Here is a 140,854-nt window from a genome sequence, read left to right as displayed (position 1 = left end):
GTTAATACAGGACGTGTGAAAACAACATTAACACAATGGTTTATAAGTACAAATGAAAGCAGTACACATTCAGATCATGTACATACTTTATATTTTGTCTGCAGGTTTTCCCACTTTTTCTTGGCCCGAAGGGATGTGACTGTCCCCTCCAGGCCCATCTTCTACAGTATTGTCCTGAGTCATACAGAAAAACATTCTCAATTTACCCAATTATAATACAGCAGCATATAATACATAGACAATCAGAATGTTCTACTGCACTGTTAGATTTCCTACAGTTATTGGAAACATTTGTTCTGTTATGCAGCACATTCTATCATTCCATTTATGTAATTCGTTATGTGTTTTTTATGTAATTCGTTATGTGTTTTTTAAGATATTTTTGAGTCTTCTTTCATAAAGAAGGTAGTTTTGATGATGATCAAATGAACAATTCCCACATTTGTGTGAGCAATAGTCTACTGAAAAACAGGTACGTTTAGTTCTCCACTGTGATCTCAGATAAGCATATTCAGGGCCATCAGTGAACCTCTTCTGTACTTCTGCTCACAGAAGTACAGGTTGTGGATAAGACGGGAATGAAATAGGGAAATCCAGGTTAAGTCATTACTATCCACATATGTACAAATGTAAACATATTCAATTCGCAGTAAGGACAACTTTTATGTATTTCTGGGGTCCTTGTTATATTATGTGGGTATATTGCAATGTTTTTGCCCTTACTTCCACGCCGCCTGTGCGGAGTACTTGGCCCCGCTGAACAGGTGCGCATTCTCCCCCCTCAGGTGGATGAATTGCTCTGTCTGCTCATTGCTCCCTAAAGACAAAAGAATATTCTTAAATAAAAAACAATATTAAACATTACGATTAATACACAAATATACAAGTGCAAGCGATAATTCGTTCATTGTTACAACTACACAGTGCAACCATTTCATGTTGCACTGTTGAACCAGTTGAACCCACGTTAAACAGTACTTACATTTAAACGTGTACTTGCGTACGTTCTCCATTTTCTTTCTTTCCTTCTTGCGTAGCCGCGGTGCATGACGGGATATTGAAGTGCGTGAAGTGTGCACGGATGCAGGCTTCGGTTACGTCCGATCTCCATGGAAACGGTGCAAAGGGAAGGGCAGGTTTGTCGGGCGCATTCAGTAGGGTGGGTTGAAATGGGACAGCCCTTGTCGTGCCGGAAATTACGTCACTGCCCTTCGAACCGCCCTTCCAATGGTGATTCTAAGGCCAGGTGAGCGAATTGGGACACAGCCAATACCTCACCTGTTGCGTCTCAATGGTGCCTTGGATGATGTCAACTCTCACACTCCCCCTAGAGTGGGGACTCACTGCTGCTTCTGTGACTGGACTGTCTCCCCCTGGTGGCATGTTCTGGAGCAGCCTGCTGCACGCCTCCTTCAGTGACTGCACCACTTTCTTCCTATTGTCTATGAGGATGATCGTCTTCAAACTTTGCCCCTCCGCTGCACCAAACGCCCTGACTGCACTCACTATAGCTTCAGTGCACAATTCCACTGGCACTCCACACGTACCTTATACAGGGCAACGCTATTGAACTGAAGTCCATTATTTCACATAGGCCCAAAGCTGAGGTGATAGCTTTCTGTATCAAAACCTTCTCACTTCCATCTCCTTTGCCACTCATAGGTCCAACCGCATGTATCAACTTCTTGCATTTTAACTTGCCTCCTCTTGTCACAACGGCTTCTCCTGTTCTGATTTTTCCATAACATTCAACCAAAGCACTGCTCTTGATCTGTACCACCAACATTACTCAGAGCCAAAGCCACGCCCCCGCTGTGTTTTAAATCCTCATTAGCCACATTCACCAACGCATCAGCTTCCTGTTTGGTGATGTCACCCAGACCTCCAATTCTTCGTTCAGAAAATATCTAGCCATAACTTTTGCGTCTTTACCTAAACGTAAATTTGACATTCGTTCATTGACTTGCACAGAATCAATCTCTTGTACTGGTGGAGAAATTGCATTCAAGTCAGTACAATTTGACAACCTTGCAGACTTGCCTGCTGATTCTTGTGGTTCATTTTGTTCCTGTAAGCTGTCTATCATTTGAGTAATATACTCATGTAACTCTTTAACCTCTTTGGTGTGACCCACTAGGTAAATAACATTATCAGATGAAGCCAGCACATCAACTCTGAATGCGTCACGGTTCATTCTTCTGAAGACTGGCCTAATTTCCTCTCTTAATGTATACACTGACATGTTTGCAACAGAAATTTCTTCCATCTTAAATTGTGTTTGTAAAACTCGTTCCATTTCATCCAAGCTTCTTGAGCAGAAAGACAAAAGTCGCTGATTTCAATTTCAACTTCAACACCCAATCCTACGGAATCATAAAGCATTCCTGGTTTGCCAAATGCTTTCTTCCAAAAGACCAGAAAACATGGATTGAAATTAGATAGCGTCCTCTCTATCACCTTATGGTTAAGACCTGTAATAACCTCATCCACTTGGAAAAGCTCTGTTGCATTGCCTTTAAGAACCAACTTCCCTCCCTCTTCCTGAGACACTTCTATATTTGGGAATTCTTTTTCCAAACTCTTTTCAATTTGGTTCCACAAAAGCCGTAATTTTGCCTCACCAAGTGGCCAAATGATCTCTTCTTGTAGTGATTTCAGTAAAGTGTCAACCTGAGAAACTTCCCCAACTACAACAACTAAGCCAAACTCACTATAAACTTTGACGTCATCTGCAGTTTGAGAGCTGCTTGAGTCAAGCAAATATTGTACTTTATCAGGATCTGTTTCATAGTAACAAGTGTAATGATTTTTTACTCTCTCAAAAAGTGCAAAAATGTCAGTTTTCCAGTTATCATCGCTAGTACTACCACTAGTACTACCACACCTCTTTACCACCACTCTCTCATCTTCTGGGTACAAGTCAGCAGTGCAGGACAAAAGTTCTAATTGTTCACGGAGCAATTTCTCAGCTTTTGGGCAGTCCTTTAGGTAATGAAGGAGGAAACGATCCACTTGTAGTTCATAATTTTCACCACTGGGAGGAAGACTTGAGCCAGTATAGGCCTGTGTCAAAAAGAGTATGCATTAAAATGGATACTAATTAGCCCTATCACAATAATTACTATATCGATTTATTGTTCTATATAAGAAAGTGGGGAGAGTTTGGGTATTTTTGTTGTTAAATGATAAGATTTGAGGGGTTGAAAAAGTACCTGCAATCTGCTATTAATTTGTTGCAGCTCATGCCACTTAATGCCTATTACCCAATCAAACGTACTGAATCTTTAAAAATGTAAATGGTAAAAGGTCTGTGATTATGGCAGCCCTATGAAGGGAAATCTACAAATACAGGATCCAGTGGCCTCTGCAGAAAAGTACATTTATTTTCTGCACCGAGTTCTGTAGCTCAAAAATGCTTACAGTTTATAAACCTTTACAGACAGGTTATTGGTGATAGTTATAAACCAACATTAATCTATATTATCTATACTGGAATAATTCTCCTAAACATGAATCTTCACTAAAATACACCAAATAAATATAACGTCTCATCAAAAATATCTAACAACTATTAAAATATTGACTAGTGAAGATGTTGGAAATCTTTTATGGACCTGAGTGTAGAGAAAACATTTATCCTGGTTCTTTTTTGTTTGCAGGCGGGCCAGGTGTCAGATGATTCTATGTTATTATTTGACTCAGATGAGAGTGTTATGTCCAAAACTGGTGAAGATTCAACAAAAGATGGCTTCTGTGTGAACCTCGAAATTGTTCCAAAACTTAGGAGAACAAAAAGTATTCTGGTATGACTGTTAACTAAAATTCATGAATGCTTTTGTGTAGCTACTTTTAAATGTGAATTATTTTTTAAATAATCTTGGTGCAACTGTTTTGCAGATGAATAAAAGACCAATGTTTTCTGATGATCTCTACGATTCAAGTGATGATGAGATGGAGGAGCCTACCTCAAAGTTACAAATTTCTTCTGAGAGGCAGGAGAGACATTATCGCCTGGTAAGCCCTTCATTCTCCCTTCATGTTATAAATAAAATAGTCTGTCAACCAAGAAAAGAACCGGTTGCTACTGTGCGTGTGTGTATCAGTGCATGTGTTTATCAGTAAGTGTGTATCAGTGTGTGTGTGTGTATCACTGTGTTTGGGGATCAGTGCGTGTGTGTATCAGTGCGTGTGTGTATCAGTGCGTGTGTGTATCAGTGCGTGTGTGGATCAGTGTGTGTGTATCAGTGCGTGTGTAGGGGTGTGTGTGTGTATCAGTGCTTGTGTGGATTAGTGCGTGTGTATCAGTGTGTGTATCAGTGCGTGTGTGTATCAGTGTGTGTGTATCAGTGCCTGTGTGGATCAGTGTGTGTGTGGATCATTGTGTCTGTCTATCAGTGTGTGTGTGCATCAGTGTGTGTGTGTGTATCACTGTGCGTTTGGGGATCACTGTGCGTTTGGGGATCAGTGCGTGTGTGTATCAGTGCGTGTGTGTATCAGTGCGTGTGTGTATCAGTGCTTGTGTGGATTAGTGCGTGTGTATCAGTGTGTGTGTGCAACAGTGTGTGTGTGCAACAGTGTGTGTGTGCAACAGTGTGTGGGTGTGTATCAGTGCGTGTGTGTATCAGTGTGTGTGTATCAGTGCGTGAGTGGATCAGTGCGTGTGTGTAACAGTGCGTTTGTTTATCAGTGTGTGTGTATATCAGTGCATGTGTGGATTAGTGTGTGTGGATCAGTGTGTGTGTATCAGTGCGTGTGTAGGGGTGTGTGTGTAGGGGTGTGTGTGTGTGTGTGTGTGTGTATCAGTGTGTGTGGATCTGTGAGTGTGTTTGTGTGGATAAGTGTGTGTGTGGATCAGTGCGTGTGTGGATCAGTGTGTGTGTGTCTATCAGTGCGTTTTTGTATCAGTGCGTGTGTGTAACAGTGTGTGTGTGTGTATCAGTGTGTGTGTGTGTATCAGTGTGTTTGTTTTTATTGCATGATGGGGACCGGCACCTGACAGCCCACCAACGACGTGGGGCCAAAATCTTGGTGGGGACCAAAATGCTGGACCCCACCAAGGTGACCATTGAATTCAATGATAAGAAGGTCACAGCAATGGTGTAGGCTGATTTTTAAGGTTAACCCCACCATGTCATAAAAACCGGAAAAATGTGCTTAAGTGTGTTTACCTCAGTATCGCCCCCAATCGTCAGACATGGTACTGCATGTAAGTTACACACTTGGCTTACTGCGCATGCTCAAACACACAATGAAGGATTTAGGCTGTTTTAAGTCCCCCTGACCCTTGATGAGTGTTATAAATAATAAATATTACTATTTATAAATATACTACCAATAGGAATTAAAAGCACTAAGTTAACAGACAAATTAAATTATCAAGAAAGAAAATTTCCTTAATGCACCATTACTAGGAATTAATAGGAATTAGCTATTTTTTCCGCCATATTTCACAACTAATAGCTAACATTTACCAACAGTAAATTACGGGAATACCTATTTGTATTCAACATGATAAAGCTTTTCATAAAGTTAAAAATGATTGACGTGTTCAATCAGCAGTAGACTTACAGTGACGTGGAGCGGAGCTCTGTTCAACATCGTGGTCATCTTTGTGACAGCTCTGTACAGCCCAGACACACGTGCCACTCTCGCGTTCGCTGTATTTTATATTCCCATCACAAAAAGTCAACAAATTGTCCATTAAACCCGTGTTATACATGATGAACAAGTCTCTCTTACAGTCCGTCAACTACAGCGCAGCACTGTTTCCTATAGGCTGTTTACGCAGTCAATCTAATCATTCACGTGCTCTGATAGGACGTTCTTCCCGGAAGAAGGCAACAATCGGGGTCACGTTCATTTTTTTTATTTTTTTATTTTTCTCTATCGCAGAGTGTAAATACTTTCTTTTCGCCAGACAGATATTAGGATAAAAAAGGTCAAATAAAAACATATCGATTGGACACGTTTGTAAGGTAGTTTTAGTTGCTATTCGCAAAGCCACGTGACATGATTGGCGGAAGAGAAGGAGGAAGTGTCAGCGCGGAGGTGTGGGGAGTTGTTGTGATCACGACAGGTGAGTTATGTTAACTTTGGCTGTGTCTCAATTCGCCAAATGCACCCTTCAAGGGTCCTTACGAAGTACTCTTCAAAAGTGTAGTTTCAAGGTTCCGGACGAGAATCTACCCTCCTCAGTGTAGCCGCCATCTTGCTGAAGTGGGACAGGCCCACACCACGGACCGCACTTCCACCGCTGTCTTTGAGCGTACGATACGTACATTACGTACGTTATTTTTAATGGTTTATTATTTAATAGAAAAAAGTCAAGATGTCGTCGTCACAGCCGTTTCTTTCTGTTTAGATTGAATATCAATAGGCAAATATAACGTTCGAGGCTACTTCATAACTTAAACAAAATATACCTTGTGAAAACGTAATAACAGAGACAGAGGTAACAATATCATTTCTACATTCATAGTCTATAAACCAGAGAACACTGATTAGTTGTACATATAGTGGGATATTGCAGTTTAACATTCGATATTTTGGCCAGTGGCTACACCACTTTACTAACAGTAGAGGGCGCTGTTTCCCTTCTATGCCGTGCCAGTTCTTTTCATCTGATTATTATAAGGTATTTTCTAGCAGTGCAGCGCTACATCAAGCTAGTATCTTGATTTACTAACACGAAAGTAAATGACACGTGTCCACAGCGCAGACCTGTGGAATGTACGGAACTCATGAAGATTTTGTGCACGTCTCAGGACTCTCTTCTGTCCTTTCCTCAGAGTCCATTGCTTCATTGTTCACATTTCCTGTGTGGATCATTAAACTCTTCTGACTTTACGTTTCAGTCTTTTGGTCTTTGACACTTACAATAGAAACGAACATTCTTACATTATTCTTATTGCAGTAATAATTTTAATGATAATAATGTCTCTTATTGTCTAGCAATAACTGCACATTCCTTTATTCCATGTAACTCCTTTTTAATCATCAAACACACTGTGCTGATCTTTATTCAGATTTAACAGTTTCATGTTGCTCTGTTGTAGATGAGGTAAACCAGTACGAACATTGGACGTGTATTGCGCAACAGACTCCATTTTCTTCTCTTTTTTGCGTAGGCGCGGTGCATGACGGGATATAGAAGTGCGTGAAGTGTGCACGGATGCAGGCTTCGGTTACGTCCGATCTCCATGGAAACGGTGCAAAGGGAAGGGCAGGCTTGTCGGCCGCATTCAGTAGGGTGGGTTGAAATGGGACAGCCCTTGTCGCGCCGGAAATTACGTCACTGCCCTTCGAACCGCCCTTCCAATGGTGATTCTAAGGCCAGGTGGGCGAATTGAGACACAGCCTTTGTCTCGTTAAAAGCATGCCAGCTACTATTATGAGAAATGCAACTAGCGCGTGATTGATGTGTTAGCGTTAATAGAGTGAATTCTGTACTTGTGGATGTGCTATATATATATGATATATATGTGCTAACATGAGGTTAGCTATCCTATCTTAGCATTGAGGCTAGTTGTATAGCCCGTGCATGCGGGACATACGTGCACGCACGTGTCCGGTAGATTAGACCACCAGTCCCGATTTACCCGTGACAGCCCTGGTTCTGAGCGCTGTGTCCTGTGGCTCGGTAGTTTTCACCGGTACCACTTGTTTTTTCCCACTTTTACAGGAGCTTCGTCTATGGAAGATTATTAATTATTTTAATTATTAAATTCACATGTATTTTGCAAATTGAAAATGCGTTTTGTAATACTATTTGAATATGTTTTCAATTTGACAATGTATTTCATTAATTTGCAATGCAGTAATATTTTTGTAATGTAAAACAAACAAATAGTTGGAGCTATCCTTGATTTTTTTTCAGTGTTCCAGGGGAAATAAAGTGTTTTGTCCTTTTAGTCTATTTCAAAATGTAAATTTCCCCCCAAACGTACTTCTTGAAAACCTTTAAATTTTTTTATAATGAGAGGCAAGTTGCAGTTTTTGACGTTATTGTGACAGTCAGATAAGTTGTGTAACATCATTTGAAACGGACTTGAGAAAAATTTGGGGTGTTATAAGTGCATGAAGAAAAGTTTGGATGCATTTGAACCATGTATTACAATTTTCAATTTTGTGAGACCCTGTTCATGTGCAAAATCAAGGACTGCTCCTTAATTGGTCTTGTGTTTTAATTATATTATACAGTTCTGATGGCTGGAAGACGAAGGCGGAGGACTCCCCTCCAAGATGCGACAGACCACATTGAGAAAGCAGTTGATGTACATAATTTCAAGTTCTTCTGTTTTATCAACTCCTATAAAGGTATTGTCTGTTGTTTTTTTTTACATGCCAAATGTTAGTCCATGACATCACTTGTGTAGATTATAAAACATCTGTTTATCATGAGTTATGATGACATGGTTATGTTATGTATGTATTTAATAGGTTGTATTTCAATTCATAGGTTTTAACAATTTGCAAAGACCCCTCGCCCTGTGCAAACAAATAATACAAAGTCATATTTCTCAAAAGGAGATTTTGTGGTGGAATACAGAGGGAAGTTGATCAATTTTGAGGAGGCAGAAAGGAGGAAGAGGACCTATCACCAAAGATGTACCGTTTTCATGTTTGACTTCTATTGGAGAGAGAAGATGTGGTGGTAAATTCTGAATGTTACACTGCCCATTTTTCATTTCTATTTAGATGGAGAGGGTATTCTTTGTCTCATGTGCAAAATGAAACTCAACAGGAACAGAAAGAAGGTACTTGTTCCATGGCACTATTATATATATATATATATATATATATATATATATATATCAGTGCTGTTAATAGATTAAAAAAAGTATGAAATAAATTATTTATGTTATGTAATTTATTAATCTAATTAATCTATTTTTAATCTGACCAAAAATTCATGAGGAAAACCCTCAACATGAGTTTTCTGTTTGTTTTTCATTTAAATCAATTATATTATTGTAGCGGATGCAAAAGGTTGATATACAACAAAAAAATTATGGCTTTATGAACCCATTATTGTTTTTCACATATGAACCAATGCTTTCTGAGCTGTTTACATCCCTCTGTATTTGAGACTAGTTTTGATCACCAGGAGATATCACTGTACTTTTGTCGATCTCTAAATATTTCTAAATACAAAAATGCTCAAATGCTCTCAACATATAAAGCTATACAATTACTAAGCACTGACTGAATGTGTACAACTGAAATAAAGTGCTGAATCATCAGGTGCACATAAAATACTATCAACATGTTCTGAGTTATACAATTACTAAGCACTGAGTGAACTTCTACAACTGAAAAAAATGCTGAATACCATCAAGAAAATACTTCAAATAGGCAAAAGAAAACATAGTTAGTCCCCAACCAGATCCATGACAGCCAATTAGGCTTCACATGCAACTTGAAAATGGAAACAGAAGTCAGAGATTAAAAATAATAATAATGCGATTAAAAAGTATAACACTTTAACTATGACGGTAGTTAATAAATTAATTGCAATTAATGCACTAATATGACAGCTTTAATCTTTCTTTTAAGCATTGACGCAGCACAAGAAGATGGCAGCCTGGGAAGACTTGTCAACAATGACCACTGTCATCCGAATTGCAAAATGAAGAGGATTATGCATGAGGCCAAACCACACCTCTGTTTGCTTCAAGGGACATTCAGCCAGGAGAAGAAGTAACATATGACTATGGTGGAAGTGATTGTCCATGGAGAACACAGGTATGTATTTACTGATGGTCATTTTTTTTCCCCTTGGACTTTTTTCCTTAAATGGATCAAGTAATCAGTTTAAGGAAATGTCACTGGAAGCATGATTTTCTGGTTGCAGAATAAAAATGATGGAGGCCAAAGGTTTCTTGTATAAAAGAATTAAGTTTAATATTATGCATGGTATCATGATATCAGCCAGAGTTTCGGCTGTCTCTTGTGATATAAAATACATATGTCTAATCCATATGTCCAGTATGTCTAAGTATAGAGAGAGATAGAGATAACAGGAGCAACATACAGTTTTTATAAAGTTGCTTGTAGGATGCAGGCAAGCCCCGCAGGGAGTGGAGTTTCAGCAGACCTATAGGAAAACTTTTGAAGTGTCACCTTCACCCCACGTAAGTTGTCTCTTGGGTCAATCGGTCACACCAGTCAGCAGTATTTATAGGAGAAGAGGTGTCTTCTAATCAAAAACAGACAAAGATCTTGTCTTCACCTAACCATGGATGATTAATTGTATATGGGGATGCCATGTGGTCAATGTGTAGGAAACTTGCCACACAGGTGCAATGCAACATTTTTTGTTTTGGACTAAAATTGTATTAAAATAACTTAGTAGTAGAAATTCAGAAGATTATTTCCTATTGGAACATGCTGTTTTGATAAGCCCCACTTTTTCATGAGTTTTTTTTGTATAGTATGAGTTTTTTGTATAGTTTAAATACTATGTTATGCAAAAACTTTAAACCCAGGATGTACAAAAATGTCATCCTCCATTCTTGCCCCATTTAAAGTTGTTAAAGTTAAATTAGGCTATTATTTAAAATATGGCATTTGTTCTGCAGTAACACGCACTTTTTAATCAATGGACAAAACAATAACTTTTAATTGAAGTGCTCAGATAACTTGTTGCATCTAGCAAGCCTGGTTTGTGTGGAGCTTTTTATATATATATATATATATATATATATATATATATATATATATATATATATATATATATATATATATATATATGTGTGTGTGTATCATACGTGTATTACATATTATATTTAGATATATATTTATATTTACAGATTTATGCTGTATATATGAATATAAAATGTTTTTTTTGCAGACTGAGGAACAACCTCCAGCAGCCAAGTCATCTGATCCTCACCTGTCCAGACCTGTAGAGATGACTCCAGAGTCCGCTCCAGTACTCGTCGTACAAGTAAGAGTCAGTGTGAACAGCACTGTTTAGTTCTTGTGCTATTTTAGTCCAGACTGGTTCAACTGTATAATGGGACATGGATTCAAGCACACTGTTTTTTTTTTACTCGTGGGGACTCTAAGCACACTCCGGTTTTCTGACTTGGTGGGGACTCCGACTTCACTCTGCAATGGGACTGCATACTTGAATCTGGACATTGTCGTACACACATTACTCGTGGGGACTCCAAGCACACTCCGGTTCTCTGACTTGGTGGGGACTCCAACTTCACTCTGGTTGCTGGCTGCATTGGGACAGCATACTTTAATCTGGATATTGTCATACACACATTACTCGTGGGGCCCGTGGCAGCTAGAGTAAGACTGTAGCCCAAGCACAGTGTGTCTTTGTAATTCACAACGGTTCTTCAACCAGAACTTAGCTCAATGTTATGTGTATCGGGTTATTCCTGTAACATTTCATGTTGACTATAACCTAAGTCCAGGTGAAACTGTGTTTATGATAAACGTATGACTTGGAGCCAGATGGACTTAAACATTGACCTCAAAACCATTTTCTTATTGAATATAAATTGACAAGTTTCTTTTGAGAAACTCCACTATTCATGTTGATGTTTTTTTTGCAGACTGAGGAACAACCTCCAGCAGCCAAGTCATCTGATCCTCACCTGTCCAGACCTGTAGAGATGACTCCAGAGTCACCTCCAGTACTCGTTGTACAAGTAAGAGTCAGTGTGAACAGCACTGTTTAGTTCTTGTGCTATTTTAGTCCAGACTGGTTCAACTGTATAATGGGACATGGATCCAAGCACACTGTTTTTTTTGACTCGTGGGGACTCTAAGCACACTCCGGTTTTCTGATTTGGTGGGGACTCCGACTTCACTCTGCATTGGGACTGCATACTTGAATCTGGATATTGTCGTAAACACATTACTCGTGGGGACTCTAAGCACACTCCGGTTTTCTGACTTTGTGGGGACTCCAAACACACTGTTTTTTCCGACCTGGAGGGGACTCCAAACACACTCCGGGTTTCTGACTTTGTGGGGACACGCATTCTGTAATCTACTGTAGTTTGTGTCTTGCGCACATTATTTGTGGGGGCCAATGTTTCTCAGTAATAATATGGTTTTGAATTTGGTGCAAAAGTTTTGTTTACAAGCACATTTTTTTTCCTGCGGGCACAATCATTCTTTACTGTAGATTCCAAATTGCACGCACATTGATTTTGTTACTTGTAAGTATAACACCTGTCACTTCAATGTTGATGCTTTTTTTTTAGTTTAAAGCTTTTTAATTTAATTAGCTTATATTTTAAATCACTTAAAATATTTTCTTTTTCCTTCCACAGGCAAAGGATGAAGGACTTGCAAGAATAAGAGCTGGAAGCTCTCCTGTTGTAAATATTACAAATTCTAATGAAGCAGAAACTCAGTGAACTGTTTCTTCACAGCTAACCGAAAGCTGTGAGGTAAGGTCTTCACACTGTCATTGTTCATTTTGTGTATTAGTGCTATATAATTAAGCAGGTTTATTTACACCTCAGGCATCAGGTCCATCCTCTGCTGATTTTAGCAAGTTTGAATGTGACTTGGAAGGAACTCTCCAAGTACTCTGAGATCAACATTAATCCAGAAGGTATCAAACATTTGTCTTTGTCATTTCTATTTTGGCTCTCTCAAATCAACAGTAGCATGCATACATTTTTTTTATTATATGCAAACATAAGTGACTATAATTTGCAAATACGTTTCCTCTAAAATTCATAGATTTCATGTGACTGACTCCTCAAAAGCATGTCCAAGTGTTGAGTCTCAAATGTGTGAGGCATCCATATGCCTGAATACACTCATTATGAATGTTGTTTTTTTTAAGTCTTAAGCAATGCACTTTTTTCTTGTCCTTAATACTTGCCTTTACTTAAAAGGAAAAAGTCAATTTGATTAAAGGTATTATTGAGAGTTTTAAATGTCTCATACAATTCTTTGGGCAGTGTGTTTACTCATATTCATCTTGGTCACTGTCGAAGTGCACATTCTCTGTGGAGAGATGAAGATCCTCTAGACTCAAATGAAACTGAGCAAGACCAGGAATCAGGCTATAAGTCAGACTCACCAGGTAAGCTCTCGCCAACTTTCCATTCTCATATCTGTGTCTTCATAAACATAAATAGACTGTTAAATGTTAGAAATAAGATATTTTAGGGGTACATTAATGAATTATCTTCAAATGCATATCACTTGTGATTTAAGAGTGTAAAATATCTAAAGCTTGAGCAAAACCTCAGTAATCAACTTTAATCACTCATTACCAAGTCATTCAGTTATTTCAAAACATGTAACTGGACCAATCACTATTTATGATTACAAAATATGCTACTATTCTTGGTTAAAACATTACAAAAAATGATAAAAGATGTGCACAAACTGTAAAGGTCACCAGTTAATTGGTTGCACCACAGAGACACTGGTTTAGATTGAGATATGCACGTCTTTCTATTTATGATTTAAATATTCTCACTCTGATATGAACTACAGACAAAAGTGAACCCACCTGTAATACTATCCAGTAGACAACATGACTACTAGACTGTTATGTACTTTTTATGTAGCTCAATTGCTTTTCTTTTTCTCTTTTAGATCTAGTCACGGGAGCAAGTGAAACTTGCGGGACGGTACACCCTCCACAGGAGGACACTGTGACTACTACCCAGGTTACAAATGCACACAAAGGGTCTGGACAGCTGAAAAGCGCTAAAGGTAAATCTGCTTAGTGTTCATGGTCTTAGTTTGACAAAGCAATGTCAATATGAGAAATGTTCCATAGCATGAGTGCGTATGAACATAATAATACAGAGAAATGTATGGGAACTGTTAATGAGGAATGAATTTGACCAAGGTCAAAGGTCAGCTGTACTAACCTATGTAAAGCTCCCTGAGGAAGAGCCAATTGCGATTTAATATTCACTAATAACTACGGTACAGTATAAATTGACTGGGTCCGCGGCCAGTACCAGCTGAATGAGATCAATATTACAAGTGCATAAATTAATTAAGGACAACTAGTACTGGACCCAAGACCAGTACCTGTGAAGTGAAGTCCTAAATGAGCCGTCCTAACTGTCTCCTAAGCAACACTGAGTGCCCAATAAAACCAAGTGACTGGGTCCACGGCCAGTTTGAGAGCATAAATTGAGTCCACATTACCTCAGTATAAACAATATGAGGTCTCCCACAATGAAATGAGACTGGATCAACTGCCAGTAGTTGATGGTAAAAACAACCATTGCATGAGTGTATGAGAAATTTTGGAAAGTTTAAAAGAAGGTCACTCTCGCAGCAGCACAATTATGACTGGGTCAACTGCCAGTATACAGTGTGTGGAAAGTCTAATACAGTATAACAGTGACTGGATCCACTGCCAGTACAGAACAATAGAACTCCTTCAGAGACATATATATGTAGATGAGATATATGTAGAATGAGATCTTACTGGGTCCACGGCCAGTAACTTGAATTTGTATGATAGAAGACTATAGTTGTGGTCGAAAGAGGCCTGGTCTAACTTGACAAATACGAATTAACTGGATCAGCGGCCAGTATATAGAGTTGTAAATATTATCACAGTAGGAAAGTGACTGGGTCCACTGCCAGTACAGAGCAACAAAAACCTATATAGAGACATACATACATAATGGGACTTATGAGGTTGTATGTCTCAAGTGGACATGAACTGGATCCACGGCCAGTACTGAAATGAGAAATGTTCCATAGCGTGAGTGCGCATGAACATATCAATACTGAGAAATAAATGGGAACTATTAGCTCAAAAGAGGGGCGACAGTGGCTGAGTGGTTAGAGTGTTGGTCCCCCAACCCGAAGGTCGGAGGATCGAGTCCTGCTCGGACCAAGTTCTGTCGTTGTGTCCTTAGGCAAGACACTTCACCCACATTGCCTAGTATGAAAGTGGTGTGTGTGTGAATGATAGGTGGTGGTCGGAGGGGCTGATGTGTATATATATATATATATATATATATATATATAATATATATATATATACCGTCACCGTGTGTTGCCATGGTAACTTCATCCTCCAATGGAACACATGTAACCATGTGTTGCCATGGTAACTTCATGACCAAAAGTTTGTGATGTCACAAAGAACGTTTGACTGAAAGCTGGTCTGGTAGTAAGTGTGGCCCCTGCAGACAGAATCAGTTCAGTCCTCGCACCCCACACAAACCCCACATGTTTGTTCTCATGTGGCGCTTGTGTGGGGCCCGTGTGGGGCCGATGTGGGGCCCGTGTGGGGCCGATGTGGGGTTTCATATGGGGCTAATGACACAAACCCCACACGAGCCCAAAACGGGCCTCCCATGTGGGGCTCATGTGGGGACCGTGTGAGGCCAGTGTGGGGCCTGTGTGGGGCCCGTGTGGGGCTCCTGTGGGGCCCATGTGGGCCCCGTTTGGGGCTCGAGTGGGGCTCGTGTGGGACTCATGTTCTCAGGTGGGGTTTCGTATGGGGCTCATGACACGAGCCCCATACGAAACCCTACATGAGCCTCACATGAGCCCCACACGAGCCCCACATAAGCCACATGGAGCTCATAATGTGACTTGATGTTGATGATCACATGAGCTCGTAATGATAATTGAGGCTTGGTTATGAGCGGGGATAACCAGCCCTATACATAGGTAAGATTAATAAAAGCTGAATTGGGTCCACTGGCAAGACCAAAAGTTGTGACTGCTCACAACATAAGTGTGTTGGTGAAAGCATAATGTGAAAAACTAACACAGTACAAATGAACTGGGTCCACAGCCAGTGCCAACTGAATGAGATCAATATTACAACAAGTGCATAAAGTAATTAATGGCAACTCGGACTGGATCCAAGACCAGTACCTGTGAAACTAAAACCTAAAAGAGCCATGCTCACTGTCTCCTAAGTAATACGACTGGGTCCACGGCCAGTTTATGAGTGCAAATTGAATCCGCATTAACTCAGTATAAACAATATGAGGTTCCTCACAAAGAAAAGAGACTGGATCCACGGCCAGTATATATAGAATGAGAAATATTGTTACAGTGGAAAAAGTGACTGGGTCCACTGCCAGTACTAAGCAACAAAAACCTATATAGAGACAGATGTGCAGAACGGGACCTATGAGGATGTATGTCTCATGTAGACATGAACTGGGTCCACGGCCAGTACTGAAATGAGTGATGTTCCATAGCATGAGTGCGTATGAACTTAATGATACAGAAAAATAAATGGGAAATATTAGCTCAAAAGATAAAAGAATGGGAACTATTAGCTCAAGGCGAAATGAATTGGACCCAAGACTAAGGGTCAGCTGAATTAAACTATGTAAAGCTCCCTGAAGGAGAGTCAATTTTGTGTGAATGTTCACAAATATCTATGGCACAGTACAAAGGAACTGGGTCCACGGCCAGTAACTTTAATCTGTATGAGAGCAGACCCCAGTGGTTGTCGAAAGAGGCCTGTCTTACTTGACAAATACGAAAGGACTGGAGCCACAGCCAGTACTAATATGAGAAATGTTCCATAGCATGAGTGCGTATGAACATAATAATACAGAGAAATGTATGGGAACTGTTAATGAGGAATGAATTTGACCAAGGTCAAAGGTCAGCTGTACTAACCTATGTAAAGCTCCCTGAGGAAGAGCCAATTGCGATTTAATATTCACTAATAACTACGGTACAGTATAAATTGACTGGGTCCGCGGCCAGTACCAGCTGAATGAGATCAATATTACAAGTGCATAAATTAATTAAGGACAACTAGTACTGGACCCAAGACCAGTACCTGTGAAGTGAAGTCCTAAATGAGCCGTCCTAACTGTCTCCTAAGCAACACTGAGTGCCCAATAAAACCAAGTGACTGGGTCCACGGCCAGTTTGAGAGCATAAATTGAGTCCACATTACCTCAGTATAAACAATATGAGGTCTCCCACAATGAAATGAGACTGGATCAACTGCCAGTAGTTGATGGTAAAAACAACCATTGCATGAGTGTATGAGAAATTTTGGAAAGTTTAAAAGAAGGTCACTCTCGCAGCAGCACAATTATGACTGGGTCAACTGCCAGTATAGAGTGTGTGGAAAGTCTAATACAGTATAACAGTGACTGGATCCACTGCCAGTACAGAACAATAGAACTCCTTCAGAGACATATATATGTAGATGAGATATATGTAGAATGAGATCTTACTGGGTCCACGGCCAGTAACTTGAATTTGTATGATAGAAGACTATAGTTGTGGTCGAAAGAGGCCTGGTCTAACTTGACAAATACGAATTAACTGGATCAGCGGCCAGTATATAGAGTTGTAAATATTATCACAGTAGGAAAGTGACTGGGTCCACTGCCAGTACAGAGCAACAAAAACCTATATAGAGACATGCATACATAATGGGACTTATGAGGTTGTATGTCTCAAGTGGACATGAACTGGATCCACGGCCAGTACTGAAATGAGAAATGTTCCATAGCGTGAGTGCGCATGAACATATCAATACTGAGAAATAAATGGGAACTATTAGCTCAAAAGAGGGGCGACAGTGGCTGAGTGGTTAGAGTGTTGGTCCCCCAACCCGAAGGTCGGAGGATCGAGTCCTGCTCGGACCAAGTTCTGTCGTTGTGTCCTTAGGCAAGACACTTCACCCACATTGCCTAGTATGAAAGTGGTGTGTGTGTGAATGATAGGTGGTGGTCGGAGGGGCTGATGTGTATATATATATATATATATATATATATATATAATATATATATATATACCGTCACCGTGTGTTGCCATGGTAACTTCATCCTCCAATGGAACACATGTAACCATGTGTTGCCATGGTAACTTCATGACCAAAAGTTTGTGATGTCACAAAGAACGTTTGACTGAAAGCTGGTCTGGTAGTAAGTGTGGCCCCTGCAGACAGAATCAGTTCAGTCCTCGCACCCCACACAAACCCCACATGTTTGTTCTCATGTGGCGCTTGTGTGGGGCCCGTGTGGGGCCGATGTGGGGCCCGTGTGGGGCCGATGTGGGGTTTCATATGGGGCTAATGACACGAGCCCCACACGAGCCCCACATGAGCCCAAAACGGGCCTCCCATGTGGGGCTCATGTGGGGACCGTGTGAGGCCAGTGTGGGGCCTGTGTGGGGCCCGTGTGGGGCTCCTGTGGGGCCCATGTGGGCCCCGTTTGGGGCTCGAGTGGGGCTCGTGTGGGACTCATGTTCTCAGGTGGGGTTTCGTATGGGGCTCATGACACGAGCCCCATACGAAACCCTACATGAGCCTCACATGAGCCCCACACGAGCCCCACATAAGCCACATGGAGCTCATAATGTGACTTGATGTTGATGATCACATGAGCTCGTAATGATAATTGAGGCTTGGTTATGAGCGGGGATAACCAGCCCTATACATAGGTAAGATTAATAAAAGCTGAATTGGGTCCACTGGCAAGACCAAAAGTTGTGACTGCTCACAACATAAGTGTGTTGGTGAAAGCATAATGTGAAAAACTAACACAGTACAAATGAACTGGGTCCACAGCCAGTGCCAACTGAATGAGATCAATATTACAACAAGTGCATAAAGTAATTAATGGCAACTCGGACTGGATCCAAGACCAGTACCTGTGAAACTAAAACCTAAAAGAGCCATGCTCGCTGTCTCCTAAGTAATACGACTGGGTCCACGGCCAGTTTATGAGTGCAAATTGAATCCGCATTAACTCAGTATAAACAATATGAGGTTCCTCACAAAGAAAAGAGACTGGATCCACGGCCAGTATATATAGAATGAGAAATATTGTTACAGTGGAAAAAGTGACTGGGTCCACTGCCAGTACTAAGCAACAAAAACCTATATAGAGACATACATACATAATGGGACTTATGAGGTTGTATGTCTCAAGTGGACATGAACTGGATCCACGGCCAGTACTGAAATGAGAAATGTTCCATAGCGTGAGTGCGCATGAACATATCAATACTGAGAAATAAATGGGAACTATTAGCTCAAAAGGTAGTAAGTGTGGCCCCCTGCAGACAGAATCAGTTCAGTGGGGCCCGTGTGGGGCTCATGTGGGGTTTCATATGGGGCTAATGACACAAACCCCACACGAGCCCCACATGAGCCCCACATAAGCCACATACAAAACCCCACATGGACCCCTCATGAGCCCCACACGAGCCCTACATGGGCCAAACATGAGCCCCACATGAGCCCAAAACGGGCCTCCCATGTGGGGCTCATGTGGAGACCGTGTGAGGCCAGTGTGGGGCCTGTGTGGGGCCCGTGTGGGGCCATGTTGGGCCCATGTGGGGCTCCTGTGTTGCTCGTGTGGGGCTCCTGTGGGGCCCGTGTGGGGCCCATGTGGGGTTTCATATGGGGCTAATGACACAAACCCCACACGAGCCCCACATAAGCCACATACAAAACCCCACATGGACCCCTCATGAGCCCCACACGAGCCCTACATGGGCCAAACATGAGCCCCACATGAGCCCAAAACGGGCCTCCCATGTGGGGCTCATGTGGGGCTCATGTGGGGACCGTGTGAGGCCAGTGTGGGGCCTGTGTGGGGCCCGTGTGGGGCCCGTGTGGGGCCCATGTGGGGCTCCTGTGTTGCCCGTGTGGGGCCCATGTGGGGCCCGTGTGGGGCTCGTGTGGGACTCAAGTTCTCAGGTGGGGTTTCGTATGGGGCTCATGACACGAGCCCCATACGAAACCCTACATGAGCCTCACATGAGCCCCACACGGGCCCCACACGGGCCCCACACAAGCCCCACACGAGCCCCACACAAGCCCCACATAAGCCACATGGAGCTCATAATGTGACTTGATGTTGATGATCACATGAGCTCGTAATGATAATTGAGGCTTGGTTATGAGCGGGGATAACCAGCCCTATACATAGGTAAGATTAATAAAAGCTGAATTGGGTCCACTGGCCAAACATGAGCCCCACATGAGCCCAAAACGGGCCTCCCATGTGGGGCTCATGTGGGGACCGTGTGAGGCCAGTGTGGGGCCTGTGTGGGGCCCGTGTGGGGCCCGTGTGGGGCCTGTGTGGGGCCCATGTGGGGCTCCTGTGTTGCCCGTGTGGGGCTCGTGTGGGGCTCCTGTGGGGCCCGTGTGGGGCTCGTGTGGGACTCATGTTCTCAGGTGGGGTTTCGTATGGGGCTCATGACACGAGCCCCATACGAAACCCTACATGAGCCTCACATGAGCCCCACACGGGCCCCACACGGGCCCCACACAAGCCCCACACGAGCCCCACATAAGCCACATGGAGCTCATAATGTGACTTGATGTTGATGATCACATGAGCTCGTAATGATAATTGAGGCTTGGTTATGAGCGGGGATAACCAGCCCTATACATAGGTAAGATTAATAAAAGCTGAATTGGGTCCACTGGCAAGACCAAAAGTTGTGACTGCTCACAACATAAGTGTGTTGGTGAAAGCATAATGTGAAAAACTAACACAGTAAACCATGAACTGGGTCCACTGCCAGTACTGAAAATGAGAAATGTTCCATAGCATGAGTGCGTATGAACACAGTAATACAGAGAAATGAATGGGAACTGTTAACCAAAAAGAGAAATGAACTGGACCCAAGGCCAAGGATCAATTTGATTAACTTACGTAAATCTCCCTGAGGCACAGCCAACTTTGTGTGACTATCCACAAATATCTATGGTACAGTACAAATGAACTGGGTCCACAGCCAGTGCCAACTGAATGAGATCAATATTACAACAAGTGCATAAAGTAATTAATGGCAACTCGGACTGGATCCAAGACCAGTACCTGTGAAACTAAAACCTAAAAGAGCCATGCTCACTGTCTCCTAAGTAATACGACTGGGTCCACGGCCAGTTTATGAGTGCAAATTGAATCCGCATTAACTCAGTATAAACAATATGAGGTTCCTCACAAAGAAAAGAGACTGGATCCACGGCCAGTATATATAGAATGAGAAATATTGTTACAGTGGAAAAAGTGACTGGGTCCACTGCCAGTACTAAGCAACAAAAACCTATATAGAGACAGATGTGCAGAACGGGACCTATGAGGATGTATGTCTCATGTAGACATGAACTGGGTCCACGGCCAGTACTGAAATGAGTGATGTTCCATAGCATGAGTGCGTATGAACTTAATGATACAGAAAAATAAATGGGAAATATTAGCTCAAAAGATAAAAGAATGGGAACTATTAGCTCAAGGCGAAATGAATTGGACCCAAGACTAAGGGTCAGCTGAATTAAACTATGTAAAGCTCCCTGAAGGAGAGTCAATTTTGTGTGAATGTTCACAAATATCTATGGCACAGTACAAAGGAACTGGGTCCACGGCCAGTAACTTTAATCTGTATGAGAGCAGACCCCAGTGGTTGTCGAAAGAGGCCTGTCTTACTTGACAAATACGAAAGGACTGGAGCCACAGCCAGTACTAATATGAGAAATGTTCCATAGCATGAGTGCGTATGAACATAATAATACAGAGAAATGTATGGGAACTGTTAATGAGGAATGAATTTGACCAAGGTCAAAGGTCAGCTGTACTAACCTATGTAAAGCTCCCTGAGGAAGAGCCAATTGCGATTTAATATTCACTAATAACTACGGTACAGTATAAATTGACTGGGTCCGCGGCCAGTACCAGCTGAATGAGATCAATATTACAAGTGCATAAATTAATTAAGGACAACTAGTACTGGACCCAAGACCAGTACCTGTGAAGTGAAGTCCTAAATGAGCCGTCCTAACTGTCTCCTAAGCAACACTGAGTGCCCAATAAAACCAAGTGACTGGGTCCACGGCCAGTTTGAGAGCATAAATTGAGTCCACATTACCTCAGTATAAACAATATGAGGTCTCCCACAATGAAATGAGACTGGATCAACTGCCAGTAGTTGATGGTAAAAACAACCATTGCATGAGTGTATGAGAAATTTTGGAAAGTTTAAAAGAAGGTCACTCTCGCAGCAGCACAATTATGACTGGGTCAACTGCCAGTATACAGTGTGTGGAAAGTCTAATACAGTATAACAGTGACTGGATCCACTGCCAGTACAGAACAATAGAACTCCTTCAGAGACATATATATGTAGATGAGATATATGTAGAATGAGATCTTACTGGGTCCACGGCCAGTAACTTGAATTTGTATGATAGAAGACTATAGTTGTGGTCGAAAGAGGCCTGGTCTAACTTGACAAATACGAATTAACTGGATCAGCGGCCAGTATATAGAGTTGTAAATATTATCACAGTAGGAAAGTGACTGGGTCCACTGCCAGTACAGAGCAACAAAAACCTATATAGAGACATGCATACATAATGGGACTTATGAGGTTGTATGTCTCAAGTGGACATGAACTGGATCCACGGCCAGTACTGAAATGAGAAATGTTCCATAGCGTGAGTGCGCATGAACATATCAATACTGAGAAATAAATGGGAACTATTAGCTCAAAAGGTAGTAAGTGTGGCCCCCTGCAGACAGAATCAGTTCAGTGGGGCCCGTGTGGGGCTCATGTGGGGTTTCATATGGGGCTAATGACACAAACCCCACACGAGCCCCACATGAGCCCCACATAAGCCACATACAAAACCCCACATGGACCCCTCATGAGCCCCACACGAGCCCTACATGGGCCAAACATGAGCCCCACATGAGCCCAAAACGGGCCTCCCATGTGGGGCTCATGTGGAGACCGTGTGAGGCCAGTGTGGGGCCTGTGTGGGGCCCGTGTGGGGCCATGTTGGGCCCATGTGGGGCTCCTGTGTTGCTCGTGTGGGGCTCCTGTGGGGCCCGTGTGGGGCCCATGTGGGGTTTCATATGGGGCTAATGACACAAACCCCACACGAGCCCCACATGAGCCCCACATAAGCCACATACAAAACCCCACATGGACCCCTCATGAGCCCCACACGAGCCCTACATGGGCCAAACATGAGCCCCACATGAGCCCAAAACGGGCCTCCCATGTGGGGCTCATGTGGGGACCGTGTGAGGCCAGTGTGGGGCCTGTGTGGGGCCCGTGTGGGGCCCGTGTGGGGCCCGTGTGGGGCTCCTGTGTTGCCCGTGTGGGGCCCGTGTGGGGCTCGTGTGGGACTCAAGTTCTCAGGTGGGGTTTCGTATGGGGCTCATGACACGAGCCCCATACGAAACCCTACATGAGCCTCACATGAGCCCCACACGGGCCCCACATAAGCCACATGGAGCTCATAATGTGACTTGATGTTGATGATCACATGAGCTCGTAATGATAATTGAGGCTTGGTTATGAGCGGGGATAACCAGCCCTATACATAGGTAAGATTAATAAAAGCTGAATTGGGTCCACTGGCAAGACCAAAAGTTGTGACTGCTCACAACATAAGTGTGTTGGTGAAAGCATAATGTGAAAAACTAACACAGTAAACCATGAACTGGGTCCACTGCCAGTACTGAAAATGAGAAATGTTCCATAGCATGAGTGCGTATGAACACAGTAATACAGAGAAATGAATGGGAACTGTTAACCAAAAAGAGAAATGAACTGGACCCAAGGCCAAGGATCAATTTGATTAACTTACGTAAATCTCCCTGAGGCACAGCCAACTTTGTGTGACTATCCACAAATATCTATGGTACAGTACAAATGAACTGGGTCTACAGCCAGTGCCAACTGAATGAGATCAATATTACAACAAGTGCATAAAGTAATTAATGGCAACTCGGACTGGATCCAAGACCAGTACCTGTGAAACTAAAACCTAAAAGAGCCATGCTCACTGTCTCCTAAGTAATACGACTGGGTCCACGGCCAGTTTATGAGTGCAAATTGAATCCGCATTAACTCAGTATAAACAATATGAGGTTCCTCACAAAGAAAAGAGACTGGATCTACGGCCAGTATATATAGAATGAGAAATATTGTTACAGTGGAAAAAGTGACTGGGTCCACTGCCAGTACTAAGCAACAAAAACCTATATAGAGACAGATGTGCAGAACGGGACCTATGAGGATGTATGTCTCATGTAGACATGAACTGGGTCCACGGCCAGTACTGAAATGAGTGATGTTCCATAGCATGAGTGCGTATGAACTTAATGATACAGAAAAATAAATGGGAAATATTAGCTCAAAAGATAAAAGAATGGGAACTATTAGCTCAAGGTGAAATGAATTGGACCCAAGACTAAGGGTCAGCTGAATTAAACTATGTAAAGCTCCCTGAAGGAGAGTCAATTTTGTGTGAATGTTCACAAATATCTATGGCACAGTACAAAGGAACTGGGTCCACGGCCAGTAACTTTAATCTGTATGAGAGCAGACCCCAGTGGTTGTCGAAAGAGGCCTGTCTTACTTGACAAATACGAAAGGACTGGAGCCACAGCCAGTACTAATATGAGAAATGTTCCATAGCATGAGTGCGTATGAACATAATAATACAGAGAAATGTATGGGAACTGTTAATGAGGAATGAATTTGACCAAGGTCAAAGGTCAGCTGTACTAACCTATGTAAAGCTCCCTGAGGAAGAGCCAATTGCGATTTAATATTCACTAATAACTACGGTACAGTATAAATTGACTGGGTCCGCGGCCAGTACCAGCTGAATGAGATCAATATTACAAGTGCATAAATTAATTAAGGACAACTAGTACTGGACCCAAGACCAGTACCTGTGAAGTGAAGTCCTAAATGAGCCGTCCTAACTGTCTCCTAAGCAACACTGAGTGCCCAATAAAACCACGTGACTGGGTCCACGGCCAGTTTGAGAGCATAAATTGAGTCCACATTACCTCAGTATAAACAATATGAGGTCTCCCACAATGAAATGAGACTGGATCAACTGCCAGTAGTTGATGGTAAAAACAACCATTGCATGAGTGTATGAGAAATTTTGGAAAGTTTAAAAGAAGGTCACTCTCGCAGCAGCACAATTATGACTGGGTCAACTGCCAGTATACAGTGTGTGGAAAGTCTAATACAGTATAACAGTGACTGGATCCACTGCCAGTACAGAACAATAGAACTCCTTCAGAGACATATATATGTAGATGAGTTGGAAATATTATCACAGTAGGAAAGTGACTGGGTCCACTGCCAGTACAGAGCAACAAAAACCTATATAGAGACATACATACATAATGGGACTTATGAGGTTGTATGTCTCAAGTGGACATGAACTGGATCCACGGCCAGTACTGAAATGAGAAATGTTCCATAGCGTGAGTGCGCATGAACATATCAATACTGAGAAATAAATGGGAACTATTAGCTCAAAAGATAAAGAAATGAGATCTATTAGCTCAAATAGAAATGAATTGGACCCAAGACTAAGGGTCAGCTGAATTAACCTATGTAAAGCTCTCTGAAGGAGAGTCAATTTTGTGTGAATGTTCACAAATATCTATGGCACAGTACAAAGGAACTGGGTCCACGGCCAGTAACTTTAATCTGTATGAGAGCAGACCCCAGTGGTTGTCGAAAGAGGCCTATCTTACTTGACAAATACCAAAAGACTGGAGCCACAGCCAGTACTAATATGAGAAATGTTCCATAGCATGAGTACATGCATAAGCATGAGCATAAGCCCCACAAGAGCCTCACAAAAACCTCACATGAGCCCCACATGAGCCCCACATGAGGTGCCTGTGTGGGGCTCATGTGGGGCTCATGTGAGGTTTTGTATGGGGCTTATGATATGAGCCAGTTCATTTTGACCAATTTGCAAGTTTCTTAAATGAAAATCCACAGCGCAAAAAATCCAAATGTGAGAGGTGAAATTTTGAAAAAATGAGGTTCTGCCCACAATGGCTGACTTCCTGTAGGGTTTAGGGTGGGGTCATAATATAATTTTTTACTTGTCTTGACATGTTCTATGTTTGCACCAAATTTCATTTGTCTACGATGAAAAAGGTCTCTCATTGCCGCAATGTATTTCAAATTTTGTGGTGGCGCTATTGAGTCATTTTGAAACATTAATTTCTTTGAACATCAAAATAATAAATTTTTCACCAACCTTGAATTTTGGGTCCAATAAAATTGACTTTTCGTTAACGTTCAGGGGGTCAAAAGTGGATTCAAAGTCGCGAGCAAAATAATAAAGAATAATAATAATAATGGAAACGCATTTTCCACCCATTATTTTTCTCCTAAACCATAACATCTACAGTCATGTGACTTTCTCACATTATGCCCCATCACACATAAGGCCCTTGTGATTTTTTTCACACGTCCACGACAAATCGATTGTCTTCTACGAATTTTTGAAAACGAAATTTGAAGAGGGCGCTAGAGAGCCATTTTGTGAGAGAGTGCCTTGATTTGCATATCATTGCGTTCTGCTCACAAATGTGCATAAACGCTGTATTAGCGTTTTCCGAACAAAAATGTGTGAAAGAGAAATATTTTATTGAAATATTGCAAAAATTGCGATTTTGTTGAAAATTCACCCTGACCACACCCAAAGTCATAATCAAAATGTAATTGTTAATCTTTAATCACACATGGGTTTAGTGGGATTTGGCAAAATTTGACGTGTTTCTGATGAAAACTGGGCGAGAAAATGTCCTGAATGCGAGGGTGTGCACTTTTGTCGTTCCCGGGTTTGATCCAATATGGCCGACGTCCTGTACATTTTAGGGAGAGGCCATAATATCATTTTTGTCATGTCCCGACATGTACTATTTTTTGATGTGAGTTTCGGATTTTTACGTCGACTTTTTTCCGAGTCGGGCTCCCATTGGCCCCATGAAAATCAAAGTTTGAGGGGGCGCTGTGGAGCAATATAAAGTCTGACCTGTGTAAATTGTATATCTATGCGTTCAGATCAACATTTTGAATAAAAAAGTATATTCATGCAGGGACATAGGACACTAACTGTGTGAGTTACATGCAATTAAAAACTTATATATATATATATTTATTTTTTTTATTTTTTTTAAAGTTCATTCAAAGTGATTTAAATAGAAGTCATTGAAACAGCTGATTCAGCTGGGGGGGGGGGCAGTTTGTGAAAAGCCCGGCACAGTCTTACGGTCCCGCCAAGGGTCGTCTTGACAAAACATAAACTTTTTTGTCGTCCCGGGGTCGTCACCCCTAGGTCTCTAAGGATGACTTCGTTGGGTGGGTACCACTTTCCCCTCGCTCCCATGGGGAACCCTCTGGCCGTTGTCACTGCTACTCCGAGCCAGGCCTTGACCGCTCCCTGGAAGGCCGCGTATTTTGCCGCCGTCCTGTCCGCGGCCTCACTGAGCGTGGTCAGGCTCTGCTTGAAGCATATGGCCACGTCCACTATGTGGGCCACGCCACCCTTCTCGAGGACAAGGTCCGGGACCCCCGCTGCCCCATCCACACACAGCCTGTGCTCCCTCCACACCTTCCAGCCGTTGTCCTCGGCCATGTTAGCCAGTCTTTGGCCCACGTCGTTGTGGGTCCGCATGCGGTTCTCCCTCAGCGCCGGACAATTGCCCACCACTTGCGCCAGGTAGACGACAGTGGCAAAAGACCGCCGCCGCTGCCGAGGACCCATACTTTCTCACCGTCTCGAAGGTGTTGGAGCGGAGCTGCAGGGCCGTGATAAACTCCGACTCCAAGAGACCCGCGGCAGTCGGGTCTCGGCACCAACCGTTGGAGATTTTTTCTTCCTTGAAGTTGGCCACCCCTCTGCCTTGGCTGAGCTGAGCGGCCCACTTGTTGAAGGACTGGGCCTTCAGAGCTCGGGCAGAGTGGAGCCTCAGGTTGATGCCGACGACGAGGTCCTATGGAGGGTCTGTGCCGGTCACCGTCCTGTAGAGAAGCTCCACCTGCCGCTACAGCTCCGTCAGTCGGGCGACCTCACAGGTGACGGCGTCGGACGAGAGGATCATCCTGAGGAGCCGCCGCAACCTGGACACCGGGACCTGCTTCTCGAACCTGGGCAGACCGAGGCCGCCGTCCGCGAAGGCTGAGTGCAGGATCCCGTTCGTGGTGAAGTGCTCCAGGTGCAGCCAGCTCTTCACCGCACGCCTCACCCGGATGTCTACCTCCTTCAGGTCGCCCGCTTTGGAGCCGGAGAAGTTGCAGAGGTAGTGGATGAGGGGCAGGATGTGGGTCCACAGCAGGTGGAGCTTCTGCGATGGCTTGAGGCAGGCCCCGGACGCTCGCCCGATCAGTCCATCCAGCATGCTCAGGACAGACGTGGAGCTGCAGATGCCTCTCCAGGGGTGGACGTCGATGCCCAGGTAGCGCACCGTCTCCCTCTCACCGAGCCAACGAACTGGCACTCCAGCTATCCTCCACGGGGGACTCTGGTTCAGAACCATGCGTCTGCCCTTCTTGGAGAGGAGGAAGCCCGAGCATTTGCGAGGGTTCGCCCTCAGGCCCGTCCTCTCCGAGAAGGCGTCCAGAATCGCAAGGTTCCTTGCCATGCCCCCATGGTCTCGGCTGACGAGCACCAGGTCGTCGGCGTAGGCCATCGATGTCACCCCCAGGTCCCGCCCCAGTGCCAGGCCGACGCCGTTGTCCTCCAGGGCGTACAGGAGCGGGTCCAGGGCCAGGCTGAAGAGCAGGGGGGAGAGCGGGTCACCCTGCTTCACTCCCAGCTGGACCGCGATGGGAGTGGAGGTCTGCCCCGCCAACGTAATCACCGTCCTGCACCCGGTGTAGGCACTGGTGATCAGGTCCACTGTCACAGGGCTCACCTGCCTCCTCCGGAGGGTCTCCCGGATGAGACCGTGGGGCACCGTGTCGAAGGCCCGGGCCAGGTCCACGAACACCACCGCCAGGCCGGTCTTGTTCTTTTTGCTGGTCCGGATGAGACCGTCCAGTACGGTGATGTTCTCGGATGCCCCGGGCTCCCGAATGAAGCCCCTCTGCCGCGGGTGCACGGGACAGGCCTCCGCCAGCCTTTTGGCCACCACCTTGGAGAAGAGGCGGAGGATGACCGAGCTGATGGTCAGCGGCCGCCAGTTTTTGATGTCCGCGGCGTCCTGGCTCCCCGCCTTCTCGATCAGCGTGGTGCGGCTGCTCCGGAAGACGGTAGGGTCGACCCCGAGGGCCATCCACGCGTTAAACATGGACGCCAACGCTGTGCCCTCGGGGTCGACCAGGCTGAGGTGGGCTCGGCGGATGCCGTCGGGCCCCGGGCTGCTGCTGGCCTTCATTTGCCGCAGGGTCTCCACCACCTGTAGAAATGAACACTGTTAACACTGAACACGGGTCATTCAACCAACACCTATGTGTATTAGTCCCCACTGTGGGACAAGCCAGATCTTATCTGCCTTATCTTACCTCCTTGGCAGTGACCGGGACCATCCAGCTGGCGTTGTCCGCCGACGGAAGGCGCCCGAAGCCCGCCAGGGACGTCACCTCCGCCCCGCCCTTCCACATATCCCGGTAGAAACGGGACACCCGCTCCAGGGGGATCTCACAGGGCCTCGACTCTCCGTCGAGGACAAGTTTGGCCGCCGCTCTGCTGTTCTTCCTCCAGGTCCGCTGAAGGCGGGCGTAGCTGGCCTTCTTGTCCCTTGCCGGCGGGAGACGGCGACGGAGAGTGAGGCCCTTGGCGTGGGTGTTCCTGAGGCCGAACCTCTTCTTAATAGTCCTGACCAGGTCCCGTGCGTCCTGGTTAATCTGCTGCCTGGAGGGCAGCTTCTCCATGCCACAGCTCTGCAGGAATGCAGCCAGCTGGGACTCTGGCTCCACAGGCGGCTCCACTTCAACGTCGAAGAGCTGCCTGACCTCGGCCCGCAGGAGCGCGTCCTCCTCCTCTGCCTGTCCCTGGGGTTTGTCCACAGCCGCCGGGAGACCTGGCTCCAGCCTCACCCCCTCCATATACAGCTCCAGGTGGGCCCTCAGCTGGTGCTGTGACAGTCCTCTCTTTGTATTGAAAGTCTTTGGGCATCGGCTGCACACACAGCCGCTGCTCCTGTCCGAGGAGCCCACCTTTCGCCCACATTTAGCCACGTGGCCGGCGATGTTGGGCACCTTCGTGCAAGCGGTCCCGCACCGCTTGCACAGCAGCAGGATCTTCCTCGGCATGTGGGCCTTGCGGAAGTGCTGGATGGCCTGGTTCAGGGTCAGCAGGTCTCTCGCACAGACGACGCAGGGCGTGGGGGTCCACGGGCTGCGCAGGCCCACCCAGGTCGAGGAAGGAAGAATTTTCCTCTTCTTCCTTGCGCTGGGATTCACTCGTCCCTGGGTGGACATGAGGAGGATGCTTTTCTCCCCATCCTGCGCTCCGTGGAAGAGAGCCCTGCGCACGCCTCCTCCCACCATCCTGCTCTCTATGGCCGCTGTGGTCTTGGGGCTGAACCTGGGGACGCTGCTTGGGACACGGCCTCCCGGCGGTAGCCTCATTTTTTTGGTCGGTGGTGTCAGCCATAGCGGGCGGTCAGTTGTTCTCCTCTTAAATCCAGGATCCACCCTGCGGAGAAAAAAAAAAAAAGAGAGAGAGAGAGAGGGTTAGTGATATACGTTAACAACCATTTAGCCATAGATCCCTCCACACCTAAGAGTCAGTATATTTGTTAGTGGTTACTTGGTTAGAAAGATTAGTACAGGTGCTTTTACTTATCCCCCCCCCCCCCCCCCCCCCCCCGAGTCCAGCTGTTGATCCTGTTACTCCATGTGTCACTTTAAACGCGGGAGCGCGCATGAGGGAGAACAGCACGAGCCGCGGAGGCAGCGCACAAAGAGACAGTCAAATGGCTTTCTACCATAGTGTTGCTTATTTCATTGTGGAATTACTTCATTTGAATACTTTTTGTGAGGATATTTTGCAAACTGGGAATTAAAATGCAACTGGAGCTCAGACCGCGCGGAACAAAACACTCTTCCCGTTAAGAAGCACCACACTTCGGACTTCACTTTAACTGCCTCGCACGCCAGGACCACGGGTCAGAGGTAGGCAAAAACATTCTCATTTCCAAACATCACAATAAGGCATTTCACTCCAAGTTGCTCCGCACGCCTGGAGCTCAGACCGCGGGGGGGTCAAACACATCACACATCACTTTTTAAAGCATAACCATCTGACATTTCACTTTTATGCATCAAACAACATAAACAAAATCTACCTGAAGATGTGTGGCAGTCATAAACACCCGCCTCGATGTCAACCTCATTTTACGTGTGATTATTAATATTTTGACCTTAGTCATTTCAATAAATCCATCACTAAGCAAAACACATCGCCCCTTTCACCCTTTTAACTCTTTTTATTGCATTTCAGTTACACATATTCACATACATGCCAACATACATGTACAGTCTCCCCCTGAAACCACACAGACCCCCCCCCCCCTTTTTTTTTTCTTTTTTTTTTACAAAAGTCAGGTATTACTCACAGTTCAGACCGGCAGACCGCCACTGGAGGAGAAGTCAGAGACCGCACGGCTCCATCCTCTTCCGCTGGACACTCGGACAACGACGCGTCCATCGCCGCCGAGCACCGCTGGGACGGACCACGCACCTTCCTCAGGTCGCACAGCTGGATTATTACATCACGCAGCCTGATCCTGGGGTCATACTTTGTCATCTTGAAACAGTTCATGGCAGTTACCAATTGTTCTCCTTCTCATCAACACATTTTGGGAGGGGCCAAGATGGCGGCGAAGCGGTAAACACTGTCAGAGAGCTTCTCCCAACTTTTTGAGAAAATAGGCATTTATGCACTGAACTGAAAACGACGACGCAGTGAGCCTCTTGGGTCTTCAAGATGGATTAGGGTTGTTTAGTAGTAGTAGTAGTAGTAGTAGCAGCCATGGCATTAGGAGTAGTATTTTCTTAGGGTATGACGTAGGGTCAGAGAGGCTTACAGGTCAACTATCAAGATGGACCGGGGTCTTCAAGATGGAACAGGGCTTTAGAGTAGGAGCACCCACACAACTCACTTTTATCGAAGGGTCAGAAGTAGGTCAAAACAATTTCACAGGTCAGTTCAAGGGGGGGCTTCAATAAACATCTGGGCACTGCTATATCCCATCATGCACTGCACGTGTCTTCTTCTATGGGAGAAACAATGTTCATTTTCTTAAAGTTATGTAATACTAGCTACAATTGGGAAGAAAACACATATACCGTTATATTTGCCTATTGATATTCAAAGGGAAAGATTAATTCCTTACTTCTTTCAATATAAACAGAAATAAACACCTGCGACAACACCTTGACTCTTCCTCTATGAAATAATAAAGAATTAAAACTAAAACTGTAATTATTTCAGTGTCCATTTAACATGTTTTGGTCATGAGTCAACAACCGTCATGGTTGCTAGGCGACAGAACGTAATCGACGTAACGTAAGTGCACAGACAGGCCGTGTCCGAATTCGTCAAATGCATACTCTTCCAAGTACTCTTTGAAATACCCGGCCGAAAATGTGTACTCCTCAGTGTTGTAGGCCTGTCCCATTTCGGCAAGAGCTAGCTACACGGACCATACTACCTCCACTGTCTTTAGCCGTGTCCCAATTCACCAAATGCACCGTTCAAAGTTAGGACATGGATTCCCTAAATGAAAAAAATGAAAAAAATTGAAAAAAAAGGCTTAACTCAGAATGAATAAATAGTTTATTAAAACCTCCCAGTAACCACTTAGTTAATGCTCCTAACTCTTAACTCTAACCCCTTAATTAAGAGGTTTCTAAGCCTGAATCATCAAGGCTTTGTTCATGCTTTATAATGACTACACATATTTATGCCTTAATAAAGTATTACTGAAAAGTCTTATACTAATGATGTGCAGTATATGATTGATAACATCCTACCAAGATTTGAGTTTGGCAGGATTCAGCGACAGTCCTATAGTCCTCCATATGGATCCTAAATGTGCAATAACTTCAGTTACAAAACGCATTATTTCTCATTATGTCATTATTTGTCTTATTTCTCAGAATACCTTCTCACTGTGTTGAGTCATGCGCTAACATTCAGGGCTCCCTCTGGTGGTTCACTGCACTGTGTGGATGATACCATGGATTGCTCCATCTGAGAGACATCTCTCTGAAAAGTGAACAACAGCTATGGTAATAAATAAAAATATTACTTTACAATTGCTTGTTGACTCCAGCCTCAGTCTGGATCACATTTCTTGGCATATATATATAAGACATTTCATGATGAAACAGACTCAATAATAAACATGTCATCAGGCTGAGCCTTCAGTTCAACAGCACTATCTGTCCTCAGTCAGTTCGTGCACAAATACAACGACATGTGTCGACTCTCAGCTTATACAGTGACCCACCTGCCAATCAAAGCCCTTTTTATGGAACTGAGAGGAAGTCATTAAGTGTACATTCACACTCCGCCAATGAGACAAATCCACAAATACTAGCCTACAGAAATGCCATTTAGTTTAGGGCCTTCTTTCAATGAACAACCGTAAAAACAGAGGCTTTTTTGTACAAATATGCTGTGGAAAGAATGCTGTGCGAAGAAGCAAGTACAATGTTTTATCATGTAAACATTATATACAGTTAAAATTCAATTCAAACAAGAGAAGCAGGGAGTTTCCCACCTGCCGACAAGTAAGTGGACAAATCTAAATTTCCACAAGTTATAAGTCATTATAAAGTAAAAGTACAGTCTCCACAGAAACTGTTTATAGGAACATAACATACATTATAATACGTTATTTGTATACTACTTGTATACTAATTGTACAATAGCCTATATTCTGAAAACACTTAAACAGGAGAAGTACGAGTGTCCCACCAGTCGACAAGTTAGTGGGCAAACCCAAATCTCCACATCCTATTAGAAAGTATTAGAAAGTGTACTGATAATAATTTAGTCCGCACTTGCACTTTCTGTTGCTGGTGAGTTGAGACACCTGTATACTGCGCTGTATACAGTACAAGTAACAGTTTTTGTTTGTTTGTTTTTTGAAAAGTGACACATTGAACAAATTCATTGACTAAACATAAAAACTGCAAGTAATGTAGCCTACATAACTTATTTCCAAAATAATATAGGTTATCGATTAACTTTATATTCTCATAATGTCAAAATAAATTTTAAAAATCATTTTTTACATTTATGAGCTTTTTTTTTTTTTTTTTTTACAGAGAAAGGAAACATTTAATGGCATTAACAAACATAATGATATAGACAGATGTGTGACTAGCAATAAATGAAAAGCATTGTCAAATGAGAGAGCAAATAAAAAAAAGAGCAACTAAAATAAAAGTAAATAAATACAAGAGAGCAGGGAAAGAGAAAGAGAGGGGTCACACAAGCAAGGTAGGTCTTCAGATACAGATTCAGTTACTGCCCCGATTGAATCTCCCATAATGCTATGCTAAGGTGCGATTCAAACTAGAGACCTATATGATATGGTTTCCATTGTGAAGACACACTGGGGTGCAGACAAATAGGAGCAGAGGTCAGCAGCACTGGTCCGTGGACAGCTCCTCCAGCTCTCCTCCATGCCTGACCCGTGGATTTGATGATGAGGTTTTGTTTATGGTGACAGGTGGAGTTCACCAAATGTGACCTCTCACACAACAGATAGCTCTTGTTACCTTGTGATAATGAACTGTGATCAAAATCTCCACCTAAAAAGGGAGTGGGAAGAAGTATCATTTATTTAATCCCAGACCCAAATGTAATAATCCATTATCTCTTACATCACAATCAGAGCTTTGTTTTTGTCCATTTTTAGCACTAAAACAACATCATCCACAAGGCTATATATTTTTTGATGACCTAATTTTTCCGGGTCACAGTGAAGGTCAAGTCTGCTTTATAATACATGCATCATTATGAATAAATTAAATTAGACATTAAACAAATGTTCAAGTAATTTCATTTTCAACAAACCTATAATACAGACTTATATGGAGGATATTGCTATTGTACTGTCAAAATTCTGAATGTTTATCATGTTTTTGGTTAATATTTGTGCAGTTACTGAGACATTCCACATGAAACTGGTAACAATGTCTTCTCTATCAACATAAATTATCATATTTGAAATTATTTACACACAATAGACACAAATGCTATGCAAAAACAAAATTGCTATAGGCTCACCCTTACTTCTGTTTGGTTGTAGACCACTATATTGATTACAGCTTGTATGACCAAGCATACTGATAGGTTCACAACCTATATTAGAGTTCAAAAGAGAAGAGAAGACAAGAGAGATTATTTTGTCTCAATATTGAGGAGAAAGAGCGGAGAGGCAAAAACCCCCAGTTACAAACCACCACCCTCTCTGGGGCCCAGACCGTCTTTCACCTCTTTTATTAAAGTTAGGAAACCCTAGTTACATACACATCTGAAGGGGGGGGGCAAGCAGTGTAAAAACATATGACGAAATTCACAGAGAAATATATTCTGTTTTGCATTTCCAGAAGGTCACAAAACATCCTCCCATGATGTTTCTGTTTAGGTTTCACCGTGACCTTCTTCCCGTGGGATCCTGCACTTTCAAAAGACATTTTCTGCAAGACTCAAGAACAAACATTAGTGCAGATTACATAGTTTACATAATTGAATATAATGACTAAATAAAGTAGTGAACTGACTATAACTAATAGTAATGACTAAATAAAGAGTGAACATTACATTACAGTACCTTTAAAATGAACAGTGAGATAACATAATATAACTTGAATATATATTTTGAATCCATCACATACATATCTTACAAGGGGTAAACTAATAATAACTTGATTGCAAAATTAAATGTATGCATTTTGTTCAGTAAATTGTTACATTTATTACAACATGCAGAGTGAATAGCTTGTGCAATATTGGCAGATATCTACTTTAGATATATGACACCAGTGTTGGGAGGAATACTTTTCAAATCAATTCTGAATACTTGAATTAGAATGTATTCTGTTACATGGTAAAAATCAGAGTACTGTATTCTGAATATTTAGAATACTTTCTAAGTAAAGTAAAGAGTTGCATTGGGCTGTAATGTAAAAACAAAAAAATAAATAAATACAGTATAGGATTAAAACAGCTATATATATTTGCACCATTTATTATGCATTAATTTATGCAACAAAAATGTATCATTTTTTCGTGAAACTCAAGGCCTTACCTGAAAAAAAGCATTGTTGACAGCAAAAAGCATTGTTTAAAGCTTGAATATGCTACTTTACATATGCATTATTGCAGTATTTTGATGTCCATAGGTTGTGAAACAAAAGAGTGAATCTAGAGTATTTAAATCCAAATTCATTTACATATTTTAAAAACAGTTGTTTAACTGGGCAAAAGTGAAGGGGCTCAACCTGCCATATTTTCTTTTTACCAGGAATTTTTAAGCATTAAACTAGTTAGTTTGAACTTGTACTTTACAAGAATTAGTTGTTAGTGTCACCTTACAGCATTATGTAATCTGGTGCCTTCTAATGAGCTAAAATGTGATCACTGATTGGCTCACCTGGCTTATATGGACAGGGCATCAGTGTCTTTAGACTGAACCTGTTTCCATTTCTTACAATGTGTTTCAATATAAATATTCACTACTGTCAAGTTACCAATGACAGTTGCGGCTAATTGTATCTTACTCATTTATACATTGACCCATATAGCCACATGTTTTACTATGCTTTTCAATCATCACTTTTGAGACTTAGAATTGTATAGGCTTGGCTATTAAAACAAAACTGTTGTGATTTTGGGCGTTACAAAAATAAAATGAATTGAATTGAATCAGTGTGTGTGTGGGAGTGTGTGTGTGTGTGTGTATCAGTGCGGGTGTGGATTGGGGTGTGTGTGTGTGTATATATATATATATATATATACACACACACACACACACACGCACTGATCCACACACGCACACTGATCCACACACGCACAACCCCAACCCTCCCACCTACCCACCCCACCACCACCCAGGGTCCCGCACCATTTTGGTATTATTTTTAATTTTTTAAATTGTATTGTTATCAATAGGACTGGGGGTTTCTACGCCCCCATCCCGTAAAATTTAGATTTCCTCTGCTTGTCAGAGACTTGGCTCAATGCAAACTCTCCACTGGCAGCAGTGACTGTCATGTCTAAAGATTTTATAACCAGGGACAGAGTAAAATCAAAAGGAGGCGGAGTAATGATTTACATAAAACAAGACATTCATTGTGAGGAAATAGCATTATTAACTGACATAGAATGTGTTGGGTTAAAAATTATTTTATCCCCGCAAATGCATTTTAGTCTAATTGTAATATACCGCCCACCGTCTGCAAATATAGACTTTTATGAAAAACTGCACACCATGCTTGCAAATTGTAATTTTGATAAAGAAGTATTTTTATTTTTATTTTTTTGTTATCAAATGTTTATTAATTTTTACAAAAACAAACATCAACATAACATAACAGGTCCAGGACAAACAAAATAAAATAAAAAGATTTGTGCACATCTGTACATCCACATTCACTCTAGGCTTAGAAGAATTTGAAAACAATATGCCTATTGTATATATCACAAAAATGTAGATTTAAGATCAGACACTATTTGGATCCAAAGATTAATAGTTTTCTCTTTCGGCTTATGCATGCGTGCTGTGGACAATTCCAAGTAAGCAATGTCAATAAATGACAGTATCCATTGGCGGTGAGACAAGGAGTGAGGGGGCTTCCATCTGACTGCAACCATTTTTTTCGCAGCTGTTAGGCCACACAGAAAAACCTTTTCTTGCTCTTTGCGCAAGCTAAGCAAAGATATGTCATTCAGAATCAAAACCATAGGTGAGCAGGGAATATTACAAGATAGTAAAAGAGAGAGACTGTTGCTTACCACCCTCCAAAAGTTAAAAACACCTGGGCATTCCCATATCATGTGGAAATAGGTACCTAATGAGTTTGTATGACATAATGTACAATTTGGGTCCATTCTGCACTTCATGTTGAAAAGTCTGCGGGGTGTCATATGATAAAGAAGTAATTATTATGGGTGACTTTAATGTTAATTGGGAAGATAAGTCAGCCAGAAAAAACCTTAAACAAATAAGTGATCGTTTTGATTGGCGCATGCCCCGCTGCGACAGCAGTACCTCAGCACCGTCTGACTTGTTTGTTTGTTTCTGTTGGTGTTTGGGTTTTTTTCTATGTCGAGATGCACTCAGGTGAAAAGATGATCCACCCGAGAAAGGCCGTAATAATCACCATTTTGTTACTGACATGGTTGATATGTGACAGCACTGCACATCTGACTGAAGGCGGCAACAGGTTACTCACCTGCACCCACGATGAGCTCCTGCTGCACCGTTCCTCTGCACCATGCAATATCTGACAAAGGAAACGGGGGAGACGTGGGGGTGTTCGCAGTAGGATTCGGAGACGTCCCTTCAAGCCCCCCCTTCCATCCATCATTCTATCAAATGTCCGTTCACTTTGTAATAAAATGGATCTTCTGCACGCTCGGTGCCAGCTAGAAAGGGCCTTTAGGGACAGCTGTATCATAAACCAAAACGAGTTCCCGAATGTGTGGAAATCAGCTATAGTCTCCGCAATTTTTAAATCAGGGGATCCACAATCTGTTTCTAACTATAGACATGATTGGCAAAATGCTTATGGGTCTGAAGTCCTCGAGAAATGGGTATCAGAACAGATCAGGGACCACCTTAATAATACTCACTATCTTCATCCGCTACAATCTGGATTCAGAACAAATCACTCAACAGAATCAGCTAACTGTTATTTTATTGAAAAACTTAAATCTCTACTTGACAATAACAGTGTTGTTGGTGCCATTTTCTTGGATTTAAAAAAAAGCATTTTATACTGTCAACCATAAGATATTACTGTCCAAACTTTCGTCCTTTAACTTCTCTGATAATGCCATAAAATGGGTTGAAACATATCTTTCCCATCGCTCACAAACAGTTCGAATCAACAGTTATCAATCTGAACCACTCTGCTTATCAACTGGGGTGCCGCAGGGGTCAATCCTTGGTCCTCTTTTGTTCTGTATGTACATAAACGACTTACCAACTGTGTGCCCTGAAGTCAACATCCAAATGTATGCGGACGACACAGTCCTGTTTGTTCAAGGATCCTCCAAAAACGAAGTTGCTATCAAACTTACAGATGCTATGATTAAAGTCACCAAATGGTTGAATCAGTGTTGCCTTCAACTAAATCTGTCTAAAACAGTTGGCATGTACCGGTACTTCACTAAAAGTGTCAACTCCACCACAAATCCTGACATATTTGTATCTGGTGAAAAACTACAATTGGTTGAAGAATGTAAGTACCTTGGCATCGTAATTGATTCACATATTAATTTTAAGTCACATGTTAAACAAACCATAAAAAGGGTCAAATTCAATTTATCAAATTTCAGATTCATCCGAAATTCTATGTCCACCCAAGCAGCCAATATTTACATGCACGCCATGATTCTCTCACACCTGACTTACTGCTGACGAGCTTGTCCCAGGCCAACCATACCACACTCAGACCACTACAATCACTGTATAAACAGACACTCAAAGTTCTAGACAAAATACTATATTTAGATAAGATGCTGCAGTGATGGATGTGGCGTGTTTTTTTAAGTTGGGAGAATCTGATTAGATTCACAGATGCTTGCTTTGTTTATAAAATCTTACATGGACTCGCCCCTCCACTGCTCAATGACTTTGTTAGCCTAAGATCAAGCTCAAGCTGCATCACTAGAGGAGCCTCAAGAGGAGACCGTCTAACAGAATAGGCTGATTGATCCCATTCAGAAAGACAGCATTTGGTCAGAGCTTCTAAAGGGTGGAAAAGCATCCCTACAATTATCAGGGAAAGCTCCACATACAGCTCCTTTAAGTCTCAATTTAAACGGCTTTTAACAAATCAGACCCGTCAACACCAAACTCCTGCTGCTGCCATCTAGTGTTTGTCCTTTGCATGTGCTTCTCTGTAATTCTGCTTTAACAAATCTTTTATTGCCCCTTTGTTTATTTTCTTGTGCTTTTTTAGCATAATCTTTTACTGTTATTAATTGCATGCTGTTCTTAATAACCTGTCTGTTTTCATTATTTTTCTTCGCTATGATTCACTTCTTAACACTTAATGCTTTTCTACTTTTTAACCACGCTTGCAAATGTTTTTATAAGGAGCCATCTATACATCATGGCAACGGACAACAGATGAAAACTAGCCTTTTGGCTAATTCTGGCATGTTAAACAGTTACTGTTGGTCAACATGCACTGTCCGCTATAAATAAATAAAATAAATAAACACTCCATCAAACTGAGCACTGGAGTCAAACATCACACAGATTTTCCCAGGCTTCTGTGGGTGGTAGACGCCGAAAGTGGGAAGATGCCATGTCTCTTTGTCTTTGGGGTGAGGTGGTGCAAGCTCAGCATGTTTGTTGTCAAGCATCTTCTGCATGAACTCAGTGAAGTGTGCCTTCATGTCTGGTTTCTTGTCAAGCGTGCGTTGGAGAAACTCAAGCCGCTTTATTGCGTAGCACCTGTTGTCTGGGAGAAGGCGCCTTGGGCTTCGAAATGGGAGTGGTGCAACCCAACTGTTAGTGTCATCTTTGAAGATCTGCTCCATCTTTTTCAGAAAGATGAGGTCTTTAGCTGAGTGCGCAAGGTGGTTAGCTTCACTGGTTTGACAGAAAACAGTCTCTCCTAAGCTCTCAACTGTAGGCTTTACTTGTAGGCTTGAAGGTGGCAGTGGATTGGAAATGGCTTTGGAATTGCTCAGTGTGAATCCCTCCTTTATCAACATAAAGGACTGTTGCAGGGAGTGAGATAGCTTGGGCGACCATTGTCCAGCACATATGTCTTGAGAGCATTTACTTCACTTGGTTTGTGAGCGTTACCCAGACATACTTCTCCGATGATGACCCAGCCTAGGTCAAGCGTCTGTGCAAATGGCTCATTCTGCTTGCCGCATATTTGTTTTCTGACCTTGTGGACTCTCACAAGATTCCGTCCAATCAACAGCAGGATGCTAGCGTGTGGGTCTCGCTAGCTATAGCTCTCAGATGAGGGTGGTGCAAGGCAGCTTCTGTGGTGGGTGTCTCGTCCCTATTGTTGGGGATAGCATTGCACTCTATAAGCGTGGGGAGAGGAAAGCTAATTTTTCCATTAAGTGACTGAACAACGTACTCACAGGCTCTTCTGCCACTTACTTGTGTCACACTGGAGCAGGTTTTTAGTGTGTAGGGTGTGGTTGTGCCTTGTATTACAAACATATCAAAAAACTCGGTCTTTGCTAATGATTGGTTACTTTGATCGTCTATTATTGATACATTCTTTTCGTGTTGTGTGGTTCACCTTTGGGGTGGACTTGCACCAAGCAGATCTTGGAGCAGGATTTCCAGTGATCTCGTTTTCACATACTTCTGTACATGTGGCTGCAACTGAATGCTCTGTGGAACTTCTTGCTCCCCGCCATGCTCTTTGGGGGATGGAGGAGGCTTGGATGTTGGCGGTGCTGGGCCTGGGTGAAGAGCTGCTAGATGTCTCTCACTGTCATATTCTTCACTTTATTGTAGCCAGCGTTTGGCTTGGGGACTGATAGAGGCAAGGCAACGTTAACAGATGTTATTGTCTTTGAGCAGCTTTTTCCTATCTTCCACATTTATCTGATGCAAGGGAAAGTTACATTTGTACCAAGAAATTAATGTCTGAATGAATTTGATGGATAAGGGTAAGAACATGTTAAATGGACTCTTCACTCAGCTCAATTATTATTGGTTGTACATTCATGTCAGCAAATATGCATCTAATTCAAAACAGCAACAGCAAAGTGGTTAAACTAAACCCAACATTGTTAACACTTGCTATTATATTAAATATTATTAATACAAATATATTCTATAATGAATAATGTGGTGTTCTATTAAATATTTTATTAAGTTTCATCATCATATAAATGCATTAATTTACAAAGTTGCAACATTAAAGCAATTAAGAATACATCAATTTGACACTGACATAATTGACCTTTGCAGATAAAAATAAGTTTCAAACAGAAAGAACAGCACTTTCTGTTATTAAAATATTTACACTATTTAAAAAAACAAACAAAAAAAAACCCACTTGTAGCAGCAGATAATGTTTTAGTAAAAGAACTTCATAACAGAAATATTAGAAAAGTGTCTTAATGAGTCACGATGTCATGCTTTGGTTCATTATATAAAGAAAGATACCAGCTTCAAAATGGCTTCCCTGAAAATATACATTATGATCAGAAGTGTCTGTAAAAGTAACATGCAAAAAAGAAGATTGATTACAAATACTCACCTCACACAAGGGATATAGGACAGGCTGTACCTAAAAAAGGAAGACCAAGTTAATTTTAAGTTTACATTGGTAACAAATTAAAATTTTTAATTTTCTTTCATGCAGTCTGACAGAATGACTAATATGCAGTGAATATGCCATTTATTACAACACACTGCGTCTTTCTATAACACTGACACCTCAAACTTCTGGAGCTGTTCCGACCCAGACATCAGCCATCACAATTTGGCCTATGTCCATTCAAATTCATCAGGCTTCTTTTTCCTCCAGTATAAAATAAAAAATTGTTCACTTCCTGCTGACACACTACACCTACTGGGTGCTATGATCAAGAGATAATCCTGTCAGAGTCATAAGAGGAAGAAAACTTACCAGGCAAAGGACAACACCTGCAAGATGACAAACAGCAACGCAAGCCCAAAGTTTTTCCACTATAAAAGAAGTATTGTTAATCAAATAACCAAATATGCCCCTATGAGGAAATTTAAAGGAGGCTTTAAAACTGAAGTTATTATTTTTACACAGATGTATATAGATGAAGAACTTGAGGATAGCTTACCCAAAATGCTGCGCAGAGAGTCAGCACAAGACAAGTCTGCAACAAGAAGGTGGGTAAATAAACATAAAAAGAACTTATACAAGTTATTTAAAACTTTGTAAAAAATAAATACATAAACCAATTAGATTTTTTATTTATGAAAGAATACGGTGTTGTACAATTACAGAAAGTATAAATTATGGTCCAGAACTTTCCTAGTCAACAATTAAGACAGCGTTTTCCTTATTATTGACAAAATTCTCTTACGATCATAATAGTGGTGGCCAGCGCTCTTGTTTTATCACACATCCTCTTCAGTTGCTTCATGGGTCCCATTAGAAACATGGTGCTAATACAATATACACAGGAAAAATATTAGTATTTGTAAAAGAAAAACGGGAACAAGACAGTGAAAGTTACATATTCTGGGGGTTTAAAGATTGCACTCTGTGGCCGTATTCAGGATTTTGAAAGGAACACTATTTCACTTCCTACAGAGCATCCACCATCTGTGTGCCTTAGGTTTGTAAGTAATGTTTCAAAGTATGGCATTAAACCTATGACATCTCCACTAGGTCTTATGGCATCACCTGCTTGTCTCCATAGGCAAAGTTACAGAGCAGATCTGTGCAGAGGTCATATGTTTTGTTGAGCAAAGAAAAACTTTAAGTTTAATAAATGCAAGATCTAGAGGTTTAATTTTAACTGAAACATTACAGGAAACACAATAATGACAGGCAGATAGCAGACCTTTCACCAGAAAAGTTACATAGTCCACCTTTAACATGCTCATTGTTCATTGCCTTTTAGAAAACCAGAAAGGATATATTTAGGCCCAGGGATATGTTTATTCATTTATAAAACAGGCCAAGAAGATATGAGATATGGATATATAAAATTTATAAAAACATTTTTTGACATTTTTTTGTGGCACCAACCTTCCCAGTGTACATATGTTCCCAAATGTGTAGAAAACAATAAAAAGAGTGATTCCAATTTTGGGGAGAAAGAGACAGCCAACTCCCTGCAAAGATAAAGAAGTTAACAATCTCCACTCAGACCAATGAGTGACTGCATGACTTTGTGACTGAAGAGCAAATGCAATTTATTTATTAATTTATGTATAAATCAAGGGGGGAAAAATACTATGCAGCAATGTTTTCTAAACTTATTTGTCTCTGCATACCTTCTAACTCGGGTACTAGGCAAATACATCTATTTATTTATTGGTTTATTTGACAGGGACAGTGTACATTAATAGCATTGCTGCAAATGCACCAGAATTAGCCAAAAGGCTATTTCTCATCTGTTGTCCCTGGACAGATGGCAGACCTGTCAAGAGTAAAAATATTATACAGCAAAAATTACAATATACTATAGAAAAAACATTTAAAACAGATATAACAAACACTGTCAACAAAAGTGTTCAGAAATGACAAACAAAACACAGGCACAAACAAGACAGTCCACAGCCATTCAACATCCAACTCAAGAGAAAACACAAGTGTTTGGTTAGTCAGGGGGAGTCATTAGTCTTGTTAATGCAGACATGTTTGATGTGTTAAGCGCCTATATTCTGTTCAAAAAACATTTTAAAAAACTGGTTCATATTTCTCTGATGTTCTGAGGGACCGAGTTCCAGTCCTGTGCAGCTGTGACTGAGAAGGCTCTGACTGAAGACACTTGTCCTCAGAGGAACAGTCTCCTCGGGCAGACCCTCGTGTTTCCCTCTTAGAGCTGGTTCTTATGTTCACAAACTGATTGAGTGGAGGGGATGACACACCATTAATGATTTTATATATTAGACAGAAGTTGGGAGAATGTCATCAAGTGTTCAAACCTAACAGTTTATGCTTCTGTAAAATGGTGCAATGATGACGTCTTGAAGGTTTTATCTAGAATCTTGATTGTCTGTATAAATCCAGTGGGTTTTAGTGTTGTTTTGTTTGCCTGTGACCATGTTGTAAGACAGTATGTTATGTGAGAAAAGACCATAGCATGCAGTGATAAATGTGGCCTAATGAATCTGAAATTGGACAAGTTAACTTTAACATTTAAATCACAAATCAAAAAAGTGTGCAACCATGTAGTTTTGAATCAATTAGGACCCCAAGATATTTGAATTCTGACACAACTTGTATTTTTTCTCCTGCCACAAAAACATCTGCCTGATTACTAGTATTTGTAATGTTTGATTTAGAAAAGAACATTGCTACTGTTTTATTTACAGAGGTATTATCAATTATTCCTTTATCACTATATTACTTATTACCATAATCCTCCAAAACATCTTTAAAAATTTGTTACAGATATAAAAATAAATAAGGATAAGCGGAAGAAAATGGATGGATGGAAATAAATTCAAATAATTAAATTTCATCTTTCTGAAGCATTGGGAAGCACTGATGTACACCGTGTGAAATATTATGATTTAGCATGCACTGTATAACCCTATATAAAAAAGTAAATGAATAGAAGTAATGGTAAGATGTTCCAGCTGGGACAACAGGAGCAGTGCTTTTAGAAAAGACTCCAGCACTCCTACTGTTAAAGTTTTTGATTATCGTCACTGTACAGCCTACACATGAACCAAAAGCCAGAATTTCCTTAAATGAACATTCCCCAAAGCTTAAAGCGTAAAACATTCCTCAAAGCTTGAATAACCTGTAGAGCAACCTTCGCCCAGGCTCCTGAAGTCTTCCTTGTTGCGTTGAGATTGGCGATGGAAACTGGCATAAGTCTAATAGTGTTGATTTTTACTTACCAAAACAGTGCATCCCACTCCAATAATAAAACACACGATGAATCCTCTGAGGCGGGTGGTCCAGCTCAGTGAGGAGGCCTCGTTTACCGTCTGCGTGCAACATTTCATTTATTGATGAGCGGCTCGTGTCAGATGCAGGTGGCATTCGCGAGCTTTTTATTTTACCTCCAAAATGGTGCGATCCTCTCTCCGCGACTCTTCGCCACTTAACACGGACTTTAATTTGTCCATGATGGAAATAAATAAAAAGATGCTCGGTTAATTTTTCTTTGTTTACCAGTTTTATGACTGAAATGTGTGGCTTTCCTCCAATCGGTCTGCGCTAACGTCACCGCGGGAGACGCAGGTAACACACCTGACGCAATGACTCATGATAGGAGACAAAGACACGAGGTCTCACTCTGAACAGGAACAGCACTGGCCACAAATACGTGCTGTACGTGTTTTAATCAATTACAGTTTATATTTAGGCCTCGGCCATGTTCGACTAATCGTCTGCACATTGGTGGCAGTAGTGATTACTAATGATTTATAATTCATAGCAGCGGGGACTGCAGCAGAGTGATGCTCCACTCTACGAGTTTATAAAATGATGATCTTTTTGTCCGTTTTGTCTCTATGCTGGCCAGGGAAAGCCTCGGGATCCCATAGAAGAGCTGGAGGTGTGTGGAAAGGGAGGTTTGGGTCTCTCTAATCAGAATACTGAACGCGAACAGTGATTTACATGTTAACCCCATGTAAAGGTACGTCTACGGGCGAGTTAAAGTTCTGCTGCAGATGAAGCAGAATTGGCCAGAGTGTACAAAAAGTCCCTCATATTTTGTCAAATCAGCACAACCCAGCAAGTAAAAGCAGATGACATAGCCAATTTAACCCACTAGGTAGCGCCGTATTCATAAACATACACCTGTATATTAGATGACAACCAAATGCACTGGAGTGTACAGAACTTACACCTGTGTGACCCTTGAGGGGCTCTGTAGACTGAAAATACAAATGCACATCAGTTAAATGGTAGGCCTAGTAATAAGACCTCTATCTCATACTACTATGAAAAAATCTATATTAAAAAATAAAAGTAAAGCCTGACCCAGCCAAAAAAGAAAAAGAAAAAGAAAAGCAACAAAATTGCTTTCAATATTTTTTATTACAAAGAAATTCCAAAAGAACATCAAGCCCAACATAAAAAAAATAAATAAATAAATAACATTGGGAGTAGAGACCTGGCTGTGCAGGGATAAAATGATTTTATTCTCTGTGTTTGTGTTCTTGTGTACTACTGTACCACATACCACTTAACCTTCATCCTCTGACTTTGGTATTTTTTCTAAGAGTCCCATTTCCATTGGTGAAGTCCACTGGTGTTTATTGGGATGGACGGAGGTTAAAGTGACTGTGATGTATCTTCTCTCAGAAATAAATTATAGTTTTGTTTTTGTTCTTGTTTAAATGTTATATGCATGATACAGGAATAGTAATACTGGCACTTTTTACATTAGCACATTCCACAATAGCAAATATCATATTTTCTGATGTATTTAGGCTTATATGTGTGACCTAACCAGCTGACAGTGCAATAGACCAACCCAGTAAAGAGCAGTGCAAACATCAGGTGCCAGGAGAAGAACATGACCACAAACATCATATTGCTGTGGTTGCTCAAGTCCCATTGTGGCCCCTGAGGACAGAGGACAAACCCAATCTGTGGGGGGGAAAAACAAAACAAAAACGGAAATATCAAATTGAGTGAAATTAACTTGTAACTCTCGAAGGTTTAGTCATAAACCAGGACTAAACAAAAATGTGTTATCTGAGACTGAAGTCACCTAGATATATAAACCTGAACTAAATTAGGGCTGAAAAATGTCTGAATCATGCTTAAACCCCTTTCACCGAGGCTGTACCAGGAAAATATTTCTTGTACCTGCCAATACCAGGACCCTTGGACAATAGAGACAGTGGAACGCATCAGTTCGAGAGTAATGTTTCCTCTGTGGAAAACTTCCAAAAAAAGGATCAGAGCATCCACATAGATGATGTAGACCAGGAGTTGATGTACCGTGACATCCACCATCATCTGGCCATGTATATGGTACGATATAAGTAAACCTAAGAAAGGAGAGAAGATATATCACAAGTTATAGTTAATTTTATGGTGCGGGGTCCTAAACCCACACGTCTCCACAGAGATGTTGTGATGCAATAAATGTTCCACAGTAAGACATTATTACAAACATTTATCTTGCATTTATTCAAATGGGTAACAACAACAAAGTATCCAAAGAAAATATATGTATATGTCTTTTCAGTATGCTCTAATCTACATGACATGACAACACTGAAGAAAGAGGCCAAGAGAGCAAAAATTACTGCCCACAAACATACCTTTATTTAAGAAAGCCAGACCAAGAACAAGTCTGTCCAAAGCGAGAGGGACAGCCTCAGTGGTGTGAACAAGAAGAGTCATTGCTCCTGCCAATTCAAAGAACATAAAAATGGTGCAGTGCTGCAAGTTCATCATGTCACTCCAGTGGTTCTCTGTGTTGTCATACAATGGTACTTTTGCTCCTGCTATCTGCATGGACACAACCCCTGTAAAAATAACAGCAAAATAGGCGAGGTATTCAGTATAGTCTCTATTATTAGGAATTATATGATAACAAGAATTTAGGCACATTGTCAGGATAATTTGATATTATGTTTAAGGTTGATGAGGGAATTCGTGCATCTGGAGGAGTCCCATTGTCATGATGCCTGTTTGTTGCTGCCCTCCTGTACTCTCCCTCACCTGTCTGTCTGGAGCTGGGCGGAGTCTCTGACTCCTGCTCACACCTGGAGCGCATCAGCGCAATCACCCTCACCTGTGGTGGTGCATAAGAAGACTCGGCAGACTACACTCGGAGCCAGACCGTCCGCGTGTAAAACGTGAATGTTCCAGCTCTGTTTCTCCATTCCTGTTACCCACCTGCTTGTTCTCATTTTGGATTTTGCCACCTTTCCAGACTCCTGCCCTCGCCCGCTCCTGCTCCTGCCTCTACGCTCCGGTACAGTCATCTCACTCCGCATTGCCTGTCTTGGTCTCCGGCGTCCCTTCTGCTTCTTACCCTGGGTCCCGCTCCTTGGACTACACCGGCCCTGTCTGTCCTGGTCTCGTCCCCGCTCCCGTCTTCACTCCAGCCCCGGCTTCCCGTTCCCGACCCGCTCTCCGTCTGTCCTGCCTGCCTCCTGCTTCCTGGTTCCTCGTGTGTGTCATTTGAACTATTTAAGACTTTGATTCACAGACTTGTAAATAAACACTGTCAACCTGTTCTGAGTCCGCATACTTTGGTCCTGACCCGCACCGTTACGACACCCATCAAAGAAAACATAGAACTCTACACAGAATATGAAAACTCAACACAGGCCCAGCATTCTTGCAGTAAAATTACAATTTGTGTGAATAAATGTGAGCAAAAAAAGAATAACATTTACCAACTGATGCAAAGACAATCAAGATGAATCCCTCAAATATTTCCAATCTTCTTTGGTTGGATCTAGAAATTAGTTGCCACTTTCTGTTCTTGTTCTTCTGGGTCAATTGAAACATTGAGAACTTTATCCCCCACCACAGTCCCAAGAACAGGAGCATCCCACCTGGGAGTACATGTCCTGCAAAACTCCCCATTTAAGACCTTAAGTGCAAAAATATAAAATGTAAGAAACCTGAATAAATACTTATATTAGTTTATCAGTCATATTGAAAAGTTTGTCTTACTTGTAAACCGAGATCCTTAAAAATGTCGAATGCCAGAAAGCCAAACAGTGCACAGCAGTACTGCCTCACTTTAAAACCCTGAAGATCAGGTTCAAGCACCTTAAAGGTTTGGATCCTGTTTTTTACTTTTCATTTGTGAAAACCTGCTGGGCTGGTTTTGTTCAGGCTATTCTTCAGTGGGAGAAAAAGGATCTTCAATTGCAGTTGTAGGCAATTTATGGTCTGGGGGCTGGATCATATACTGTAGTGGATAACTAGAATGTGTTGAGTTGGTGATACAGGCATGATATTTGGTACAAATAATATCTGAATGTTATAAACTTTTTATAAACTCATAGGCCGCTTTATAGATAAAGTACTTAAAACTCTAATGGGATGGCCATGTTTCAAGAGTTTTTCTGAATAGTTCTTCTACTGTATAGGCAGTGTTTCAGACAACCCTAATTTTAGTGTGTTCCTTTGCTATGATTATTGTAAATTCAAGTAATTCATTTTGAGAAATAAGATGGCACGCAATTAATGGAAAAGCAGCACCACTCCTATTCACCCTGAGGTAAGTAGGAGTGACAGTGGTTGGACGTCAGCCAATACGAAAGTATTAAAATGCACTACAACTTATGATGCCACCTGGGACTTTTATGTTTTTACAGTGTCCAGGTATGCCTTTTAAAAATGATGAAAATAAAAATGATATATGACTGATTTATCCAACAAAATTTTCACTGTTTCAAATTACTTTAATTTACGTGTAAAGAGGTGGTGTATTGCATTAAAATTTATTGAGTCCAAAGTGCTGCATATTTGTTTTTATGCAAAGTAGACTTTTTTTTTTTTTACCTGTATTGTAATCTGTATTTGATGCATCGTTCCATCCTACTGCTCAAGAGCAGTGAGCATCTCTAAGCAAGTCATGGGCAGATCAGGGATTAATTATTATCAATTGTCACAGCTTTAGTCTTACACAGGAATAAAAAAAGAAAAAAAAAAATCATGGTATATCAAATGAAAAGCATGATGGCCAATAAAAAATACATGACTATACATTTGGACAAACTTCATAAAATGATTTCAAAGTTGGCAGTGTAACCCTCATGCAAAGAATGAAATGAACAGACACTGGGGGTAACATTATATTGAACAAAGAAAGATGACAGAGGAAGAGACACATCTTAAATAAAAGAAATTATAATAGTTGTTTTTTTGTACCACACCACAAAGGTCTATTTTTGTACTGAGCTTCAAAATATATTCAACAAAAACAATCTCATCAGAAAGCTTCATCCTCTGACTCTGGATCTCGTTCTCTGGGTTTGGCTAGAAGTCCCATTTCCATAGGGGGAGTCCGCTTTAGTCTGACCCGAACGACACTAAAAAAAACCAACAACCAAGTGACATCATGTTATGTATTTTTTTGTTAAGATGAAGAATTCCATCAAGAGTTACTGTGATAACAGTATATACCAACTAAATTTGAGCACTGAAACTCTCAACCCAGACAGTCAGGCTCATTCTACTTTCTGATTTGACAAGCGTCTTGAGAACCAAAATGTACCCAAAACCCTAATTATAGCATAAATAGCAAATTCTGATTATGATTTATAAATAGTTCCTTTAACAATGTTTCTGGTCAGGGTGTCAATAACGCATAGCATCTGTTCCCATTAATGTCCACTGGGTGGCACCAAAGTTGTCCTCACTATATCACCAAAACTGGTCTTCAACAATGTAATGTAATGTAAATGTTACATAAACATAATCTATAAAATAGCACATGAATAGATAATGGTGTGATGTCCTCTGCAAACTAGTAATATGAGGCTGAAAGTTAAACTCTTACCAGCTAACAATGCTATAGACCAATCCGGTAAAGAGCAGCGCAAACATCAGGTGCCAGGAGAAACACATGACCACAAACATCACATTGCTGTGGTCCTTCAGGTCCCATTGTGGCCCCCGGGGAGGATACAGGACAAATCCAATCTGTGCCAAAAATAGAAGACTTAATTTTAGTGATGGGAGAACAAAGCCATGACCAAATCACCATTAAACTAGTTCTAAAACAGAACTGAGCAGAGACTATTCCAGGTGATATATCAATCTTTAAATCAACCTATAACAAGACATTACATGTAATAAATTCCCTGGTACCACTAGAAATACAATGTTTTTCAATTTGCCAATCAAGTAAAGCAAAGTGTTCTCAATTTACCTGCCAGAACCAGCTCCCTTGTAGGATGGTGAGAGCGGATCGCATAAGTTCAAGGATGACATTTCCTCGGTGGAAAACCTCCAGAAATGCAATTAGAGCCTGTCCAAAAATGGCATAAAGCAAAAGCTGATGCACCATGACATCCAGCATAGCTCTGCCGTGTAGATGGTAGAGGAAAAGAAATCCTACCAAAAGAGAAACATTTGAAAAAAAATGTATCTTTGATACTAAAAAGTTAAAACATAATCTAACAGCAACAGCTTTGTATGTACTGCTAATTGCAATAATAATAGTCAATATTCATTTCAATTTTTGCATTTAATTTACAATTTTGTGAACATCTGATAACAGACTTTATGTTCTAATTACTATTATAGATCTCCCTATGTTAGTGTTTCTCAAATTGTGCACCATGCATCTAGTGGTACAAGGGGCCTTCTGCAGCTTGAGAAACTGATTTATTTAGAGACAAATCTATTAATGTTTTGGCCTTCTTTGACTTAATCATTATTTCCACTTTATATTATCCACTGCTTAATGTCATTTTAGACCTGGTTTAGTCTTATTTTAGTCTATTTTTTACTCCTAATTTTGACATTATACAGTGGGTACAGAAAGTATTCTGACCCCCTTAAATGTTTCACTCTTTGTTATATTGCAGCCATTTCCTTAAATCATTTAAGTTAATCTTTTTCCTCATTAATGTACACACAGCATCCCGTATTGACAGAGAAACACAAAATTGTTGACATTTTTGCAGAATTATTAAAAAAGAAAAACTGAAATATCACACGTCCATAAGTATTCAGACCTTTTGCTCAGTCTTTAGTAGAAGGACCTTCTGAGCTCATACAGTCATGAGTCTTTTTGGGAATGATGCAACAAGTTTTTCACACCTGGATTTAGAGATCCTCTACCATTCCTCCTTACAGATCCTCTCCAGTTCTGTCAGGTTGGATGGTGAGTGTTGGTTGACAGCCATTTTCAGGTCTCTCCAGAGATATTCAATTGGGTTTAAGTCTGGCTGGGCCATTCAAGAACAGTCACGGAGTTGTCCTGAAGCCACTCCTTCATTATTTTAGCTGTGTGCATAGGGTCATTGTCTTGTTGGAAGGTGAACCTTTTGCCCAGTCTGAGTCCTGAGCACTCTGGAGGTTTTCATTCAAGATATCCCTGTACTTGGCCACATTCATCTTTCCTACAATTGCAATCAGTCGTCCTGTCCCTGTAGCTGAAAAACACTCTCACAGCATGATGCTGCCAGCACCATGCTTCACTGTTGCCTGGTTTTCTCCACACATATCGCTTAAAATTAAGGCCAAAAAGTTACCTCGTCTCATCAGATGAGAGAATCTTATTGCTCACCATCTTGGAGTCCTTCAGGTGTTTTTTTTAGCAAACTCCACTTTCATGTGTCTTGCACTGAGGAGTGGCTTCTGTCGGGCCACTCTGCCATAAAGCCCCGACTTGTGGAGGGCCACAGTGATGATTGACTTTATAGAACTTTCTTCCATCTCCTGGCTACATCTCTGGAGCTCAGCCGCAGTGATCTTTGGGTTCTTCTTTACCTCTCTCGCTAGGACTCTTCTCCCCCGATTGCTCAGTTTGGCGGGATGGCCAACTCTAGGAAGGGTTCTGGTCGTCCCAAACGTCTTCCATTTAAGAATTAATCCTATAGTGGCAGATGCTATCGTCACCGATAGAGCGCCGTTGTGGACTTTCCATTACCATAACTCTGCAACTAATTGTGCTATGATGTAAATTCAAACGGTGTCTCAAAGCAGAAGCATGGGGCTATTCAAATATTTTACCGTCATTAAGGTAATCTGCCTCCGTTGTCCCTCAAAGGTGACGAATGAGAGCGAAGATGCCGCGGGAATTTTTCCAGTCACTTATTCGATGCGTCAAGAAAAAATACGGATGGATATGCAACATAGAGATAGTGGTGTGAAAAAATGCAGTCCATTCTGATACTTCTGATACTTAAATATATGAGGGTCACAGCAAAGGGTCTGAACACTTATGGCCGTATGATATTTCAGTTTTTATTCTTGAATAAATTTCAACAATTTTGTGTTTCTCTGTCACTACGGGGTGCTGTGTGTACATTATTGAGGAAAATATAGTAACTTAAATGATTACAGCAAATGGCTGCAATATAACAAAGAGTGAAAATTTTACTTTCTGTACCCACTGTATATTGCCCGGATTTAGATCTAGTGGTATTCGGAAAACCAAATTTGATCATGGGTGGTATTTGGTGTAAAAAGTTTGAAACCATAACATATGTTATTGACGAGTATAATTGACATGTACCTTCATTAAAGAAAGCCACGCATAGCATGAGTCTATCCAAAGGGAGAGGAGCGGCTGCAGTGGTGTGGACAATCAGAGACACTGCCCCTGCCAAACCAAAAAGCAAGTACATAGTGGAGTGCTGCCAGTTCATCAAGTCCTTCCAGTGGTTTTCTGAGACGTCATACAACTGCAGCTTTGGGCCATTCGCGGCAAACTGCTCTACTAAAATCCCTGCAAAAATAATAGTTTGAACATCACTTGTTTTAGGACTGTGCAATTAATTGAATTTTAATCAAGAAATTAGACTTTTTTTTTGTTTATAGCCAACATTTTTAATTAGACTCGCTCACCCAGCCCAGTTATATTCTCACATAACACAGCTAGATGCTGTCTACATTACTGCTATCTTACAGTGTGACATTTTTGGCCTGACAGAAGAAGACCAAAGACCACAGGTGAGCCTGGTGAGAGGAGGGGGGCCTGGTGAGAGGAGTTTATGTTTTTTATCTACTGATAAAAAACATAAACTTACAGATGGTAGCAGACAGATGGTATTGAAAAGGCAATTGTATTTGTTTTTAATAAGATTGTGATAGATCAATATGACAATAACAATAGTGATATATTTTTTACAGACCAGTCTTGTCTCCTGCATTTCACTCATTCTTAAACATCACTGGTATCACCACATTAGTCATTTCCAGTTTGATTGAAATTTGATTAATTGCACAGTTTTTAGTCAATTAATAGAAAAACAATATGCACAGTAAGTTATTGTCCTACAATCTTACCAACAGTAGAACAGAATACTATAGCAGAGCTCTCTATGATCTCCAGTCTTCTTTGGGCCGCTCTGGATGGAAGGCGAGTTGATCCTGTGCTCTTGTTCCTCCGTGTCAAATGCCAAAGTGAGGACTTCATCCCCCACCACAGTCCCCAAAACAGGAAGAAACTCCCAGGGAGCGCATGACCAGGAAAACTCCCCATTGATCAGCAAATAGCCCTAAAATGTTCAAAGCATATTATAACATATTAAAACATCTGCCTTTGTCTTAAATTCCTAAAAATCTTTTGGTGTAGGTTCTTTGGGATAGGCTCAGTGGTTAGAGTGTCCTCCCATCAACCTAATGGTCTCCAGTTTGATCCCACCAGTGCATGCTGCCATTGCACCCTTAAGCACTCACTAACTTTGCCTGTAAATGTGGTGTGCACATGAGTGGTTAGTGGTGGTTGGAGGACCCGATGGCACAGCCTCATCAGTCTACCCTGCCCTAGAGCAACTGTAGCTTATCACTATCCAGAGGAGGGAATAAATGATGCAATGTGTATCTTGCAAAACGATAGGGCTGCACCAGCAATTACTTCGGTAGTCATTTAGTCAGTGATTATTTGTTTGATTGACCAACTAGACCAGGGGTGGGTAAACTTTTTGACACACGGACCACAATGTTTTATATATATATATATATATATATATATATATATATATATATATATATATATATATATATATATATATATATATATATATATATATATATATATATATATATATATATATATATATATATATATATATATATATATATATAAAACATTAAAGATTTGACCTGTAACATGTAGCAAAGCATGAATATGCAAGGCTCATTGTACAAATTGATTTCTAAATGCATTAATTAAATTAATAATTAATTTATACATTTTCAGTGAAATAAACACAGCAGAAAAACCTTTGAACAAGGTTTACCCTTATCTATTTTAATAAATTTTGGTCACATTTGGCAGGCAGGATTAATAAACCCAAAGGGCCATGTGCGACCCCTGGGCTGTAGTTTGCCCATGTCTGGACTAAACAAACGACAAAGACAAATTTTTATTTTGCATTGACTCTTTGTAATTACATCATCAACCAAATAAGCTGAAATATGGAAACTGAAGGATGCATTATTGATAAAATCAGAAAAAAAAAAGATCCACGTTTTTTGAACCCACCTACCTTACACCTCCGCCTCTGACCCAGCTTCCTACGACTAATTCGAACACCTCAGATTCTGACCCTACTTCCTACTACCAGCTCCAACAACCTGCACTTGCATTGTCTTGTTTGTAATAAACTCTGTTAAACTTTTACTCCGAATCTGCATCTTTGATCCCCCAGTTATTACAACACATAACACAGTTATGTGTTTAATCTCTAGATAATGATTATGATAATCAAAATACAACTTTCAATCACCTAGTCATAATTAGTCGTTTAATGGTTGTGTTATTATCTGGTCTATACAGCCTCGAAAACCTGCCATGAGCTGAGGGAAGTTTCATGATTCTGAATGAGGCATTTGCAATTTAATGATTTTTGATCAATTTATCAAAAAAAAAGATTAATCCATTTGCTAAATAGTCAAAGTTAGTTGCAATCCTAGAGTGAAAACCTGGGCTACAGTTTGAGTTAGTCCTAAGTCTGAATACAACATTTCTGTAAGTAGATGGTTGATGTGCCACGTGCATACTGCAAGTGTAACATTTACCCCCTAAAACGGTGGGGGATATGCCGCTGAAGTGAAGCGTATTTAAAGTGACAGCATCAACTGCCTTGTGTTTTCAGTTTAAAGTTTCATTGTTTAAAATGTTTGTTGTTTAATCACACACAGCACAATTCTAAGCAAGTATCATGTTTTTCTCTTGCATCTTTGTGATCCAAAACGATGAATGTTTAGTGGCAGTGACGCATGATTTTTGCAGCGATCAGTCGCCTCCTATTTAAATGGGTCTTTAAGAGAGCAAAGTGCAGGCCCAATAAAGAGATAAATAATCAACAAGATTTCAAAGACTGCCTCTTGTGATATAATGCTTTGTTTGTCTTTTCTATGCTTTTTAAGTAAGAACAACTGCAATATAATTAGTTCCATTTGTTTCAGTGCACTAGGCCTCTGCCCCTTTATTTCATATTAAAGCACAAAACAGGACATTGTGTTGTATAACTAAACTCTTTTGTCATGTAGATGAAGTACAATGTTCTGTCCGGCAACAAAAAAACAGGAGCTCTACTTTGCAAATGGGACACATGGTACGGAACAAATATCAAATGTTTTAAGCTACATGAATTGGCTCATCATTGTGCGCCCTCTCCATTTGAAGGAAAACACTAGAGTCTCCATGGTAATCTCTTCCTGATGCCACTGATGTGCGACTGAAAAGAGGTGCTCTAACCCCCAAAATCAACAACATCTGAGAGCAGGCTACATCCACACATCTTTAAATCAACAAGCACTGTAAAATCCCGTTGTGCCTTAAAGACATTAAAAGGAATGAGTGGTCTAAACAAATATGAGGGGCTACTGGTTTGTTGTCTGCACAAGTTACAGATATACAATTATATCAGTTTTTAATTACTATAAAGTAATTATTGGCAAATTTGGTTTGTGTTCTTTTAAGTAGTTTCAAGAATATAGGCTTAAATGTCATGTTTAGAGGAAATCTAAACTGGTTTTCTTTGTAGGAAGACATTTTGAACACAAATCCCAGACAGATTCTACTAGATGCAGTATTGGCCCTTAATGATAGACCTACAGAAATAGGCACTAGTGTCAAAAGTATACACAATAATTATACCTACTGTGGTTTCATAAACAACCCCTTAGATATAACTGTCTCCATTTATGTAGGTTTGCACAACAAGAACCTGAATCAAACCTGAGGGGCTGTGTGTGCATTTGGTAAATTGCCTCTATGGCTTTGGAGCCCATGCAACAATTCATATGTTTTATCACAATAATCTTTTTATGGTGCAATTTAAATCCTTATTGAAGTTATATTGCACCATTTGTGCTCCACTGTGACCAGGCGCCACATTATTTAAAGGGAAGCTAAATTAAGGATAATTTAATGATTAGCATCATTTATAACAATAAAGCACAATTTTATTGAACTATTTAATCAGACTTATTAGGCCTATAACCCCAAACAATTCTTTAGCTAACACATGAACAGAAAAAAGCGACAGAAGTAGTAGTAAACTTTGAGAAGTGCCAGAGACTCACCTTATCCAAAAAGTGTTGGAGGTTAAAATTTGTAGAAGGTTCTTAGAAGTAGGTCTAATCTACTTTGCGTAGATAATCAAAGCATCTTCAGGTTTTCATCACATCAGTTGCCTTTCCGCTGAAAAAGCTTAGTTAATAGAACACTAAGAAAATATCCGCTATTCGCTCTAGGTCGCTCTTCTGTCTCCGCCAGATGTGTTTCACAAGTCTCTTTTTTTCTAAATTTTCCGTCTGTGCTTGGACTTTCTCTAAAACGCTCCCATTGGTCAAGAGAAAGCAGTCACGTCACCAGACAGTGTTGTGATTGGCTGAAGCTCACGTCCTTCATCCGTGTCCACGTGTGCACTCTGCCCCCTTCAGGAGGAGACGGAGGAGACCGCTATTTTCCTCTATTTCAGACAAACCAGACCAGAGTCAGCGATCAAACCACAAGACTGTGAGCACGTACACCCGGAGAGAGGATTTGAGTCTGCACAGGTCTTTAGAGTGTGGCACTTTGTGGTTTAGAAGTGATAAAACTCTGAACGCAGTTAACTTAAAAGCGTAGCTAAGGATGTAAAGTAAAACCATGGGTTAAATTTAAAAAAACGTTGTAGATAAGTAGTGGAAGCTTTATATAGGGGCAATGGGGGAAATGGAGAGCTTTCACCCCTTAATCACATAATGCACATAACTAGTCATAATGTTAATGTGTAATAGCCTGTTATTTGTAATGCAAACGTGCATCAGGGTCTGACTTTACTGGCCATCCGTGTAGATGAAACGGAACGAGGCTGAATGCAAATCTGTACTGTTAATCTTTAATGCCATGCACTGCTACTTTACCTATTGTACTTGTAACTTCATGAAGCTCCATGCTCTGCTGCTACTAAACTGATGAGGCATACTTATACTGACGAGGCATATTTTTCTCATCAGAATTGTTCTAAAAGTATGATTTAGAAATCGTTCACAGTCAGACAGTTGGAATTTTTAATAAATAGATTAAAGGAGGCACAAATGAAGAACAAATATGTTCTAAACATGGCTATAAAGAAATAGAATAATAAGAAAATAGGCTACTTTATCCACAAGAAGGAGCATAATACGACAAATTTGACCTTAAACATAAAAACATAACCAAGTATACCTACATGAATTGAGGATGATAATCCTAATAAAGTTAACAGGTTGTTCATTTTGAAATGGCTATTAAGTTACCGCTTACCTACTTTTCAGATTATTAGGGTAAACATGCAAAAATATGAAATAAATGCAAGATGACTGGCTTATTTTCATACATGAATATGTAATTCATTCATATCTTGGCTGGGTCAATAGTTAAAGCATAGATAAATATCCAAATGAAACGGGCAATGATAAAATAATCAAAATGCTATAATAAAGAAACAGGTATAATGTAAATTGTGAATATCAACTTCACTGTGTGATGTGGCAATTCATGCAGGGTTTTTCTGTGACAGGTGGAGAGTCAAGAGTTCATAGGTGAGGCATACAGTGGGACAGGAGCGTTATGGGACGAAGGTGCGAGAGGAGGTCCAGTACAGAGGTTTGGCCATAGACACACACACGCGACAGGTGGGACACGTCTGCTTCCTCCACAACCACTGCTCCATGCACTGAAACATATTCAGACAAGTGATGTAAACCTAATGTCACAGTATGATGCCTCAATGAATTTACCTCACAATACACAATTGCATTACTATCGTTTCTTTCCCACCATTTTTGCTTCTAATACTGGAAGCACAATTGAACTATTATTTGAGTAATCTTTGTCTCTCGTACCTTAGCTTCAGAAATCTTTTTTCCCCCTAATATTTATGATATCTTGATAGGAATTATATGGTGCATTTGTGCATTATGAACAAATATATCAACACTGCTGATTTGGAAGAGATCATGTTAATGTTACAATACTTAATATTTTCACCACTGTCTTATTCCTCTTAACAAGAAATTGTTCACTTAACTCCTTTTCTGTACTTGAGTAAAATTTTTATGCTACTCTCTTCACCTCTGGTTATTAAATAATTTAGTATTGCATTTTTATTGCAATATTGTGATGTGACTTTGAGTGAGTTAGAAGCTTCTTTCTAACTCACTCAAATCTGCATGAAAACCATCCAGTTGTAAGTTTCTTTTGTTTTGACCATACTGCTGCAACAAAACAATTTAAATAGACCCAGAATCTTAAATTTGATATTGTAAAAGGTCAAATTGTCTTATATTTTTACACTCCTAATTTATTGTGGACATTTGAAGAACGATTTCATGTTTACAACGAGGTCTATTAGTAATAACTTTTGTACCTTGCCACAGGGTAGTTTCAATAAACTTATTTACAATTAACTAGGAACAACTGAATGAGGACAACACAAGTTACAACATATTTATTACAACACATCCGATTCATGTAAAATTGTTATGTTTGATTAAATATAAAGCATGGGAAAACTGTATTCAACTTAAGTATTTATTTCCTGACATAAAAGGTAACAGTTTCAAACATTACTGCACCATTAAAAGTGCAATTGTGTATTCAAGAAGAAAGTATACGGAATGAGCTAGCTATACAATTTAACACAATATTACAAAAACAAATCTTAAAATCTAAAAGGTACTTGTACAATATATATTTATTCATTCTGGGGAGACAAATTCATTGTCCTCTGCTTCACATACTGCACAATACATCTGCAAGTGACAGTTAAAAAGGATATTTTAGCTTTATTTCATTTATTTCAGCTGGGAGCACAGGGGGTATACCAGGGCTTGGTGAGGCGAGATCAATTTGATTTTATTTGTAAATCATGGATGACCAATGAGCTTCTTTGTTTCACATGTGACACTGAAAAAAATGAGTCTGATTGCACAATCACGTTGATCGGGTTTGAGATGCAACAGAGGGTGTGGGGATCATACTGATATCAATCTGTATAAAATACAGATAGATGTCATTCTGGATTTGCCCGGCACACTGAGTCTTAGATAATTACAAGAAATATATTATTTAATTCTCGGTTTAGTATTCGTTATTTATTGATTTGATGACTATATAAGAAAAATCACTTATTCTACCTAAAGTTTAGATTAATGTACACTTTATTGTCCTCAGCATTTGATTCATACTGTGTTGTCTGAATTTTAGTCTATGGAAGGTAAGGCTGCATAATTAATCACCATAAAATAAAAATTGCACATTTTTTTTATTTTTTTCTCTCCAAAATATAGCATCTCTAATGAACAGACATGTTACTCTTCTCCATTATTAATCCTTCATTATCCTTGTGCATTTTTCACATGTTGCCTTATATTCATCTGACTCCTCTTCCAGACCCTGAGCTCAGCGGTGTTTGCGCAGGGACAGTTGGCGGTGAAGGGGTGGATCCTTCTCACTGGAGATGTGTCCGTCTGCAGACTTCCTCCTCTCCTCTGTCTGTCTGTGGATGTGTCCCGCCTCACTGCTCCGACGCGACTGATCTATCCTGCGCAACGCCTTCAGACCAGCACAGTCAGTAAATGCCCCAGGCCTCATGCAGATGTAACGTAAAGCTTAAAGTTTGTTTTCATACCAGCCCATGGCATGCATGTACGGGAATGTTGGGTTTGATAAGTCTCATGCATTGAGTGAAAATCTGTGGACATGCAGCAGACAAAGAGAGAGTTTTACCTCTTTGTGGAAGCGGTGTGTGCAGTGCAGCTCCTGGGTGCCTGCTCCATTCTTTCGCATGTCTTCATAACAGATCAGGCACAACCTGTTGTCCTCATTCTGTATAAAAATTATTCACATTTGGTTTACAGAAATTTGTATCACATCACAAAGGGGTTTCAGCTACACTCATTATTTAAAATAGTGAATGATTACTCAGAAATCATACACAAAGCAAAATTGTAATACTAAGTGCTAAATTTGTCAGAATTTTTTTGTCCCAAAATTGTATAGCCCTGATGCGTCTGTTATTGTTAGTAGAGTGTGTGTGTGTGTGTTGATGGGCTTCATTGATTAAATGATAAATGTTAGACCCCAAAAGAAATTAAAATGTGTAGAATAAGTTGGTGCTTTGTGATTTTTCCAAAATAGTCACTCACCAGAGAGATGGTCCGAAGCCTCTTTTCCAGGGACCCTGTGATTTCAGGGATGGTGCTAATACGTGCTTCCGGGATGGTGGTTTTGGGTCGGCCATCGTCAGAGGAGGTGCGACGAGTCCTGGAGTGAGGCCGTACTTCTAACCACTCCTCTCGGGTTTTCAGGTGACTGGGACTAGGGGCCATCGTCGCTGCATGGAGCTTGTTCAGCTTCATAGCGTCTAACTGTGACTGTAAATCCACAGAGAGGAGACAACTGTTGCATTTTAGTGTCAGCATTTATAATTACACTCGTGCCAGCTCAAAGTGACAGGGGTTTCCTAAAATCAACATAGTCATAGCACATTACATTTTCCTGGACACCACTTCGAGGTCCATTTAAAAGAAAGAACAGAAATGTTTTGAGTTGTTTATTGTTATGACAATTAGTCATTGTACACCAAACCACTAACTGACCACTAAAACAAGATTAAATAAACAATCAATCTAATAACTAAATGGTAAATAGAGATCAACTGATATGTTTGGGGGTTTTTTTCATATCTGATGCACTTGCTTGAGCTGCTGATAGCCAATATGCTTCACCCCCATTTTTTGGGCCAATATATAGGGCCAGTTTTGATTTTCCCATAATATGTCATTTAAATTCACTACAAACTCACCCACAGCCTTTTTTCCACAAACATTAAAGAGAGCTGCGTGTTATCTTTTTGCATTAATATATCGAAATAAAGCTTTACATTTATAAGGATATAGGATATAAATGTAAATGATTAAGGCACTAAAGGAGACAAAGCATGGGCCAAAAACCTTGAATCACACCTACATAAAGTCCATGATTATTTCATATTTAAATTGGTTCCAGTGGAGAAAAGTTATAGAATTGTTTTTCTGGAGCTCGCTATGCGCAGTGCCAAGTGACCTCAGCTGCAGCTTGTGAGACGGCTACACTAACTAAAGTGAAATCATTTAGCATTTAATTACCAATCCACAAAATGCAAATGTCACACTTAGAATGTATTTCCTCTTCTGAGAACTAACTTTTCTAACTTTATAAACCTTAAGATGATGTATTCCTCTTTACAAACAGGTTTTGAAATACATTCCTGTATTATTATTTTAGTTATTATTTCAGCCTTCTCTCAAATGTTAAGGTGCACTGTGATTCATGCAATGATAGTTGCAGCTAGTGGCATTATTGATCAAATTTTGGACACAATTTTATTTGAGCTGCTTCAGTGCATAAAAAGGCCAGTCTGAAGTCTGTGCTATTATGTGTGCCCTCTACTTTTGGGCACAAATCATTTCTTCATGGTTATTAAACATGATGCAGATGAGATGCAAAATAATGATTATTAAATCATTGTCATGTTAGTTATTTGTTTTACTATTAATTAAAGACATTTTACTAGTAATATAATTTAAAAACTGCATATGCACACTGTATAATCATACAAACTAAAGGCCTATGCTATTTTAGTGACATTCTGAGGACAATAATGTGCATAAAAGCTCTTGTATTTATCATATACTTCGGAAATACTAAAACAAATATTAGTATAGTCAATTGCTTTAAAACCATTACTCTATTGCAGTGGTTCTTAACCTGGGTTCGATCGAACCCTAGGGGTTCGGCAGAGGTCAAGACACGCACCAGACTCATATGATTGGCGGACTGCGAGCGTCTCCAGATGCTGGCCCGGTCCCAATTCAACAAATGCACCCTTCGATGTGCCTATCGAAGTACCCGCCCGACTTAAATGAGACGTTCAAACGGCATAAAAACATTAAACGACATAAAAACGAAGAAAAGGAACAGACTTTGCTGTGAAAATGACATGAGAGTGGCCAAGGTGAAGCATTTCTGAACTGGTCTCTCAAAGGCAACAGCAGATGTCACACTGATTTGCAGTAAATATTCATTATTATTCTAGCCTGATGGAAATTAGGTGATGGTGTGTGTTAAAATGTTAAAAATAATAAATAGCATAAATACAATAAGTTCATTATTGGAAAACATAAGGTTAAAAATAATTTCAGTGTGGTAGTATTAAAAAGGCCATGTCTTTGTGAAAAGGTATGTATGTAATTTGTTGTGAGTTCATGCATTGTATTGGTTTTATTCTTTGAACACAGTGATGTTAATGCACGGTTCATTTTGTGCACCAGTAAAACATACATGTGTCTTGAATTTGAAAAATATAATATTTTATGTTTCAATAAAGAAGGGTTCGGTGAATGTGCATATGAAACTGGTGGGGTTCAGTACCTCCAACAAGGTTAAGAACCACTGCTCTATTGTATCTCTGAAAATGAACCTAAAAGACCATGTCTGACCATGATTTGAGAAATGTAGGCAATTTGCTCCTTTAAACATAAAATATAACCAGAATATTATGCAATTGTCCAACATCAAAATGCAACTACTAGCCTTAAATTGTGTTTCAGATTGTTTGAAAATGCTCTAAAAATGTTATTCTTGGCCTTTGGGTTCACCATAAATAGACAAAAGTTTGTGTGAATGTTTAAACTAGAACTTTTTCCACTTGTTTATGGTCTCTGGTATTCAGCAAACCATTACAGCTGTTCAGACATGAGTCATTCAGAATCATACTGTTATAAGCTAATTCCCACTGTACGAAACCAAGTGCCGTGTACAGGTCCATTTGCCTGTGTGTTATTGTATGCATGTGTGAGTGTGTTGCACGGCAGACATTATTGATGTGGTACAGATTGACGTCCTAAATTACAGCTTCCAACAGTGTCCGTGCCAGTGGGCTTTTCTGTGCTGGTGCATAATATCTATTTATGGCTCCACTATGGCATGCGCATGATCATTTCAATTTATCATCAAGAATACTCAGTTAAAGATGATAAATGTCGGCTAATTCTAGATACTATTTACACATCTGTTGCTGTATTCCAGTTGTGTTGTGGATTTATAGCAATTGCAAATGCAGTGTTCAAATGTACTGATGCACATAAAGCAAATAGGTAAAATTCAATTACGTTTTCAGATCAGTGGAATTCAAATATGTATATTTGTGTTTGGATTTTATGTGTCTACTTGTATTTGCTATTAGTTATATATATATATTTTTTCCTATTAACATTTCAAATATATACAGTAAACAAATCAGCCCCTTTAGTATCTGCAGACTCAGGTGCATGAATCCTTGTATTGCTGAAATGTATTTTATACAAGCAAGCAGTATTTAACTAACAGAATTTCCTCATTCATTCTTAGCTGTTACATCTCCAGGTTATATTTCAAATAGCCTATATCAGAATAAATATCATAACATGTAAATGTACAATAATAATAATAATACAGATTAAATTACAAAAAATGATCTTACACCAAGTCTAATACTAAGAAGCATGCAGAAGAAAATAATACAACACTATAATTTAATTAAAATGTACAAAAGAAAAGAATATGCCAATTACATTTTGCGCATTCATAAATGTGGTTGCATCTTACCACAGTGGGTAGTGACCCACGTCTGTCTATTTGTGATCTTGCTGGTCGTCTGAAGCTCCTCTTTCGGTCTCTGGAATGACCACTTTCTGTTCCATGACCCCAGTAACTACTCATCCATTTGGTGAAATTTCCATCATCATCTTCGTCATTATCCATGGTGATAGCGGGAAGCAGCCTCAGAGACATTGCAGCGGCAACCTCAAACTCCTGGTAACAAGTGATAAAAAAGCCTTGCCTTTTGCTGCCTAGCAGAGTGAGAGGGAAGGGTTGACCTACTAAGCTTCTGTCTGTTGGTGCAGCTGCTTCTACTACTACTATACACAAGTCAAGAGGTAACTTAGTTCAATTAGATCCTATTGCTCTAGTTGCATTATTCTTAGACTGATGCCTAAGAATACCTGGTTAAAGCTTTTTCAAGTCCTTACATGAGCAGATCCTTTATAATCTAGTTAACAACGCTGCTAGGGGAAAGTAAAAATAGTGGTTAGTGATGGGAATAAACCTGGAGGCGGGGAGTCAGGGAGGGATAGCTCTATAGTACAGTTTCTCACAATGTAGGATAAGTACTACTGAGGCCATGGATCATGTTAGTGGTACATAGGAAGCTGTTGGACTTGAAGTCACAATTTTGTTTAATTTATAGCCAGTTATTACATCTGTGAAAGTTAGAAAACTCTGAGTCATCTCCAGATTCAGTCCTGTGCTGTACTCAGTCCTGGTTTAGTCCTGAGACTCCTGACCATAATTCTGGTCATGTTAACTGCACAGGCAGCATTACTGCAAACTACTCCAAACTATAAAACACATAATATAGTTATTGTTCTATGTGAGACATTTGATTCTAATTAAGAATAACATTAGTCACAGTTTTGCAGTGCATTTTTCTTTTTCGGTCTTTTTTTAAAATACATTTTGGACCTAATTGCATTCAGATTTATAAATATTTTAGCTTAATAATAATGTTACTTGAACATCAAAAACTTTGAGATCCACTGCAGGAGCTAATGTGACTGTTTTTTTTGTTGTTTTTTTATCTTTCCATTACATTAGTGAGCCTGAGGGAACACAACAGAAAACTCCATACTTTCCACTCGCTGGGTTCATCAAAGCTGTCAATAATTATGGAGTGCCCTGTGTGCCGCTGTGGGCCCAAGGCTGGTGTTAGACACACAGAGCAAAACACCTCCTATTTATCAGATGGTAATGGGAATAGTGGTTAGGGGGGATTTTTATGATGCACAATTCAGATACAATCTGTTTGCAGAAACTGGTGTGTACATTGTTAATAAAACATGCCACAGTTAAATATGATATACTAAAACATGAATTGAGTGATATTAAAAGAAAGCAATTGATCATGTTCTAAACTTCTAACAATTAAAACCCTGCATGGACAAATACAAAGAATTTATTTTAGTGTATGTAATTATTCTTATAATTACACTTATTATATGTTACAGACATAAATTCACATATTATGTTATATTATATTATATTTTTGACCCCTAGAGATAGACAAGACAGCATTGCAACATATGTGAGAGAGAATGAGACTCGAGCTCCTAGTGCAGGTTGTTCTGTAAAAGGGCTGCAGCTCTACAAACTTTTTAAAGAACCATTGCAAGATCAGGTCCATTTAGTCTATTCATAGCTCTCACAAGTCACATTTTATGAAAGTTCACACTCAGAAACGATTACTTACTTTTGCTGTGACTGTACTAAATGCCATATTGCATTTGAATTGAATTTGTCAGATTAGAAAGATTTTGAGTTTAATTTCAAACAGTGCGAGTAGGATCCTCAGTAGGACCTGTGTTGTGAGACGCTTGTGCTGGTGTGTGAGGTAACTGAGGATAATGACCCACAAGAAGATTAGGGTAAGCTGTGTTTTTCTAAAGTTGACATCAGGTCCACTCACAAGAGAAAACAAAACACACGGACACTAAAATGTAACACATTTTAAATTCTAGTACTGAGTAACTTAGTGTTAAGGTGTGATTTATACTTTTAAAGCAGAAATGGTAGATATGCAAACATCAAATAATATACTGAAATAAATAATTACATCTTACAAGTAAAACAGAAATTGCAGTGAAGAGATTAAAAACAAGTACAGGTAAAATTAATGAAGTGAAAATATGTGCCAAAATAAAAATATTACATTTTTTTTTTATATTACTACCTTTATTTTAATACTATTACTGCCCCCTTTGAGTATACACTGTACAGATTGATGGGAGTTACAATTTTGCCTTATGTGTTGGATTTATTTGATTTGATGTTATCAGCGAATAACTTTGCTTAAATGTTTATCACCACTTTAAGAAAATGCCACCAACATATAAACATACACCCATGCATCACAAGTCACCAAAATATCAATTGTTGGTCCCAAAATCAATTCTCCAGGGCTAAATATAGTGTGCCTGTTTTTACAAGAAACAGAAGAGTGGTAGTTTAAGAATAGCTTGAATCAACAGAAGCTCTCACAATAAGCCACAGATAGCTGCTCAGGCCAAATTTAGCTACACAATGACCCATTTAGTAAGGGAAGCACCCACAAACACTGGTACCTGTAGACATACTTACAGACTTACTTGCTTGTTGAACATTGATCCTGGAACTTATAACAAGATCTCATGATTGTATAAGGCTAAAAAGTGAATGCACCAGAACTGAAATGGGAAAAAACCTTTAGCTTCCCCAAAAGAACATGCAAAACTTGATACTTTAGTACCACAAATGATGACAAACATTTATACTCACACCTGCACCTGTTTTTAATGTTTTTAATGGACTTATATGCTTATTTGTTTTGTTTGTTTTTTTCTTTGTGTTTTTCTGTATTTGAAAAGGGCACCCATGAATGGAAGAGTCTGAATGCTCTCTCCCTGTATAAATAAAGATAAATAAATAAACAGGCCTATTGTTCAACAACATTTACAGGTTGTTAATAAATAATAATATATAAATATAATATAATATAATATAATATAATATAATATAATATAATATAATATAATATAATATAATATAATATAATATAATATAATATAATATAATATAATATAATATAATATAATATAATATAATATGACAGCTGATCTACAAAACATGTTATCAGAACAAAAAATAGATAGGTCAATGTACTTATTTTTAAATAAAAAAAGTGCAGTCTGCTTCTAACAATTCACAGGAAAATACTTGGTTAATAGATTTACCAGGACGACTGTCTTCAAACCAGCTAAAATTAGAATTTGAAAAATGGACTGTGTTGGCAGTTTTAGGGCAGACCATAGAATCCAACCACAGACAACAGAAAAACAGTGACACTGGCTCAGTGTGTCCACTTGAGGGCAGAATTCTGTTCTGATGCTCATCTCATTTACAGTACACTGCACTGACTGTGAGATGAGACTTACCATGGTCCCTAGGTGTTAGTCGCCCTCTTGTGTTTGCTAGAAAGGTTACTAAACTCAATGCCATTCCCTGCGGTTAATCATAGACTATATATGTGCTGTAAATCAACTAGAGTACATTTAATATTTGTTTTTGAGGGCTTGATAACTTGAAATGTGGAAGGAAAGATTTTTCATATAACTATCATTATGTCAGTGTGGCTTAATAATACACAAAATTATCTTTCCATATATAGTAAACGAAAAATTCTATTCTGTCAACTGTACAAAAAGAAAAACAAACAGAAACTGAGTCGGTAAACGCTTTCTCTCTAAAACGTTTTGTCAAATTGACAGAATTGAATTTTTCATTTACTGTGGATCATACCTGGACGACTGAGGGATTACACAGATATCTTTCATGTCCTGAAAATGATTCAATAGATCATGAAACTACAATATGTGCCAAGCACTAAGCCAAGCCAACTTGTGGCCTCCAATTAGTTTGCGAGTATCCCATGATTCCTTGCTGCTGTGACGTCTCAGAGCAGTAGAAGAAGACGCGGCGTACGTACGTACGTACGCACGCACGCTGCCAGGGGTTGCTTTTGCTATCGCTTCTCTCCAGTTTACCATGGCTGCTTCAAAGCCAGTCGAGCCACAGTCCGGGACGGGCCTGCCCCGCTGGCAGCTGGCCTTGTTAGTCGGGACTCCCATAGTCTTGGGTGTGGGAGCCGTGTATCTATGGAACCGCAGCAGGGCGAAGGAGAAACGGGGCAAAGGTAGCGGAGAGCGGAAGACTCCAGAAGGCAGTGCTAGTCCCGTGCAGGGCCAAGACGGCGCAGCAAAAGCCAACCAAGAGCACGAAAACCTGGTAATAGACTGCTCCAGACACCACGTTCACCCGCGCATTTATGCGTAATGTTATACGCAGTGACACGTGTGTGAGTGGAGGATTAATTAAAACACGCCAGTTAGACGTCCATGTGTTGAACTCAAGGACACACCGCTGTTAGTCACTGACTGTTGTACAAGTGCGAGGCCATTAGCCACCGGTCTATGCTCCTGGATTAGCTAATGTTACTGTGCTTTAAAGATAGTGGTGATGTATATTGTAAATATTTGCATATTCTCTTTGTGCGTATATTTAAGTCTTTACACGTGCTAGCAAGTTGTGAGTTAAGGGCCATGCAGGTAAACCAAAAGAGGCGTGTCAGAGAGGCAGGTAATTTTAGAGCTCTATTAAAGTATTCTAATGCATTTTTATATAACGCAGTAGTCTTAAATATGTCAATCGAAAGACACAAATGAACCGCCAGAGTTTCTCTTTCAGTTCAACATGCAGTCTTGATTTATTGCCCGTTTCTAAACAAACTATACATTTCTGGAAGGACATACAGGAAAGCTTTTTCTATTTCTCTCAGGACACAATTTTGACCTTTTTGGGAAAGCTTTAGAATTGTCTTTATATGTCAGATCAAGTATACCAAATGGACATTTCATATAAATAATATTTTATTTTGTGTTCAAATTACATTATATATAAGTGCAATCCCTTAGTCATCCAGGTCTGATCCATACTAAAAGTCAAAGTTAAATCTGTCAACCGGACATGTTTCACTGCTCATCCACTTCCCAGAACTGAAGAAGCGGTTTGGATGAGCAGTGAAACGTCTTCACTCCTAGGTTTACTATTACATTCTATAGTTTAAAACAAGAGTGTATGTTTATTGATACTGATATTGAAATAGATGAGGCTTTTCCTTAGTACTGAAATCAAGTTTAGTTATGTGGCAATAAACTAGACATTGGTGTTTTACTATTGCTGTTTATTAATGATATCTGTATGCACAGAGCCCATTGGATAAAGCCCAGGCAGCAAAAAACAAGGGCAATAAATACTTCAAAGCTGGAAAGTATGAGAACGCCATCCAGTGCTACACAGAAGCCATTAGCCTCTGTCCAACAGAAGAGAAGAGTGACCTGTCCACATTTTACCAAAACAGAGCCGCAGCCTATGAACAGCTGGTGAGTGGGGCACCTCTTTAAGCACTCACAATTGTATGCATTATATTAAGTCAGATAGGATTTTCAGCTCCATTTGTGTGTGTGTGTTTTTTTTACTTTGTGTCTGTGTACATGAGTGCATGTAATCCTTGATTTTATATTTCACTGAATTTCTATTAAAGGGTCTGTAAATGCCTGTGGCAGAGCCTCACTCTGCCCACAAGCAAAATAAAAAAAAATGCATCTAAAGTGGGCAATGGCCGATAGATTGTGGGGAATGCAAGGGTGAGTGTGGAGTTGGATCTGAAACGGTGATTGACCACCAACAGTGTCATGGAAGTGAAGTTATTTGGTGCACTCTCCTCCAAACATTGGTAGTTTGGCAAAGCTGTAGAGTCATGCTTCAGCGAGGGCCTGTGAGCATGGACCACTGCTACAATTTCAGAGTTTGTTTAGTTGACAAAGGAATTCTGTGTGAAATGTTGGTTGCATAGTCTAGCAGAAAGCGCAACAGATAGACTGTAAAAATATAAAAGCTTTGCTAGACAAGTAACTCCATGTTAAAATGCTAATACTACTAGCCTCAACCTTGAGTCCAGTGTGAAATCTAAAGAATAAGGGTCACAACAAACAACAAAGCAATTTTCTACAATAACAAGCTCAAAGATTTCATCTAGAGATCTGAAGTCAAAAGACGGATGCAAAGAATCAGGCCAACTTGCTTTGCGGTGAGCTCAAAAAGAAGTACCGTAGTCCCCTGATAGAGTTCAACAAGAACACTGCTCCAAATCAGGAAGATAGCTGTGGAGATGTTTGCTGTGAAGTTAAGATCTGAGCTGAAAAAGTGAGGACACACTCTAGTTAAGAATTTGAAAAAAAAAAAAAACTTTGAGGATGAACAAACCATTTGAAGGTTGTGGTTTAAAAAAATAAAATAAAAATATTGTGTGGAAAAGACAGGAGCTCAACTCTGAATGACTTTTCAGAGTGATGGTGGATCTCACAGTTGGAGTTCAGTTAGATGTGTTGAAATTTGGATTAATCAATCAGGGACACACATGGTCTGTCCATATCACAACAAATATGGCTGCTTATGATTTAAAAAAAATTGAAAAGATATCACAGGGGACTGAAAAAACGTTACAGATTTCTTCTAATCCAAAAACCAAAGTAGAGGATCTAAAATTGAACAAACACTTTTCCCAACAACCAAAAACCCGACCAAAACAATATAGATAAGAAGAGCCAATAGCTTTTCATCGTTCGTGGCAATTAGGGCTAGGATGGATACTCTACCACATACTCTTATTTCCACTCTGTTCCTAATTTTAGAAATAATTATTTGTATTATTTACAACATCAGTGTACAGAATTATATTTGATACAGTGGCCATGTCTGTATTTAACCATAAATCACAATTTTATCATAATATCCATATTTCCAAAATTACACTTATAAACAGAAAACGGAAACCTGTACATAGAAATTACCATAACCATGTTCTCTCTGCCAAAGAAAGAATTAATTATCAGAAGAGTTGTTCAAGAGCCAGAGACACATGGGGGAGGTTCACCTAGAGTTAGCTAAATCGTTCCACTTATTGAAATTAACATTTGCTCTAATCTAATTTTGGCTTTAAGTTTGTTTCTTATGTCATGTTGTAAGGCTTAAATGGTTTTAATATCTTAAGCTTCAATTGTGCTTATAAAAATGTCATGTATACCATATGTCCAATACAGTGTCATTAGTCCATCTTCAAGTAGATTTCCTTTCTTTCCTTTTAGAGCAAATGGACAGAGGTTGTCCAGGACTGTTCTAAAGCGGTTGAGTTGAATCCACGCTATATCAAAGCCTTGTTCAGGAGGGCCAAAGCTCTGGAGAAACTGGATAACAAGAAAGAGTGTCTTGAAGGCAAGTGTTTATTTTATTTATGACGTGTAGTTTTATTTTATTGATATAATATTTAACTACCTTTGTTTTATTCATGATATGCCACAAAAAAAATCAATCGTCTTATCATATTGTTCCTGCTCTTGATTTCACTCTCTGACGGCCACTTTTTATAATATTATTATGTTCATTTTGTGCTTAGTCAAAATGATCAATTCCCTGAATTATTTGTAGCACATATCACGTGGTTTATAACAATGCACATTGTGATTTCTAGAATATTACTGTTATGATGCTAAACTCACTATTTTTGTCAGATAAGATTGTTAATTTGTCACATTTCAGATGTCACAGCGGTCTGTATTCTTGAGGCTTTCCAAAACCAACAGAGCATGCTCCTGGCAGACAAAGTCCTCAAACAACTGGGCAAAGAGAAGGCCAAAGAAAAATACAAGGTAGCATTCCTTTTGGTATAGTCTTCTGTGTGGATCTTGTCACAGCACAGTGTTTTAAACGGCCCGTAGGAGTGTAGGTCAAAATTATATAGTATAATTATTGCCAAGAGTTATACTTTGTTATGGTTTATATATCTGTGATTACTGGGTCCATCCACATAAAATTAAAAGTGGTGCAAAGTTTAACATATTGTCTGTTAGCTTAGAAAAACAAAAGTGAAGTTGTTGACTGACAATTGTGCATCTTTCTGGTGCAGAATCGGGAACCCATGATGCCTTCTCCTCAGTTTATCAAGTCTTACTTTAGTTCTTTTACGGATGACATCATCTCACAGCCTCTACAAAAGGGAGAGAAAAAAGATGAAGACAAGGACAAAGAAGGCGAGGCAGCTGAGGTTTCTGACAGGTGAGACTAACCATATTTTACTGTAGAAGTCCCATTTTTGTTTGGATCAGAAATTGGAGCCAATTGTCCACTAATGGCCGAGTTGGAAAAGCTCTGCATTTCTATCAATTCCTGTGAATATTTCTCAAATAAGTAATTCTATTTAACTTGTCGGTGTGTCCTTTCAGCTCGGGCTACCTGAAAGCAAAACAGTACATGGAAGAGGAGAACTATGATAAAATCATCAGTGAATGCACAAAGGAGATTGACTCAGAGGGGCGGTACACAGCTGAGGCCTTGTTGCTGCGTGCAACTTTTTACCTCCTGATTGGGAATGCTACAGCTGCTCAGCCTGATCTAGACCGTGTAATCAACATGAATGAGGCCAATGTCAAGGTGAGCCAGCAGTACTCATCACCCTTTTTTTCTTTTTCTTTTTTTTAAGCTAATGGGGGAAATCCAGATTTGAACCTCCTGTTCCTACCTTAAGCTTTACTACCTTAAGCTTTAAGAGGAATGTGTTTTTGATGGATCTATGATGGCTACAATAAGTAGTGAACTAATAAATGAACATAAACAATAATTAGTTAGTTATAATCATTTGTTGTGACTTCAGTTAAGAGCCAACGCTTTAATCAAACGAGGGAGTATGTACATGCAGCAGCAGCAGCCTCTTCTCTCCACACAAGACTTCAACATGGCCGCCGAGATTGATACACGAAACCCAGACGTCTATCACCACAGGGGGCAGGTAACTGATAACCTGATTTAATTTTTTATTTAGTTTTGGTCCTCTTGCACTGAAAAGTATTGCTGGGTTTTCCTGTAGTTGAAGATCTTACTGGACCAGGTGGATGAAGCTGTTGGAGACTTTGATGAGTGTATTCTTCTTAGACCTGACTCTGCACTGGCACAAGCACAAAAATGTTTTGCTCTTGTAAGAAATAAACATTTTCTTATTTTTATGTTGACTTCAATACATTCAATGTTCTCTACACATTTTTTTTCACCTTTGGTAAATATTAGTAATGAAAGTTGACATGTTTTGTCCTTTTTGCACTGAATGTACTGAGGAAAGTTCTAATTTGTCATGTGCTTTTCAGTATAGACAAGCTTATACTGGAAATAACCCAGCACAAGTACAGACAGCCATGGACGGCTTTGAGGACGTCATCAAAAGATTTCCAAAATGTGCTGAAGGATACGCTTTATATGCTCAGGTAAGCGCTAAATCGTGTAGAATATTGGGCTTCAGAGCTGTTTTTTATTGTCTAGAAAATACAGTGCACTTGCCTGACATGCCAGTCCCTTGTACTTTCTGTTCAAATGCAGAAGGGTCTGAAACCAGACCATAAAGAACATCAAACAATAGTTGATTTTTGATGTGCAAATTACGGCCGCTAGTTTGTAGCATGTGTCTCTCAAATGCGGAAGACATCTCAAACATTCTCTTATCATTTAAAACAAAATATATAACTTTTTACCTCAGATATATAACTGTTTAGTGCTTCGATTGCGGATTCTGCAGAAATGTGTGCTGTTGCTCCATCCTCTTTCTATTGTGCTTTACACTTACACTATGTACTGGGATGAGTGGCAATAAGTTACAATCCTTCATTAATCATTATCTTGATTTAAACTGATGCCAAGTGTACACTGAAACACAAAGAATGGTGTAACTGAATTTTAGTCAAGTTGAAGATTTAAATGTTTTGGTTTTTTTTTGTATTGGAACTAAGACTTATTTTTCACATAGGCTTTGACTGATCAGCAGCAGTTTGGGAAAGCTGATGAGATGTATGACAAATGTATTGAGCTTGAACCTGATAATGCTACCACATATGTCCACAAAGGGTATGTACATACATTTGTACTGATTAGATACAGTCAGTCAATAATTGTTTGTTTGAATGTAGATTATTACAGCTTCAGTGGAAACAGGACCTGGATTTAGGCCTAGACCTCATCAGTAAGGCCATTGAAATTGACAACAAATGTGATTTTGCCTATGAAACCATGGGAACTATTGAAGTACAAAGGTGAGAATACCTTTTGTCATTATCATTGGTAATAAAGGCACTCATGAATCGGTTTGAATATGATAAAGTGCTAAAATTGTTTTATTTAGTCATTCAATATAAAGTAAAACTAGTGATATATGTTCAGTATATGGAAATGTGTCCTTGTATTAATCTTTATGACCAGAAATGGGCCATAAGCCATTGAATTGTTTGCATCAGTCCTAAGCCTGTTTAAATGGAGCATGTTGTGAAGAAGGGCCCCAGGTGTAAATAAAATCCATGCCAACTCAATGTGCTAATAACTGCATTGTAGATGGGGAAGCCTGTCTAATGGTTTCAGTTAAAGGTCCTGTACCCAGTTTTTTCCCATATATCTGAGCAAAATTTGTCTTGCAGACATATTGTATAAGAAACTCTTGTGGTTAAATAAGTCCACTGTACTGTCTGCACGTTTGGAACCCCGCTATCTTTTCAGATGCGTGCGTATAAACTCTCAAAACATAGAAGTACATTTGCAAACTGTTGGCAAAGTTAACTTTAGCACTGCTTTGTGTAAAGTTCAAGGTTATCGGGTACAAAACTTTTCGTGTTTATATAATCTTCAATGTGTTTGTCTCTATATGCCTAAATTTATACAGTGTCTCCCTTTTCTTGTCTTTCTAATAATGACCTATTATTTCAGGGGTAATCTGGACAAGGCTATAGACATGTTCAACAAGGCCATAAACCTAGCCAAATCTGAGATGGAAATGGCCCATTTGTATTCATTATGTGACGCAGCATATGCCCAAACAGAAGTGGCCCGGAAGTACGGTCTGAAACCTCCTACTTTGTAAAGTCTGTCTGCCAAGTGAATGCCAGTCTCCAGTCTTCATTGCTGAACGTAACTGTGTTAAAGTAAAAATGCACCTGCCTGAACTTGCTTTGTTAAATGAAAATTGTGATGGATACTGAATGATGAGAAAAACGCGAGGGGGAAAATGTCTAGTGTTTACAGTGTATTAAATGGCTCACTGTAAGAAAAGTTATCCTGATGATTCCTCAGCTGATTAGTAGAGCCATGTTTTGCTCTGAAAAGGACTGAGAAATGTTCATGTAAGGAGTGACCTGTATTGCAATGCATATTCTCAATAGTGTGAACTAATATGCAAGATTTCATTAAAAAGAATAAGCCACTGAGCATAGTTTACTCTACAAGCTATTTGTGGATAAATTATAAATTAAGTAACAACAGTTTTCTCTTTGGCGTTTTTGGTTCTTTATTTACATGGAAACAATGTAGCATTTTGCCAATCACAAGTAACATAAAAAAACTAACTTATAAATGCGCCACCCCACAGTTTTTCTCCCCAGATATACGTCTCTTTATTGCTTCATTGAAATAATGCAGGTTACAAATACTTGCACTTGTAAAATCTTAAAAAAATTCCACACAAATGCATGAGAGATGGGTAGACTGGTATTCTATACCTGAATACAAGTTTTTTGTGTAGTGTTTTTTGGGTCATAATTTAAAAACATTTATCCCCAAACTATTAACCACTTAATTTTTCAGGGACCAATTTGTTGACTAACCTTGAAATCTTGCATACTATGTATACAAATATTTCTTTTTCAGCCAGTTTGAAGGGGGCTTCTGTGAGACAAATCTATATACAGGAAATACTGTGAGAGCTTTATATAATTCGAATGGACTGTTCACGTGTTCAAGTGTTTTGTCCATATACTTCCATATTGTAACACAAGTCCAATTCAAGGCTCAAAAGTAATGGTCAATTGTGTCTGTGATTGTAATGCTGGACTTGATCCCATGCATAAAATGCTTACAGGAGGTTTGTGTTCTGTTGGTGACTGAAGTTGTGCTATGTTCAGAATGCCTGGTTTATTTTTTATTTTAATGACTATTTGGCATGTTCAATCTCAATGTAAATGCTATGCTTGTTCAAAACACTAGATTGTCTGAGGTAAAAGATTTGATTCGAAATGCTAAGTGTCTTTAGTTATTTTTGAAATTGCTTTATTCACCCAAATGTCAGAAAAAGTCACCGGGGCTTGGATAGCTGTAGTTTTTCCAAGCTCACTTAAACAAATGGACCTGATTCATTTTCTACCTTATTGTAAATATTTACTTTTATGAAACATTTGGCTCATAGTGTTGACACCTGTTGTTTACTTTTCAGTCTTCCTTTGAACCAGATCCTATAGTTGGAGGCTATAGCCCTAAGCATCAATTTGTCCAGTGAAGTATGATTTAGTACATAATCATACTATACATATCTTAAAAGTATGTGTACAAGAATATAATTTGACCTAATATTTAGCTGTACTGCCAAAATAACGTTGGAATCCTATTATCTCACATAGCAATTTTTTCCCCATTATTTTCTTTTTACTGTTCAGCTAGGTAAAAAGGACTGACACTGACATTGATTATATGTATGGTGACCAAAGGAAAGAATATAAAGTACTAATAAAGTTATACAATTCCATGAAATTTTCCTTAAATATTGTGGCTATGGGACATTGTCTTGATTCTTAATTTTCTGTCTTTTATTTTAGGAGCTTTTTTTAAGACATAATATAGTTTGTGTCTTGATAAGGGTGTTACTGTTACGTCCCATAAAATGTGTAGCCCCGTCATGACATTTATTTTACATTTATTTTGATTTTGTTGAGCACGCGACACGTGACTCGCGTGACGCTCCTGACGTGTCTCAGAACAACAATGGCGGAGTCCGCGGAGGAAGCTCAGATCAGCAGGAGCTGGTGAGAACATTTTGATCGAGATTATAATGCCGCTGGACAGACACATACACACGTTAACATCGCCACAAAACTCCTTAATATAGTTCAGGATGTACGTGGTTATTGAGACATTTACATGTTTCTACGAGAGAACAGAAAGTAAATGTTAAATCCAGAGACCTGTACGATGCTGTTGAAGAGCTAACCTGCTAATCTCTGTTAACGTTACTTTACTGAGCTGGTTATCTTTGCTTAATACAGTTTTAAGAGGACTTCAGAACGCTTCTGTCTGCTGTAATATAGCCGTTACTTTTATTTTATATTATGGACATCCATGGCTCAGTTTAGTTAGCTCAAAAGCTAACAAAACTAGCCAAGGAGTTTCCCTTTAAATTGTTCTGAGCCCTGGCGTCTAACAGTCCACGTTCTGTTCCTGTCGCCCTGTTAGTTACACAATATTATATGTGGGCTTTTCCACAATTCCACAAAAATCTTAGCTTAATACTTTTTGAAATACCAATTTATACGAGTCAATATTTTTCAGTAAATGTTATTGTCTAATTGCTGTCACAGCTGTGAGAGATACTAAATCATAACTAATCATCAGTCATCAGTAAATTCAGGAAGTGTCACCTGTTGTGACATTTGAAAAATTTGTCCCTAATCTGGTGTAGGAGCCAGGATTTGGCAGAGGCTTTGGACTCTGGGTCGGACCTGGAGATGGACCGAGGATACACACAAGAAGACGACTCCTCTCCTCAACACAGGGCCCAGATGTGGAAGGTAAATGTAACTATCCGGGTGGTGTCTTATTCCTTGCATGTAAGATGGCATCTATTTTTAGTATCTGCACGGTACAATAAACATAAAGTGACAGAAGTCAACAGACTGGAAAGGCAGGCATGCCTGGGTTCTAATGACGTGAATATTTTATGGATAATCTGCAGTCATTGTCACACCCACTTGTTGGACGTATCCCAAAAAAATGACATTTTGAAACATATTTAATGGTTAGTAATAGTTTACTTATTTTGATGCTACATTTGAGATAACTTTTTTATAGAAATATGTTTGCCTGGATGACTATAGTGCTATTTATCTTTCATTCTAATATGTTGTTATTCATGTCTTCTGTTTATAAATTACATAATCCCTGAAGAGAGTTAAAGTACAATTCTTATGCCATTTTTTCCTATTTTTGTTTGTCAGATTGCTTTAAATGTTTCTGGAAAAGGGGACAGTTTGTCAAATTGGGATGGTGTTCTAGATTTACCAGAACAGACGCTCATTCACAACCGCAGTCAGCAGCTGATTGGTGAGTCAATACCATTACACCAACGAAAAATGGCAAGAATGAATCCAATGAATGGAGTTTACTGATGTGAATCAATGTGTTTTTCATTGTCTTTCTCACATGCTTATAAAGCTCTGGAATATTGTATTATACAAAAATTAGAAACATAAAAAGGGATTGCTTTGATTATGCTGATGGTAGACTTCTTTATTTAAGATGAAGGGCATCATAAGAACAGGTTACTTTGGTTAGATTTCAAGCACAGACGGGACAAGCGGGACAGGATCAAGTTTGGCCCAGAATAGGTGTCCTCAGGGGATGAATCTGTCCCAAAATATCAGGAGGCTCAATGAGAAACCTGCTTTTGTAAGATGGGGATGCTGTAACTTACTTGGTGGACTTCATTCCCATTGCCTCCCAATATCTGTGTACATAATGGGTATATATTAAGTGCTTTGAGTTTAGTTATAAGAACATGTGAAAATAACCATGAAGTTGTGGACCACGGCTTTATTTTTTATTTACTTACAGGTACGGCATGAAAAAAATATGTTGTGCATTTTTGCACTCTGTAATAATAACACGTTATCAATGTATACATGTGTTGTTAACATATGTATACATTGATAATGTTGTCTTGTGTACAGGTCAGTTCGACATATCAGAAGAGGAAAAGGCAGATATGGAGGCTGATGTTGAGGCCGTCATCACTTTTTACTGTAAATCCCGTAACGTTACTTTCAGCACAAATTTGAGTTTTCCTCACCTGCTCAAACCTCTCCTGAGTCTGAAACTTCCTCGCAGCGACTTGTACAACTGCTTCTACGCTCTTATGAACAAATACATCCCCAGGTGTGTAATGTGACCTGTTCCACTGAAATGTCAAATAGAAAGAAGCATCACTTATGTAATTTGTTGTTATTGTTGCAGAGACTGTGTGCCTAAAGGCCGACCCTTCCACTTGTTCAGATTACTACTGCAGTACCACGAACCTGAACTCTGCTCCTTCCTGGACACTAAGAAAATTACACCAGACTCTTATGCAATGAGCTGGGTATGTAGTATAGAGGGAAGCAACTATATTCATAATATTGTAGCATCATTATCACATTTCATAAATGCGCTTGCTTGGTTGTTTTGTTTTTTTTTGGGGGGGGGGGGGGGGGGGGGGGTTGTTGGATTGTAATATTTTTTAGCACTAGAGCATTCTTTTAAGTTATTTTACTAGTACTTGTATAATATTTTCAAGAGCTTTTGCCGGTGCCTACATGTTTTTAATCAAATAATTTCTTTTGTTGACTACAGCCCTACGTGCTACTGTAACAAAACAATGCATTTTAAACCCAAAACCCATTTATAGATTTTCTTTGACCATATAATTTTGTAAACGGTGTATATATAATGAAATATATTTAATTCATGTTAAACACTCAAGGCTTTGTCTGTTTAGTTGGGCAGCCTGTTCTCCAGCCACTGCCTTCCTGATGTGACACAGACCTTATGGGACAACTACTTCCAGCAAACAGATCCCTTCCTGATATTCTTTCTCATGCTCGTTATTCTTGTCAATGCCAAGTATGTAACAAAATGTGCAAAATTGAGTCATGCAATTTTTCCTTGTTTCACTCAATCTGTTTGTTGTTTGTCCCCTCAGAGAATCCATACTTGCACAGGAATCAGACGGCAAAGAGGACATCATTAGTAAGTAGTTGTTTTTTAATAATATATTATTTTTACTATGAGAACCTGCAGTTTAACAAAACATTCCTCTTTCACAGAAATGCTTGAGGAATCTCCTTCTCTTTTGGAAAGTGAAGACATTGAAGACCTGTTTTCTCTGGCACAGTATTACCAGACTAAAACCCCTTTGTCACTCAGAAAGGTAAAGTTCTGCATAGTTGCTGTATAACCCTAATAATAAATGATAAAATACCATCGTGGGTAAAAAAAAATTTTGGTTGCAGTAGCAGTAACATTGCTTACACATCTGACCTTGACATTTAACAATACATTTGTCAAAACTAAATATACAATCCTTAAAAACACAAGAACCACTTGGTATACACAGAGAGAATAAAAGTGGGTCAGTTGATTTCATGCTCCTATAGAATAACCCTGAAGGGCACAATGGGATCTGTGTTTGGACTGAAACCACAATGCCTTCATGCCGGTTTTGTTTGTGTCAGATGAATCAGAATCTGTTTGGGAGCAGCCTTGTGGCCCTGAAGGAGGAGGAGACGGACCTCAGCCAAGCCCTGTGTCTCCCTGTGTCCGTGCCTGAAATCCTGCAGGCCAACCAGATGCAACAGGTCAGTCTGCTTAACACACTGGAGACAATGATTGACTTCATTTGTTCCTGTGCCTGGCTTGGGACTTCTGGACTATGTGTGACCTTTTCAGTATACTGTTTAAATGATCTCCCTTTCTCTGGATGTGTTTAGTCCAGGTAATCAACCTTTTCAATATCAAGCTGAAACTGGTACAATAATCCAATCCACCAGTCAGTACCCCTGACCTGAACCTAGTGTGAAATCTGGAGAAGGGTCAAGTGCAGTAGACAAACCTTTGCTACAGTAATATTAAAGAGTAACCACTGTGTATGAGGAGTGAATGAACAAGGCACAAACATATTTGAGTGCTTTATGAAATGACATTTTCAAATGAATATGTTTTTGCTCTTTAGGATGGAGTACGTTTTTTTGTCGTGGACTGTCGGCCAGCTGAACAGTACAATTCTGGTCACTTATCCACAGCATTTCACCTGGACTCTGACTTGGTGAGTAGAGTTGTTGTTAATACAGTTTGTTGAAGCAAAAACCCCAAAGCACTCACTGTTGTTGTTTTCTTTCAGATGCTGCAGAATCCATCAGAGTTCGCCCTCTCGGTGAAATCTCTGCTAGAGGCGCAGAAACAGTCTCTGGAGTCAGGGTCTATCGCCAGCGGAGAGCACCTGTGCTTCATGGGCAGCGGCCGCGAGGAGGAGGACATGTACATGAACATGGTGCTAGCACATTTCCTACAGGTGAGAGCCTGAGATGGTGACTGTTCAAAATATTTATATACATTTTTTTACAATACAAAAATACAAACAGAAAAGCAAAATTAAGCAACCGCCCACAAAACATAGGCTTAGATAAATAGATATGAAAGGCTAAGTTGACTTAGAGTAATAGGAGGTATTTGAATTTAGAAAATTAAATCAGATATTTATATTATTCAGAATTATTATATTAGTATTGTAGCAAAATTATTATAATACTGAATTATTATTAACTGTAACAGTTTAACCATTTTTTTTATTCAAATGTTTGTATTTAGTTCTAACATGGAATTTTATTTCCTTATTGTCAGTTTCTGTGTTTGTGTTCTGTTTTACTGGTGTGCAGTGACAGTGATTTATGTCTTTTGTTTACGTTATAACTGCCAAACAATGTGATTTATTTTTATGAAGTGTACCTGTTATTTGTGTTTCAGAAAAATAAAGAGTATGTCAGTATAGCCAAAGGAGGCTTCATGGGTGAGTGACAGTTTTAATTGTTGTTTGCATTGTTAAATGTTGGTAACTAAGGTTTTTTTTAATTTTCTGCAGCTCTCCAAAAGCACCTGGTTGACATGAACATTGAAGGCTTGGACTCGTCTTACCTAAACTGGATTGTTAGCACCTCAGGGTCTCACAGCAGCTTGAGCTCAGTAGACGTAAGCACCAGTTAATAATTACGTTTATGCTTATTTATTTGCCTTTGACATGTGTCTCTGTGTCACGCCACAGGGGGAGCTGTGCAGCCCCGGGGACAGCAAAGGGGTCAAGTCTTTGATGAACAAAATGACATTTGCTCTCAAGTCTAAGTCTGTGAATGTGAAAGAGAAGATGATTAGCTTTATTGAGAACTCTTCTGCCCCAGTTGACAAGTAGGTGTTTGTTGATACTCCTGTTTTTTAAGGAAGAAATGCACCTGAAACGGCACATTTCATGCTTGCTAATGTACTTTATCTAAATTTAACATAGCTTAACAACAACAAAAAAGCAAGTAAATAGCACAACTAATAAAGTAAAATGCTGTATGTGTGTATGTGGGGGGGGGTGTCCGTCCGGGTGTGTCTGTGTGTGTGTTTATTAAATATACCCAATCTATACTCTTGATTGGGTATATTTAGCATAGTATGCAATTTTTAAATGGCCCTTCAATGAAACTCCAGTAGCTAGTAGTGGTTAGCAGTAGTTACGTAGTATTGGTCGGTATAAGATGATGAACATATATTTTATTGCAGGTTTTTACGTTCACAAATCCTTATTTGCCTTATTTCACACTAGAATATCTTTCAATCTGCCTTGGCCAGAGAAGGTGGTTCCTGATCGGTAAGACCTTGAGCTGCTGGTGACAGCATGTCCATGGCTGTAGACTTACATCAGTCCCCTGCAGCGCATGCATTTTTCACTCATGTTAAAACTACACAGCTCTGTCCTCATGCTTCACTAACATTCAAATTCTCATTAGTGGTAAAGAAGTAGCTTACGATTCACTTACATTATAGTCATTGGTTTACACTTGACTGTATGTACACAACTGTCTTTTTCCATGTCAGTGTTTCATATGCTCACCAGGGCTATCCCAACTTAAATCTTATCAGCCACATTTGGAATTAAATTGGGAAGAAGGCCTGGTCAGCATTCTGTAACTAATATGTTACATAATTATAGTTACATCTCACCTAACCTCATTCTTTAGAACAGCATTAATGTGGGCTTTTCTTGCAGCTTTCTGGATCCCTTCATGTCATGGATTCCTTTGACAAAATAATACAGTATTTTGACGTCTTTGTCCTGTCTCTAGGCATGTGAGCAGCAGTGACCGAGTTGGTAAACCTTACAGAGGAGTCAAGCCTGTTTTTAGCATCGGTGACGAAGAGGAATATGACACAGGTAGATTATTTCAATTCCCCAAGTAAAATGTATTCAGTTATATTTTATAATCATAATTGTAAACATTTCTACAATTCCCCGATTTACTTATGTTATTTATAAATTACACTATTTTTTATTGTTCATGTTTTAAATGTTTTTTTTAATATTGACATAATGTTGTGTCTCTAGATGAGATTGACAGTTCGTCCATGTCTGATGATGACAGGAAAGAGATTGTAAATATTCAGACTTGGATCAACAAACCAGATGTGAAGCACCACATTCCCTGCAATGAGGTGAAGGAGACTGGGCACATGTTTCCAAGGTGAGCACATTTATTACCAGAACATGCTCTGTCCAAACAACCACATATTTGATAATACAGACACATTTATCTCAATATATCTTTTTACATATTTGCACATATCGCACTACAAAGCGATTTTCTTACAATGATTACATAATCCCTTATGAATTTCACAATACTGGTTCTAAATTCTAAGATTTTCTAATTGTTGCAGTGTGGCAGCTCTGTAGACCTGTTTTTGAATTTTAAAGTCAAAAACATGCTACTGACAGCCTTTAGTGACAGTCACTAATTGACACATAGTCATTATTAAAGCTTACACCGTGGTAGGTCCTTGGACAGGTGGTAGCTTAAATCACCTGCTTCTTTATTCTTTTATTTGACTATGGTGGGACTGGTGTAATCGACTGTAGTAGTGGTAAATGTATTAAATGCACTGGTCATTATTCTGCTCTAGTCCAAAATGCATTTTGAAGTCAGAAGTTGAAAATTGTGTTTCATAAAAGTGCTGAATGTGCTCTTTAGTTTAGTGAAGTTATTTAAAATTCAATCCACTGCAGTGCAGCTTACTTTGTTGACTGTCTGTATTTCTTTTTCTTTTTTTTTTAAGCCACTTGTTGATCACAGCCACTCACATGTACTGCCTCAGAGAAATTGCCTCTCGGAAAGGGTTTGCCTACATCCAGTCCAGACAAGCACTGAACTCTGTCGTCAAAATCACCTCAAAGAAGAAGCACCCAGAACTCATCACATTCAAGTTTGGCACCAACAACTCAGCCGGGGTGGAGATCTTGGCTGTGGAGAGGTACCTGTGTTTTACATTGCATAATCTATTGGTTATACATTTTCCAGCATCTCCAGAAGTTCAGCTCTTCTGTGAATGAAGTTAATGCTGATTGACTGCTTATATTCATAATGTTTTTGTCTCACACTTGCTATGCTTGCTTTTCCTCGTAGGTATCTTATACCTAATGCTGGTGATGCTACAAAGGTGATCAAGCAGCAAATTATGAAAGTCCTGGATGCTTTGGAGAGCTCGTAAAGCACTAAATGAAGGCTAGCTGTCAAATAAACTGCGTGGCGTGTTTTTTGTCCTTGGGGAGTTTAAAGTTGTATCCCATTCTCCCTTGGCTGCCTCCTTCCTCCTGGACAGGCCCCTGCAGTGTTGACTATGAAACCCTATGAAGTTTCTGTTTTGGGGACTCGGCCAAAACTTACAAGAGCGAGTGTCTGTGTTGTAAGGTGCTCCGCTGTCATCCAAAAATATCCAAAATCAAATCTGGGAGTCTATGGCAGTAACACTTCTCTTCAGGCCTTATGGTAGCGTTTTGACCCTCCAGTGGCAAGCCTTTCTAATCATAATATCCACTATTGTCATTGTTTTCACACAGAACTGTATAACTGTCTGGTTTTGGATAATTCAGAGTAAGAATCCACCTTCTTTTCAACTCCTGTATTATCTGTACTGCTTGGATTTACTTGTAATCACTTTTGCATATCCCTAAGTGTTACTACTATTGAAGCCATCACTGCTAATTTATTGTTTTGCCAACCAGGAAGTGTTGATTTCTTGCTAGACCCAAGATGACTTGAGCCTGGGTAGACAATAATAACACTTGGAAATGTTGTTTACGTTGGCAAATGAGAGACAGGATGCTTTATCACCCCATAAAAATGCGTGTATAGGTCCATTTATATTACACTGAATTGACTTTTTGGACTATCTTTAAGTCACATTATAATGCTTCATGGTAGAGTATTCAGTTTTACCTTGTGATGTCATTAGGTGGTAATCATCTGCCCATCTATACAATTTTCACCAACATAGGAGCTATATTTCTGAGTTATGCATTATATCTTTGAGTTCTTTTTTACCTACTCACTCAAAAGGCAGCCTTAACATCAATACCAACAAAAGTGGCAACTTCATAACTGTACTGTATATAATATTTAAACCAATCTATATTTAGCATGGACCTTTGCAGCTGCTAGGGATATAATTTATTTCCAGCGTTTTAAATGTAAAAACCAAACCTCATCTCATAGCAGTTTGATGTAGCTCTGATTTAAGCAACATCCTTTTACAAGTCCAGGGTTTGTACAGTAACACCTCATTCATTCCATTCTAATCGATCTGTGTTGTATTTTCCCATATTAACGAACACCTTGTATTGCCCATTGTAAATGAACTGACTTGAGTGGAATGCTGTAACAAGCAAATTGGGAGTTTTTGTGAAGGCATTTGTAAGGAAAATTATGAGCATATATCTTTGTATTTTGTCCATTGTAACTAATCTAAAGCAACACTTTTTTAGTTCTAGCTTGCCACTGTTGCCTTTAGCCTCATGCCTGTGAAATGAAATGTATTCTTCATCATAGTGGCAAATTATCTCACTGCATTGCTACTTTTCCAACTCAATTTTTCTTTAATATTTAGTTAAATTAAGACAATTCTGATGGTAGTGTATACAATATCTAAGTGGCGACAGTGTGTAAAACCACTTCTATCTAAATGGGGATAGAATTGACAGACTGCTCCCCTTTTAACCTAAGGCACATTATATATTACTAGTACGTAAACTTGGCCTTCTTGACTTGATCTGGTGTTCAAATCTTCCAGTAGACACAGTTGAACAGATTGGATCTGTTTTACAATAATTCATCTTAAATTATTATCAACATTTGGACTCGTAGTGTGTCTGGTTATGGTATTGGCAGCAGCACCACAGTGTATGAGTAACCATTCACTTGTCTCATATCATTCTTGTGTAACCCATTCATTTGATTTGATCCTTTTTCAGTATTTGATTACTGAGAGAACTTAACATTATAACTGTATCATCACTGGGTAAAGGTTATCACCACTCAAAATGCAACATGTCAGATGTGTAATTTGCACCTTAATGTTCTGCTGTTATTTTCTAAGCATTTCTGTTTTTAATAAATGGACATTTATTGACTGGACCAATTTTTATTCATTCAAGCTACATTTTGTGTTGCAATAAAAACAAAAAATTATGAAAGTGTGAAACTGAGTCAAATTTGAGACATGAAATTTAAAAAAATGGCATCTATCAGCCGAAGAATTAAAGAATCCCCAAACTCAATGACATTATAAAACGATGTGCTGTCTGTAACTTTTGGACCTAGAGTAGATTGATGCCATGGATCAATTAAGAGAACTGAATTTGCACTTCTGTGATTGACGTCCAGACCCCTTACAGCACTTTGGACACCTCTGGGTTCATTGGTTATCGAAGAGCCGCCCTTCTTGGATGCATGCTTACTTTCCTTTCCAAAATAAGATGATATATTAGTATGTCAGTCCCAATAATTAGCCTAAATTTTACCAAACTTATCTTACATTTTCACTACATCCTTTAATACACCTCTATATAATAAAACACAGCAAAAATCTTTAAAATACGATATTTTGTATCCGAGAATAATACTTAAGACTTTTATTTTGAAGTACCACACATTTCCGCCTGTTTGCGCTCATGGCTGAACGGTCCGCTCTTTGGTAAACCTTGAGCCTGAAGTTAATTTATAAATGACATGTCAGCACTAACTAAAGCAATGTCGAGTGAGTATATAGTCCATATCGTGTTTTGTCTGTATTTTTTTGCATGTCAAATTTCAACATTGCAATATCAGGCACCTGGCTTTGTTTTTGTGTGCATTAGTTCATTCCTTGTTCATTGTTGGTGCACTTTGGGTGCAGGAGGATTCATATTTCTATGTCCGTAGAGTTTCGTTTGGCCGTGGTCCAGCTGCAGGTGACCGGTGTGAAGGCGGACAACCTGAGCCGAGCCCGGAGACTGGTGAAGGAGGCTGCGGGACAGGGGGGCAAGGTGGTCCTTCTACCGGTGAGCCAGTGTGGAAGAGGCATAGGACAAGAGTCAACATTTAAGCAACGAGCAAACATTAATCTGTAGAGTGGCAAGTAGTTGATGATAGTATGCAATTTAAATAAAAAGGCAGATAGAGATTTGGTTCTGGAGAATTAAACAAGTAAACATTTCTGGACACGTCCATACATCTATTTTTTCACTTGCATCTTAAAGCCTATACAAAAAAGTACTCATTGCAAATAGATTGCATAACATACTGTATTTAAGGACTGAGGTGTTTGGCTATAATAATACATTTAATCATAAGCTGTAATTACTCATTTAAAACCAATAATGTCCAGATGTGTTGTAGTCTAAATGTTGTAAATAAATTTAATTATCAAAGTTAGACAGGCAAAGCAATAATATCTCCATTGAGATAAACAGGTGGCAAATCTCCTACCAGAATACCTACCTAGTGCACCTTTAACTTGACATTATACTTGAATATACAGTAGTTCTAATAATACTTTGTTTTTTCATTGCAGGAGTGCTTCAATTCTCCTTATGGGACCAATTTCTTCTCTACATATGCCGAGAGGATCCCAGGAGAGTCCACTCAGGTGCTGTCAGAAATTGCCAAAGAAAATAAAGTGTATTTGGTGGGAGGTAAGAATATGTGTCACTATGTAACTATAGTTTAACTACAAATAGAAAATGACAAGGTATGAAAAAATGATGTAACATTATAACAGAGGTAGAAACCACTGACACTTTTCTTAGACACATTTTTGCCAAAAGCTCAATTTGAATGAGCTACTTTAAGATGCTTTTTCATCCTTTTCAGGCCATAACTTTATGCACTTGCACTTTCATGGAGAGACTATGATAAGAGATAGTGCATTGTTTGTTTTTTTTGTTTTTTTTATGAACTCTGAATTGGTTCTGAATATTATTTGTAATATTCCAGCAATAGAAACGGTTGACCACATGCTTTCACATGCTTCATAAATTAATTTCTTTTTACATAATGTTCCTTGCATCCTTTTGATACTAAGCCCTCAATAACTGTTATACTCTTAAATACTCTCTTATTTGTACAGGCTCCATTCCTGAAGAAGACTGTGGAAAACTGTTTAACAGCTGTGCAGTGTTTGACCCAGAAGGACAGATGCTCCTCAAACATAGAAAGGTTTTTATCCACCATTAATGGAATGGTCACAGTTTTTTTTTCTATGCTTTGATGTTTGGTCATTTTAGATTCATCTCTTTGACATCAGTGTCCCAGGAAAAATCCACTTTCAGGAATCAGAGATACTCAGTCCAGGGAACAGTTTATCAATGTTTGACACACGTGAGGGAAAGCTTCTGTTTCAATTTATCTTTATTGATCTTGGGTGCATTGTTATTTTGATCCATGTATGCATCATTGCAGCATTTTGTAAAGTTGGTGTTGGCATCTGCTATGACATGAGGTTTGCAGAATTGGCACAGCTTTATAGCAGGAAAGGTACAAGATTTATACATTTAGTTTATACAGTTTAATGTATGTTTGGCAACATTTCATCAGGGTGTTCTGCTCTCTTCAGGTTGCCAGCTCTTGGTTTATCCTGGAGCCTTTAACATGACGACTGGCCCGGCACACTGGGAGCTCCTACAAAGAGCCAGGTCTGACTTTCTATGTGCACTTAATGATTCTGTGTACTGTGCCTGTGTAATATGAACCATGTATTTATTTATTTGTTATTGTCAAACAGGGCTGTAGATAATCAGGTTTATGTGGCAACAGCATCACCAGCCAGAGATGAAACAGCGTCTTATGTGGCTTGGGGTCACAGCACAGTCGTGAACCCATGGTAAGATAATAATAACACTACTACATTAAATTAGACTTATATGACATACTCCTGTGGTCACAGCTGCCCTGGAGTAGACTGAAACATGGCTGCCGATCTGCACCTAGGGTTCTGCCAACAACCACTAAATACTCAAACACCACATTCTTAGACAAGGTGGATGAAAGGTCTAGTCCAAGGACACAATTGTATGCTCTGGTCAGACTCAGAGCCGGGATTAAACTGCCAACCTTAAAGTCTGTGGGAAAATGTATGAGGCCAGTGCTCTAATAGTGACACACTGTTACCCCAAAAGAAGAGACAATCTTCTCTAACCTATGTACCTGTGTTGGATAAAATATGATTCACAAGTAAATAAATAAATACTTAAAATCTGAATGAATTGATTACTCAAGTTGTTAGTTACTCTAATGTGTTATGTGAATGCACCTTTCTACTGCTCCTTCAGGGGAGAGGTTATGTCAAAAGCCGGTCCTGAAGAGGCTGTTATTTATGCTGATATTGGTGAGTTAAGTTTTGAAAATGGGAAAAGACATGATTAGAATTCTAAACTGAATGTCTTTTTGCTGCCTCAGATCTGCAGTATTTGGCTGATATCCGACAGCAGATCCCAATCACGACCCAGCGACGAAACGACCTCTACACTGTCACCACAGTCCCAGAGTCGACAGGCTGATCATCTCCAAACTGGACGGAGCAGGACAGGTACAAACTAACGGGCTATGGGAAGCAACAAACATGACAGATTCTGAATCTGAAAACCTGAAAAACTGAATAATAGTGTTGTATAATGTCTAATTGTTTGAGCCATGGGTCATTAATTACTGTATTAAAAATGTGATAAATTCAATAAATCATTTGGATACTGGCCAATATGTTGGAAGAGGAGAGAAGAGTATAAGTACAAAGAAAATCTTTTAATTTTGAAATACTAAAACAGCAGCAAGAGTCTTGTCTATAGAAATGAGTTAATGAAGTAAATCCTATGAAATACAGAAGTATCCAGTTTGAGATTGTTTTAAAGTGAGATTTGATAGTCTTTATTGTCAGACACAGGTCTCCTTTGACATTAGTGCTTCTTCCTGTGTTTCTTCTAAGAACTGGTGCTTTTTGTATCCTGTAAAGAACACATGTTTTAAAAATCAAAAATGTAAGTGCAATGTACACAGAATATCAAACATAACCTTGCATTAAAAATCTTTCTACGTCTGGATGTCTTTCAACTTCAAAATTTTAAATAAGAAGGAAAAGAGTGAGTGCCGACATACATAGTTTCTACCAGTTACTCTTTCACATGGTAGACATTGCCATTATTTTTGTTGGCTGAATAATTTTTTGTTTGAATAATGAGTTCAAGACACTTTCTTTGATTTGGTCTGGTGGCATTCTTGGTTACTACGTATTTGACAGTAGTTTGATAGTAATTTGATAGTAGTTTGCAGTATCATCAGGGTTTCTGTTTGGTACTTAGGCTACCTATCATCTCAGAATAAGAACATTTTTACTTTTATTGTATGATTTTCTCAATCATGACCATTTGGAACTAAGCCCATATGGCATGGAATTGTTGACATTGCAAAATAAATAAGTGATAATAAACATTTTGTTGCACACATGCTTACCCCTTTGAGCTTTTGTAGATTCATAGAGAACCTTCCTCTTCTTACTGATGCGATCCAGGTGGATCTGATAGGCTATGCCCACCACCACCATGATCCCCACTGCTACACACAACCCTGTACTGAACATCCACATGCCCTCAGACGCTCGGCTCCGGATTGTGTTGTCTCTTGTGCCACCTATAGATAAGCAACAGTCAACAACACAAGAACTGTACAAGCATTGAGGACTATACATCAGAATGAATAAGCATTTAATTTAACTTTATTATATCCACTAAAAATATTATTATGCTTATTGTACAATAATAATTGGTTGAATACCAAGCAAAAATGTAAAAGGCAATACAAAGAAATAGCAACAAAGTAATAATGGTAGCGGTAAATGCTCTCATTTTATATAGGCGCTGAGCTTTTCCACCTCTATTTGGCACGAAAACGATAAAAACATATAACCCTCTTGCCAGACCTAATAAACAAACCAGTAAATGAAACAAACTCCCTGCTTTTTGAGGTGAGCGTCTCGTTCATCCACTGGTTCTGAATGGAGCAGGACACGCTGTCGTCTGTGGAGATGTTGACGGTAAGGAGGCTGGTCACGTTGTACAGGCTTGAGTCTGGGAGGGGTGTGGTGTCTGTCCAAACTGAGTCCTCTGGGGGCTGCTCTGTGTCATTTATGAGCCAGTACACTGTGGGTTTTGGGAAACCTCCACTTGAGTGGCAGAGGAACACTGTCCTGTTATTGCCTGTTGTTTCATCTCTTTGGAGGAGGGGGGAGCTGAACCGAGCTGTAGACGGCAATGGGAGTATAGTTTTGTACACTGCGACATGACAATATACCAGGGGTGTTGATGATTGCTTAGTGAACTGCCATATATGGAGCATATTTTTAAAGAATATTAATGATTTATCACAGCTGTGTTTGCTAAAGTATAAATGTGTTAGTTACTGGGCTACAATTATTACTGATTACTGCTTGTTTTCTTAGTTCCCAAAATTTAAGAAACATTTACGATGGTATCATATTGGTAATTAATGGTTAATCATGAATTGTTTGATTCACCACAATGAGCATAATTATAAACTTCCAGTAATTGGGCCCATGCACTGAAAATGATTCATGTGCTCTGTTATACATGAGACTCCCTGATAGAAAGCCCCTGTAATACAGTTGAAACCAGAAGTTTACACACTCTATATAAAAAGACACATACTATTTGCTAAATGCCAGAATAATTATGGAAGAACAATTTTTATTACTTCAAAATAGGAAGTTTTGTATACAGTAAGATTACTATGGCTTTAAACAATTTTGGCAATGTCTTTGGAAGCTTCTATCGGTTTATTGACATTAACATTTGAGTTAATTAGAGACACACCTATGGATGTATTTGAAGGCACACCAGAAACACAGTTCTTTCTGTAACATTGTGGGAAAGTTAAAAGAAATCAGCCAAGATATCAGGGAAAGAATTGTGGACTTGCATAAGTTTGTTTCATCCTTGAGTGTAATGTCCAGATCCCTGATGGGGGCATGGTCATCTGTTCAAACAATTATACACATATATAAACACCATGGGAATGTCCAGGCATCACTCCGCTCAGGAAGGAGACGGGCTCTGTGTCCCATGGATGAACTTTGGTGCTTTGGTCCGAAATGTGCATATCAACCCAAGAACAAAAGCAAAAGACCTTGTGAAGATGCTGCTGAAGCTGGTAAGTGTCATTATCCACAGTGAAACCAGTATTATACTGGCATGACTGAAGCCATTACTCCAAAAGAAACATTAAAAAGCCAGCAAATGCATACAAGGGCAAAGACCTTAATTTTTGGAAACATGTCCTGTGGTCTAAACGAAAATAAATAAAAAACAGTTTGGCCATAATGAGCATCGTTATGTTTGGAGGAAAAAGGGGGAAGCTTGCAAGCCAGAGAACACCATCCAAACTGTGAAATACAGGGGTGGAAGTGTTGTGGGACGGGTGCACTTCACAAAATAGGCATGAGGAAAGAATATTATATAGAAATACTGAAGTAACATCTCAAGACATCAGCCAGAAAGTTAAAGTTTGGGCACAAATGGGTCTTCCAAATCGCCTGTAATCTGAAGCATTCTGCCAAACTGGTTACAAAGTGGCTTAAGGATAAAAAGTCAATGTTCATCACAAAGCCCTGATCTCAATCCTATTGAAAATTTACGGGCAGACCTGAAAAGGCCTGGGTGAGCAAGGCAGTCTACAAACAGGGCTCAGTTACACCAGTTCTGTCATGAAGAATCGGCCAACACTCCTGCCAACTATTGAGAAGCTTGTGGAAGGATATTGACCCAAGTCATACAGTTTAAAAGCAATGGTACCAAATATTAATGAAATGTATGTAAAATTATGACTTTGAAGAATTCTGACATTTAGCAAATAGAAATAATTTTGGTAATCCTAACTGACCTAAAACAGGAAAGTCAGACAGTGAGAAAAAAGATGCTTATGTGCCTTTTTATATGTTTGTAAACTCATGGTTTCAAGTGTATATGTGTTGCCTGTTGATCCTGGGTGTTGCATGTAACGACCACAGAATAGTTGGTTCATGTTTAAGCATGTCTGTTTGGGCATGTCTATCAAAAACAATATGACCATATAAAGCAGAATGCAATGCAAGTACAGCTTAATAAATTAGCAAAAGGGTCTATGTATTCTGTTAAAAGTGTATTCAGTCAAAATATTTTTGTACTTCCCACACAAATGACACACACTCCTGTTTGACATATGTCTGTACATGGATTTTGAGCATCCAACCATAGTTTGTTATTTCAATCCCTTCACTCTCCATTTCCATCACCCATTTCAGGTTCAAACACAGATCACTGCTGAGTAGTTTGAGTGACTATGGTTTTTAAGCCATCAAAATTTTGTCAAATCCACTCATATCCTAAGCTTGTTCATTTTTCTAACTTTTAACTGGAAACACAATCTCTCACTTGGAGATTAATAACCAACCCAGTACAGGTGCTAACTAGGTGCTGTCACCTCTCAGTGCTTATATTGTTATGGTGGATCAATATTCAAATGATAGTTTTTGTTACCAACCTGCCGTACGGAGACACATGGAGCAGAGCGGGGCACTGCCATTCTCCACTGAGGTCACAAACAGACTGTAAACCATTTGGTCTTCTTTTGCACTGAGTTTTGGGAGCTCAAGAGAGAAGTTTCCGGTGAGAGGAGCATTCCGTGGGATTGTGGCATGGTTAAGACTCCAAATGACCACATCTCCATCCTCCTCCCATTTAGCTTTTAAAACCAGTTCATTACCCCTCCTCCACTCCACAGATAAATTATGAAAACTTAAGAGTTCATTATGGTGATAACAGGGCAGCAACACAGCATGGCTGACAATACCGACAATACAGTCCTTATCTGAGAAAACACAAAAATAAATTGTAGAATTATCAAAACGATGAGGGAATAATTGTGCTTTGGACAGGTAAAAAGGTACAATTCTGTACTTGAGTTTAGGTACTACACCATTTGACTGCAAGTGTGCAATGTCTATTCCCTTGGCCCACATTGTACCTGATACCCTTTGGTTTTACCCGTTGTCTTGTAATGATGATTATTGTTTTAGCTGAAGTATTTTGTTTTACTATTACTTCTGCTGCTATAATAGATTTATTCTTCAGCTGTAACTCAGTGCTGTTACAGTAGCACTACTACTGAGTAGCCAGTTCAGTCCCATTTGACTACTACATACTGCTGTTATGTCCTAGTGCATGACACTTGACTCCCCTTGCCTCCAGTGTTTGTTTATACTGAAATATGAATGTATGTGGGGGTTTCTTGAAGTCCTTAGGGTGCCCAAAAGGAGGCAGAGAAGAGCCAAACATGTGTCAATTTCTCATTTTATTTTATAAAGACCTGCTTCTGTCACTATGACTTTTTCTCATAATATGACTGCTTAAATAGAGTCGCCTATACTAGGAGAGATACAGGCAGCCCATACCTGAGGTAAAACAAATTCACAATAAATGATTGAGATAAAGGTTAAATGGGACATGAAATGACTCAAACAGTGTATAAGTACCAACTAATTATTCATGATATGACACTCATATATTCAACTTGTTTGTTTAAACTGATGTTTACCTTATGAATGGAGAGAGCATACTGGCAGATGGGACTTACCTAAAGAAGAACAAACCGTGAAGAAACTGAGGAGCAGCCCAAAGCTCCATAGTGCCACCGGCATGACCCACTGCAACTGTGCGTAAAAACAATGAAAAACTCTCTTATTCATGAACCGCCATCACAAATCATGACATGTGTGGAAAAATCAGCATGACTAACTTCACTTCCTTGTTTGGACGTTGTCTTTTTAGTTACTCATAATAAGGAATTCATTGTCTGTCATGTCGCGGCTTGTCTTGCCTTACCGGGTTCTCCTGCGACACATGAGGCCTCAGAGACGGCGTCATTGGCACGTTCTCTCACTATTAAAGCATAAAGTCCAAAGGATTTACCTGCAAACGTCAGGCTTGTCCCGGTGCCACAGATCCCGAGCGGGTGGCAGGTTTGAGAGACCAGTCTGACTTCTTTTTCATCAAGCTCCCGGCAAACTACACACACCTACTCGCAGTGTGGAGGGTAACGAAGTAAAAGTATTAAAGTACTGTATTTAAGTACACACTTTAAGTATCTGTACTTTTAGTACATTTCAAAGCGGTTGTTTTTTTTTTACTTTTACATCACTACATTTGAGAGCAGTATCTGTACTTTCTACTCCACTACATTTTTTAACTGGACTGGAAAGTAAAAGTATTTTTGTCATTGTTTGAGACTTTCTGAAACGCCTAGGGGTTTATTTTTTAACAAGTTCGTAGTTTGAGCAAACAAAACTAAATTTAAAAAACACCTGGGGGAAAATGATCCATTTAATTGGTTTTATTGAACAAATTTCAGCACAAATCTTTATCAAAATCAACAAATTCGTAGCTTTATAATTGCGCAAAAATTTTACTTTTTACTTTTACTTTTTACTCTTTAAGAACATATTTAAACGGGTACTTTAATACTTTTACTTAAGCAGATTTTTCATGTGTTTAACTTTTACCTGAGTATTTTTCTGCCCTGGTGTCTGTAGTTTTACTAAAGTATCAAAATTGAGTAGCCTACCTCTTCCACCACTGTCTACTCGCACAGGTGACGCGCACACCGGGATGTGGGTGATGTTACACATGAACAAAACTTAAGGTCATTAGGCGCCTGTTCACGTTGGACAATTAAGTGATACACGAAAAGGCGTTTAGTTGAGTAAACTATCCATTGCGTAATAGGCAGCTTTGCAGACAAACATGCACAATATAACTATTCGCATTACTATAAATAGATCATAAAGTCTTAAGTGTTTTCTGTCATTAGACCAAAAAGTCAAATTATATTTTTAAGAAAAGTTCAAATATAGAGGGGGCAGACCATAGCATACGATCAAAACGCAAATTAGTCCACATTTAAAAATTCACCTTGTAACATTAATGAGCCAAATAACATGTAGGCTGTAGTTTGAGAGATACATCTGAACACGCACAGTTTTTCGTTGCGCTTTTACACAGTCAAAATCCTCAGATTTAAGGTCGTGCTACTCAAAATCACCTCTAGATGGCAGTGCGCGGTTTTCTATTTTTTTTCCATTCAGTTTTCAGCGAAGAAGTTCAGATGTAAACACTGGAACTGTCACAGACCGCGTGTGGATCGTGAGAGGGGCTAAATTGGCGTAATTATGTAAATTAAATCCAATTATGAAACTTAATACCGCACCTAAGACATCTCCTTGTCCAAAATGTCTGCGTTAGTGAGGATTTGCACTTATCTCCTGCACAGACGGAGCTGTTGTGTTTGTTCGATCTACAGGACTCTCCACTCATCACCTCCTGTCACTAGCGTCCTAAAGAAGACAAATATAAGTTTAATAGGGCGTTTAAATGTGCAAACTAGTCCTTTTGGACAGTCCGCGCCCGCTCTGAAGAACAATAATGGAGGCAGCTTCGGGAGGGAGGAAGAGGATGAAGGGGAAGATCTCCTCCCGGACAGTGAGGTGGAGGAGCTGTTCCAGACGCAGGGGTCGCTGGGTTTAGGGGACAGTCACCATCAGGTATTTATTGTCCACCCCGATGTGAAGTGGGGCAGCAGAAAACAGCATCTGACCACAGGTAAGGCACAATGCAATCTGAGGCCTAAGAGGACATAACAGGACATAAGAGGACATATGAGGACATAAAAGGACATAACAGGACATAAAAGGACATAAGAGGACATAACAGGACATAAGAGGACATAAAAGGACATAAGAGGACATAAAAGGACATAACAGGACATAAGAGGACATAACAGGACATAAGAGGACATACAAGGACATAAGAGGACATAAAAGGACATAAGAGGACATAAGAGAACATAACAGGACATAAAAGGAAATAAGAGGAATGTGAAATCGTGGATATAAGTTACATGTTTCATGAAAAGTGAGATCACTAGTTCATATCTCAAAATAATCTGTGCAAAATTGAAGCACACTTTGAAGCAATCTACACAGAACATGAAACAACTATTTAACATGACCTAGACAAGCCTTTAACTTCAACTAAATATTTTTTTCATCATTTATTAGCTGAACTGATGGTGGCAGAGGCAGAGGGACTTGTGAGCACTTTAGAGAATTGGCGGACTGTGGATAAGATCATTCTCTCAACCAAAACCCCAGAGAAGAAGAGAATATTTGGAAAAGGGAACTTCCAGGTTGTCACAGGTATGCATTCTGTGAATTTGTGAAGTTTAAGAACTTGAAACAAAAAAATGAAATGCATTCATTTTCATGAAAATGCTGTTACATAAAATTGCCTCATAGCATTGACAGCACAATAATCAATCTAGTCTATATACTTAATATGTATGTACCATTTCTGATACTTCCTCTTTTTTTTGGTCTTTGTTAGAGAAAATCAGACAAACTCCAGGAATCACTGCTGTTTTTGTTAATGTTGAGCGCCTCTCTCCTGTTTCTGAAGTGAGTTTGTCTCCTTATTTCATTTTCATATATATATATATATATATATATATATATATATATATATATATATATATATATATATATATATACACACACACACACACACACCCACACACACACACACACACACACACACACACACACCCACACACCCCCACACACGCAAAATGATATATAATATATTCTTATATGTTCCATCAGAGGGATCTGGAGGAGGCCTGGGGAGTGAAAGTGTTTGACAGATACTCGATTGTCCTGCATATCTTCCGCTGCAATGCCAAAACAAAAGAAGCAAAGCTACAGATCTCATTGGCAGAAATCCCACTGTTAAGGTATTACTCTGTAGTAAGTAGTTTTAATAATTTATTTGATTTATAATGTATATACGTTGATGTTTATAGATCTCGACTCAAGAATGAAATTGCAAACTTGGATCAGCAAGGAGGAGGGTCAAGGTACATTGGTGGTTCAGGTAATGACCATGTTATTAATGAACTGTAGACATAATGCTCAACTGATTTTATATTTAATTACATCAAAGAAGTCCTTGTATCTTGCTGTCTGTATGCACAATTCATTTTTTAAAATTATTTTACTTTTTATGATGCAAATTGTTTATTACAGCATCAAAGAAAGCTAATGAAAACTACAAGGATTTTTGGTATAAGTTTGAGATTATAAAATACAGTTTACATAACGCATTCCAGACCCAAAATTAGTAATGTGAATACTTTATCCATTGAGACCATTTCATAAAGCTAACTGACAAAGGTGGTGAGAAAACGGCATTTAATAATTTTTTAACAATTAATGTTTCAGATTTCTTTGACCCAGGACCTCAAAATATCCAGACCCTTGTGAATGTGTACACTGCTATAGTAGGTCGACTGTGTGTTTCCAGGTGAGACTTTGTATGAGGTCCAGCACAGACTCTTGAAGGAGCGAGAGCTGAAGATCCGGTTGGCTCTGGATAAACTGCGGAGGAAGAGGCACCTGCTACGCTCCCAGAGAAAACACAAAGAATTCCCTGTTGTTTCTGTTTTAGGGTACACAAACTGTGGTACGGAAACTTTAAGAACCTATTATTATTATTTACGCCACATATTTTTTTGCATAGGAACTGTAATCTGTCAATAAAACATTTCAGATTGGAGATTTTTTGTTCTTATAATCCATCCATCCATCCATCCATTTTCTTCCGCTTATCCGGGGCCGGGTCGCGGGGGCAGCAGTCTAAGCAGGGACTCCCAGACTTCCCTCACCCCGGACACGTCCTCCAGCTCCTCCGGTGGGACCCCAAGGCGTTCCCAGGCCAGCCGAGAGACATAGTCCCTCCAGCGTGTCCTGGGTCTTCCCCGGGGCCTCCTCCCGGTGGGACATGCCCAGAACACCTCCCTAGGGAGGTGCCCTGAGCAGATGCCCGAGCCACCTCAGCTGGTTCCTCTCAACGTGTAGGAGCAGCGGCTCTACTCCGAGCTCCTCCCGTGTGACCGAGCTCCTCACCCTATCCCTAAGGGTGCGCCCGGCCACTCTGCGGAGGAAGCCCATTTCAGCCGCTTGTATCCGCGATCTTGTCCTTTCGGTCATTACCCAAAGCTCATGACCATAGGTGAGGGTAGGAACGTAGATTGACCGGTAAATCGAGAGCTTCGCCTTCCGGCTCAGCTCCTTCTTTACCACAACGGACCGATACAGCGACCGCATCACTGCAGACGCTGCACCGATCCGCCTGTCAATCTCACGCTCCATCCTTCCCTCACTCGTGAACAAGACCCCGAGATACTTGAACTCCTCCACTTGGGGCAGAGACTCACCACCCACCCGGAGAGAGCAAACCACCTTTTTCCGGTCGAGAACCATGGCCTCGGATTTGGAGGAGCTGATTCTCATCCCAGCCGCTTCACACTCGGCTGCAAACCGCCCCAGTGCCTGCTGCAGGTCCTGGCTCGAAGAAGCCATCAGGACAACATCATCTGCAAACAGCAGAGATGAAATCCTGTGGTTCCCAAACCAGGCCCCCTCCGGCCCCTGGCTGCGCCTAGAAATTCTGTCCATAAATATAATGAACAGAACCGGTGACAAAGGGCAGCCCTGGCGGAGTCCAACATGCACTGGGAACAGGTCTGACTTACTGCCGGCAATGCGAACACAGCTCCTGCTCCGGTCATACAGGGACCGGACAGCCCTTAGCAAAGAGCCCCGGACCCCATACTCCCAGAGCACCCCCCAAAGGACACCACGAGGGACACGGTCGAATGCCTTCTCCAGATCCACAAAACACATGTGGACTGGTTGGGCATACTCCCATGAGCCCTCGAGGACCCGATGGAGAGTGTAGAGCTGGTCCAGTGTTCCACGACCAGGACGAAAACCACACTGCTCCTCCTGAATCCGAGGTTCGACTATCGGTCGGATTCTCCTCTCCAGCACCCTGGAATAGACCTTACCGGGAAGGCTGAGGAGTGTGATTCCCCTGTAATTGGAACACACCCTCCGGTCCCCCTTTTTATACAGAGGGACCACCACCCCGGTCTGCCATTCCACAGGTACTGTCCCCGACCGCCACGCGATGTTGCAGAGACGTGTCAGCCAAGACAGTCCCACAACATCCAGAGACTTGAGGTACTCAGGACGGATCTCGTCCACCCCCGGAGCCTTGCCACCGAGGAGCTTGCCAACCACCTCAGTGACTTCAGCCAGGGTGATGGACGAGTCCGCCTCTGGGTCCCCAGTTTCTGCTTCCTCCTCGGAAGACGTGACAGTGGGATTGAGGAGATCCTCAAAGTATTCCTTCCACCGCCCGACAACATCTCCAGTCGAGGTCAGCAGCTCTCCACCCGCACTGTAAACAGTGTTGGTGAAGCACTGCTTTCCCCTCCTGAGGCGTCGGACGGTTTGCCAGAATCTCTTTGAGGCCGTCCGATAGTCCTCCTCCATGGCCTCCCCGAACTCCTCCCAACCCCGAGTTTTTGCCTCTGTGACTGCCCGAGCCGCGGCACGCTTGGCCTGCCGGTACTCATCAGCTGCCTCAGGAGTCCCACGAGCCAACAAGGCTCGATAGGACTCCTTCTTCAGCTTGACGGCATCCCTTACTTCCGGTGTCCACCACCGGGTTCGGGGATTGCCGCCGCGACAAGCACCACAGACCTTACGACCACAGCTGCGAGCAGCCGCATCAACAATAGAGGTGGAGAACATGGCCCACTCGGAGTCCATGTCTCCAACCTCCCCCGGGATCAGGGAGAAGCTCTCCCGGAGGTGGGAGTTGAAGACCCCCCTGACAGAGGGCTCCGCCAGACGTTCCCAGCAGACCCTCACAATACGCTTGGGCCTGCCAGGTCTGTCCGGCTTCCTCCTCCGCCAGCGGATCCAACTCACCACCAGGTGGTGATCAGTTGACAGCTCAGCCCCTCTCTTGACCCGAGTGTCCAAGACACGCGGTCGGAGGTCAGATGACACGACAACAAAGTCGATCATCGACCTCCGACCTAGAGTGTCCTGGTGCCATGTTCTTATAATATGATTTCAAATTAAAACAGGGACATTGGACTTGAGCATATATTTTTTAAATACAATAATCCTATTCTTTCAACTTTTAAAACATTACATTTGTATCTCTTGTATTATCTTTAGGAAAAACCACCCTAATCAAAGCTTTGACTGGTGACACTGGTCTTCAGCCCAGAAACCAGCTGTTTGCAACTCTGGATGTCACAGTTCATGCGGGACAGTTACCGAGCCGCGTGACCGTCCTGTATGTGGACACTATTGGTTTCCTGTCCCAACTGCCCCATCAGCTCATAGACTCCTTCTCTGCCACACTTGAAGATATAAAGCACTCTGTAAGTTAAGACTGCTTCTTGGTTATGGAGAAAATCATTATCACAGTCATTTGGGTTTATAATTGGATGATATAATACTGTAGGTGAGTTTAAAAGGGTAATTGAAATTAAGAATAGAATCGCCAATTAAGGATGTGAATTTATTTTAAATCCATATTCCATTCAGTATCTCAGATATCATTTCAAGTTTCCTTATTCCCATAACCATGGCTGACATTGGCAAAGACTGGATTATATGAGTGGATTTTTCAACAAAAGCATTGTTACAGATCTTTCTCCATTACTGCTTCATTACATTAAAAAGTAAAGCCAAGTGTTTCGAGCTTTAGAGTGTACAGAATATACAGAGCTACTCAAACATTAATGAAACAATCTTGTAACATTGCTAAAAGTTTTAACAACACACAGGACCTTCATGGCTTGTTTTGATAGAAAGATCTTTATGTAGCTACTGTTTATAATCATAATGTAATGCCTGATTGATGTAAGCACTAATTCAATTAGTTTGGTTGTCATTTTACAGGATCTTCTCATTCACGTCAGAGATATCAGCCACCCAGAGACTGTAAACCAGAAGGCTAATGTGCTGAGCGTGTTAAAAAACCTTCAAATCCCACACACTTTGATGAACTCCATGGTTGAGGTCCACAATAAGATCGACCTCATTGAGAAGTAATCAAACCTTTTTATTCTTATGTAGAGTAATCTCAAACCATCTAACTATCTTCTGCAGCCTACCCTTACACCATCTATATTATCAAATCTCCTCTTTGGTTTTCTTCTAGATCTCAACACAGAAAAACTATATTAGTAACAAGGATTTTTTTATGCATTAAAATATTCTAAGGACTTTGTTGCAAATTAATTATTTTGATGTTTGATACAATCGTATCCTATATGTATTTACTTTAATTAATTAATATAATTTTGTGACTTGGTGCACTAAAATGGATGGTACTTGGTAATAGATTGGCTCTATCTTCTAATATAACATTTCATACAAAAATATAATCATATAATAATGATTGCTGGGACTTCAGTCAACTTCTTATAAGACAAGGAAAGGAAGAAAAAATATTTTTAATATTAATATGTAGATTTGTGTATAGTTTAGTGAGGTTATGGGCCTATGCACTTTTTCAATAGAACAAAAAAACACACAAAAAAATGTATGAAAAGCAATAATGCAAAATGCACAAGACAGCTTCAGCTGAGGGAAAATAGCAGCCTGCTTTCTCTTTATTTCCTCATACTATTATGTGTATTATTATTGTATGAGCTTTTTTTCAATTTGATAATCGGTGGAAATGTTACAAAACTATATCTCATTACTAATGTACAAATAATATATGTGAATAGTGGAGTCAACTAGACATGGGATGATTATTGTGGCCAAAATAATTGTGATTAACAGTTATATCACAGTAATACGACATAAGGGTCACTTAAATAAAAAAAATTATGCTGGTGCTACAAGAAAAAAGTTGTAATATTAGGAGAATAAAGTAGTATTTTATGAGAGTACAGGCTGCTGTGTGTGAATGAGTGACCAGTCGTTGTGTGTTATGGAGAATTTGGAGCATTTTGTTCAGGTAAACTTTCAACTGGGGTTTATGCACGATGAAATACTGTGTCTTTTAGCCCACCATCACCACACTGTCATCAGTATAAGTACTTTGAAGGGACACTGCAAGCATTTGAGTTTGTTTAGACGGAGGAACCAGACAGATTTGGAAGAAAATGCTATATCTGAACAAAATGCTCCAAATTCTTCATAACGCACTGGTCACTCATTCACACACAGCAGCCTATATTCTCATAAAAATACAACTTTATTCTCATAATATTACGACTTTATTCTCGTAATATTACGACTTTTTTTCTCGTAATATTACAACTTTTTTCTCGTAATATTACGACTTTTTCTGGCTTCGACTTTATTCTCGTAAAATTACGACTTTAATGTCGAAATGCTACGACTTTATTCTCATAGCACCCGCATACATTTTTTATTTAAGTGACCCTTATACTCCGTTGTACAATAATGATTGCTAATAGTTTAAAAATGTATGAATATGAATAATTATAATTTTAATATTATGAATAGGTTCGATGTTTCAACAACTTTTATATAACTGTACATTGTCTTAAGTGAAAACAACTATAATCTAGAAGAGAACATCATGGAGAAGTGTTTTTTTCTGCACATTCTGGTGATAGAATGGTGATTATCTTTTTTGCCGATTATCACTATTATTATCACGATTATGTAAATTGTCCCACAAATGATTGTTGTCTACCCTTTATCATGATAAACGATATTATTGTTTATTGTCCAATCAATAGAGCCAACATTCTCAAATACAGAGGCATTTGTCAATTTGAAAACAATATGAAAATACGTGTACCATTTATGTAACTAGTTATGTTTTACTTATAGCTATGAGGCCACTGAGCCTAAGGTTTTGGCAGTATCTGCCTTAAAGGAACAAGGACTGACCCAGTTAAAAAAAGTTGTGGAAGAGGAGATTTTAAACACAACTGGAAAACATATTTTAAGTCTGAAAGTGGACCTCAGCACTCCACAGCTTAGGTAAGCATATTTAGTAATTTATCATCTTGTGCTTTTTAAATTAATCTTTTTTTATTATCACTTCTTTTCAGCTGGTTGTATAAGGAAGCCACAGTTCAGGACGTGGAGGTGATCGCAGATGAAGGCTCAGCTGTTGTCAAAGTCATCATATCTAATGCTGCTTATGGACGCTACAAGAAACTGTTCACAGATGGCAGATAGATAAAGAAACAAATTACAAATCCTGTCTGATCTACTGTATTTCTACATAAGGTATTGCTCAAATGTTAATGCTTGAAAAAATATGCTCAGTCTTCCAGTCAAGAATATTATTATTACATTACATATTTCCCATCCAATTATGTAACAGATGCCTCGATGATATCGACAGATATTCGTCAGAGGTTAAAATGTTTTGCCTGATCATTTGATGAATGTTGAAGTAACCAAGTGCATCTAATCACCATGCTACTAGTTTGTTTTGATGACAAGGGGAGCAGCCAAATGAACACAAGTGTATGAATACTGTACATTAAGGAATTTATATCACAAAGTTGTTTTATTTCATTCATCATTTATTCCATATTGCATCTAACAAAAAGTATTTCACTTAAGATTATTGCATAGATACCATTATTGCATTATACAATTTAAAATTAAATGTATTAAACCTCCAACAATCGAACAAGTAGACACACAGTGATTGGGACAACAATACAAGACAAATACTACGCTGGTGAAACCCTATGGTAGGTACACAGAGCATATGCAGTGAAACACAAGTCTGTCTCTCCACTTTGGTCCAAATATGGAGCGAGAGTTTGTTGAAGGTCGCTCTCCGTTTTATTGTAGTTCCAAATAGAGCCTAGAAATTGTTTAAACTGTTAAAAATTTAAAATGGGGGACACAAATTACTCCTGTCAAAATTTTTCTGAAAAGTTATGTGACATTAAACTAACTGTTACAAAACAAGTATAAATAATCTAAACTATAACCAACCAGATAACCAGCCCCAAGGTAAAGCATCTGGTGTGATGCTACAACACCTTTAAGATCACTACACACTAGGAAGCAGACGATTTGCAAGTAAATGCTTAAGTTAATTCACAGTTGTAGATATAAAATAACAAAGTGACCTATAATGCTAATAAAGTAAAAGTTGCCGTTATTTCCAACGACAATGTGGTAATACTGAAAGCACAACACAAGACACAAAGTCACACCAGGAAGCAGATTATTTGCTGTAAAGAAGCAAGTTATTGCCTGAGTAAATTCAAAGTATGTAATAAAATAATAACTGGCTGTGAATGCCATTATCCCGTGTTTTTGAGTAGTTTTGGATTAACCTGAACTTAACGATGAAGGAAGGGCTTCTGGCATAAAACCACTGATCTCTGACCAACGTGCAAATTACTGCAGAATAGGAAGGACATTATTTGTTGACGCAAACCCATAAGGAAAACCCTTTTGATCGATTGTAATTATTAAGGGAAAAGGCAAGTTTCAAATTCTATTCACAGTTTATGGAAGGTACCCACATTACCATATAAAAACATTAAAACCTAGTGAATGCCATTTTTGTTGTTTTTTCTGAGTAGCTTTTTGTTAAGCCTTATAATGACTGGGCAGAGGGGGATGGGGCCAACAAAGTCCCCAGCGATTATGTTTAAACTTTGGTGCTGAGATCCAGGAACCTGTTCTTCCAGCCAGGACCTCAGGCACTCCCAGTTCTTCAGAGTCAAGGTGCGCAGCGAGTCCCTCATGTGAGTGGTGATGTAATACCTGTCAGCCGTCAGGTTTAGGCCAGACACAAAGAAACCCTCTGCAGAAAAAAATGAAAAGAAATCAGATGCCAAGAAACAAATGACATAACATTCTATCTATCTAGAGTGAATCACTTAACACCTTACTCTATGTAACATTATGTAATTTAAGCCAAGCAATGAAATGATGCTTATGATTTCATTCATCACTAATTTGACAGATCTAAAATAAATGAAATAAAGGGTTGGGTCATTGATCTTACCTGGCCGTCCTAGCTCTTTCTTCCAGTCCAAGTAGCTTATGACTTCTGTTGCGGTTTTCTTATTGGCCCACCAGTACGGGGTGCCCGGCCACAGCTCAGGGTGTCTTGCTGCGATTTGGTCTTCATAGGACAGAATAACTTGGTATCCAGATGTCCAAAGATTCCTCAAAGAGATATCTGCCTCCTATTTAGCACAAAGTAGGCATAAGAAAGTTCCTCAAAATTCTACCATAATAAAAACAATGTCCCTACAATCTATATTAATAAAAATAGAAACTGTACCTTTTTTGGGCAGAGTTTGGATTGAAATATTTTCTTAATGGAAAAAATAAAGGCTTCATGCAGTTCTTCACTGAGCCCCTCGAAATGGCTACATTCGAGAATGACCACTTCATTTGGGTGAGATTTAAGCCATCCAGCAACTGACCTCAGAGTTTCCTGTTTCAGATAAGGGTTAAAGACAAACTGTTAAAGACAAACTGTTTTATTGATGATTTCAATTGATGATTGGTTGATTGACTCACCAGGACAGTGAGGTGTGTATACAGTACATGGGTGAAATATAGGTCAGGACTGGGGTCGTTTTGTTTGTGAGCAATCCTCAGGTCAAAGTATCGGATGCCCAAAGAGAGTTGGTCCTCAATGCTTTTGTCCTAAATACAAAATAAAGAGAAGTGGGGAAAATCAAATCAAATAATGAATATATTACAATTTTCAAGAACATAAAAGTGCTAGGGGTGGTCAAATATTTACTAAGCAACGCTACAAAAAAAGTGCATTGTTACAAATTGTTAAGAATTTATCTTAATAAATATGAGACGCGTCCTATCACACAGCTTCTTTGAACTCGCACAAAATGTTAAATTCAAGCTAGGAAGGAAGTATTGTTAGTAAAGGTGGCACATCCTGTAACTTGCATTATCATATTATCTTTCTCCATTCTGCGCATACCTGAGTTGTGGCCCATTTGAAGATGACGTGTCTTGTGAAGCAGCAGCAGAGTGCATCCAGGACCCTGAAACAGTCTGATTCAGACTGGACCAGAGGAGAGTTGATGTCCAGACAGTAGCTCATGGCATCATGGCTTCCTGTGTGGTAGTGATGTTTGTGAAAATTAAACAATGATTTTAACCAAAACATGTAACAAACATGAAGAGGCACAGCAGAATTGCTGTTGATCAATTAATCAATTTTACTTGGAAAATATTTGCAGTTTTACACCACTGAAATCACTGAATCTAAAAATGCATTTAAATTAGGGATGGGCTACAATGTTCACAAAACACAAGCTGAAGGAAACAGACTATTTCTAATGGATATTAATTGTAATGTAATAACTGAATCTAAAAATATTGTATACGCAGCCTACTTGTGATGTACCTAACTATGTCAATGCTGTTACACTTCTGCATAATAAAAACAAGAAGGCATAAACATAAAATAAACAGGAATGTAGGTTATTGCATAGTACAGTACCAGGTATGGCCAAGTGTGTGAGCGGGACGTCCCATAGCTCCTCGGGTAAAGCGGACATCCAGTTCTCACAGTCCATCCTGATAGGGGTCAGCCAGACCTTTGCAGTCACTCCTCCAAAAACCCCACGTACAGAGCCAGGCAGCTTTATATACTAAATATCAGTGTAATCAAACCATCATCTCCAAACGACAAAGGCTTTAAATATCCCTGGTTGTTGTGGAGAAGTCCATAGTGGTCTACACATAAGTTACTAACGTCCAGCATAAACGTAACTGCTCTTCTCAATCTTCGGCCATGCGGAAAAAATCCCATTTAAAAACATCCACGTACGGCATTCATAGAGGGCGGAGCTTAGGTCAAACGAGGAAGTAAAAGTGAAAAATGTATTAATAAAAAATAAATAGATAAACAAAACGTTCATTGTTATAAATGTATTGTGGCCTACTTGCTAACAATTAATTGCCAAATAATAAATAGACAAGTAGGCCAACCAACGCCATATCATTTTACCATGATTTAAATCAAGTCATATTGTCTTGTGTTGTGCAGGCTCTTTTTATACTTAAATGTAGCTACAGGGATGAGTCGTGGATTTCTAATTATTGCCCAGTACCTGTGAGTAGAGCAGACATACTATACAGTGAACCTACTTAGCCTCTGCCCTATAGTACCTTCTCTTGTTACTAGATGAATTTTAAGTGTAACACATGATTAAATTATGCACAGACTCATTAGATTAACTCAATGAACAAGAACAATGCTATTTTATTCACATGTCATTTACAAGTCAGTGAAGTATAAAGAGTTTTAAATACATAGCCTAAGCTTAAGCAGAAAAAAATAAATATATAAATATTGCTGTTAATACATGCACCCTGCTTGGTATCAAAGTTACCAATTAAAAATTTGTAATCCAATGCATATTTTTCATATAGTCAATAGTCTTGACAATATAATAGATATTATCAGTAGGCTAATGAGATTTGCAGATAAATTCAGTGTGCTACGGATGCAACATTCATATAAAATGCATGTGGTTCATGTGTATCAGTCACTCAGTTAAGAACGTTCAAGGCCAGGATTTACTCATTTAAATATCAATAAAACCAAATGAGTGCTAACAGCATACACACAGGCACAGTGGTACAGGATCACACATTGCTTGTAGTGTTAGCTCAAGTTATGTGAACAGTCAATAAGGCTGGCTCATGCAAATAGTTTTCCATGCATTCTGCCTCAAGTGTCATCTTTCACTGCTGTGGGTTTCAGTCATCATTTTTCAGTACAGATATGGAAAGTTCTTAAAAAGTGTACTCAAGTAAAAGTCCAATTTAGGCTTATACAATGTATTAAAACAAAAGATGAAATAATGGCTTAAGTAAGTAAATGTTTACTAGTGTTAATATTGCATTGACTAATTCAGCAAGAGCCAGTCTCAAGTCTGGATAAATGAAGAGATATGCATCAAGGAGGGCATCTGGTGTGATACACAATTTGTCTTAAAAGTGTTTTGAATTATTTGTGTATAACCGACTAGTTGACAGATGATGATTTGCTTTGGTGACTCTAAAATAAAATCTGTAATACTACACCAGCTGCTTTTTCTATAACAGGTATACTATTTTTTTCTAATTATGTTACCACTACCAAGCCCCAGTTTGCCAAGATATGACTTTTGAAAAAAAGAGTACTCGGGTACAAATATCTAGTAACTAGTAAGTATCTTTCCATCTCTGTCAAAAGCATGTGCCTTGACAATCATGTGCTTTTTTCTGTATCCATAGTTGTGCTTTTCTAAAAAAGTGCATATTAATTCATAATAGTGAAATGACTAAAGCATATTTCATTATTGCTTTTGTGAACCCAACACACAAAATGGCCAATGCTGCTGAAATGATAATGGTTGTGATACAGCAAAATGTAAACAAGTGCAAGTAAAAGCCGTATTTCTGTAGTCAGATGCATACAATTCACTGACTAAAAGAAGTGCATTTTTCTATTTAACAACTCACTGGCCTCTTTAGTAGGAACACTTTCTTATGTTAACATCAAAAGACAAAGATTCCTTAAAACATGCACAATTAAATAAACCTCCAGTTAGGCACTCCAGATCAGATAGTGGATTCTGACTGAAGATCTGGAGAGGCTTTCTTGGGGCTGCACTGAAGTTACCCACTGCTTGCGACCTCTCTGCTCTGAAGCAATAATGTGTATCTTAGTCTTCCACTACAGAACGGGTTTAACTTTTCCGGTTAATTCTCTCAACTATAAATGGTTGTTTTTTAAAATTTCAGATAGAGCAGTTATTTCTTAAATATTCAGCTAGTGCCACATTCATGCTTTATACCATAGCAACATTTCTGTTTGGCATTTAACCCATCTTTCAATTCTGTTGGGGCAACCTGTCAGGAGCAGTGAGCTAGAGCTGCTAAATACCCAGGAAACTTTCTCCAGAACTTGTGTCAAGAGCTAAGTATGGAGGATAAACCAATTGTACATGTTTTGGTTGTTAGCTGATGAATGTAGGCCTATACCAATGGCCAGTTTAATTCAAGTACTCAAATATTTTTATGTCAGCAGTAAGCGTGTGTATTTTTCATGCTAAAATTCACATTTTGTAGATCAATATCCAGTCAGGAGGACCACTTGAGTAGCTTCTCATTCAGTCTAACCACACAGGGTACAAAGTGGCACTCTGTGATAAAGTCTCCAGCAATGATGTTGAGGGTGCCTGGTTTGGCCCCTGGCGTCTGCTCTTTGACCCATTCCAGCAGCGCGGGGTACGTGGACATGACCAAATCCTTCAGTGTCTCCGTCGGGTGAGTGCAAATGTACTTCAAATCCTCTGTTAGGTTGATTCCTGTCACAAAGAAACCATCTGGGGGCGGGGGAGTGGGGGACAATGTGATATGTTAGGGTACTGGTAGTAATACTAGTACATGAAATAATGTATATTATCAATTCTTCTATCTAATAATAGTAGAAAAACATAAAATAGTAGCAAAAATTGTATTGGATAGTAGTAGCTTTTAAACGTTCCTGTTCATCTAAACTTTAGAGAAGATGCAAAAGTAAGGATATATTGTCAGTACAAATTGTTGTAGCCGTGTGTGACAAATATGCTGTGAAGTTATAGTGTGTAGTAGTAATAGTAGCAGCAGCAGCAGCAGCATCAATAGTAAATCAGATGTAAAGGTAGTGGAGCTACCTGGGCGCCCATGCTGTTTCTTCTGTTCAAACACTTCGATGAGTGACTCCGCCTTGCACTTATTAGCCCACCAGTACGGTATATGAGGCCACAGCTCAGAGTGATAGCCTGACATGTTATGTTCATAGGACACAATCACCTGGTATCCCATCGACCACAGGTTACGTAGGGTTAACTGCTCCTGGAATTAAATACAATTCATAAAGACAAGGCAAATTAATTACTCTAGCCCCCAAGGAAATTGACAGCAGTTGTCTGAAAGCGCTATCTAGTAAACAAAAAAGGTGAAAATAAGCACTTCTGCAACAACTAGGTATGAAACATTTGTCCTCTCAAAGTTTATTCTGCAATGCTCTGTTTTGGTTAGTTTATTTGCTTATTGTACTAGACTAGTAAGAAAACTGGACTAGTACTAGTAAATATAGAAGATGTAGGATGTTGTTTTTACCCCATTTGCAAATATCTTTTTCTTATTTCAACCTAAAATGTCTTCAAGCCAGTCAGAAATTCATTCAGCAATTTAATATTAACAATAATTTATGACCTTACTGACATTATGGTTGTAAATAAATAAAAGAAAATTTTAAAAAAATGTATAAAACTGCTCACAAAGACATACATTATCTGTTGAAATTCATTTTAATTCAATTCATTTTATTTTTGTAACGCCCAAAATCACAACAACAGTTGTCTCGAAGGACGTTCATGTTTTGGTTGATGGGGAAAACCGGAGTACCCGGATGAAACCCATCCAGACACGGGGAGAAACATACAAAACTCCACACAGAAAGGCCTGGGCGACCCGGGGATCGAACCAAACCTTCTTGCTGTGAGGCATGAGTGTTGCCACTCAGCCACCGTGCTGCCTACACACAAAAACAAACAGGAAAATGAAATGTAGCTTCTTTGCAGTTTAGTACGTGAACTGTATATCAGTTTTTTATACCACTGGTGAAATGTGGTAATCCCTGGAAAGGTCAGTGAAGTAAGTGGAACAGCTGGGGCACCATATGGATGTACACAATGTAATGTGTTATTATGGAGATGTTGTTGATGCTATACATTCAGATGATACTCTATTGGCTTGTTTATACTATACCTTCAGATTCAGAATGCACATATTATCTCAAATATAAGTAGAGTGTGTATTCTGGGTGTCTTGCCCAAAGACACAATAACAGTACATGCTTGGGAAAATTTTAAACCAGCTACCTTCGGGGGACATCTTTACTATACTTTTATACTAATTTTGAGGAATGACAATTTACCATTGTACTCTTTCACATATCTTTGGAAAGCCATAATCTGACATAAAACCGACACTGCAATTACAACACTTACTAAATTGCTATGCCAACTGTGAATGTAAAATAGCAGAATTTCTGACCATTTTGGGGCAGATCTTGGAGGTAAAAGTGTTGCGGATGGTGGTCAACAGCAGCATGTGCAGCTCCTGGCTCAGACCTAGGAAGTGACTGAAGGAGAGGATCACCACTTCACCAGGATGAGCATCCAACCACTCCCTGATCTCCAGCAAAACAGTCTGACAAATAAAGCACAGTATATTATTTTGATGTGTGTCAAGCAGAAACATAGGTCAAATGGGAGGACTATTTTCTCTGCATCAAACTGTGCCAGTGAAGAACCTTTAGTGTAGCACCCAATGACTCCTTTCTAGATCTTGAACCAGGGATTAATGAGTATCTAGCTGGAGCACTGGTGGTTTGATGAAAAACCCTATGTATTCAGACACAGATTAGCTCTATTTAGACAAGAGATTATATTAACTGCACAGTACTAGTATTTACTAGCAAAAAACAATAATATCTGCAGAAAGGAGTTAAATTACCTGTACAGAGATGGGTGTAGTCTAATACAGTGACAGTGTGGTCTGATATAGTGATTGGTGTGGTCTAATACAGTGATGGGTGTGGTCTAATACAGTGACAGTGTGGTCTGATATAGTGATGGGCGTGGTCTGATATAGAGATGGGTGTGGTCTAATACAGTGATGGATGTGGTCTGATACAGAGATGGGTGTGGTCTAATACAGTGATGGTGTGGTCTTATATAGTGATGGGTGTGGTCTTATACAGTGATGGGCATGGTCTGATACGGTGATGGGTGTGGTCTAATGCAGTGATGGGTGTGGTCTGATACAGAGATGGGTGTGGTCTAATACAGTGATGGGCGTGGTCTGATACTGTGATGGGCGTGGTCTGATATAGTGATGGGTGTGGTCTAATACAGTGATGGGTGTGGTCTAATACAGTGATGGGTGTGGTCTAACACAGTGATGGGCGTAGTCTAATACAGTGATGGGTGTGGTCTGATACAGAGATGGGTGTGGTCTAATACAGTGATGGGCGTGGTCTGATACGGTGATGGGTGTGGTCTAATGCAGTGATGGGTGTGGTTTAATACAGTTATGGGTGTGGTCTAATACAGTGATGGGTGCGGTCTGATATAGTGATGGGTGTGGTTTAATACAGTTATGGCTACGGTCTTATACAGTGATGGATGTGGTCTAATACAGTGATGGGTGTGGTCTAATACAGCGATAGGTGTGGTTTAATACAGTTATGGGTGTGGTCTAATACAGTGATGGGTGTGGTCTAATACAGTGATGGGTGTGGTCTTATACAGTGATGGGTGTGGTCTAATACTGTGATGGGTGTGGTCTTATACAGTGATGGGTGTGGTCTTATACAGTGATGGGTGTGGTCTAATACTGTGATGGGTGTGGTCTTATACAGTGATGGGTGTGGTCTTATACAGTGATGGGTGTGGTCTAATACTGTGACGGGTGTGGTCTTATACAGTGATGGGTGTGGTCTTATACAGTGATGGGTGTGGTCTAATACTGTGATGGGTGTGGTCTTATACAGTGATGGGTGTGGTCTTATACAGTGATGGGTGTGGTCTAATACTGTGACGGGTGTGGTCTTATACAGTGATGGGTGTGGTCTTATACAGTGATGGGTGTGGTCTTTACCTGTACAGTTACGGTGGTGTAGACTCCGTGGTAGAAGTACAAGTCAGTTGAGGGGTCATTAGGTCGATGTGCAATTCTGAGGTCGCAGTATCGGATCCCACAGTCCAGCTGCTGCTTTATGTTGTACTCCTGAATACAATATGAACAATACGTTTATACATTATAAGACATAACTGTATCTTTTAACAGGGTTGGTAATTAAAGTACTATTAGTATATTATAATAGACATTCTAATAGGCCAGCCAACAAAAATTTGGGGGCTCAGGAAAAGAAGTCTCACATGGGACTCCCTCCAATACTCTACTCCAGTGGTTCTTAACCTGGGTTCGATCGAACCCTAGGGGTTCGGTGAGTCAGTCCCAGGGGTTCCGCGGAGGTCAAGACACGCACCCGACTCATATGATTCGCAGACTGCGAGCGTCTCCAGACTCTGGCCGTGTCCTAATTTGACAAATGCACCCTTTGCTGTGCCTATCAAACACTGCTCCCTCCAAGCTGCGCGCGTGCTCAATTGCGCACTGCTGACACGGTCTCCGCGCACAGAAAATCTGTGCTGCGCACAAAAAAATCGAACCGGACTTGAAAATAAAATAAACACAACAATTCATTCTGCGCTATTTTTCAGTGTGAGTCAGTGAGTGTGACCGGGGACGAGCTGCTCCAACCAGTTTTGTGATTCACATACGTATTTGCGCAGCTCATCAACGCCATTGACAGGCGTCCTCATGTCCCGCTCCCAGCGTTTCAGCTGATGTGGCCGATGTGGAGTGAAGACTCGCTAATGATTCTAAGTGTTTAACCCCTTAACGTTCCGACGGCCCGCCCTCGGGCAAAGATCCGCGCGTAAAATTACGCGCGCGTAATTGCGTAATTTTACGCACTGTTTTGCAACAGTTTTGCGTTTTAAACATGACGAAACGGACAAAACAAAGGAAGTACGCGACCGAGGACACTGTGGATGTTTGTACAAGTTAAACTAGAGGCATCTCGGACCCGGAGCGGTTCGTGGAACCGAGTGAAGATCTCACGACAGACTGAGGAGCAGAGGACCTTATGTGCTGATGGACTGGATGCTGTTCCTGATCGGAAAGCGTGGTTTATTCTGCTGTTGACTTAATTGTGGGTCAAATGTGTATTATGTGTAATCATTAGCATTAGCTAATGCCAATCTGTGCCCCCCCCTCCGACTACCAATCATTCACTCACACACCACTTTGTGAAGTGTCTTGCCTAAGGACACAATGACAAAACTAAAGACACAATGACAGAAGTTGGTCCGAGCGGGACTCGATCCTCCAACCTCTGTCACGGAATCAGAATCAGAATCAGAATCAGAATCAGAATCAGAAGACTTTTATTGCCATAGTCTGTGAACACAGTTCACAAACTAGGAACTTGATACGGTGAAAAAGTGCAACATAAACACACTGAATAAATACAAATACAAATAAGAGCATGCACAAAGTTAAAAAGATATGCTTAAAAAAATCAAATGAAATACTTAAAGGGAAAAAATATGTACAATAGCAGCATCAGAACAACAGTGCAAAGTGGCTTATTAAAGTGACCGGTGTTATAAAGTGTCCAGTTTAGTGCAGATATTATAGAGTGTTCATGAGACAAACAGCAGAGGGGAAGAAACTGTTCTTATGGCGAGAGGTTCTGGTCCCAATGGACCGTAGCCTCCTGCCAGAGGGAAGTGGCTCAAATAGTCCATGTCCAGGGTGAGAGGTGTCAGCTGCTATACGGCCTGCTTGCCCCCGAGTCCTGGAGACGTACAGGTCCTGTATAGATGGAAGGCTGCAGCCAATCACCTTCTCAGCAGAGCGCACAATGCGCTGCAGTCTCTGTCTGTCCCTGGCAGTGGCCCCAGCGAACCACACAGTGATGGAGGAGGTGAGGATGGACTCAATGATGGCCGTGTAAAACTGCACCATCATCTGGACTGGCAGCTTGCGTTTCCTCAGCTGCCGCAGGTGGAACATCCTCTGCTGGGCTTTCTTGATGAGGGAGCTGATGGTCGGCTCCCACTTGAGATCCTGGGTGATGCAGGTGCCCAGGAAGCGGAAAGAGTCCACAGTGGTGATGGGGGAGTCCGTCAGGGTGAGGGGAGGCAGGGGGGCTGTGACTTTCCTGAAGTCCACGATCATCTCCACTGTCTTCTGGGCGTTGAGCTCCAGGTTGTTGCTGCTGCACCAGGACACCAGCCGGTCCACCTCCCTCCTGTAGGCAGACTCATCGCTGTCCGAGATGAGTCCGATGAGGGTGGTGTCATCCGCAAACTTAACCAGTTTGACGGAGTCGTGGCTGGAGGTGCAGCAGTTGGTGTACAGGGAGAAGAGCAGGGGAGAAAGTACACAGCCCTGTGGAGATCCTGTGCTGATAGTCCGAGTGTCCGAGACATTCTTCCCCAGCCGCACGCGCTGTCTCCTGTCTGTCAGGAAGTCAGTGATCCACCTGCAGGTGGAGTCAGGCACGTTGAGCTGAGCGAGCTTGTCCTGGAGCAGAGCAGGGAGGATGGTGTTGAATGCAGAGCTGAAGTCCACAAACAGGATCCTGGCGTAGGTTCCCGGGGAGTCCAGATGCTGGAGGATGAAGTGAAGGGCCAGGTTAATGGCATCGTCCACAGACCGATTGGCTCTGTAGGCAAACTGCAGAGGGTCCAGGAGGGGGGAGGTGAAGGACTTGAGGTGGTGCAGGACCAGGCGCTCAAATGACTTCATGACTACAGACGTCAGCGCCACAGGTCTGTAGTCATTAAGTCCAGTGATCCTGGGCTTCTTGGGGACGGGGACAATGGTGGACAGCTTGAAGCAGGCTGGGACATGACATGACTCCAGGGAGGTGTTAAAAATGTCCGTGAAGACAGGAGCCAGTTCCTCAGCACAGTGTCTAAGGGTGGAAGGAGAGACACCGTCTGGGCCCGCGGCCTTACGGGGATTCTGCTTCCTGAAAAGCTTAGTCACGTCCTGCTCCACAACTGTGAGGGCAGTGGGGGAGGAGGGGGGGTCCGAGGTGGGTTTGGAGGTAATGTCCATGATGGTGGGGGAGGAGGGGGAGGGGTGTGAAACTTCAAACCTCGCATAAAAGCCGTTTAACTTTTCTGCTAGTTGTTTGTTGTCCACGGCGGGAGGGGCTTTGGGCCTGTAGTTGGTGATTTGCCTAAGCCCTCTCCAAACAGAAGCAGAGTCGTTGGTGGAGAATTGCTGCTCCAGACGTGTATTGTATTTCGCTTTAGCCTTTTCCACCTCTTTGCTAAACACATACTTGCAACGCCTGTAGCCTTCACGATCTCCTGCCCTGAAAGCCATCTCCTTTTCCCTCCTCAAATGTCTAAGTCTGGGTGTGAACCAGGGTTTGTCATTGTTAAAAGTCACCCTGGTGCATGATGGAATGATGCTGTCCTCACAGAACTGAATGTATGACGTCACAGTGTCTGTGTACTCATCCAAACTGTCTGTGGCAGCCTTAAACACATCCCAGTCTGTAGTGTCCAAACACGTGCGAAGCTCCTCCACAGCCTCACTGGTCCACTTCTTAGAAGTCCTCACAGCAGGTTTGGAGAGTTTCAGCCGTTGTTTGTAAGCAGGGATGAGGTGAACCATGACGTGATCAGAGTATCCTAGAGCAGCGCGGGGCACGGCTCTGTAGGCTCCACTGACCGTTGTGTAACAGTGATCCAGCGTCTTCTGCTCTCTCGTCGGGCAATTAATAAACTGTTTATATTTGGGTAGTTCCTGGCTCAGATTTCCCTTATTAAAATCCCCCAGGATGATCAGTAAAGAGTCCGGGAAGGTTCGCTCCACATCCAGAATCTGCTCCGCGAGCACGCGCTGGGCCTCGTGCGTGTCCGCGCACGGAGGGATGTAAACAGCGGCCAGAATGAATGAAGTGAACTCACGTGGAGAATAGAAAGGCCTACAGTTAATGAAAAGATATTCCACGGCGGGAGAGCAGTGTTGGGAGATCACAGTCACATCCGTACACCAGGCGTTGTTGATGAAGAAACAGACACCTCCACCTTTCGTCTTTCCCCCGGAGAGTCCCCGTTGTCTGTCCGCGCGGAGGAGTTGGAATCCCTCCAGTTGAAGCGCACAGTCCGGGATACGCTCATTGAGCCATGTCTCCGTGAAGCATAAGACGCAAGAGGAAGAGAAGTCTTTGTTTCTCCTCATCAGCAGCGCCAGTTCGTCCGTCTTGTTGCTGAGTGAGCGAACGTTAGACAGGAAAATTCCAGGTAGGGGCGTGCGAGCGCCGCGTCTCCGGAGGCGCACCAAGGCCCCTGCCCGCTTTCCTCGTCTTCGGCGTCTCACTCTTTTGGCCAAAGAGTGAACAAAATCTACTGCAGGAACTAAAAAGACCGGCAGTAGATCGACAGGAGTGGTAGTTCAGGATAAGAGCTCTTCACGGGTGTAAGAGCACGCGAACACAGGACAAACGCACAAAAACAAAAAACACACAGCGCACCAAATCACCAGGGCGACCGTACGTGGCGCCATCTTTTTTCTGGGGTTTGACTGTCACACTGTCAAACCCCTGTCTGTGTGAATGACTGTCACACTGTCACATGTACAGTGTATTTCTAGTTTCCAGTGTGTGTTTGTTCACACAATAGCAGTGTGTGGTTTGTGAATATATATATTATTTTATTTACAAAAACACATTATATATTGTGTTTTGATATGATATATAAATGTACAGTAATAGAGCAGCTGGGTGTGCAGATACAGATTCCTCTCAGTATGTATTGGTCATTGAATACTGTCACTTCGAACGGCATAAAAACATAAAACAACATAAAAACGAAGAAAAGGAACAGACTTTGCTGTGAAAATGACATGTGAGGCACTTGCCAAGGGGGAAGCCCTGCATTTCTGAACTGGTCTCTCAAAGGCAACAGCAGAAGTCACACTGATTTGCAGCAAATATTCATTATTATTGTAGCCTGGTGGAAATTAGGTGATGGGTGTGTGTTAAAATGTTAAAAATAATAAATAGCATAAATACAATAAGTTCATTATTGGAAAACATAAGGTTAAAAATAATTTCAGTGTGGTAGTGTTAAAAAAGGTCATGTCTTTGTGAAAAGGTATGTATGTAATGTGTTGTGAGTTCATACATTGTATTGGTTTTATTCTTTGAACACAGTGATGTTAATGCACGATTTATTTTGTGCACCAGTTAAACACACATATGGCTTGAATTTGAAAAAAATTATATTTTATCTTTCAATAAAGAAGGGTTTGGTGAATGTGCATATGAAACTGGTGGGGTTTAGTACCTCCAACAAGGTGAAGAACCACTGCTCCTTGACATCTAGTACTATCACAATTCAGTGCAGCTACTGCTAATTTGGTTAACACTGGTCATTTTATTGTTTATATGTAAAGCACTTTGGCACGCCTTTGTTTGTAAATGAACTTGTATCAAATAGCTTGGCTGTGTCTGCTGCCATCACCACTACTTTAAGTACTAGTTTATTTGAACTCACATAGACACCAAGGAAAAACTATTACCTGCGCTACAGCCCACTTGTAGACAAAAGGCCTGATGAGGGGCTTCATGTATTTGTCCAGCTTTTGGAGCATGTCCGGCTGCAGCAGGTCCATTGGGGAGCGATCATTCATGTCTAGGCAGTAGGTGATGGCATTGTGGCTGCCTGAATCAGAAACATGTTGTAATAGCAATAAACCATTTGGCTAAGGGTAGAATCTTACAATGTAGATATAGACAAAATATTCTTTCCAGGCGCAGGTTAACATTAGTTTTGAGTCTGACAAATAAAGAATTTGTTATATTATATTGTATTATAATTATATTATAATATTAAAAATCATTAAAATAAGCATACACTTTTGATAATAGAAGGCTATGTCACGCTTTTGGAGGTGTTGAACCTACCCTGAAACATTATCAAACCATGCATTATGACAAGCCTTTGTTCACATTTTAAGTACCGTAATAATCATTAGTAAAGGAAATTTTGAAATCCATTGGGACATCCTGGATAAATGAAAGTAAAATAGAAATAAGCAATGCTAAAAACAGGAATAGTGTACCTGGGATAGCAAGGTGATAAAGTGGGATATCCCACAGAGGAGGGGGCAGGAGGGACATCCATCTGTCCATGGGCAGCTCAGCCAGACTCCACTCACTCATTCCAGACACCAGCATTGATGACATAAGCCTGGAGTCACATTTGTACAACATTTCATTCACTGAATGGGGTGAAGTGTCTATGTAGAAGACCTACACAGGCACACAGGTAAGCTGCAGTGTGATTACAGCTAACAATTTGTCTAATTTTGTCACTGAACCCCTTCAAATATTTGTTGGGATTTTTGACAAATTAAAAATGATTAGAAGCAATGATCAACGCTGCAGTGATGATAGCCTACTGTTTGCACACATTGAGCCATCTCTTGTGTGATTTGTTATTCTTAATGCATTATGGTTCTGAAGACAGTGGTTGCATTAGAGGTTTTTCATGAGTCACTTTGTATTCAGACTAAACAGGGCAGTTGAGAGCTTGCCCTCCACTGTCCCATTGCAGACACACTTACTTGCTGCGTTTGCTCCGTCCTGAACCAGCCGATAGAGTCTATCAGGGGGAATGTGATGACTACACTTTAAACCGTGCGCCCCACAAAGTGCCCCATCCGAGCGCCTCTCCAGACCTCACAGCGGCTCTCTGAAACATATTTGCGCTTGGCTGTCCTCTTCTCATCTCTTCCACCTGTCTCCATCTAGATGCTGCTGTCGCCGGCTCATAAATGTCATCATCCTTTATTACAATAACGTTGTGTCCTTTGTCCTGGTTAGTGTTTGTCGCCGTGGCCAGGTGGGGCACGCTGTCAGGACGGTCCCGGTGTGTTAGCGGCGGTATGCGTCTGTTCCGAGCTGCTGCAATTATACAAAAGAAAAGGCGGAACCGCGCAGATCAGCAGAGGCGCAGCGAGGCGCTTCTCTTAAAGGACCCGAGCGCAGTCCACTCCTACAGGACAGGGGCATGCAACTTTCTCTGCTTTTTTTTTTTTTTTTTTTTCAGTTCACACTTAATCATGAACATGTCGATGCAGCCACAACATCCTCCATCCACGGATCATTAGACTGAAGAATCACTTCAGGAGAACAAAAAATGAGCCTACTTTTCGTTTATACAATCTATTCTAATCAGCAGGCATTCCCTAAGTCATGCCAACTTGTTTCCCAATAATAATGAAGTCATTAATTTTTCCTTCTGTGCCCTGGAAAGCCTCAAAAGTACAAATATTAGCCTAGAAACTGACCTGCATGAGTATAAGTATAAGTTTTAAGTTACTTTTTCCATCTGCATTTAAATAGTCTCCTTTAAAAGTGCTTAGGTGTCTTTGTGGATAATAGAAGGGGTTATGTGTGGAGCCCAGGACTAATTGACTCTAGTGTGTATTGATTAAAGCTTCACTTAGTTTTACTTAGCTTCTTCAGCAGGTCAATAAACCCTGAAACTGCACTGGTCAGAGCAGTAAGAACAACTAAAATCACAGAATGCCAACTAGACCTAGACTTGTGAATGCACGGGGCTAGTGTTGGCAGTGTAATTTAGCCTATTTGACATTGATGTTTTATTCATTTTTTTTATTCTAGCTTTTCCTCATAGGATATAACAAATTAAGACTAAGATGACTATGACATATTCATGACATTCAAAGCATATTAAAAAAGTTAGATGAGCTATTGAAATGTCACAAAGAGCTGCATCAGCACAATGAACAAAAACACACTGATTTAAACTTTTTATTTTTAAAATGGCCAAAAAGGGGAAGTATAACATGAAATGGCTTTGTGGCATTTGTAAACTGGTAAAGCATCATACAGTCTTCAGTCATACTACAGTCATAGCTCAACCTCATGACAACAAAAATATGAACAGAACAGAGAAATGTTTGGCAGAAATAACTTAAAACAGTTGAACAAGTGGCCAACATTAAAGGATCATTTAGCTTTTAGCAAACCTGTAGTGAGATTGGTTGAGTAAGTTTAAAGAAATGTGATTAGTGTTTTTGTATAGTGCTTTAAAGGACAACTGCATTGAACCTTTTACTGTTGAAGCCCTCAGTGAGAACATTGATCTGGTTTAGTCTTGATTTCAGTTCAGTCCAGTAATGGTATATAATTGTCTATTTATAAACCAATTTTTTTTTTTTTTTCCGTAGAACAATCAGGGAATACAGCTTTTTATGTCTGGACTGCTTCAGTGAAAATTGTATCAGCTTCCATAGGATATTAGAGATTATCCTATGGAAACCAAATAATTTAAAGTTGGCATTAGGTAAGAAAAGATGCATAACCAGCGGTGCTTAAAATACAAAATACTGTTTTATCACTATATTGTTTTAGATCACGTTTTACTTGATTTCTTGATTTGAATTCTTTATTATTGCGGTTTGTGCTGCCTAGAAATGCTTAGGATTATAACAAGATGTCTAAAAACAATTTAAACGATTGAAATATGGTTAGTTCTCATAACAACCATAACTTTGTCCATGCAAATATGTTCAACTTGGCCCTTAACACTTTGAATGCAACAATGGTCTTCAATGGTATACATAAAAAGGCATTTGTGTTTTGAAACCAACACAAAACAAGAAAAAGTCATTCAGTCTGTAGAAAAATGTGTACAAAACATTTCAGGTGAACAATTTGTAAAAATACTTTGAAACATCAGATGAGTTCAACACTTTATGTACAGCAGTATCTTGTAAGGCAAATTTAGTTACCTACTAATGAAAGAGTACAATTTGAACAGATTACTGGCCAATTGACACATAGGTGTTTTTAGAAAAAGTCATCTCTGTCACAACTTTAAGTCCAATTATAGTCCTGACTCCCAAGAGAAGAAAAGGCAGCAATGATTCTCAAGACTCTATGGAACAATTTTTTTTTTTTTTTATCATCAGAACTCAAACTCTATGATCTAATCCAGGAACAGACCTCTTAAAACCAATCATGAGAATTTTTTGGCCATTTGCAGGGCCTTTTTGGAAGACTAACCCAAGACTACTGCAACAGTTGTCACCTCTGCCTGGGCTGTCTGGAGCTAAAAGCTTGCTTGCCTCTGCTTAAGCCCTTCCCAGAGTTTACTTTGGGTCCGTCCAGTGACAGTATCCTCTGCTGTTTGTGCCTACCTTTCGCCTCTGTCTCTGAATCACTGAGCTCCAAGTCAGGACAGTAGCCATCACTATCCCGAGTGCCTTTAACTGCATGTCCCGAAATAGCTTTGGTACATAGTCCTTCTTTAGTTGTTCCTTTTTTGGACAGATTTTCAGTGTTCATGTCTTCGGTTGCCCTGACTAAACTGATTGTAGCTTCTTTGAATGACTTCCCAAAATGCTCCATTGCAACTTTTCTAAAACTAGCCTTCTCCAGTGCTTTGTTTGCTTCTGTGTTGCTTTTTGTCTGGCAAGAGTTGTCCATTTGTGCAACATATTTCTCCAAAACCCCATTCAATTTGGTCTTGCACCCTTTGCTGTCCTTGTTATGTTTTCCATTGGATGAGTGGCCTTGAAGAGCAGCGTGCAGTGCTAATGGTTTACCAGACGGTTTCGCTTTTTTGTTTGATGCAGACAACAGGCCATTGGTGCGCTCCTCTTTCTGATTTCGGGAGTGGAGAAGAGGTTTGCCCTGTCCCAGCCCCTCTCCCAATCCCTGATCCGTGACATTTAAACTGTTATCTAGACACAAAGGACCGTTGGCTGATTTATTATTCGAGTTTCCATTTTGACTTGTTGATTTGGGCATTTTGAGCTTCAGTGTTATACGAGGAGTACAGCGAAAGAGTGTGTTCTCTGCTGGGAACGACGCTGGAAGACCTGCAGATGAACATATGGTAACTATAATAAGGAATAATCAAAGCTGTGATTTGTCTTGTTTGCCATTTCAGAGCAAACGCACACAAAAAAAAACAGTACAGTTTAGTCTCATTCCTCACATGACTTTACAAAAGAATCTGTAATATAGTCCTATCTTTTAATATTTGACCCTAAAAATAAACATAAAATATACATTTTAAAAATATTGTTATAGCATAGTTATTAACTATAATTTTCCCTCTGATACTGTGACGGCCTACCTAAAAAAAAATCAATATAATTTTTTTTAATCATCCTCTTACCTGCTGAGAATTCTTGGTCCATGAGTTTAACATGAAGACTGAACATCTGCTCCTGTGCCTTACTCTGTAGCAGCTTCAGCTTCTCTCGACGGCTCACCATGTAGCACAGGTTTCTCACCTGAAAACCACAAAAGATTTTAAATGTATGAATAGATACAGTATTAATACATGTAGAATATATAGAATCACCACAGTATCCATCATGTTCATTGATAACATATTTTCTAATCTCCCACTACAATAAGAGTATTAAGTTGGTCTCCATTCTATAAAAGACTATATCAGGATGCACATTTTAAAAGGCCTAACAACAGCTAACATTACTTGCAAATATTACCACATCAACTATATCTGACATGTTCTGGTCCCTGCAATGAGGTAAAAATATATGGTGGGAAAATTAACCAACTTGAGCCTTGGATGTGTCTAACAGTCGTATTACAACTTTAGAGAGTTTTTGAGTTTTAGGGAATATTATAAAACTTAACATTTATAGTGTATGCTGAACATAATGACTGACTGGAAATTAATTATCTTCACAAAGATATCAGACACCAGTCTTTGGTTGTGTGCTAAAGACTTGATCCCAAAATAATGTATACAAGTCCATATAAAGTTTATTGCCTTGTACGAGTGATGGTAGATAAACCCACTGATCGACTGACCAGCCACGAGTGTTAGCACAGTTGTTTTTGGCTTCTTCCTTGTGAGTGTGAAGTGTAAAGTGACTGTAAAAGTAGCTTGCAGGTAAAAAAAAAACACCCCAGGGCACCCCAGATCTAAACAAATGGCAGTGTGGATATGGCTCACCCTCTCCAGGTCCTGCCTGAGGTGCATGAACATCCTCATGCGTGTGTGGATACTGTCCTCCTGTGGCTGCAGCACTAAGTTCTCCTCCTCCTCTGCAGGGGGCAGCAATGCTTTGTTGAAGTTGTTTTTCCTCTTGAGTTTCCAGTACTGATAGATGAAGTCCACCCTGCGCTCAGACAGGCTGAGGCTTTTGGCTAAGTCTTCCAGTTGAATAAGTGTGTAGAACTCCTCCTCCAGCTCCTGCAGCCTCTGAGCGCGCTGCCCACCCTTCACTGCCTCACTGGGTTTGGACCGGACCGGGCTCAGACCTGGCTCCCCACACTTAGGCTTGCTATGTTTAAGGCAGAAGGATTTGAATTTGACTTCGTCCCCTTCGTCCAAAATGGTTTTCATCTCGAGGCTGTGCTCAAACGCACACGTTACATGGAAGGGGATGGTGCAATTCTTCACTGAGCACTGAAGACGTACAGAAAAAACATCATAAATATAAGGCAACTAATCCAAAAGGTTATATGCTGACTAAAGCATCATGTCACAAGCATTTTGGTCTACACTCACTTGTATACATGCTCCTGTCTTTATTTTGCACAGGCTGCAGATCAGAGACCAGCGACTCGGGGGAATGTGGGATACCTTTGTAATGGGCTCCATCCTCTCAGGACAAGCAATGCTCACCTGTGAAACAAATGAATCAACAACTCAGCAGCTTTGGATATTATCACAGTATTAAGACACTAACACAGAGTTGATCATGTGAAAATATGTGAACAGATGTGACTGACCTCTGGTATCCACAGTGCACAGCTCACATGGCCCCACTTGGTCCCAGCCCGTGTGGCCTTCATGGCACCTCCTTTCTTGGGACAGAGCAGACACTGAGGGTCGATGCCCAGGACACAGGTCCGACAGAGCCAGTTACCAACTGGCACTTTAACAATCCCATAACAGGCCTAAAGCAGAAATGTGATCAGAACACAATTCACAAAAATATACAAACATATGTAGCAGTGTCAGTGCTAAATCACACTGATCTTGTGTGTAGTGCAGATCAGAAATGAGAATTTACTGTATAGTTAGAAATTCATTAAAGTTACATTTTGTATCACTATGGTGTGATTCACATAGGAAGAACCTGAGACCTACTTGCTTTGAGAGGAGTTATAGCCACTAAGCTATTGTTAATTATTGTAGAGAATCCATGAGCTGACCTGGTGCACACAGATGTTACACTTGTCACAGAAGACCATGTCGTTGCCCTCTTCGCTGTCGGGCGAGCGGCACACATCACAGATCACGTCCTCGTCATACTCGATGCCCAGACCCTCCACTGTCTCAATCGCGTGCTTCATGTTGTCATGACACTGACGCTCCAGCGCCTCTAGGGTGCGCTCTATTGTCAGCTCATCTATTGGCTCCTCCCCTGAAATACAGACAAACCAAAATACTTCAGTTTTTTATGCAATATATAAAATGGACATTTCCATTTCCATAATCCTAGCTTGTTTCAGATACATCATTTTTTAGGACAAATTGCTCCGATAGCTACCAGTTAGAGACTCAATAATAGGTAGACCACAAGTTCTTTGACACCTTAACTTTTAGCTTAAGACAAGGGCTGAGATGATGAAAATGTATTGGCTTGAAAAACACATTTTTAAATCTTTGTTTTTATTGCACAATATAGGACTTTTAACTCACCCATGTGAGCTAGCTCTTTGTTGAGGTTGTGGAGCCAGTACAAGTCCATTTCATCCAGATCATAACGACACATGGACTCTGCAAGCTCGCGGATGTTCACGTACCCCGGTTCTGTCTGGTCTGGGTTTGAGCACTGGATGTACTTCTTCTTATGAGTGTACAACACCTCTTTGGATTTGTCTGCTACAACTCTGTAATTAAAACAGATACAGTGACCACAGTAACACTTCCAGAATGATGCCTGCAAGCTGTATTCAAAACCTTTATCTCAGATACATGTTGAAATAAAAAAAAAAAAAACAGTTTTATACTTTATGGGAAATGCAATGAATGATCGTATTTTTGTTCGTCAAAATAATACGCAAATACTCCAATCACTTGGCAGTGAGCAGATTAAAACATTGTGAAATATCTCCAATGATATTATAAGTAGGGAAGTAGAGAGGGAATGAATTTATGTGACATTAATTACGACTTTTTACCGATATATATATATATATAAAATAAATAAATAATAAATCCTACCTGACTGAGGGCTGTGGGATTGTGTCTGGACTGGCCAGAACCTGCACACCCTTCTCCCACTCCTGTTTCCATGAGTCGGCCAAAAGGTAGAAGTCTTCAGGGTTAATGTGGTGAGAGTCTGGCAACTTCATGGCACTGATCAAGTCTTTTCTGAACACCTAAAAATAAAATATGTAAAATGTCACTAAAACCCACAGAGCAGCACAATGGCCTAAGAGTAAGGTTGCAGCACATGTGGCCAACCTCAGAGTTGTAAGATTGATTCCCAATTCTAATTTGAGTGTCCCTAGCTGTTGTTCTCTCCAATTTCACTACTTTTTCTAACTTTATTTTACTTTACTTACTTCAATAACCCTATAATTCACAAATGTAATAGGACTTTTATTGGAATTCCCAGAGTAGTTTATAGAAAATATTTAGTACAAATTCGCACCAACATTGTGAGACTTGACATTGCTACATATCACAAAGTTTATTCTGCTATTTCTACAATATTGATCATAAGTTGTATTCTCACTTCAGCAGGTTTCTTCTGGCTAGAGGCAGGGGTTCCCAATTTACTGCCATATTTGCTTGAAGAGCAGAAGGACGTTGAGGGACCTGGACAAATAAGACGTAGATAATCAATTCTCCTTTAAACCTATATCATATTTTGTAACCATAGTAGACTTACTCTCATTGTCAGAACTGTCACTACTGCTGGAGGACCTGATGCGTTTCATCCTGAATCATCCTGCAGAAGAGTTACACAGTGTTAACATTAAGAAACAAAATACCGGTACAAGTTAAACGTTTGTTTTGGTAAATAAACCAAACCACTCTTCTTGTGTGATACCTCACCATAAATTTCAAATGGAAGAGCATGCTAGTAGAGTTTTCAATACGTTTTTATCTGTGTAGCTTCATACCTGTAAAAACATAATATGACAGATAGGTTAAAGTACATGGCTACAGGTATGGGAGGAATATATTAAAAATGCTACATATTTACACATCATGTTGCATTGGCCTACTGAACCACTGGGTCAAACTTAGCATTATGGTTGAAGCCGCGAATACAGTGCTCTGCTTCAACAGACAGGACATGCCTTACATTCCCCTTGAGGAAGGAGGGCATGAGGGGGGAGACATGAAATATACCCTGCCCCATACCGTAGTACAGGACAAATATTTTATAAATTAAACTTTATTTATACAAGTAAAACTAATTAAGGCATTAAAAAAGTTCTAATATTATTATTACCACACTTGGCAAGTAGGGTTTTGCCACCTCATTTTGGCCCTTCAGTCTTCATCAGGGAAAACTGACATCACTTGAAGTGTAATTTATACAAGTAACTAGGGCAGTAGCAATTTAAGCAACTGACTCAAAACTGCAATATTACTGGTTATATCTAAACTCTGTTCCGGTAATTTATTTTATTATACGCCAGTAAAATTTGCATGCCGTCACGTTTACCTTTGCATGTCAGGGGTAAATTTATAGTTTCTGACAATAATTGGCTCTTTGCATCAAAAAGGTTAATGGAAACCTAATACATGCAGGACCATGAAAGAAAGCACATGGCAGAGTAAACAAAAACAAAAAAATAGTATAAAACTTTCTAACACAAATTGTAGTGTGTGAGACTACCTTTAGCTGCACATTCAAGTTAACTTGTTTCAACACTATTAGTAAACATAACAGTCAGCAAAAATGGCCTTGTGTGTATGGAAGTTGCAGCTCTATAAAATGTGACCAAATGAACCTGTGCAAGACCAATGCAACACCTATGTGCTAGTATCTAAATTGGGTATCAGTGTTCCTAAAATAACACTGAATTGCAGGCTTTGTACATTCATTCTACCACTTTATTCTACTAAACCTAAGGTAGTGAATAATATACAGTAATGCCATGATCGTGCACAACGATCTACAACAAATAGAGCAGTGGGGGGCTGGGCGGCTGCACGGGGACCGGATGTGACGTAGGGATTACAATGTGGAGCCACGGAGGGAAAAACGACTATAAAGCGTACAGTAATCCACGCTTTAAAGTCGTACCACAAGGATTATTACATATTTTGATTTGTTCAAGTGTAAAGTATTCACGAGTCACAAAATCAATGCATATAACCTGCAGGAAAGCCCGAAATAGCAATACATTGGCGCCAAATCCACGTTATACACTACGCTGTGGAGGAATCAAACATGGGCGCCACCTTTAATAATGTCACTTCCTACATAGAGCCAGTATTACACGGATTTAACCAAAATCGTGCGTAATTTAAGTAGGTGTAGTGCCAAAGGTCACCTCTCGTGTTATTAAAATCGGCCTAAAATTGATAAAGGACTGGAAAAATGGAGACTGGAGACCGTGGCCTACCTCCACATTCATGGCAAATCCTGGCACAGCATACTGTCCATGTCCACAGCCTTACCTTCACAACTCCACTCCAGATACCGACCATACTCAGGTTATAACGCGGGTACAAGCGCTTCAAATGTGGCTGCAGCTCGGTGGGTTTTGTAGTGTTTTTAAGTCTGCACAGAGGGGAGCTGTAGGGTCGCTGCTGCTTGTCCACTACGCACAGCACAACACACAACAGCTCTATTGTACCACGCCTCCCGCCGGGTCCTAAACTCCGCCCGCACACAAGCAGGGTGCGCTCGATTCTGCCACAGGCTTCGTTCGTAGAAATAAACATTACACATTACAAATGAAAAACAGTTCATTGTAATAATACCACGCTCAGATTTTAATTATTCTGCAACGATTAGAAGTACTACGAAAAAAAGTAGACTCCTCTACTGCCACCTCATGGTAACCCGCGGCTCTGGATCATAGGAGCTCCATGGCTGAGAGGAGGAGGGGCTGAGAGGAGGAGGGGGTGCTGAGAGGAGGAGGAGGGTGTGCTGAGAGGAGGAAGAGGGGGTGCTGAGAGGAGGAGGGGTGAGAGGGGGAGGAGGGGGTGCTGAGAGGAGGAGGAGGAGGGGGTGCTGAGAGGAGGAGGACGGGGTGCTGAGAGGAGGAAGAGGGGGTGCTGAGAGGAGGAGGGGTGAGAGGAGGAGGAGGAGGGGGTGCTGAGAGGAGGAGGAGGTCCTGGGAGGAGGAGGAGGTGCTAGGCGGAGGGGGTGCTGAGAGGAGGAGGTGCTGAGAGGAGAAGGAGGTGCTGAGAGGAGGAGGAGGTGCTGAGGGGAGGAGGAGGTGCTAGGCGGAGGGGGTGCTGAGAGGAGGAGGAGGTGCTGAGAGGAGGAGGAGGTGCTGAAAGGGGGACTGACCGAAGCGACAGGTCTACCCTATCGTCTACTGATACGAAAAAGGTAACTAGTCACTGATATAGATTTTTTGCTGATTCTGATTCTGGGGCTGTCAAATTATTGAAATGGAATGTTAGCCTACATCTGAGTAACCTGATGTCATGATCCCTGTTTGCTGTCCTCTTGTGCTGTGCTCCCCCTCCCTCACCTGCCTGTCTCCGGAGCTGGGCAGAGTCCTGGCTCCTACTGCACGCACCTGCAGCCCATCTACGCAATCAACACCACCTGCTGTGGATAAGAGGAGTCAGGACCAGACACTTGGTGCCGGAACGTCCGTGTGTTACACGTGAATGCTCCTGCTTGGCTTAGTATCTTGGTGTTTTGTGAACCTTTTGACTCATTTGGATTTTTTGCTCTTCTCCAGACCTTCGCCCGAGAACCAGCTCCGGACCCCTTGCAGCTGCACCTGCACTCCTACCCTGGTATGGTCTCATGTTGTCCTCGTCTTTGCACTCGTGTGTCTCCCTGGTCCTGAACCCGCACTCACGCTCCCCAGCATCTGTGGATCCATGAACTGTGTTAACCTGTTGCACTTCTCTGTGAAGCACCCTCGTTCCCCAGCTCTTTGGATTAATGAACTTTGATTACTTATTGCACATTTCTGTGAATAAAACACTGTTAAACCTTCGTGAGTCGTGCAGTTTTGGTCCCTCCATCTTGCTGGTTATGACACCTGTTTGTTTTTTTTTTTAACAAGGAAAATTGTGCAAAAAGGGAAAGAGAAAATATACTATATCAAGAGTTGTGTTAAACTTACTGACTTTTGTTCCTGTTAAAAAGGTATAAAATTGAATTGAAGTTGTGTGGGGTTTTTTTTTTTTTTTTTGGTTTTTTTTTTTTTAAAGACAAATGGAATGCAATTTCTCCACCACACCCTCTTTCCCACCGCTCAATTTTCCCAGCATTCCCTCACATGAACCATTCTCTCTCTCCATAGTTTGATTGTTGGTGTGAGGGGTTCCTTCCAGACAAAATAATAAAAATACAACTCGAGTTGTGATTTTGAGGAGGACATGTCATTGGAACAGGACCTTTAAGCACATAGAGCAGTAAAATACAGAAATAATATAAAAGGTCAAATAAGATTCAACATTGTGAATTTACTTTTTGGATACTTGGTGGCAAGGTACAATGTTATTGACTGGAAAATACTGGCTCTTGCCCCCCAATTTGGACTATGCCATCAGTGACCTGCTGCCGTATGGCATCAGAACTTTGTTCTGTGAATAAAATATAGCTCAGTTATTTATGTAGACACAGAGAAATAATGTTAGTACTTCTAAAACCTAAATAACACATTTTAAAGAGCTTATTTTATGCATTTATTGAAAAATATCTAAGGGAGTGCAATCCAGGCTCTGACTCACTTTGCTGCAGCACACCAGCTGCAGTTGAAGTTTGAAGTTTTGTGCATTGTCTGGATGAAGAGGAGAGATATGAAGGTAACGGGGAAGGCTTCCACCACAAGAGAGGCTTCAATCAAAGCCTCCATACTGGCCCTGGAGAGCCTCCAGCAGAGCAACACCAGACCAAGGCCAGAAGTACAAGAGAAAGAGGTGAAGACAGAGGAGACTGTGGAGCGGGAAGAGGTAGAGGAAATACTTAAAAAGAGGAAGGTATTAAGGATGAATCTGGAGAGAATCTTTCAGGTGCAGATAAAGAATCAGAGGAATGCAACCCTGTCTGTCCAGGAAAGAGTGACTGCAGAACTGGGTTAGACCGATATTGTGAATATGGATAATCCTCAAGTACTCTTACGTCTTGAACTACGTCACCTTTAAATGGATTAAAAAATTAAAGGAGCACTATGTAAAGTTTCTAGTAGTATGCCAACCAACTATTTGTCTCCATGAAGATTGCTTTGTCTGGAAAGTTCCACAGAGTGATATTTAACATATCATATCTTGAATTTATTCTTCAAAAACACCTAGACCTCTGAGAGGACCTCTCCATAGATGTGACTTGTAACTTGGTCTGGTTTCGTTGAGATAAGTCATAAATAAGTCTAATGCCATACTGAGAAACATTTAAGGAAAAAAACTAACATTCAAACAAGTGGTGGATCCTTCATCAAAAAAAGTTACAGTGTACCTTTATTGTATATATCCCCTTGCTTGGGGACTACACTTGGAAACTACCTATAAAACTGTGTAGCTGTAAATAGACCTATGGTCCATTTACAGAAATGTTTAATAATGTGCATTGCCCCCATTAAAAAAACGAATAAATAAAATAAATAAAGGTTGCTTGTGGATTCAAGTGAATTGATGTGGAAGGAAAAAACTGTATTTTTCAAGATGAATTAAAAATAAAAAGAAGAAAAAATATAAGCCTCTAGTGTTGCTGAAGCAAAAGTCCTAAATGTTTCAAACAGGAAGAGGGGTAAACCAAATCTGCAGCGGCTGTGGAGCTTTTTTCTGTATGCCTCATGTGGCTTTGTCTTTGACAGTGGGAGCACAGCTGAGTCACATCACCCTACTGCCATCCAGCCTATCCAAAGAGCAGCACACTCACTGTTGCTCCACACACTAGACAGTAATATACAGTCACAAAATCATGTTCTAAAAAATATAAATACAAGCACATGTTTAAACTATGGTAAATAAGGTCAAATCACAAGCTTTCTGACACAACTCCATTTTACTAAAAAGTATTTTATGCAATACACCATACATACACCGTTTTGTTCTATACAAAACAAACATGTAAAAAAAAATGTGTTACATATATTTACTACGTAAATCACCAAGAAATAGAAAACTTTACATATCTCCTAAAACAAACAGCAATGAACAGGCTTCAGCTTTGGCCTAACTCAACTCATGTACAAACTTAGAACTTGCACATTACATTCACATACACAAAGGCATTTACCTAAACAACATTTACAAATAAATCAAGAGTAAAAATATGATTTAAAAATATAAAACATTTCCCTCAGGCAGATTGCGTCAGACATTGTTAAAACAGCAATGGTACATTAAAATAATAAACAAAACAGGCAAAATTCTAAATTAATTACACGATTAGGTACAATAAAAAATACATTCATAGAAAATAAATATTACAGCACTCTTAGTGAATGAGTGGTCATTTATAGCATGTAGATGTCTCTTGGTCAGCCTTTTGAATGCAAGCATTTTAAGCATCAACAAAACAAAAAAAAACCCATAATGACCTTTATATACTTAAACATTCATCACATCAATTATATTATCATTTTCAGAAAAGTACAATAAAATTCTTTTCAAAGTAAGTTAACAAAGTGAAAAACAAACTTCTGTTTAAATTGTGTAATAAAATTTCCAACAATGAACTATAATTGCAAAATAAATTGCTTAACTGTTTCACCCAGTGTCTTTTAAATTATACTATGTGTGCTTCATATCATTGAACTGAAATAATAAAAATCAACATGTCATGTTCGTTACTATCACTATAATAACTAGAACACACTGCAAGGAATCTGATTGGCTCATGTTGAAACTTGTTGCTCACAGTCCCATCTGCATGTCAGCAAAGTTGAAGAAATTGTCCACATCCCGTGATGAAGTGTTTTTGTTATCAGACACAAAAACCTATAGAAAATAAAAAATGTTTAATTATATTGATGGAGCTGGTGAAGTAATACCATGCATGCAACTGCAACAGAATAGTGAAAGGGACCTTCAAGTTCCCATCCACTATTCAAGGGAAATTCACATAAATTTAATCTTGACAGACTAAATGTTAATTTAATGGGTTAAATTAAAGCTCTTAAGATATTTCTATGGGATAACTTATTCCCAAATGACCAAACCACAAAATGACAAATTTATGTTGTTAGTTGTTTGATTACCTTGCATAGCAAGATGAATTCCTGTGATTTTTTTAAGTTTACAAAAATCTTGTACAGTTCCTGCTTTTGCATTTGGAACAACTGACATCACATAGCAGCATTTTGGTTTGGGTGGAATCATAGACTGTATATATAAATGGACATAGCTAACCCCAAATAGGAAGTGAGCATGGGCTCACTTCTGGCTCCACTGACATCAGTTTACTTTCTATTGAAAAAAAAGTCATCCCTCTCCCTGTAATTGCTGCCACCAGACTTGTCAATTTGCTCTTAAAATTTTCATATTAACCCCCTTTACATGATCCTGAGGTTTTTATTTCGCCATTTTTCAGTTTTGCTGAAGTCACTCCTGCTAGCGTCAGCAATAGGTTTGATTGACAGAGTCGCTGAGTCTGCCAAATCAGCAGTGTGGGTGGGAAGGGGGCATTACCGTCAAAAGCCTTGATCTGGATTGGCTCTTTGGTTGCTATGATACTCGCAGCCAAAATTCAAAATATGGAACTCTGCTTCAAATTTACCCCTAAAATTGGTAGCCTCTGTGAGCTTCTTTTGGCTGGAGCGAAACACCTTACACTCAATTAGTCCACTACTTTATACAGTCCGCGAGTGTAAGCCAAGAGAAGCAAAATAAACATGGCAACAGTAATAGCAGAAATATGGACTACTTTGTTTAAAAAAAAACATGCAATTGGATTTAGCAAAAGTAGAATTTCTCTGCTCGCTACACTGTAGTGACACTTCACCCAACAAGCTTAAAGTATTCATCTGAACGTTGATAATGCATATGTACTCTCTCGCTAACAAAGCGCAGTAAGGCATTAGTTTTCCAGGGCAACAGCGAGTTACCAACAGATTATTTCAAAATTAGCCCTACCCAACACTGTTTATTTTACTTTTATGAGGGATCAACAGAGGCCCATCATAGTCTTCTCCATTAGTGGGAAACACTGTATAGAAGATTAAATACCTTGGTACTACTGAACACTTCATTGGCGATGCTCTTGCAGGCTTCAACAACCCCATCCCCGTTGAGCTCCATTGCAATGACTGGACCTAAAGAGAAGTATACAATTTTAGAATTTTGAACACAACACTGCACAGAAAAATGTAATCTTTGTTACAAAACTATCATATGTGACTAATGTTTTGAAGCAAACCCTAAAATAAATTTTGTTGGACCTGTGATTTCACCCAAAAGTAGGACCTTTATGTATACACAATTTTAACTTGGAAATCCATAAAAAAAAATAAAAAAATAAAACGATATTTAAACTGAACCAGCCATATCAAAAGAATATCTGAATATATACAGTATTTTATCATTACACACTAAACAGGGTCAGCAACAGCTTAGGAGAATGTGTGAGGCTCACAACCAGCTCCTCCGTTATATGAGGAGAGGAGAGAGAGGAAAGGATGATGTATAGAAACCATGGGAGAATATTTATTGTGGTATTGTGGGAAGACTCAGATTATTGCAAAAGTGCTAAGTTTCTAAAATGAAAAGACTGAAAAATGCCTTCATGTTGGCTGCCTGCAATGCAACAAAAAAGTTAACTTACCATTGCATATAATCTATTTACTTGGAATACTGAAAATATGAACAAGCTCAGACATATAATAATCGTGATCTCACAGAGAGAAACTATTAATACAGTGTGAGGAACAGGTAGTAAGAAAAGTGTGACTGCAAAGAAATGCATAGATATGCAGTACCTTTGGTGATCCACTCCACCAGCTCCTCTGCATTGCTCTGGAAAACCCTCTTCACGTCTTCAGGCCGCATTGACACCTCTTTGGTCTGGATGAGCACAAAACCTTTTGCCGTAGCCTGAACAGGAGGCACATGTTATGACAGTAACATAGAACTCATACTTCAATGATGACACAACACATTTTGGCAACATTACGTACAATCCAACAATGTTTAAAGCACAGCCTTGAGTTCAATGGCTGTGACTACACCTGCTCTCAACATTGGCTTGTACTGTCAGTTTTGGTTATACTTCAAAATGTAAATGAAAAGAAAAAAACTAATTTCTTAACTTTTAGCAGCTTAAATACTTCCTCCTGCTCTGGGTTTTAACCAAATGGAAAATGGTGTCATACTCATTTCCCTATTTGTACAGGACATTGAGAAACCTCATGATTGAATTCTTTAGAAAATGTCACTTGCTGACACAAGCTTTCTTACCTCATCAATGAGTTTGCGTGCATTTGGAGTTGTGTACTCCCCAGCAAAAAACACAAATAGACAGGACTCATCACTTTCTTTTCGTCTGCCTCCCTTTGTTAGAGGCACAATGCTCCGCCCCGGTTCAGTGAAGATCCGAACTGATTTGAACTCAGACTCTGGATCTGGTAAAGGAACATAGTCCGAAACTGCTGCAGACTCTGGTAATAAGCTCCAATTATTCTCCCCAGACACTGGTGTGAAGTCGTGAATATTGCTCCAATTGTTGTTGAAAATACTGAGCCCCGCATCTTGGAAGTGATAGGCCAGCTCTGGGTAGTAGTACTGGAAGCAACTGAACTTCATCCCAGTGGAGGACTCAATTATGGGCTGAGTGGCACAGCAAAGAAACACCTCCATCTTTTTACAGTCCCTGGTTCTAAACTGCTGACAGGCCACCACACACTTGATGTCCTTACAGTCCCGCAAAAACACACTACCTTTGACAGGTCCAAGAAAGATACGACAATTCACACAGTCATCAACTGTAATGGTGGCGGAGTGGTCAAACACGTAGATGTTGCAGTTTTCACACTCTTGGATTACGAATTGTTGTCCATTCAGTTTCCCAGGTAGCCTCCCAACAGTCACATCTTTGAGCCCAGTGAGCATAAAGTCCTTAGGGTCGACCTGTGCAATGGAAAACAATGTTATGTTTTGTGCACACTGGGAAGTGATACACATCTGTTTCATATAAACAAACAGCTAATGGAGCTATTTGCACTTTATACACGGATACATCAGATTTGTAGATCATTTACTTCACCAAAACGAAGGTTTACCCCACAGCACCTTGTTTTAGTTGAGTAAACCCTGCTCAGAGTATAGTCAGCTGTCGGCTCGTGTGCTTTGCTGTGTGTACCGTGTAATAATCCGATAATAAGATAAAGTTGGAAACGTGGAGAGACTTAACTCTAAATCTAAACGTAGCAGTGTTGTGAGTGCATACAAAAACGACACAGAGGAACAAACATAAATTGAGCTAAACTTAATCTTGATGAGTTGCATTGATAACAGGAAGGAAGGAATTATTCCTTATATGATTAACAAACATCGTCAGCAAGAAAGCGAGCAGTCGAAGTTTTAATTCAAAGCAGTAATACGTTGTTATAACGGCTTCTGATCGTCTGTCGTTGTTAAACCAGTCGTAATGCTGCACTAGGTGTACTCAGATTGCTTAATTGAGATTGCAATATCTTTTTCAGTTTTGTCTCTATGCACTGCTCCATTAAATGTAAATAAAAAGCCAAATCTTAGATATTTAGTCATTTTTTCTTATTATTAACAGTGGTACCTTTTCCCGTTTGTCCCAGCTGTACTGCTTCTGGGGCTCTTCGGTGTTGTTGCCAAGGGGAACCGCGTTGCTTGTTGTGGTGGTTTCGACAGTCGTCGTCGTTGGCGCAGGTTCCTCTTTTCCTTCGGACTTTCTTTTGGATTTTTTGGAAAAAAAACACCCCATTTTGGTTTCTAATCCGGCCCAAAATAAATCCACTTGTCTAGGAGTGTCGCAGAATGAGTGATCAGGAAAGGTGTGGGGCAGCAGCTTACGTGCACTTCTATTAACAAGATTTTTGAGCTTCCCGTTTTGCAACCAATGAGTGCCGCGGTCGCCCTGACCTCAGCCAATCAGAAAGCTCGAAGACCTACGTACGGGTACGCACGCTCAAGAGGCGTGCAGTGAGGGACGCGTGGGTGTATTCTGTGATATTAAAATATTACATGGCGACATTAGAATATAAAGAAAAAGTAAATCATCATTGTTATTGACAATTATTTCACCATGATAGATTAGAAATGTTTGTTTAGGTAACAGCCATGGACAGCTAAGGCTATCAAAACACAGCTGGCAATCTATTTTCAGAATAAATTGTCTGAAAGTTGAGCTGACTAATTTTTTGTCTGGGTGGTTTTCATCACAAGAAAACGTACTTTTCCCACAATGAAATCATGCTGTTTTCTTTAAACAAGTGCTGTGTGCACGAACAGAGGTCTACCCCGGATGTGCACAAACCACAAGGTTACGCTAAAATAACCAGAAATCTGAGTTTAAGTTTGCATCAGTAGTTACAGCAGCTATTCTTTGTTGCATAAACAGCACGTGGGCTAAAATGTTTGGGTCTGTAGGCCTAGTGGAAAATAACACCATAACACTATCATGCAGGTGTTGACTAACCAAATTAGATTAAGGCCTAAACTAAATATTTGCCGAAAATACTTGACTACTGCATAACTATTTGGATGTAACATTTCTTGAATTAACTAGACCCAATTATTGTTGTCATCTTGTTGCCCAAATTTTATTTCACTAATAGACTCATAGTTAGTGTATGCTAACTAAAACGTTTACTCAAGAAAGACATTATACAATGTACAATATATCACTCAAATAGAAGAAGTTTATAATAAAAAAAAACATGAAAATAACATCCATCCATCCATTTTCTTCCGCTTATCCGGGGCCGGGTCGCGGGGGCAGCAGTCTAAGCAGGGACTCCCAGACTTCCCTCACCCCGGACACGTCCTCCAGCTCCTCCGGTGGGACCCCAAGGCGTTCCCAGGTCAGCCGAGAGACATAGTCCCTCCAGCGTGTCCTGGGTCTTCCCCGAGGCCTCCTCCCGGTGGGACATGCCCAGAACACCTCCCTAGGGAGGCGTCCAGGAGGCATCCTGAGCAGATGCCCGAGCCACCTCAACTGGTTCCTCTCAACGTGTAGGAGCAGCGGCTCTACTCCGAGCTCCTCCCGTGTGACCGAGCTCCTCACCCTATCCCTAAGGGTGCGCCCGGCCACTCTGCGGAGGAAACCCATTTCAGCCGCTTGTATCCGCGATCTTGTCCTTTCGGTCATTACCCAGAGCTCATGACCATAGGTGAGGGTAGGAACGTAGATTGACCGGTAAATCGAGAGCTTCGCCTTCCAGCTCAGCTCCTTCTTTACCGCAGATCGGTGCAGCGTCCGCATCGGTGCAGCGTCCGCATCACTGCAGACGCTGCACCGATCCGCCTGTCAATCTCCCGCTCCATCCTTCCCTCACTCGTGAAC

General features: G+C 40.2%; 13 protein-coding genes and 1 pseudogene across 18 annotated transcripts; 4 read left to right on the top strand and 10 right to left on the bottom strand.

Annotated features, from left to right (window-relative positions):
* Positions 1–5,598, bottom strand: part of LOC117394102 (uncharacterized) — a 10,070-nt pseudogene extending 4,472 nt beyond the window's left edge.
* A 36,179-nt stretch (positions 5,599–41,777) lies between these two features.
* sft2d2a (SFT2 domain containing 2a) lies at positions 41,778–45,843 on the bottom strand. Its single transcript, XM_033965475.2, has 8 exons — positions 45,660–45,843; positions 45,495–45,584; positions 43,669–43,754; positions 42,998–43,079; positions 42,752–42,787; positions 42,565–42,623; positions 42,193–42,222; positions 41,778–42,117 (listed from the first exon to the last, which is right to left on the bottom strand). Exons 1-8 carry the CDS (start codon positions 45,723–45,725, stop codon positions 42,081–42,083), a joined length of 486 nt encoding a protein of 161 aa, XP_033821366.1. The 5' UTR covers positions 45,726–45,843; the 3' UTR covers positions 41,778–42,080.
* Positions 45,844–46,710: 867 nt separating this feature from the next.
* Positions 46,711–49,311, bottom strand: LOC117394098 (transmembrane protein 45B-like). Its single transcript, XM_033992125.2, has 6 exons — positions 49,249–49,311; positions 48,966–49,165; positions 47,880–48,086; positions 47,419–47,603; positions 47,057–47,196; positions 46,711–46,874 (listed from the first exon to the last, which is right to left on the bottom strand). The coding sequence occupies exons 2-6, from the start codon at positions 49,156–49,158 to the stop codon at positions 46,790–46,792; spliced, it is 810 nt and encodes a 269-aa protein (XP_033848016.1). The 5' UTR covers positions 49,159–49,165; positions 49,249–49,311; the 3' UTR covers positions 46,711–46,789.
* A 1,055-nt stretch (positions 49,312–50,366) lies between these two features.
* Positions 50,367–57,999, bottom strand: LOC117369824 (transmembrane protein 45A-like). 2 transcript variants are annotated; one of them, XM_033965170.2, is made up of 6 exons: positions 57,796–57,999; positions 54,547–54,758; positions 53,774–53,986; positions 51,458–51,642; positions 51,086–51,228; positions 50,367–50,615 (listed from the first exon to the last, which is right to left on the bottom strand). In XM_033965170.2, the coding sequence occupies exons 2-6, from the start codon at positions 54,740–54,742 to the stop codon at positions 50,516–50,518; spliced, it is 837 nt and encodes a 278-aa protein (XP_033821061.1). In that variant the 5' UTR covers positions 54,743–54,758; positions 57,796–57,999; the 3' UTR covers positions 50,367–50,515. The 2 variants fall into 2 exon arrangements, with proteins under 2 accessions (XP_033821061.1, XP_055077234.1); XM_055221259.1 differs by lacking the exon at positions 57,796–57,999 and adding an exon at positions 55,752–55,771 and having other exon boundaries at positions 50,373–50,615.
* A 1,152-nt stretch (positions 58,000–59,151) lies between these two features.
* On the bottom strand, positions 59,152–65,663 carry lnp1 (leukemia NUP98 fusion partner 1). Of its 2 annotated transcripts, none has more exons than XM_055221290.1 (4): positions 65,369–65,663; positions 61,888–62,115; positions 61,469–61,567; positions 59,152–59,414 (listed from the first exon to the last, which is right to left on the bottom strand). In XM_055221290.1, exons 1-4 carry the CDS (start codon positions 65,552–65,554, stop codon positions 59,307–59,309), a joined length of 621 nt encoding a protein of 206 aa, XP_055077265.1. In that variant the 5' UTR covers positions 65,555–65,663; the 3' UTR covers positions 59,152–59,306. The 2 variants fall into 2 exon arrangements, with proteins under 2 accessions (XP_055077265.1, XP_033821356.1); XM_033965465.2 differs by lacking the exon at positions 59,152–59,414 and adding an exon at positions 61,065–61,294.
* A 3,645-nt stretch (positions 65,664–69,308) lies between these two features.
* tomm70a (translocase of outer mitochondrial membrane 70 homolog A (S. cerevisiae)) lies at positions 69,309–77,515 on the top strand. Its single transcript, XM_055221314.1, has 12 exons — positions 69,309–69,640; positions 70,621–70,794; positions 72,559–72,678; positions 73,003–73,119; positions 73,377–73,525; positions 73,693–73,900; positions 74,121–74,255; positions 74,334–74,441; positions 74,608–74,724; positions 75,261–75,358; positions 75,421–75,543; positions 76,208–77,515. Exons 1-12 carry the CDS (start codon positions 69,401–69,403, stop codon positions 76,359–76,361), a joined length of 1,743 nt encoding a protein of 580 aa, XP_055077289.1. The 5' UTR covers positions 69,309–69,400; the 3' UTR covers positions 76,362–77,515.
* A 689-nt stretch (positions 77,516–78,204) lies between these two features.
* tbc1d23 (TBC1 domain family, member 23) lies at positions 78,205–87,739 on the top strand. 2 transcript variants are annotated; one of them, XM_033964873.2, is made up of 19 exons: positions 78,232–78,291; positions 78,945–79,053; positions 79,480–79,585; positions 80,212–80,416; positions 80,495–80,618; positions 81,015–81,139; positions 81,219–81,265; positions 81,343–81,446; positions 81,751–81,873; positions 82,248–82,340; positions 82,416–82,586; positions 83,039–83,081; positions 83,154–83,260; positions 83,334–83,473; positions 83,877–83,921; positions 84,397–84,485; positions 84,657–84,792; positions 85,385–85,579; positions 85,732–87,733. In XM_033964873.2, exons 1-19 carry the CDS (start codon positions 78,251–78,253, stop codon positions 85,814–85,816), a joined length of 2,088 nt encoding a protein of 695 aa, XP_033820764.1. In that variant the 5' UTR covers positions 78,232–78,250; the 3' UTR covers positions 85,817–87,733. The 2 variants fall into 2 exon arrangements, with proteins under 2 accessions (XP_033820765.1, XP_033820764.1); XM_033964874.2 differs by lacking the exon at positions 83,877–83,921 and having other exon boundaries at positions 78,205–78,291; positions 85,732–87,739.
* A 496-nt stretch (positions 87,740–88,235) lies between these two features.
* On the top strand, positions 88,236–91,590 carry nit2 (nitrilase family, member 2). The gene is made up of 10 exons (XM_033965634.2): positions 88,236–88,360; positions 88,525–88,643; positions 89,156–89,276; positions 89,711–89,799; positions 89,868–89,961; positions 90,043–90,117; positions 90,197–90,275; positions 90,365–90,463; positions 90,912–90,967; positions 91,039–91,590. The coding sequence occupies exons 1-10, from the start codon at positions 88,333–88,335 to the stop codon at positions 91,137–91,139; spliced, it is 861 nt and encodes a 286-aa protein (XP_033821525.1). The 5' UTR covers positions 88,236–88,332; the 3' UTR covers positions 91,140–91,590.
* On the bottom strand, positions 91,492–96,572 carry LOC117370242 (T-lymphocyte activation antigen CD80-like). The gene is made up of 6 exons (XM_055221329.1): positions 96,507–96,572; positions 96,259–96,334; positions 95,167–95,493; positions 92,507–92,870; positions 92,086–92,312; positions 91,492–91,580 (listed from the first exon to the last, which is right to left on the bottom strand). Exons 1-6 carry the CDS (start codon positions 96,546–96,548, stop codon positions 91,510–91,512), a joined length of 1,107 nt encoding a protein of 368 aa, XP_055077304.1. The 5' UTR covers positions 96,549–96,572; the 3' UTR covers positions 91,492–91,509.
* A 1,191-nt stretch (positions 96,573–97,763) lies between these two features.
* gtpbp6 (GTP binding protein 6 (putative)) lies at positions 97,764–105,931 on the top strand. The gene is made up of 10 exons (XM_033965618.2): positions 97,764–98,279; positions 98,738–98,875; positions 99,063–99,133; positions 99,338–99,468; positions 99,538–99,608; positions 100,038–100,196; positions 102,770–102,978; positions 103,502–103,650; positions 105,419–105,571; positions 105,643–105,931. The coding sequence occupies exons 1-10, from the start codon at positions 97,910–97,912 to the stop codon at positions 105,770–105,772; spliced, it is 1,581 nt and encodes a 526-aa protein (XP_033821509.1). The 5' UTR covers positions 97,764–97,909; the 3' UTR covers positions 105,773–105,931.
* A 1,155-nt stretch (positions 105,932–107,086) lies between these two features.
* On the bottom strand, positions 107,087–109,343 carry si:dkey-66a8.7 (PI-PLC X domain-containing protein 1). Of its 2 annotated transcripts, none has more exons than XM_033965144.2 (6): positions 109,053–109,259; positions 108,528–108,664; positions 108,101–108,229; positions 107,859–108,014; positions 107,577–107,757; positions 107,087–107,372 (listed from the first exon to the last, which is right to left on the bottom strand). In XM_033965144.2, exons 1-6 carry the CDS (start codon positions 109,126–109,128, stop codon positions 107,113–107,115), a joined length of 939 nt encoding a protein of 312 aa, XP_033821035.1. In that variant the 5' UTR covers positions 109,129–109,259; the 3' UTR covers positions 107,087–107,112. The 2 variants fall into 2 exon arrangements, with proteins under 2 accessions (XP_033821035.1, XP_055077202.1); XM_055221227.1 differs by having other exon boundaries at positions 107,113–107,372; positions 107,577–107,760; positions 109,053–109,343.
* Positions 109,344–111,498: 2,155 nt separating this feature from the next.
* Positions 111,499–122,150, bottom strand: plcxd1 (phosphatidylinositol-specific phospholipase C, X domain containing 1). Its single transcript, XM_033965372.2, has 7 exons — positions 121,820–122,150; positions 121,316–121,443; positions 120,773–120,915; positions 115,256–115,384; positions 113,648–113,803; positions 112,261–112,441; positions 111,499–111,930 (listed from the first exon to the last, which is right to left on the bottom strand). Exons 2-7 carry the CDS (start codon positions 121,437–121,439, stop codon positions 111,686–111,688), a joined length of 978 nt encoding a protein of 325 aa, XP_033821263.1. The 5' UTR covers positions 121,440–121,443; positions 121,820–122,150; the 3' UTR covers positions 111,499–111,685.
* Positions 122,151–123,018: 868 nt separating this feature from the next.
* Positions 123,019–131,055, bottom strand: jade3 (jade family PHD finger 3). Of its 2 annotated transcripts, none has more exons than XM_033965433.2 (12): positions 130,864–131,055; positions 129,283–129,350; positions 129,116–129,175; positions 128,960–129,042; positions 128,443–128,600; positions 127,918–128,108; positions 127,428–127,639; positions 127,002–127,169; positions 126,778–126,894; positions 126,220–126,675; positions 125,410–125,527; positions 123,019–125,107 (listed from the first exon to the last, which is right to left on the bottom strand). In XM_033965433.2, exons 3-12 carry the CDS (start codon positions 129,162–129,164, stop codon positions 124,311–124,313), a joined length of 2,349 nt encoding a protein of 782 aa, XP_033821324.1. In that variant the 5' UTR covers positions 129,165–129,175; positions 129,283–129,350; positions 130,864–131,055; the 3' UTR covers positions 123,019–124,310. The 2 variants fall into 2 exon arrangements, with proteins under 2 accessions (XP_033821324.1, XP_055077264.1); XM_055221289.1 differs by having other exon boundaries at positions 130,809–130,875.
* Positions 131,056–134,367: 3,312 nt separating this feature from the next.
* On the bottom strand, positions 134,368–139,401 carry rp2 (RP2 activator of ARL3 GTPase). The gene is made up of 5 exons (XM_033965557.2): positions 139,109–139,401; positions 137,776–138,444; positions 137,298–137,412; positions 136,549–136,634; positions 134,368–135,321 (listed from the first exon to the last, which is right to left on the bottom strand). The coding sequence occupies exons 1-5, from the start codon at positions 139,271–139,273 to the stop codon at positions 135,238–135,240; spliced, it is 1,119 nt and encodes a 372-aa protein (XP_033821448.1). The 5' UTR covers positions 139,274–139,401; the 3' UTR covers positions 134,368–135,237.
* Between the last annotated feature and the right edge of the window lie 1,453 nt (positions 139,402–140,854).

The sequence above is a fragment of the Periophthalmus magnuspinnatus genome, chromosome 4 (genome assembly GCF_009829125.3).
Source record: "Periophthalmus magnuspinnatus isolate fPerMag1 chromosome 4, fPerMag1.2.pri, whole genome shotgun sequence".
NCBI lineage: Eukaryota > Metazoa > Chordata > Actinopteri > Gobiiformes > Gobiidae > Periophthalmus > Periophthalmus magnuspinnatus.
Note: the sequence above shows the minus strand (reverse complement) of the source record. Positions and strands in the feature narration are given on the sequence as shown.

Coding starts and splice junctions, on each gene's coding strand:
- rp2 (XM_033965557.2), bottom strand. CDS start 139,273: ATGGGGTGTTTTTTTTCCAAAAAATCCAAAAGAAAGTCCGAAGGAAAA. Junction 137,413..137,775: donor CACGCAAACTCATTGATGAG/GTAAGAAAGCTT, acceptor CCTCCTGTTCAG/GCTACGGCAAAAGGTTTTGT. Junction 136,635..137,297: donor GGTGGAGTGGATCACCAAAG/GTACTGCATATC, acceptor ACTTCTCTTTAG/GTCCAGTCATTGCAATGGAG.
- LOC117370242 (XM_055221329.1), bottom strand. CDS start 96,548: ATGACGCCGTCTCTGAGGCCTCATGTGTCGCAGGAGAACCCG. Junction 96,335..96,506: donor ATGTGTCGCAGGAGAACCCG/GTAAGGCAAGAC, acceptor TTTTACGCACAG/TTGCAGTGGGTCATGCCGGT. Junction 92,313..92,506: donor TATCGTTTTCGTGCCAAATA/GAGGTGGAAAAG, acceptor TCTGATGTATAG/TCCTCAATGCTTGTACAGTT.
- si:dkey-66a8.7 (XM_055221227.1), bottom strand. CDS start 109,128: ATGGACTGTGAGAACTGGATGTCCGCTTTACCCGAGGAGCTATGGGAC. Junction 108,015..108,100: donor ATACACACCTCACTGTCCTG/GTGAGTCAATCA, acceptor TATCTGAAACAG/GAAACTCTGAGGTCAGTTGC. Junction 107,373..107,576: donor GAAAGAGCTAGGACGGCCAG/GTAAGATCAATG, acceptor TTTTTTCTGCAG/AGGGTTTCTTTGTGTCTGGC.
- nit2 (XM_033965634.2), top strand. CDS start 88,333: ATGTCAGCACTAACTAAAGCAATGTCGA. Junction 89,800..89,867: donor TGCTCCTCAAACATAGAAAG/GTTTTTATCCAC, acceptor TGGTCATTTTAG/ATTCATCTCTTTGACATCAG. Junction 90,464..90,911: donor AGCACAGTCGTGAACCCATG/GTAAGATAATAA, acceptor CTGCTCCTTCAG/GGGAGAGGTTATGTCAAAAG.
- jade3 (XM_033965433.2), bottom strand. CDS start 129,164: ATGAAACGCATCAGGTCCTCCAGCAGTAGTGACAGTTCTGACAATGAG. Junction 128,109..128,442: donor ATCCCACAGCCCTCAGTCAG/GTAGGATTTATT, acceptor TTTTAATTACAG/AGTTGTAGCAGACAAATCCA. Junction 127,640..127,917: donor CAAAGAGCTAGCTCACATGG/GTGAGTTAAAAG, acceptor TCTGTATTTCAG/GGGAGGAGCCAATAGATGAG.
- sft2d2a (XM_033965475.2), bottom strand. CDS start 45,725: ATGGACAAATTAAAGTCCGTGTTAAGTGGCGAAGAGTCGCGGAGAGAG. Junction 45,585..45,659: donor AGGATCGCACCATTTTGGAG/GTAAAATAAAAA, acceptor TGTTGCACGCAG/ACGGTAAACGAGGCCTCCTC. Junction 42,788..42,997: donor TGGCCACCACTATTATGATC/GTAAGAGAATTT, acceptor TTCTTGTTGCAG/ACTTGTCTTGTGCTGACTCT.
- lnp1 (XM_033965465.2), bottom strand. CDS start 65,554: ATGTCTCTGAGGCTGCTTCCCGCTATCACCATGGATAATGACGAAGAT. Junction 61,568..61,887: donor GGCTTCGGACCATCTCTCTG/GTGAGTGACTAT, acceptor ATTTTTATACAG/AATGAGGACAACAGGTTGTG. Junction 61,295..61,468: donor CACACCGCTTCCACAAAGAG/GTAAAACTCTCT, acceptor GCTGGTCTGAAG/GCGTTGCGCAGGATAGATCA.
- tbc1d23 (XM_033964873.2), top strand. CDS start 78,251: ATGGCGGAGTCCGCGGAGGAAGCTCAGATCAGCAGGAGCTG. Junction 81,874..82,247: donor AGGCCAACCAGATGCAACAG/GTCAGTCTGCTT, acceptor TTTGCTCTTTAG/GATGGAGTACGTTTTTTTGT. Junction 83,474..83,876: donor TCTTCTGCCCCAGTTGACAA/GTAGGTGTTTGT, acceptor ATTTCACACTAG/AATATCTTTCAATCTGCCTT.
- LOC117369824 (XM_033965170.2), bottom strand. CDS start 54,742: ATGGGGAGTTTTCCTGGTCATGCGCTCCCTGGGAGTTTCTTCCTGTTT. Junction 51,643..53,773: donor CGTGGCTTTCTTTAATGAAG/GTACATGTCAAT, acceptor CTCTTTTGGTAG/GATTTCTTTTCCTCTACCAT. Junction 51,229..51,457: donor AAGGGAGCTGGTTCTGGCAG/GTAAATTGAGAA, acceptor TTTTTGGCACAG/ATTGGATTTGTCCTGTATCC.
- plcxd1 (XM_033965372.2), bottom strand. CDS start 121,439: ATGTCATCAATGCTGGTGTCTGGAATGAGTGAGTGGAGTCTGGCTGAG. Junction 120,916..121,315: donor TTATCACCTTGCTATCCCAG/GTACACTATTCC, acceptor TTTCTGATTCAG/GCAGCCACAATGCCATCACC. Junction 113,804..115,255: donor ACACCACCGTAACTGTACAG/GTAAAGACCACA, acceptor TTTATTTGTCAG/ACTGTTTTGCTGGAGATCAG.
- tomm70a (XM_055221314.1), top strand. CDS start 69,401: ATGGCTGCTTCAAAGCCAGTCGAGCCACAGTCCGGGACGGGCCTGCCC. Junction 73,526..73,692: donor GCAGCTGAGGTTTCTGACAG/GTGAGACTAACC, acceptor GTGTCCTTTCAG/CTCGGGCTACCTGAAAGCAA. Junction 73,901..74,120: donor TGAATGAGGCCAATGTCAAG/GTGAGCCAGCAG, acceptor TTGTGACTTCAG/TTAAGAGCCAACGCTTTAAT.
- LOC117394098 (XM_033992125.2), bottom strand. CDS start 49,158: ATGGGGAGTTTTGCAGGACATGTACTCCCAGGTGGGATGCTCCTGTTC. Junction 47,197..47,418: donor AAGGGTCCTGGTATTGGCAG/GTACAAGAAATA, acceptor TCCCCCCCACAG/ATTGGGTTTGTCCTCTGTCC. Junction 46,875..47,056: donor GTCTATTGCACTGTCAGCTG/GTTAGGTCACAC, acceptor CACTTTAACCTC/CGTCCATCCCAATAAACACC.
- gtpbp6 (XM_033965618.2), top strand. CDS start 97,910: ATGTCTGCGTTAGTGAGGATTTGCACTTATCTCCTGCACAGACGGAGC. Junction 98,280..98,737: donor AAAACAGCATCTGACCACAG/GTAAGGCACAAT, acceptor ATCATTTATTAG/CTGAACTGATGGTGGCAGAG. Junction 103,651..105,418: donor AAGATCGACCTCATTGAGAA/GTAATCAAACCT, acceptor TTTTACTTATAG/CTATGAGGCCACTGAGCCTA.